At 37.5% G+C, this 144,179-nt stretch overlaps 1 protein-coding gene and 1 long non-coding RNA gene across 2 annotated transcripts; one reads left to right on the forward strand and one right to left on the reverse strand.

Annotated features, from left to right (window-relative positions):
- Positions 1-17,955: 17,955 nt before the first annotated feature.
- Tacr3 (tachykinin receptor 3) lies at positions 17,956-117,013 on the reverse strand. The gene is made up of 5 exons (XM_005081978.4): positions 116,169-117,013; positions 76,020-76,208; positions 74,628-74,778; positions 23,619-23,815; positions 17,956-22,031 (listed from the first exon to the last, which is right to left on the reverse strand). Exons 1-5 carry the CDS (start codon positions 116,675-116,677, stop codon positions 21,719-21,721), a joined length of 1,359 nt encoding a protein of 452 aa, XP_005082035.2. The 5' UTR covers positions 116,678-117,013; the 3' UTR covers positions 17,956-21,718.
- On the forward strand, positions 116,832-119,986 carry LOC121142322. Its single transcript, XR_005879307.1, has 3 exons — positions 116,832-116,973; positions 117,136-117,287; positions 118,905-119,986. It is a non-coding gene; the product is annotated as an uncharacterized LOC121142322 (long non-coding RNA).
- Positions 119,987-144,179: the final 24,193 nt, after the last annotated feature.

A 144,179-nucleotide genomic window follows, 5' to 3' on the forward strand; every position in this document is an offset into this window, starting at 1 on the left:
AATATCGAGGGTTTGTATGTAAATATACAGAGCATGTATATATATGCATAAATATGTATATGACAACAGTATCTACAAAGTATAAAATGGAATTATATTTTCTAATTATATTGCTCTGTATGAATAAATACAAAAGATGTATAAAAAGCTTAACTATTTTGTAGTTCATAGGCCTTTGTTCCTTCATGTGTGAGACAAAATTCTTACAGTCAATTGATGAAAAGATGCAGTGTTACCCAATATTTGCACAGACCCAATCTGGTTTTTGGAAGACTGGTGAGGAAAAACTGGGAAATGATAGTTCTTTTGGGAATCCTTGTCTTTTTTAGAATATGTTTATATTGCTTTTATATTTTGCATATTTCACACATGTATACAATAAAATACGTTCATATCCACTCTTCATTTACCTCTCCATCTCCACTAGGAAGCCTCAACATTCCTGCTTGCAGCTTCATCTGTCTCTATCTCTTCTACTAAGTATAATTAATACTATCCATATATATGCATGAATATGGGACTATCCACTGGAGCATGGAAAACTGACTGGCATCTGTACCCACAAAGAAGGAGGTTCCCTTTACAGTAACTATTGTCTGCCAATAGCTTCTCAGCAAGGAGCAGGGAGCTGGAGAGTTCATCCTCCATCTGTACTGGAAATTTGGCTGGATTCATCTTGTGCAGGTTTTGTGCAGGTAACCACACCTGCTGTTAGTTCATGAATGCAATAGTCATTCCATGTTCGGAAGATAGTGTTTTATAGGACCCTTCCCATCCTCTTCTATGCTCTTTGCTTCTGCCTCCCTTTCTATGGTGCTACCTGAGCCTGGGGAGGAGGTATGGTTGATAAGATGACAATGTCTTTGGTGGCAGGGATAGCCAATTGGAAACATCCTACTTTTTAAAAAATATATTTTATTTTTTGAGATTATAACATAATTATATCATTTATCTTTTTCCCCTTTCTTTCCCCAAATCCTCCCATATACCACTTCTTGCTTCTCTTTAAATTCATGACTTTTTCATTAATTATATATGTATGTGTGTATAGTCTCTATAAATGGTTTATAAATAATATATGCCAATATAATACATCTTACATACATGCACATTCCTAAATAAGTGCAAATTGTTGTGTCTCTGTAATGTTAGTTGTATGTATGTTTTCAGGATCGATCATTTGGTGTTGGATAGCCAGCTGGTGTGCTCTTCACTGGGGAAGACTATTTCTCTCACTTTCAGAATTCCTTACCTGCCTGCATTTTTTGGAGTAGGGTTGAGGAATACTGTCCCCATCCCCCACCCATGTTAGCGTGTGTAATGCTGTTCTTGTTCAGCTCATGTTTAGGCAGTGATTTTGGTGAGACCTTACTTTCAAATCCTACTTTCCCTTTATTGGTTCAAACGAATCCAATTGTCTTGACCAGATATAATGGAATAAAATACTTATGAGAAACAGAGCATAAAAAATTGGCTTAGAGAAATTCTTGTGAAGTGGCTAGGTCCCCCCAGTACTTTTGAGATTTGAAATGCTTAGCATTTTTAATGTGGTTTCTAAGAGACAAGAAACCCTCAGGAGACACATGGGAGGTTGGCAAAATAGGCATAAAAAGCTTTGGTCTCCAAGTGGCCTCTGTCTTGCTGTGGGAAGTTCTTGAGTCATTTAATTCACTTTTTCCTCTGTTGATAAAGAAAGGGCCCTGGGGGAAACCAAAGGATTCCTCAAAGCCATAGAAAGGAATAATCAGTATAAACCACCTCAAAACAGTATTGTGGACTTCATGGTCCTCTGTGGGTCTCCATCATCTGATTTTCAGTCGCACAAGGTCCTTACTTTCCTTTTCTTTTGCTGAGTAAATTCAAATGCATTTCTCACCAAAATAACACCCCAAGTGCTGAGTTTTATTACAGTCTCTTAATGCACAGTATTTACAGAAATGTGTTTACCTGTTTAAAGACAACACCAATCCTCCCTCAACTCTCCAGTAAACCTCATTGAGCTGTATTTTCCCTAAGCTGGGCTCACAAAGCATCCAAGCAAAAATACACAGATCTTGTAAAGCTTCAGATCACAGGGTGGTGAGCTCAGAGTGGTTAAACGATGCATCCTGTTTGTCCAAGCATGTTGCAGTTGAGGCCTTTGTAGAGAGATCTGGGCTTTTTATTATTTCCAATTGTGAAAAAGTAACCAGCTGAAACAGATGAGCACATGCAGCCTTAGTCCTGGCGCTTAGAATCCTTGCCAAAAGTTAATTAAATTCATGTAAAGTCTACATAGCTTGACCGAAATTTTGGGACGCAGTCTTCTTTAATTTGGTGGCATTCAGTGGGTTTTTATTATGAGAAATCTGCTCCTTTGGGAGATGTTACCTTTGTGTTGAGGCAAGATGCCACAGCCATGATGCTTTAAGCTCCCAGGTACTGCGTGAGTTCAAACAAGGATAACTAAGAATTCCCTCACAGGGAAGCTATGAGGATTCGGTAAGTTAACCCATGGAAATAGCTTACAGTTATGATAATAGAGATCTAATACAATTTATTGAGTACTTGTCATAATTTGGAACCAAAGATAGTAAAGATAAAGCTACGTAGACATTAATAATCTATTAAGTACAGTTGAGGGAAAGAGACAAAATCATTTTGCAAAATGATTTGGAAAGAGTAGAGCACATACAGTCACATCAAAAAAGAAGATACAATGCTAGGCAGTTTTTTTAAGTCTATGAGAATCAAATTCTGAGTTCACAAAATTCACAGACATTTATGCATATGTCTTAACCTGTGGTTAAGGCTAAAGAATATTTAATGATTTAAATGAAAATGTTAAGTTTGTCTTTGGTAGAGTTTCTCATTTTTCTGTGCTATGGCTTTGGAAATCATAAGTGAAAGCTTTAAGGTATGAAGGAGTTCCCTTGTAGTGATGTGACTGCAGGCTAAGGGCCATTTTGCCCGGCAAGTGGAGAGAAGAGGGAATTATACAGACACTTGAGGCCTTGAAAATATTTTGTGGTTTCTTTTTTGTTATGGCCACTTTAGACATTTCATTCAAGTAAATTGTTGAACTCACTGACTTGAATTTGTCTAAATTATTTTTTGTTGTGTTTCTGAGGTGTTGGTTTTTCTGCACTGGTGCCTGAGTTCTGAAAGGGATCTAAATGATATTTCTCTTACCTCAAGTTGATTCTTGCCACATGCACTTTTTGATTTGGATGAATGCAAATAATAATGATGACTGTGACTGCATTAAGCCTTCTCATGCAGTTCCTCTGATGCAGGTCATTATCGTTTTTGACATTTTGTGACAATGCAATCAAGTCCATATTTAAATCTCTCACTGAAGAGCATAAACAAATTATTTCATTGCTGCAAGTGTCATGAAGGACTTTCTTTTGAAAGTTAATATGAAGCAAAAGCAGCTAGCAATTAAGTTCAATCTTTGCTTCAAAAACAGTACCACCACAGTCACCTTTTAAAATCTCATCTCAATTTCTTTTACAAACATATACATCATCACAAAGAACAATACTAATTGAATTCTGAGTTCCTTTGAAAAAATACCTAGAAAGGAATTTTAGATATCTTTTCAATAGGATAATATTTAAAGAATTAAAAAACTCTGGGTGATAGAAACCTGACACATTGTATTAATAGGAATGTTTTTCTTTCTAAAAATAATTAAGACAAGGGAAAACAAGGATAACTTCATCTACTGGTACCTTTCACTTCACAAAAGTACATTGTATGTAAAATGAAATGATCATCCCAAGAAGCATACTTGCAGGCAGCATTAGATGGACTTAGCAGGATGGACTTACATATTTAGGATTATAGATTTATGTAATGGCAATTAATGAAAAGAGAAGTCATAAATTTGAAAGAGAGTAAGAAAGGGTATGGAAGGGTCAGAAGGGAGGAAAGGGAAGAGGGAAATGACGTTCTTATATTTTAAACTGAAAAATAAAAGAAATGATTAATAATACATCTTTAAGGAGCTTTTAAAAATAGTTCAGTGTATGTTTCATTTAGTTATCATGACTGCTGGACATCTTTTTTCACTGTCTTTTCTGTTAGCTGAGCTTACCTAGGCGTGCTCCCTGATGTGGTTGTATGACTAGTGCTGGATGGTTCCAGGTGGCCTCATTTATTTTATGTCCTGAGTTCAGTTTTCCCTCTTTCTTCTCCTCCCAGAGGCTCCCCTCCCCTCCAGTCACCTCCAGTCTGCTACCCATCCACTCCTCCATTTCTATTCAGAAAAAGGCAGGGCTCCCATGGCATACCAAGTTGCAGTATGACTAAGCACTTCTCCTTGTATTAAGACTGGGAAGGCAGGCTGGGTGGTGGTGGTACATGCTTTTAATCCCAGCTCTGGGGAGGCAGAGGCATGCGCATCTCTGTGAGTTTGAGGCCAGGCTGGACCGACAGCCTCCAAAACAATACAGAGAAACCCTGTCTCGTAAATACCAAAAAAAAAAAGAAAAGAAAAGAAAAGAAAAAGACTGGGAAAGGCAACCCAGTATGAGCGATCCAGCCAGTAAAAGGGTCAGAGACAGCCCCTGTTTCCCACTGCTAGGTGTCTCACAAGAAGACCAAGCTACACACTGTCACATATATGTGGAGGGCTTAGGTCAGTCCCATGCAGGCTCCCTGGTTGTTGGTTCAGTCTCTGTGAGCTTCTATTACGTTAAGTTAGTTAATTCTGTGGGTTTTCTTGTGATGTCCTTGACCCCTCTGGCTCCTACAATCCTTCTTCCCACTCTTCAGGAGGATTCCTCAAGGCCAGCCTAATGTTTGACTGTGGGTCTCTGTATGTGTTTCCACCAGTTGCTGGATTCAGCCTCTCTGGTAAGCTTCTGTGTGATGAATCTACACTTAGCAGCTGGGGAAGTGGCTGGGAAGGCAAGCCCTGGTGGTCTTCATCAGAGTCTGAGTGCCATGAAGACAGGCTCTACAGTTCACTCTTCACAGTGTTTCTAGTTCTGGCCACAAGCCCTGCTTTGAGCAGACAATAAATATTTTCCATTGTAAAATAAAATAATAAATAGTTGAGAGGCATTTCAAGGGGGTGGTTGGTTCCTCATTAATTCTATTTTTCTTCTGTTTCATCTCTCCCCCAAGCCCTGAAATGTTTGTTATGTTTTGTTTCCATTCTTACTTGGGTTTCTTAGAATTGAAAATACAATAGATAGATTAATAAGTAGGGATAAAAAGATTAGACACATTCTAATTTTATCCCCAGAGTGGTTGTTTAAATAATTTACTGAAAATGATTCTAGCAATGAACTTATTGGCTTCAGTGTTGAATTTTTGTTTAGAAATATCTCATTGAACTTTTAACTGTAATATATACTTAATACTAATATTAATAATTCAAGGACCATACAAATATTTCTACAGCAAAATTATAATTTTGTCTCTCTATCCATTAATCAATCAACTATCATCTATCAATTAATCTACCTATCTATCCTCCATCTATCATGTATCATATCATCTATCTATCTTCACATAGTTATAGTTTTAGAATATTACTGAATAACAAACATGGGAAGATATTTTGCTAGTGGAATGATGCCTCAGAATTATTTGTTTTTCTGTGGTTCTCAGGCAATGCATTCTGTCATGACTCATCCCCTCCACTGTATACATGTTCCTCATTCCTACTTTTGCCTCATCCTGTGCTGGCTCTTATTCTATTTCTGTCTTTATATTTTTCCTTTAAAGGTCAAGATCTTAGTGTTTCAACTCATTCTGAACTGTCTTCTTATTCCTATTTCATTTCTTACTTTAAGAGGTAAATTTCAGACACAAGGTTAATAATTATATGCCGTTAAAAGGCTGGATGTTTCTTCAGTCTTCCTGACAAAAAAGTGGCAGCATTGACACTGCTGTACCAAAATTCTAAGTATTAAGTAGTTATGATAACTTATACAAGTGTTGTAATGAGTCACTACTTCTTTTATTTGCTGATTGGGATTCTGTGCTCCCCAACCCCAGTGTCACAGACTGAAATGTCCTTTGTAACCAGGTTAGTATCTACTCATAGGATTGTGATGCATGGCTGGGAAAGTCTGTTGTTTCTTCCAGGTAAACAGGCAATTCCCCTAACCTGATTCTGTGATACCTTAGCCATTAATTCTTAATCACTGTACTGAAACCATTTGTTGACCATTGTAACTGACTGTACCCTGCCTTTGGATGATTCAGCAAGACAGATTCAACAGTGTTTGATGTCTCAATCATCAGTGTCTTTGTCATGGATAGCAATTGTTGTCAAAGGAACAATAAAAAATAATAAAAGAAAATGATATTATGGGGCCCCTTGTTCTTATTACAAACGTTCTGAGTAATTTTATTTCCATACTGGAAGAAGTAATAGCTGACATTCTGCTATTTTCTCCTATGAACATTGTAATATTATATAAATGTTCTGATTTAGAAATATTCTGGGATACTCCAAGGCTGAGACTAAGAACCAGAGCTGGAGTTAATTTAAGGTATCAAGACCCTGACTAATCAGACTTTTTTTTTTTTTGGTTTTTCGAGACAGGGTTTCTCTGTATTGTTTTTGAGGCTGTCTGTCCAGCCCGGCCTCGAACTCACAGAGATCTGCCTGCCTCTGCCTCCCGAGTGCTGGGATTAAAGGCGTGCGCCACCACCGCCCTGCCAGACTCCCCTTTAAAAGTGCTACACACTGGGAATGCTTGGAGGTAGTAATTCATCTGCTTTAAAACTACTACGTGAGATACAAAACACCTGCACTTTAAACACCAGTGTGACTGGGCCACTGTTTCCTTGGATCATTGTTAGACTCAGAAACAAATACAGCATTTACCTCAGGCTTGTGTCTCTGAATTGCACACTAATGTCAAAGCTGTAAATATGTTATGGAGTCAAACGTCCGGACTTGGATTTCATCAATAACAAACTGTAATTTGGTCAAGATGCTTAAAGCTCCTTTGTTTATAAGATGTTAAAAACTTAAAATTCATAAGCAACACATAGCATTCAAAATATCAGAGCTTGTTTTAGCAGAAAAGTAAACAAAGATGACTGGAAATGATAATGCATTATTCTTGCTGAAATAAACATGTTAACTTAAAATCATACTAAATTGGACTTGATTTTTTTCTTTATGTACACATATTTTCTGTTGGCAACATTATAATATAAATTGAGCAATCACTAGGACTATGTCAAAAGTCCTTGTTGTACTAGTAATGCCCATCATGATGTTTATATCCTTTATGCATATTTGTTTCCTGGAGAAATGACACAATGCCAAATTGAAATATTACAGTGGTCTCAAGCCCGTTCTTAGCATTAACATTTCGCATGGCCACCGAAGAGCAGTGCCACTGTTTTGTGCTCACTATTCAGTGTTCATCACCTGCATCCATTCTGGGTCAACCTCACTAGTCCCAGTCAGTTACTAAGAAGCAGGTGGACTGCGTTCTATACGACAGGATACCCTTGGATTCCAACCGGCATAAAGGAAAATGCCTGTTTTATATAGACAGCGTTTTCCTCAGTTCTAAGAGGCAGAATCTGAGGAAGGTTAATACACAGAAATGAAGTGCTTGTCTCTTTGCACTTGGGACAGGATGGTGGGGTTTTCAACCCAAGAACATAGTCATCATAATCAGGCCAAAAGGGCTTTCAAAGCAGCCACTTGATTTTCTGTTTTGTGTGAGTATTGGGCTGTAAGCCTTAAGACTTTTGATAGTCCTAGGGCAAAGAATGACACTTCCTATTGCCTTTCATATGTACATTCTTTCAAAACCCAAACACAAATTTTTATGAGGCACGTAAATCTGTATGATTATAGTTGCTTCTTATCTAATTTAACATGTGTGGTGCTATGCTGAGTAAAAGTGCTGATAGTAGAAAGTTTTGACTTGTTTGTAATCTTAAAACAAATATTTTACCTTTTCTTTATTCAGTATGATGTTGGTTGTGGTTTTATTATATATACAGCATTTATTAAGTTGAGATATGATCTTCTATACTTAGGTTTTTCAGGTTTGTATCATCAAAGGGTGTTGAATTTTATCAGAAAATTCTTCTATATTCCAATTTGGCATAGTACAGCTTTCATAATACTTCTCTTTGCTTTTCTATTTTATTCTTTATGCAGAATCTCTGCTGGATCCATGCCATTTGAATTTTCTACTTGGTTTCTCTTCTATTTCAGATTCTCAGTAGATTATTGCATGCTTGGAATTTGTTGCTACTGGTAACATTCTGAAATCAATCCACTTATGCACCTTACATACCATGTCTACCTACTGCATTGGCACGTAAAGAATTTATGATACTCTTTCAAATAAAGGCTATATCATTTGAAGCTACTTCCTTTCTGGAGAGTAGAATTGAAGATTGTTGTTGTGTTCTGCTTAGCCTGGTGCATCTACACAGTCTTGGAGTTGAAGTCATTGAAATTCATTTTCCCTCTCTTGGGCAAATTTATGCTCAGGCTATTTGAATGGTTATGGGAAAGGAACTTAATATGAATGATGTTTTTGGTAAGAAACAGAATTTTTAAAAGATTATTTTTATTTGAAAACAATTGTTTATGAAGTACAATGTGATCTTCGGTATATGTCTATACACTGTAGAATAGTCAAATTATTTATGAATAGATCAATGTTTTAGTAAGTAGAATAATATTCTAATCACTTTTTATTCACAGATGAGGATCATTTTTGTGGCTTTTCCAATACATTTAGAATGCACTGTGATCATCTTGGTATAAAATGAGAACGTGGCATCATAATAAAATGCATAGTCAAAGGAGGTCTGCACCATGTCCTAAAAGCTCAAGCTTAGCAGCTACAAGGTCTTTGGGAGCATACTGGGTTGTTCACCCTTGCCGGTGGGATGTGCCAGGTCCTCAGTAGTTACCTTTTAATTATACAGTGTCTTTGTGAAAGTGACATTCTATTTAGAAGTAATTATGATTATTATCTCTAATTGTGATATCGGCTGCCTGTCAACAAGCAATTTTAACCTTTAAAACATGTAATAGTTGTTTTTCATGTTCACAAGCCAAGATAACAATAACCTTGAAAAGCTGCAGGTATTTTCTGTGGATTCAGCTTAACCAGAAAATTCACACTGCAGAAAATTATTCCATTCTTTGTTATTTGTAGAGTAATAAAAGGAAAATATGTAAGTTTAACTGTGGTTTAGCATGGATGAATAAAAAGAATATTAGAAACTGTGCTTCTCCCAATTGAAGACACCCACTTAAGTCAAATGTAATTTGTTTTCATTCAGGCATTCATTATAGACTTACTATTCTTGTGGAATGTCCCTCCTTCTGTATTTGGGGATTTTCCAGTGTGTGAGGCAGAACCTGTGTCCTACTTTGCAAGTAGAAACTCCTGGGACAAGGAACTCCTGATGCAATGGACTTAGGCTTTGAAAGCTCATGAAACCAAACAACAAAAACACATCCTGTGTGTTACAATAGAGCTGGTAATGCAGTAGACCAAGACTCAGTGTTTAGACATGGAAACAACAGCCCTTCTGGAGGCAGCACAGGGTGCCTGGTTTAGGGGACAAAGATTTGGCAAACAGTGATGATTTAATTCCTTAATTCTGGTGGCAGTACAGTGACAGTAACATCCTGGGAAGTAACTTTGGTATGGCCAGTGATACAGAATCTCAAGCCTGTTCTACCTCTTGGAACCAATTTGGAAGCTACTAGCATGTTTTATAAAATTCTATTAGGCTAAGATTACTAGCGTTAATATCTACTACTTAAAAATCACCAAGTCAGTATGTTATTATTATTATTATTAATTTATGTATTTTATTATGTGCATTGGTGTGTTTGTGTATACATAAGTGTAAGAGCTCATGGAGGCCAGAAGAAGGCATTGTTTCCCATGTAACCCATGTAGCTACAACCACAGGTGGTTACGCACGCTGCTCAACGTCAGTGTTGCAAAAACAGCAAATGACCAGAGGCATCTCTCCAGTCCCCAATGGGTCATTTTTAATGTGTGGTGTAATTATAATGTTTCTGAATCCTGAATAAATTCTTTGTGTGGACTAGGATCTACTGAAGGGAATTTGTATGTCCAATTCTAGGGCTATGCTCATAATAAGGGATGGACTGGTTAATTTCACATGTCAGTTTTATTTGTGAAGATAAGAATCTACCCTTTCTACTGTTTTGCTAAGTTCCACTCTATTCAATCAACTGTTCTACTTGAGGATTTGAAGGTATTTTTCACAGATTTCCTTAATGATATAGGTTGTCTATACTCTCATTAGCCTATTGCTTCTAGAAATCTTTTATCTTTTTACAAATAGCTCATTGATATGTTCTCACATGTTTAAATGACCAAATCCAGTATGTTTAAGCACACTTATGGAATTGTGCATCTAGCATGAGAAACCATCCTGAGTGAGGTAACCCAGTCACAAAAAGACAAACATGGTATGCACTCACTCATATATGGATTTTAGACATGGATCAGGATAGTGCCAGTCTGCATTTCCACTGACAGAGAGTCTGGGAAACAGGAAAGAACCTAAGAGAGATATGCATGGTACCCCAGAGAAGAGGAATGAGGCAAGATCTTCTGAACAAATTGGGAACATGGCAAGGGGTGGGGGGGTGGGAGCTGGGAAGAAGAGAGGGGGAGAAGAGGAAAAGAGAGTAGGTCATGGGGGAGTAGAAAGGGTGAGTGGTGGGTAGAATAGGGGGAAGAGGGAATCATAGGTTAGAAGATGTCTATAGCCATCCTAGAAAATTCATCCAGTGACTGATGGAAGCAGAGGCAAACACCCACAGTTAAACACTGAACTGAACCCATGGAACCCAGTGACAGAGAGGAGCGATGAGCAAATTGGCAAAGAATGGGCTGGCAAAACCAGCAGAGACAGCTAATCTGAACAGGGGAGAGCTCTTGGACCCCAGACCGACAGCTGGGATGCCAGCATGGGACTGATCCAGACCCCCTGAATGTGAGAGTCAGTGAGGAGGCCTGGGCAACATATGGGGCCCTGGGCAGTGGATCAGTGTTTATCCCTGGCATACAAATGGACTTCATGTGTCCATAACACAAAGAGGGACTCTTAGGGGAGTGCCTGGACCCTGTCCTGAGCGAAATGACAGACTCTAGATATTCCCTATGTGGAAGGAAATGGCAATAGGGTGGGAGTCTAGGGGGTGGTGGGGGTGCGGAAGGATGGGAGGGAGAGGGAACTGGGATTGTCATGTGAAACAAGATATTTAAAATTAAAATAAAAAGATAACCTAATTTTAGAATTTTCTCACCGGAAGTCAAAGAAATTCTGTGTACTTCAGCAGTCCCAGTTCCTTTCACTCTCTTGTCTCCTGTTTGGCACTTAAATCCACTCTTCCTCTGTAAATTTGCCTATTTGATACACATCAATGAGTTGTCTTTTGTGACTCACTTCTTTCATCCAGGGCAATGACTTTGAGATTCATCTATATTTTTTGGCAAAAATAAGTATTTAATTTTTAAAATCAGTTGCCAAGTGCTATTTGATTTTACTTAAATGCCATGCGTTGTTTATCATTCATCAGCTGATTGACATCTGGATTTTAGACACTTTGGGTATTGTGACTGATGTTGTCATGAACAGCTGTGTACAAATTTTGTACATGTTTTCAGTTCCCCTCAGCATCATTTATTTTACCTTTAAGAATGTGTAAGACCCTACAGTAACTATATTTAGCTCATTAAGGAGCTGCCAAATTTTTTGCTAGAGTGACAATCTTGTACTCAATGTAGTTTTAACTGACTCATATTAATTATTTCAGTTTGCTGATATTCTTGCCAAATTATGTTATTATTTTGCCCTTTTGACTGTAGCTACCCTAGTTGATATGAAGTACTCTCTCATTATGGATTTGGTTTTTATTTCTTTATGTTTCAAATTACTATGGGGGCTGAAACATCTCATACTCTACATTCTGTAAGAGGGTGACTCATGAAAGCCAAGGATATTGTTCAGTCTTAGTCTGATGTCTGGGAAACAATGGGAGCAAAGATTTAAGCATCAAAGTGTGGGGTGAGTCAAGCTAGAAGATGCTGCTGCGGTCTGGCCCCATGAGACAGTGAAACAATCAGAAGGGGAAGCTCATTCTATTCCTCCCTGCTTTCTTCTCTTCAGGCTCTCCGCTGATGAGATGACACTCACCAACAGTGGAATTGCAGTCCCACTTCACTGAATACACAGATTCAACCCCCCCTTTTTTTTTTACTAAAAACATTGCCGGTTATGCCAACAAACAACGTTTAGCCAAACATAGGCACCCTATAATCAAGTTAAACTGACACAACTAACTATTGCAGCTGTTTAATAATATAGTGTTTAACCTCTACAATTAAACTCTTGATTCTTTCAGTTCTCCTTGTTAATTGATTTCTACCATATTTTGGCTGGAGAAGATAGTTGTTATGACATCAGTCTTAAAAAAATTGGGGCTTATTCAATTAAAGAAAATATAGCCTACCTTGGGGACTGTTCTGTGTATACCTAGAATATATATGGGAACAGGATTGTTCCTGATGAAACAGAATCAACATCATTATTTATACAACTACAGTAAATAGGTCCCTCAAGGACTATTGGCTGAAAGAATTCCTACAACACATGATTCTATAGTTGTGTGATAGATCTAGTTTGTTTATAACAGTCACATTCTCTCTTTTGTTATTGTTAGCCCATCTATACTCTTCATTATTAAATGTAGAAGATGCTGAAGTATCCAACTAATACTCTGAAGCTTTTTGTGTATCTGGTTGTTAATTTTACATCATATATTTTGTGATATGTTTATAGGTGCTTATGTATTTACAATTGTGTTTTTATGATACAGCAAACATATTAAACTTGTAATAAATATTGACTTAAAACCTATATTGTTTATTGTTTGCATAGATAACTTATTTCTTTCCTGGTTTCTTCTTATATAAACTAAACTTTTCCACTACACTCTTGGCTTTGGAATTTTGGTGAGTTGCTTGTAGACTTTTATTGGGCCACTATTTCTATTCATTCTGCCCACATTTGTCTTTTATTTGGAGAGCTCAATCCATTTACATTTAGATTGTGCTCATCTCATGTTTGGCACTAATTTTCCTGACTACTAGATACTAAATAAAGGCACACCATTTTTTTCCTTTATTAAAATTTAAATTAGAAACAAGCTTGTTTTGCATGTCAATCCCAGTTCCCTCTCCCTCCCCTTCTCCCCTGCCCCCACCAGCCCCTATCCCATCCCCTTTCTGTGACTTCCATGGGGGATCTTTAAAATCTGTCATATCATTTGGATCAGGGCCCTCCCCTGTGTGTCTAGGTTGAGAGAGTATCCCTCTATGTGGGATGGGCTCCCAAAGTCCATTCATACACCAGGGATAAATACTGATCCATTGCCAGAGGCCCCATAGATTGCCCAGGTCTCCTAACTGACACTCAGGGTCTGGGTCGGTGGTCCTATGCTGGTTTCCCAGCAATCAGTCTGGGGTCCATGAGCTCCCCCTTGTTCAGGTCAGCTGTCTCTGTGGGTTTCTCTGGCCTGGTCTTGACCCCTTTGCTCATCACTCCTCCCTCTCTGCAACTGGATTCCAGGAGTTCAGCTCAGTGTTTAGCTGTGGGTGTCTGACTCTGCTTCCATCAGCTACTGGATGAAGGCTCTAGAATGGCATATAAGGTAGTCATCAATCTCATTATCGGGGAAGGTCAGTTAAGGTAGCCTATTGCTTAACTATTGCTTAGATTATTAGTTGGGGCCACCCTTGTAGATCCCTGAACATTTCCCTCGTTAAAGGCACACCATTAAAAAATGTTTTTACAGAATAAATATATGCTGGGGCCTGTCAGACAGTATCAAGTATCTCCTGAGCCTTGAAATAAACCAGGCACATATGCTTAGCCTCTTGTAAAATTTCATATGTTCATGTACAACTTTACACTGAATATTTGTATCTGTCTAAAATTTATATGTTGAAAATCTTTAATTGTTTCACCATTTGGGCATACAGTGAGAAGACTGACAGCTACACAACAAAAAAGGTTTGCATATGAAATCAGATATACTGACAACTTCTCATAAGCTTACCAACTCTAGAACCATGAAAAATACACCTGTGTCATTTGTAAGCTATTCAACTGTGATATTTTGCTACAGCTACCCAAATAGACTCAGACTTCTCTTGCTTAGGACACGTGCTTGGCTTTTCTAAACACTCCAGTATACACAGATACTTGTAAATGCCTTGATTTTGCAAGGGCATTCTCTCTACCATGTTTTCCCTCCAATTTTTTGTGCCCTGTTTTCTTTAAAAAATTGTCATCGTCATCATCATCATCATCATCATCATCGTCACTCTGTGTGTGTGTGTGTGTGTGTGTGTGTGTGTGTGTGTGTGTGTGTGTGAATGAATGATGTGCCTGAGGGAGCTTATGCATACTGAAGTGGACGTGAAGAGGTCACAGAGCAACTTTATGAAGTCGTTTCTCTCTTTCTACCTTTATGGCGGTTTTGGGAATTGAACTCAGGTTACCAGGCTTGCAAACAACTGCCTTTACCTGATGAGCCATCTTGCCACTCCCTGCTGTTGTGTTTTTGAACTATAATCTTTTCTCTGAGGCAGCTCTAGGTTGCTCATTTACATTAAAATTTTTTGGATAAATACCTATCACATTTTTGTTTTGTATGTGAGAGAATTCTGTACTTGGTAAAACTGAGAAGAGCACCTATGTTTCAGTCCTATAGGTAGCATAAAACAGTAAGATATAACAGAAAAATATGCCTAATAATCTGTATATAATGTATGTTTTTGTTTTGTTGGTAATAGAGTTTATTTTAGTGGTAGTTTGCAAGGTCAATAGTCCTTGGTTTTGTTTTCACTCTGTAAATTTTCCACTGTAAGAATACAAGTTATACCCTTAGTCATTGTAACAGAAAATTTTTTTGCTATGTATTGGTGTAAATGTCACCTGAACTTTCAAAGTCTTGTCTCTTTGATTGTCTTATTATCTAAAAAATGGGCTGGTTTAACCCACAGAAACAGCATGGGACTGATCAAGACCCCCTGAATGTGGGTGTCAGTGAGGAGGCCTAGGTAATCTATTGAGCCTTGGGCAGCAGATCAGTACCCATCCCGAGTATACACATGGACTTTGGACTCCCATCCAACAATGTGAGGTGCACATTCACCCTGAACTCTTGGGGAAGGGTCTAGGCCCTGTCCTATATGAAATGACAGACTATGGACACCCCCATGGAGGGCCTCACCCTCCCTGGGGAAATGAGGGGATAATGGGGGGGTTGGGGGGAGGGCATGGGAGGAGGGGAGGGAAAGGGAGAGGGACCTGGAACTGACTTGTGAAGCAACCTTGTTTCTTATCTAAATTTAAACTGAAAAATAAAAAAGAAACTGTAGATAATAATTTCATTTCACATGATATTGTAGGCCATTGATAATACTGTATTTTCCTTTGATAAGAATTTCATATTGTGCTCAAAACCAATTCAAACTGGAATCCCCTTTGGTCACTCTGAGCATTGAGTGCTATATCCATCAAACTATTGAAAGAATAAAGCAAGGTGTATAGCTAATCCAGAAAGTCAATCCTACAGAGCAGTAGCATGGTTTTCTTGGGATTATAAAACGGAACAAGAGACATTGCTTCTGAAAACTCACAGGCTCTGAGAAGAAAGTTTGGTTTCTACCTCGAGCTGAGGAAAAGCGGTTTAGTTGGTAAGTTAGAGAGTACTTGAAACGTTAGTTGGTACTGGAGGTGGTGAAAGAGGAAATGTGATAGTGTCCATTGCTTGCTGTTCCTCATGGGTTAATAAACAGGATCTCCCTTCTTTCCTAGTGAATTCTCTTTGGTGTCTCCCATTCTAGGATCTAGTTAAAAACTAGGCAACCAAGGAATCTGGACAGCATACTTCAAATCTCAGCTCATATAACTAATCCCAGAGAATATTTCACATCCTAGGCTAGTAACAACACAATTATCATAAAGAAAGAAGAATAAGCCAATCAGATCTTGATAGTGAGAGACAATTGTAGGCTTCAACAGTGAGATGTGATGGACGTGTGAAGAAATACAATATACTCTGCATCTTACAAAAGAATGAGTGGATATTGATTAATTCACAGTTATTCATGGTCTCCAAGCCTTTATAGAACTTACATTTCAATTTAGAAATATGCAAGAAATACAGTGAGTTAGTAAATCATAAGATATTCTGGAAGGCTATGGAAAAAAAACCAAAATGAAAATAGAAGACTAGGAAGAATAATTAATAACAGATATGGCTGAGGATTTGAAATTTTAAATAATAGGATTGGTTTTGAGGAGGGGAGATTTGAAGAAAATGGGAGTTTGCCATGGTACTATGCTGGTGAAAGCATTCTAGTCAGAATTAATAACCACTGGAGGAGTCTTCCTTGTAGAAGCAAACTTAGCACAGTTAGAAGAACAGAAATGTCAGTGCAGATGGGGCCAGAGAACCTAGTGAAAGCATGAGAGAGGACAGCAGAATACTGGAACAGTGTGAGAACAGCCACCTCTGAAAGGCCGGTCCGAACCATGTATTAATCTGAGTGAAATGTGAATGCATTATAAGGATTTGAGTGCAGAGCAAGATGACATAAAAAGAAACATGCTTGTTATGTCACTGAGGATCAGATTCGGAGAGGGAATGGGATAAAGTTACTTTAATAAACCAGAAAAGAGATTATTGTAAATTAAGGTCCTTTGTCACAGTCCATATTGTGTATATATATGTATTTATAGTACGTATATATATATATATTATACAGTGGAGGAATTCTTGTGCTTTGGATGTACGTTGGGTGAGGTCTTGCTACCTCCTTATACTGAGTTGTTTGCCGTTTGTGTCCAACTGAGGATAAAAGACTAGATGAAGGAAATTAAAACTGAACAGGCAGTGTAAGTCATTGCTGTACCCTGACATGAAAATATTACTCACAGAATCATGCCAGACACATGAAGGGAGTTAGAGGATCTTCCAAGTAAACTTTAGAGAAGAATTCCCTATTTTCCATTATTCACAGTAATCTTGTGAAACCTGACATTCTTATTCCTGAACTCAACTATGACTGTAATTAGCTTCCTCTTTCTAAAGAAAGAATTTGGATCTGTATATTCCAAAGCACTCCTGTGTTAATTGGCTATTGCTAACTCTTCACTTGTGCAGTTTTCCCACCCCAGGGTCCAGGGTACAAGAATGAAATCTAGGAACACTCATACACAGCACATGGGACCCTGGAGCTTGGGAAATAGTCCTATGTTTTAGTAACTGAAAGACTCAGAAAGAGCTTAGCATAGGGAAACAATGACTCAGGCTAACAAAGGCTTTCCCGTTTCCCTGCATGTGCAATAATGAGATGTTTTAAAACCACTTCTCTGTTTATCTCTGTCATGTTCATGTATCAGTGAATAATCCTCACATCCAAATGATAAGGAAATAGTTATTTCCTATTTGTATTGATAAATTAAGTGGACTTAGAACAGATAATGGTTTTTCTCAAAGTGCTAGAGAGCTGGTAGTAGGCTTGGACCCAATCCTAGTGTCTTAGTTAGAAAGGCTGGAGGCCACAATTCTGAAACTCAATATCTTACCCTCAGTCACACACCGGCAGTAACTCAATTCCTCTGCTCCTGCTCTCCCTAATAGTCTCTATTCTTTGATACCTCTGCTTCTTATAAATACCCTTTCTTTCCTGAATCAAAGCAACTTGGAAAACTTTTTTCAGGAGGAAAGACAAGCAGGAAAATACAATATAATTTGACAGACAGTTGTCTGAGTATGCACAGAATTCATAGACTATTCTGTAGGATGTATTTTACTAGCTGCAAAGAAAGATATTAGGGATTAGAAAATTAACAATTTTCATGTAATTTTAATGAATGTAGATTAAAACAGAGAAATTGATTTTGCCTTTTATTACCACATATGCAAAGAGTATGAACTTATTAAATATACCTAGTATAATTATTACAACATGAAAATACTTTATTCACTAATTACAAGTTGTATATATGTGAACTTCTTATAAACACAGATTTATTCACTAATATATATTAAACAAGACAATTAGTGACCTTGTATAACCCTAATGGATATCTTTTCAATTCTTGTTTGGCCTGAAGGGAATTTACTCCAATCTTATTATTCTGCACGGCCAGATCCACGGTTGAGTTCCTTAACTTTTGGCACATGGTCAACGGCAAAGGAAGCTGGCTGTTCCTGTCATTTGTTAAATTGTTGCCATTTTATTTGATGGAATAGTTGTCCAGGCACCAATTAGAGGTTTTCTGAGGGAATTGTGCAGTCACAAAAATCCAGTCCAGATTCTGAGCTGGCCAGCACTGTTTTCACATTTATTTTGTGTTTCTTGGGTTTGATATCAAGCCTTCTGGCATTTGGTGCACGGTGCGAGGGTGCAGGGACGGAAGCTCTTTGAAGTCAGTCAGGTACCTGTTTCTAAGAGATGGCCAGATGCCAGAGAGAATGCGAATTGGCTGCTGGGTTAGAAATGTCAGCTTCCTACTGTTGGGAGGTGGAATAGCGTTTACAGAAGCGCCAAAACATACATTAGAGTGGACTCTATAGTAACTGGGGCTGTTGCTTTCCTTCCTACGAATGTAAAGAACAAAAAGAGAGACTGATTTCGAATTCACTTTTTTTCTTTTTCAAAAGAGAAACTTAAAATACTGGTCAATTTTGCTCTTTTACATTTCCCTCCAACTATTTTAGTTTCCCCCCCGATACTTAAAATATGAAAACTTGGGATATTTTAGCCACCTGTCTAGGATTCCGAGTCAGTGTTTGTGAACAGTGAAAAAGATTTGGTCTGAACTTTAACATTAGAGGGTAGATCGGGTTTTGGAGGCAAAGTCATGTAAACTCTGTCAAATATGCAAACAAGATCATCTTTAAAGTTGGCACCGGGGAAGCCAACCTCCATGTGCTTAACTTGGCAGTTCTGTGTTGAACTTTAATGAAAATAGTTTATTGTCCTTTTCCTATCCACATATTCAGTTTACTCCCGTTATTTAAACTTCTAAGCTTAAAAATGTCTGTCTCTTACTCTTGCTTTAACCATGAGCTTTGAGCAAATGATGTCAGTTTGCTTTACAAGGCCCTAAAAAGCTAGTGTGTGAGTCTCAGGGGCGACAGTTCCAGCAGAGAAGGGAGGGTTGCTGAACAAAGTGACTTCAGATTTGCTAAAAAAAAATCCAAACGAAAGTAATGACAACTGATTGCAGCAACAGTCAACTCAGAGAGCTCTTAGAAAATTCTACTGAACTTCCCTAATGTGAAAGCCAGGAGTTACATTTCCAAAGGTGTTTTGGGGGTGACTGACTGCATCGAATTTGAAGGCCAAACTTCACATTCGTATTCCAAGACTGAATATGCTCTCATGTACATTGAGTATAAGTATATATGTATTCATAAATTTAAAAAGAAAGTGACACATATCAGGTTTTCTCATGACACTTTTACATTTGATAAACACATGTTTTAAGAATGAACATTTTAAACACTATATTCAAACAGTGAAATACTTAGTACAGTTGCTACGTTGAAACATGCACCCAATGCTCCATAGATGTCACTGAATGATTTTGTGGCAAGCCTGTATGACCACCTGATATTTCAGTTTTAGTTTTGAATTTAATCCTTATGTTAATCATTATGTTCATTTTGACAGTGTGTATCTGCACATTCATATATATATATATATATCTGGTTGTGTGATTGTTGGTTGGAGTTATTAAAGTAATCTCAAACATATATGACTTGGTAGTTTAGACACTTGAAATTGTGTAGCAATCAGATATTTCTTTGGTTTGGACTTTAAAAAGGAGAGGAGGCCCAGAGACTAATGTCACGATAATCAACCATGATTTATCATCAGATAATTGTTTTTGTCCTACTACCCTTGAAAAAAGTATTTGGTGCTTATGTTGGTAGAGCATAACAAGGAAAAAGGTGCTAGAGGCAATTATTTTAGACAAATAGTTTTAGCAACCCACTTGAATGTTTGGAAATACAAGTTTGTATATCTCATTCCCAGAGAGTTTGTGATTTCTGGACAAATAGTTGTAGTAATTGAAGCAGAAATGATGTGTAAGGAACAGAATCTGGAAGACACATTCTATATTTTCAGGTGTTGTCTATTTTGTTCTGGATCTTGAAAACATGCTTGTATATTAAAGAAAATCATACATATCCCATAATTGAAACAGATAAATGTCACAATATATTCCAAACACAAATTCATGAAGGAAGAAATTATAAGACCAAGAAAGAAGACTGGAAAATACTAATAAACATTAGATAAGTCAGACAAGCTCTAGAAAGGGATACATATGCACATACATACACACATACAAGTGTCACTACCTCGTTTCTTTCTTAGTGAATTCCATTATCTAAGCACAGAAAAGCAGAATTATGTTCCTGGAGACATGTGCACTGTCCTATTCCTCATCTGTAAGTAGCTCATATACCCTGACTATTGTGCTGACTCCTTTTCTGGCCAGAGATGCACAGATCTGAGTCTTCTCTGATTTAATACGTATCTTGATATTTTTCAACATATCATTCTGTTCTTGACTTACACTTGAAATACATTGTGTTATTTCCCCCTGGCCTTTGTTTTTCCCCCCAGGGAGAAAACAGGAGGAGGACGACATGATATAAAATAAAGCAATGACTGTGATTTTTTTCTTTGTTCTACAGTGGGAAGCAAGTGGCTTGGGGACTTGGAGATGCTAGTGTCTATCTTGATAACTTATACGTACCGTTAAATTGCTACCTACATCCAGGTAGTGAGTTACAGAGGCAAATGGGAGTCTTTCCTTCTGCATTATAAAGTATTTTTAGTGTTTTACACTTTACTTATTTTTTTAACATGCAAACAATAAAATAAAGAGGATCCTAAGAATTTTCTTTGTCCTTTAAGGTTCTAAATTTGACTGCAACTTATTTTAGTACTTGAAACACTTAGTAACCAAAATTAAGTGATGATTCTTTGTTTCTTTTGATGTTATTTCCTTGGAAAACAATAATCAAGAGTAAATCATGTATATTTGGGCAATGATTTGACCATATAGCCTTTGCTTCTAAACGCCTTGGAGGGAATTTCTGAAAGTTTTCATTCTACAAAATGAATTTTCTTGAGCAAAGTTTTCCAGATCTTCCTATTCTTTGAGGTTGACTATCCACCACTCTCTATCCATTACTCTTGTGGGAAAATCAGCCATTTGCCCTTTGTTTTCACAGAAGTACAGAACTTGTTTTATATAGGTGTTGTTTCCCTTTGCTCAGGAATGTATTTTGAGGTCTTAATCTCGTAGAAAACCTTTATGCCATTTCTGTGTCGCAAAGGTGCATTGCCATTGTTAAATGACAGGCCCTGGACACTTAGGGCATTTTTACGATTCACATTTTGTGCTTGTTGCATGTGATCCTAAAGTTTTTAAAGAATTAATTGAAGACTAGGATTTTTTTTTGTGCTGGTTGATATGTTGCTAGTTTTTGTTATACTTATATTCTCAGGTTAAGTATCCCTACCTAATATTTGTCCTTCTGCTTCCCCAAAGTATCTAGAACAGGACTTGACATGGCTAGGAGAATGGGGGAACCTACGCTTCATAACAGCCCTCACCTCGGGACATGGATTTAGGAATATTCATCCACAGAGGTATAGGGTGAGCTGATGAAACTTGACGTGGTGGAGGCAGATTTGGAATCTTTGCCAGAGCAGCCGTTGGCACTCGGGTCTTTGGGCACTGCCCGTTTCTTGCGGCTAGACTTGGCTGGGTCCCCGTCATTGGGGTCAAACAGCACTGTCACCGACTCCATCCTGCTCACAGTGTACAGGCTGCTTTGCCGCGTGGGATGAAACCTTGTAGTCTTGAGCTCCAACTCGTCAAAGCTGGAGACTTGGATGAAAGGACACCAACGAAATGCTCTCTTGAAGCCTGCACGGAATCTGAGAAGCAGGAAAGAAAAGACATTTTCAAGTGGCATTTCCTTCAGCTGCCCCCGAAAAGCCATGTATACTAACGCTGGCTTTGAATTGAGTCAAATTTTACAGGGGCTTGATTCTGTGCTATGGAATCAGTCCTGTGAGTTCCTGTTCAAAGAAAACCATTTCTATCATTGGGGAAATAATTCATCAACTTGGAAAAGCATGGCATGGGCTTATCAACGTGGAAAACTGCTTGTTGGCAATGATCTCATATATTTATATAACTAATTGCACAAGGCTGGCAAGTTAAAGTATTTTAAAACAGCATACTCTATTTCAGAAAGGATTTTCCAGAAATAATTGCACATTTGTAAATTAGATTCATTTAATATTAGAATTAATTGTTAATTTTAGTGATTTTATTTAATCATATATAAACATGTGAAATCCTTGTAATTGTACATCATTAAATGAAGTTGATTCAGAACAGATCTATTGCTTGTAGAGTGGTTTAAATTGAGGTCTGGCTTATACAATTAGTTTAAAAAGAATTAAGTAAGTATTTAACCAACTTAAGGCACAGATCTCTTGGTGTCTTCCCAAGCTGGGAAGTTAGACTGTGCAGCTACATAAAGAACCAGTTCTATTGGTGTATAAAATCCATGGGGTTATTGAGGGAATTGTCAACTATGTGGAGCTACATCCTACTCTTCTTTGAGTTCAATACACCAACAAGGTGGGGTTTGCTTTTTAATTTTTTAAACAATGGAGGACACAGTCTTCTTTATAGTATTAAATTTGTTTGTAAATGCTCCTACTTTATTTAAAGACGGGCTCTCAGTTTGTATGCTTTGCTTAATGCAAAATTTACAATCCTCCTGTCGCAGTCTCTACTGAGACAACAGGTATGTGCCATCACACATGGCACAAATGATGTTATTTCTTTAAAAGGATCTTTTACTTACCTCTCCAACATTTTAACCAGCCATTCCATGGAAACTACAACTCTTAGTCACCCTGCAAGACTTATGAGAATGACAGGAACTCCCCTTGCTTTGACAGTAATGTCCATTTTGAAGAATATTGGTAGGGGAACTTCCTTAACAGAGTCCATCATGTATGCCATTATTTACTCCTCTCATAGAAAGTGGTTTTTATTTCTTTGTAGAGTCTCATGTCCTTGAGATTGCGGATAAACATTCACTCATGAGGTTTTCTTTTATACTGGTAGATAAAATTCTGAAGGCTTAAAGGGGGGAGAAGTTGGCCTATGTAAAAACCAGTTAGTGAAAACCTCTAGTGCAGTGGTTCTTGACCTGTGAGGGTCACAACAGCCTTTGGGATTTAATGACCCTTTCACAAGGATTGCTGAAGACCATTGGAAAACATAGATATTTACAATATGATTCATAGCAGTAACAAAATTATGTTTATGGAATAGCAATGAAAATAGTTTTATGGTTGGGGGTCACCACAGCATTTGGAAGGCTGAGAACCACTGATGTAGTGAGACTTTTCAGTCCCTAAGTTTTAAGGTGCGATATTTTGTGCTTCCAAGGAAGGTGGAAATGGTAAGAGCCCCGTGCCAGCAGTATTATCTATCTTTACCTTTTATTCAAACAGCAGTAGATGATGGGGTTGTACATGGTTGAGCTCATTGCTAGCCAGAAACTAGCCAGGTAGATCTGTTGGATGTATTTCCACCTGTTTAACTGTTGGTAGATCGCAGTGAGAATGAAATAAATGTGGTAGGGCAGCCAGCAGATGGCAAATGTCACCACAACAACGATCATCATTTTTACAACCTGGAAAGAAAGGATAAAATCATTTTGAGTGACTTAAAAGTCATTCGATTGGTTTCAGTAGTTTTCTACAAATTATTTTTCAAGCAATATAGCTAAATATACAAAATATATAGCACACTTAATGAATAGCTGAAGCACTGTAAATGATAAAAACTAGTATACTCTCTCTCTCTCTAAGCTAAATATTAAAAGATATATTGTGCCACAGTTCCATCTCTACCTAATAGTAAGTGACACTAACACAAATATGAATGAGTATATTTTCATTGGTCTGGAATAGGCCTAGGGATACAGTTCAGTGGTAGAGTATTTGTCTAGAATGCATAATAATAGCCTGGTTCAATTCTTTGTAGCATACACACAAAAAATTGACCTAAAGAAAGTGTGTACAGACACCTATGTAGAGGGAGGCAGGAGCTAAGTTTGGCTGTGATAACATGTAATGTGTAGCAGTAAAACTATATTTAGAGAAACTAAGTCATTACGAAAGTATATTATTTGTGCTCACTTTGGCAGCACATATACTAAAATTAGAAGGTATATTATTCTACAACAGATGGCCTGGCTTTTTAGTATTTGATACAGTCTTCCCAGAGCTATAGACTGTTTACATTTGGTTAATATTGTGCTCACTAGGCAACTGTCTGAGTATTAATTTGGAGAGGCGCTTTCTCCGAATAATGATTGCTAATACAATAGTCTAAGGAAATTTCATTAACTTTCAATTTATAAGTAAGTGATTGGCTTGATTGATTTATGTTAGTGTTATTTACTAGTAGGTAGAGGTGGATGTTACTTTCAGAACAAGGAGAATCCATGTCCTTCCCACAGAATCTCCAAAAGAATCTTCTTGGATACTAAGTTTCATTTTTTTGGTTTCTGTAATTTTGAAACTTAACATCCTAGATGATACCATTTGAGTAGGATGATATTGTATAGCAATTCCCTCAGAATTGAAATCTCCCATCCTGAAGGAAGGCCCTTTAAGGCTTAGGGAGCTCTAAGTGGAAATGCTTCCTTGGGGAAGCAGAGTGGGAAGTTCATGTGAGACTCAGAGTAAACAATCCACATATCCCAGGAAGTTCAACATTGCAAGTTCTTGGGGGCTCTTCCCTAAGGTTACAGGAATGGTAAACAGTTTGTGAAGAAGAGATCTGACCTGTCTGCTGCCTCCAAGTCATGCAGAACACGTTAGAGCTGTGGTTTTCCCCAGTAAGTGTTTGGTGATGCAGCTGCCTCTGCTGCTGTACATAACCTTTTCACCCATATTGATTTTCATAACACAAGTAAACTTGCATAGACCAAGAGCTATACAAAGATGAAGAACCCAGATAAGCGATTGCATCTTTTGAACTATATTAGACCTTACTACCACTTTCACCCCCTCTTTTATTTCCTTAGATGCTGGATTTCAAGATCAGTGTTCATTTACTTGTAATGACCAACAGTAGACCTTCTGAGTACCCCCCCAGTTCCTTTATATGTCATGGGGTGATTGGGACCTTGATTTGCCATCCAGCATATTACCTGTAAAATGTTCTTATTATATCATTGGCATAATGCTAACTTCCAAGTGTTTTATAGATTTAGAAAAGTCAAAAGACATACAGATGTGCCTGAAGAAGCAAGAGGGCAGATGAAGGCACTCAGAGTGCAAGAGCAAAGCACATCTGTAAAACTCTTGGAAGTATTATGATCCACTAACATGGGAATGATATCTGACAAAATTCATTGCAAAAATACTTCCAATGATGGGACATTTACAAGGGCAACAGGCATTCTGGGAGCTCCTGGGACTTTCATATCATGTCCTCCCCAAGTTGACTACCTTCTATATGGCTTTATAAAAATGGGTTCCATACAGAATGAGACAGAAAGGTGCAAGATGCTTTTGAACACACTAAGATCTTTGTAGGAGAAGCTAAATATCTGTGTGTCTCTTAACCCCAGTGTCTCTCCATGTTAAAGGACACCAGAATCTCAAAAGACTGTAGCTAAGGGATAGCAATGTGAACAAGAGGTTTTGGTCTTGGTCTTGGATGGTGCAGAATCTCAGTATATCAAGCCTGAAAAGAAGTTGCTGGTTGTTAATAAACTGTCACAACTAATAGAATCTATCTCTGGCTCCACAGCAGTAACAGTGCAAATAGATTATTTAATTGAAGGTTGGATTTGAAGGTTTTATTTTTGGTGAAGCCTCTTTCTGGGGAACATAGAATCAAATCCTACAAAGGTGGCATGCATATTTTCAGAGAAAGAATGGGTTATTGGAATTATAGATAAAGAGTACAGATCCTGGTATGGTAGTGCACGAGTTTAATCCTAGTACTCAGGAGACAGAGACAGATGGATCTCTGTAAGTTCAATGGCATCTTGGTCTACACAGTTCAGTCAGTGTCACATGGTGAGATCCAGTCTCAATAAACAAACAAAACAAATTAAGTACCAGGGTCACCCCGAATAGTTGGAAAAGGACACTCATGGAAACTACTATCGGGTTGAGGAATTAAAATCACAGTGCCAGAGATCTACAAACTTTCTATGAGTTACCGACCAGGGAGGCCCCCAAGGCCCCACAAACCATAAAGACTAGTACCACTCTTGTTAGTGTATGTCAGAACTAGTTGTTAACAACCCACTTTTGAAGTTATCAAATGCTGTGATTGTCAACAACAGTCCTACTGAGTTATGATCCTTGAATGCTAGAGTTCCAAAATACCATGCAGTAGATGTCTGCTAGTGCCATAGTGCCATGATGACTGTGGGCATGATCAATAACTTTCTGGTTGAATTTAAGACTTTCTCCACAGGAGAAAATTCATGTCTGATACTGTAAATTACAACAAAAACTTGTGGATGGAAAGGGTATAAGTCTCAGTGGGAAAGCCACCACTACTGTTTTGTTAAATGCGTGATATATCACTATCAAAATGCTTTTGAAATATCTGTGCTTATACTCACAGGCCACTGTCAGTAGTTGTCAGTTTCAGTCATGGAACAAAACTTCCTTTTGGGTTATTATAAAGACTCATAACCACTGATGAAGCCCTGAGAAGTGACTGTTGCTGTGACATAGTGCTCCAATGCCTACCTGTAGTCTGTAGATGCACATCTAGATGGCAATAAAGCTCAGTGGTACAGCACTTGCCTTTTATGCAAGAGGTCCCAAGTTCAATCCTTAGTAACAAACACTAGTTAAGATGGTAGGTGGCCATCTACAATACCCCTCCAAGGCTTAGGAAACATCGTATAAAAGAGAACAGAAAGAATGTAAGAGCTAGAGGAAGGGATGAATTGTTGCATAGCAATTTCCTCATAGTTAGAATATCTGTCTTGTTGTGAGTGAGGCTCTTAAGGCCTGAAAAATTCTAAGTTAAAATATTGCCTCCACGAAGGAGGGAGTAGTTCCAAAGACTCAATAAATAAACAAACTTTACAAATCTAAGGAAGTTGAAAATTCTAAGAGTCATGGGTCTCTTTCTCATAGTTATAGAGGCATTCAACAATCACTGGAGATGAGATTCTCTGATGCATTGAGTGTTTGTAAGACACATAAAGAGCTCTATGTATGCAGCCTTCCTGGGCAAGACATCACCCACTGTCTTGGCATGAGCTTGAAGTAACCTAGCTGTCTTTGACTTGCTCTTTTCCAAGCAATGCCTTATCCATATTCCGGTAAGTAATCTGAATAAACTCACTGGTTCATCAAGTTGGACTCGGGTGTAATCATTAATCTGGCTTGTCTTTGGTTCTCTATCTGGAGTCAATAGAAGTTTGTGTTGTGTCTCCCCAGGAAAAGTCTCACAAAAATGCCAACTTCTATTTCTCTTCTACCTGTCCTTGAGTTCATGAAAGGCAGAGAGAACCAAACACAGGATTAGTCTCTAATGTACTTGGAGATAAATAAGCAGACAGGGAATATATGCACAATGAGCAACCACTGGGGTGAAAGGAAATGAATAGAAGTGTTTTTTGTGTTTATAAATGGAGTAAAATCTCTTCCGTGTCTACAAGAAAAAATCAAAAGCACCATATACTGCATCATGGATGTGATTATCTCTTTTAATATTTCTCATTACTAAGGTACCCTAAATCTACTCATACTTCTTTAGGAATTTAGAAATAATAATTCACAATAAGACAAGACAATCTTAAGGCATAACCATAGTCAGAGTAACACAACTCAAAGAAATACCCTGATGCATGGCCCACAAGGCATCTTGGAAGTAGAAAAATACATTATTTATGAACTACTCTTGCTATTTGACTGTAAGTTGTGAATTTAGATGAGAGTTGGCAAGGTTAAGAATCATAAGAGACATTATTCTAGAAACAGACAAAGCCTGAAATGGCCAGTGTGGAGGGTAACACTTCCCTTCGGGTCTAAACACTGCATGGTACAGGTGATCAGTACTGACCTCATGGGAAATTGACCATTAGAGCAGAAAATCCAGGCCAATAGCTCAAAGAATGCCATTGGCTCCACCATGTCACTTGATTTTTGTCATTGTTCTTTAAATTTCACTTTATCTGAAGATTGAACTTCTGCAGTCTCATGTTTCTTACTCATGTATTTGTGGAACTCAAATAATGCTACTTTAATTAATTCAGCATCACACATATCAACAGGTTGTGATCTCTCTGTTGTTTATTAGGGAACTAAAGACTAAAAGATTTAACTGCTATCATTTATGGGATGAAGTTAGACTCTTACACCTTTGTTCTTTATTAACTCTAGAAACATTTGTTCCATTGCTCGGGTCTAGAAAAATATATTGAGAAATGCAATGATAGAGGACATGATTCTTGTGATACTTACAGTATAATGAAAATGATAACAATGTAAGAGCCTTGTGAGAGGCATAGCAATGTGATGATACAGACATTTGTCAATAAAATGAAAGTATGAGCATGCACTTATTGCAATAATTAACTGAATGTAAGACTTATCTGTATGCTGAAGAGATACTAGACTGAATGAAGTTGGATATAAGAACATCCTGTTCTTTCTGGAACAATTGAAGTAAGCTTTTGGCTTTCATTAATCCCCATGACATACCTCTCCCCCTGAACACTCTGCTGCAAGATATTTCAATGGCTAATATTCTCATCCCTCTCAAGCCTTTGCACAGCTATCAATCAAGACTCTTGTGTAACAATGTGAACTGATGTCTTTCTAGCACAACCAGAACCATTTAGTCTATGCCTATTTTCTTTTTATTTGTTAGTTTTACTTTTTTTTACTAATTTATTGATGTATTCTAGACACCCAGACAACACTTACAAATAAGTGCTCAAAACTTTTAAATACAAAAATGAAAGTGAATATAATGGGAAAGATATTAAAGAATGTGCAGTTGGTTAAATGGTGTCCAAGATTATACACAGTAATGTATTGTGGGTGCCACTCATTCAGTAAGTTTAGAGTGGTTATGTATATAAAATATGCAAGTTATTTACTGTTATTTCTTCTTTGTGGCAAATGAACTTAGGTAAAGTGAGAGAGAGAATGAGTGTACAAGCAATATAAAAATACTCCTTGGGTGAGACATCATATATTTCATTGTGAACAAATGTAAAAAGCCAGAAAACCATCCTTGAGAATGGATGTGGAGCTTGTTGGAGTCATTCATAGAGACAAAAAATGCCTGAGAATGAAATTGTTCTGCAGCTATACCGAATGAAGATCCTTTAATGTTATTAGGGTATTCAGTCACTGCAATAGAAAGGTATTTAAAAAGATGGACACAACTGAAATGTGTGTGGAGGTGGAACAGAAGTTTGAAATAACTTCCAATTCCCATGCACAAGCCCCTTGGGCCCTTTGCAGAGATTTAGAAGTGTATTTGACTACTCTTAGGAAAACCTCAAAAGACCACAAAAGATTGTTCTAAAGTGAAATAATTACTATGTTTTGTCTTCTTTATTTATATAAAACACAGTTAACTACTTCTCAGCTCACAAAATCTTGTAGTAACTGAACTTTGAGGAATCTAGGTATACATGGCTATGTTCTTAGCATTTACTTATTTATAAGGTGAATGCATCTCTTTCTGTCTCTGTCTCTGTGTATGTGTGTGCATGCCACTGTGTGGGTGTAGAGGTCTGAGGACAACTTGTGGGAATTGGTTCTCTCCTTCCACTATATGGTTTCTGTGATGGGATCCAGGCTGTCCCGTTTAGCTGTAAGCACTCATGTGATGAGCCTCTTACTCACCCTCTAGTATTTATGTAAATGCAAAAGACTTTTTGATGGGAAAATAATATTGCTGCATGAAATGCTAAAGTTATAGAATTATAATCATCTCATAAAATACTAACAAATACCTACTGAGCAGGTTGTATTTACGTATTTAGGAATATTTATGCATATACACATACATATACAACACTTAAAGAAAAAAGAGGCCATAAACTTGAAAGAAAGCAAGGAGTATATGAGAGGATTTAGAGGGAGGAAAGGAAAGGGGGGAATTATATGATTATATAATTGAATATTTTAAAATTATTTCTTTTATTTTTTTAGTTTATCATATAATTAATGGTGGAAGGAGAGCAATGACAAACACGTGAGTGCTGTGAGTGGTTGCCATGATGTGTTACAGGACTCGATGGGATTGGATGGGGCTGGATGGGGCTGGATGGGGCTGGATGGGGCTGGGTGGGGCTGGATGGGGCTGCATGGGGCTGCATGGGGCTGCATGGGGCTGCATGGGGCTGCATGGGGCTGGATGAGGCTGGAGCACAGACAGGCCACAACAGCCAAGCTGAAAAGAGACTCAGTTAGTAGGACCCTATAATTCCTGTCAATGTTAGGTAAGAGGAGCGTCTGTGATGGAGAAATTAAAATCTTTCATCACATCCTAACAAGTTTTAATGCAACTGGCTTGAAAGGCTGATCAAGTGTTGGGTATTTTTGAAGTTGAAAAAGGTATATTGCTTCTGAGGCAGTGGAATTTTCCATGGCCATATTTGTGTTGTTTTTGGTATGGAATTTTACCAGAAGCAGGAGAAAGATGCACAGACAAATGCACAGAATTTAAAAGACTGTTTTTACTTATTTACCTTAATTACATATCATGTATTTATCATCTATCTATCTATCTATCTATCTATCTATCTATCTATCTATCTTTGTGTGTCTTTGTAAGTGTGTGGGCACATGTGTTCCATGGAATACATGGAGGTCAGAGGACATTTCTAGAACTCTTTGTTTCCTCCACTATGTGGGCACCGGGGATCCAGTACAGGTCATCAGGTTTGGTGGCAAACACATTTACTAGCTGGACCGTTTCCCCTGCCCAGTACTCATGTTTAGTAGTTAAGAATCCATTTTAATTACACATGCAGGATTGAAACACAGATCATACGCTAGTAGTCTATTGGTTAATTCTATATGTTCTGTGGAAAGCAAATCTAAGTCTTTCTTTCACACAGGATTAACTACTTAGACATTCACATGCAAGAATATTGCACTTAGAAATATGACTCCTAATTTTTTTTGTAATAGTTGGCAGTTACTTTAATTTCCGAGGCCAATTCTTTCCTAGTGACTCAAACCTCAAAACAATCTACCCTGCTGTGATTGAATGGGAGAGACAAGCAGAGCTACAGGAATTGCAGTCTAACCTGGCAAAGCACAGAAACCTAACATTTTGTTTTCCCTTTGACACATGAAGAAGTGGGTATTTGTTCACAGATCATATAGAACTAACCAATAGGCCACATGTTATCCCTTCTTCCATCGGTTTTCTGTGCTAAAATCCTAAATGGATATTCCATTGAAAAACACAGGCCTTCTTATTTGAACTACAAATTACTAACTAAAAATTAAAAAAACAGAAAGAAAAACATTTAAATCTAAAACTATTCCACCAGTGATTTAAGCTTGGTTTTGGCTAGTCTAAAAGACAGAGTTTAAAAATTTCATTCCAAGTAAATAAATAATTCTGAGTGTTATTAGTTATTTCATCAAATTTGAAGATATAAGCATAATGTAGTAATGATGTTAAGGCCATCCAGAAATCAGACACTATTCCAAATCTAACTAACATGGACACAACTGAAGCATAGAATATTGCCTATAGGAAGTTGCATGAAGCCCACATGAATAAAGACAACATTTATACTCAGGTATCAGATGAAACATTTGCATATACAAATTGTGATTGCAACCTATTTTCTATACTTTATTAGTCACAATTAACTTTAATGTCCTTTTTATTTTTTAATTGTAAATACAGTCTTGGGACTATTGTATGGCTTTAGTACTATCTGTTGGCTTTCACTAATCTATGCAGATCTGCTTGGAGACCTGGGATCTGAGGACCTGAAGGAATGGGGTGGGGGACTACAGTCTAATGCTGTAGACAGTTTACCTCAGTTTCAGTGTATTTTTATTCAGGAAGGTAGAAAAGAAAGCGATGATCCAAGGAAGGCTGTTTGAGCTCAGAAAAACATGTAAATAAACACAAGTATGTACATACTAAATATTAACAGAGCAGCCCTTCCCCCAAACTTCATCAGGACAGACCAATTTAAGCACAGTCAACTGGCACATACTATAGATTAAATGTGGAAAAGCGCAAAAGCAAGGCAGAAGGCCACATCCAGATTTAGGGGATAACGATGACAGCATGCAGCATATCCTTTAACCAGATCGGGTTCCACAGCTATGTTCTGATGTCTCACAAGAACAATCTTACCTTATAAATTAAAGGCAAATACTTGTCACAGGAGGCATGACATCATGTCCAAGAACCATCCAGAGGACAAAATGCACTTGAAGAAAAAGACTCCTTGCATTTTTTTTCAGCTTCTCTCACAGTTCCCCCAGGGTACTGTTCACTGTGTGTCAGTCTTTGACTGTGTTATGACATATCATGACATTAAAATAATTAAAATGATACAGCCATTGAAAGGAGATATATGTCATTATAAAAATACATTGAAGCAAAAGGAGTAGAGATTAATTTTATGGGATTATGACAATAAATCATAGATAACTTACAGAGGCTTGCCCTAGCCTGTACAATGTACCCTCCAAATCTTATAACTTGATTTTGAGCAACCAGTTTCTCAAATGTGATCCTACTTGGATAGGTGGATTTTTGCAAATGTGATTCTGTCAAAATGCATGCTAGTGGGCTCCATTCAACATGACTAGTAGTTTTATCAGAAGAAATTATTTGACATAGACACATCCATGGGGAAGCATAGGAAGGCACAGATGGCCACCTTCCTGCAAGTAGAACAGCTTGGGAAGAATTAACCTGTATCAATCTTTCTCTTGCACTTCTGACCTTTGTAACCATGGAAAGTGAACCGTGCTATGTATGTATGTCTTCCTGTCTGGTATTCTGCTGCCCCAGAAAAAGAAATGTGGAATTTGTTCATGAAAAGTGCGGTGCTGATGTAATGCATATTTTAAAATGTGCAGATGCCTGGAACCAGAATATTGGTGTTGGCTCAAGGAATTTTGATAGGTTACGAAGAGCCTGGGTGTCCTCTAAGTAGATGTGAAAGGCAGCTTTAGTGGGGGCTCATGAAGAGACAAGAACACTAGGGAAGGGTTTTATAGTTATAGAGATGTACATGCAGAATAATGGATAGAGTACTCAATCTTAGGATATGAACATTTAAGCTGTGTCTGGTGAATTTTGGGATAGAATTCAACAGTGTTATTGGACAATGGAGGAAAGACAATTTTTATCAGCTGGCAAACAATATAGTCAGATAATGTTCTAAAATTTTTGGGAAGTAGAACTTGTGAGTGAGGAGCTGGGACATTAATGGAAGGAGACTCTAAACAGTTTAAAGACATGGTCTATACTCTCTAGTGGCTGCTGACAAAGTATGGGAGGACACAGAAAAAGAAGGAATTTTAAACAAAAATTGTGAGTCTATCTATATCACAGAAACATGGAAATGCTTTCTGGGGAGAATGAAGGCATATGGCCACACCACTGTTTGATGAAATGGTTACAGGAAATGACATAAGGACCTAATCAGGTGTATCAGTAAATGTCAGAAATAGGGAGGTGTAGGAGGAAATCAATGCCGCCATCAACCATGTGACTTACTAGAGGTGCATACAGATGAGGTAATAAAAGAGCGGTTTACCACACTGCTAACCACACCCACTTTAGGCAAGACTAAAGACATATATGGACATAGGCGGTGAACTACGTCACTAGCCAGGCCCACTTTTGGGCATGGCTAGGGGTGTTACAGGGGAAGGTATAAATGACTGAACAATGGAAGTCTTGGTCTCATTTTCCGGCTTTCGGCTTCCAGTTCGGCAGCGGAAAACTACTCGGCTCATCTGGGTTACTTGTTTGGTCTCTTGTGAGTAATTTCTACAATAAATACTTAGTTTTACTTTCAGTAAGTGTGCTGTTTATTGTTGCATTACATTTTAGTGTCAGAAGTTTTGGAATCAGGATCCAGGCACCCAGAAAAGCGGCTGCTCCTCGGCCGGACCAGGCACACGTGGACTCTCCTTTCACTAAGTTCCCCACTACTTCGCTGGGCAAAGCACGATTCCTGCTGCCGGGAACCAGCACCTTCTACCTGCTGGTAAGGTTAGGTGGTATTTCGAGATTTCTCTTGCGGCCACATGCTCTTTTACTGGCAGTCTGCTGACTTCGGCCATGTGCTCTTTCGCTGGCATCCTGCTGATTTCGGCCTGAATAAAACTCCACTGGTAACAAACTTAACTGCTTTATTCAATGTCAATTAACATTACGATGCAGGATGTTAAGAATTTTTTTGTTTTTTGTATGGATGGGATTTTACAAAGGGTTGAGGACCTACCTGAAAGGTACTTCCTACCCACAATGGTGATTATTGGTTTCATAATCAATATAATTTTGCTAAAGAAATGGTTCAAAAATAGGGCAAAACTTATACAGGTCATATGGTCATCGCAGGATAGTTATGAAATCCTAGTACAAAGAATTCAGGAAATGCAAAATTCCTTGCAGGATGGTAAGGAAGGTTTGGTAGAAAATATTCAGGATATTAAAAATGATAATGTAGGTCTGACAAACAGGTTTAAAGAGACTGAACACAAAATTTCAGGAAAAATGTGTTCAACAGACAGAATAGAAAAAGTGGAAGATAATGTTGAAACGTTTAACCACCAAAACTGTTCCATGTTTGATGATTTCACTAGCAAACTACAAAGACTGGAACACAAGATTGAAGTGCTAACAGAAAAGATTTGTTCCATGTCTGAGAGCAATGACAAACTAGCTGATAGAACATCATTTCTGGAAGGCAGTTTACATGCCATTGAGATACTTTCTAAGGATGAGAATATTAAATATTTGGAATCACGTGTAAATTATGAATGCAAAAAAGATGAAAAATTCCATGACATCCTTAGAAAATTATTTGTCCCAAGAACTTCAAGAGCTCAGAGAAACAATGATGAATAGACTGAAGGTTTTAGAAGACGTCCAATCTGATACTTCAGAATCAGACATATAGAAGGATCTCCCTAAGGTTGCTATGCATTCACCTATGGTTTTCCCAATATCTGTAACAGAAAAACCAGCAACGAAAAAGCACTCAAATGGTCCCATTGCTTATCAATGGGAACCTATACAGATGAAGGATCTAAAGGGAAACAAGGAGGCCATTGTCTCATATGGCCTTCATTCTCCCTATGTCAGAGAGCTCCTAACTTCATGAGCCACTGCAAATAGAGCAACCCCAAAAGACAGGGCCCAATTAGCCTCAGCAGTGCTCGAAAATTCTTGTCAAATTCAATGAAGAGCTTTATGGAGACAAGAGGTGAAAGCCTTAGGGATTCAGGAATTAAAGAATGGTCATGAAGCACCCAAGATAAGATTCTTGGGGAGGATGCTTACACTGACACGCAGGTTCAGTCTGCATATGACGAGCACATGTTGTCTTTATGCCATACAGCTGCTTTGAATGCTTTGGATTAGGTTTGTGAAACAGGAGAGATAATGCAACCCTATACCAAGGTAGTACAGGGTCCAAAGCAAAGGTTCACTGAATTTTTAGAGAGATTATCCGAGCAATAGAAGTACAGGTAGCAAATCCAGAATCTAGACGACTCCTTCTAGAATCTTTGGCATATGAGAATGTAAATCCACAATGCAGGCAGATAATTTGGCCATTAAAAATAAGATCAGCGCCATTGGAGGAATGGGTCTTATACAGCAAACCTGAATGTAAAAGGCAGGATATGGGAGCTTGGGTAGGCGAAGCTATTTCTACAGGCTTGGGGAGGCACCAGGATGCCAAATACCCTACCCATGATGATATAGAGGCCTGGGTAGGAGAGGCAGTCTCCAAAAATTTTAACTGACATAAAGATGTCACAAGCTTTAACTGTGGTAAAATAGGACATCTGAGTAGGAACTGCAGACAACGCATTCCTAGAAATAATGCTTTTTCCAGGAATGCATCAAACAGAAGGCCTCAGCCTCCTGGTCTCTGCAGGAGGTATGGAAAGGGAAGACATTTGACCAACGAATGCTGGTCGACTACAGATAGACAAGGTAGACCTTTATAGCCGAGAAACGTGAATCAGGGCCTCAAGCAGGCCCCAAAAAGAAAGATTATCTGGTCATTCCCAATGACAGTGGAGGACAGCATCTCCCAGGACAATTAGAAGATCCACTGCCCATTGTAAATAATACGGCACTGGATAATACATTAGCTCGAGAGGATGAATCAACTATATCAGGAGGAAATACAAAACATATATTTTGGCAAACTTCTGTACAATATCATAGACCCAAGTTAAGAGTTAAAGTGAATAATATGGTGAGTAATGGCATTTTAGACACCAGAAGTGCCATTACCATCATTAACCAGAAGTCCTGGCCCACAAATTGGGCTTTAAAAGAGGTTAGTGTTCAATTCTTAGGGATCGGAACCCTATCTCAAGTTAAACAGAACATTAGATGGATTGACTTTATTGGGCCAGAAGGACAGAGAGAAAGGTTAAAGCCATATTGCATAAACTTCTGGGGTTGTGATCTATTACAGCAATGGAATACGCAGATTAACATTCCTCCTGTATCAGCTAGGAATTATAGACAAGCTCTTGGTGGTAGAAAGAATATAGTAAGGCAATACAGAAAACACATGCCAAATGTACAGGCTATACAGAAGCAGGATGCTAGTGGTAAACCTACAGAGCAACCAAAAGCTCTACCCTTAAAATGGCTGACAGATGAACCTGTCTGGGTGGGTCAATGGCCTATGAAATCTGAGAAGTTAGAGGCTTTGGAGAAGTTAGTTCTGGAATAGCTAGATGCTGGACATATTGAGGAATCAACTAGTGCATGGAATTCACCTGTTTTTGTTGTCAAGAAGAAGTCGGGTAAGTGGAGAATGGTTACTGATCTTAGAGCCATCAACAAGGCAATTCATCCTATGGGGTCTCTACAACCTGGGATGCCATTACCTTCTCTAATACCTAAGGATTGGCCAATTATAGTTATAGATTTAAAAGATTGCTTCTTCACCATACCATTATAAGAAAATGACAGAAAAGTTCACCTTCATGGTACCTACCTATAATAATTCCCGACCGGTACAGAGATTCCAGTGGAAGGTACTACCTCAAGGTATGTTAAATACCCCAACTTTGTGTCAATATTTTGTGCATAAACCTCTAGAAATAATTCATAAAAAATTTCCACATTTGTTAATATATCATTATATGGATGACATATTACTGTCTGATTCAAATAAGGATACTTTGGAAAAGATGTTTGAAGCAGTAAAGGAAACTTTGCCTCCCTGGGGATTACAAATTGCCCCAGAAAAAATACAAAGAGGAGATTCTATTAACTATTTACATTATAAAATAGATGCTCAGAAAATTAGACCGCAGAAAGTACAGATCAGAAGAGATCATTACCGGACTCTTAATGATCTTCGAAAACTATTAGGAGAAATCTCTCAATTACAGACAATTATCAGTATAGAAGGGCATGATTTAAAACACCTATAAATGGCTTTAAAAGGAGATAAAGACCTATACAGCCCACAAGTACTATCAGCTGAGGCTGAAAAAAGAATTAGAATGGGTAGAAAAGAGAATATTAGAAGCACACGTGGACCGTGTGGATCCAAAGCTGGACTGTATTCTGGTTATTTTACCATCTAGAGAATACCCCTCAGGAATATTAATGCAGAGGGAAGACATCATACTAGAATGGGTATTTCTGCCACATAAACAGAATAAAAAATTGAAAACATATATAGAAAAGATCTCCGATTTGATAATAAAAGGTAAGTTAAGGCTTTGTCAACTGACTGGGAAAGACCCAGCTGAAATTATTGTACCTTTAACGAATGAGGAAATTTCCTCCTTATGGAAGAATAATGAGTATTGGCAAATAGCTTGCAGTGACTTTTTGGGAACTATTAGTAATAACTATCCCAAAACAGAGAATCAAATTCATAAAGAAAATAATTTGGATTCTTCCGCGTATTGTGAGGCAAACACCTATTTCTGGAGTTCTTATCTTCTACACGGATGCAAACAAATCAGGTAAGGCAGGGTATAAATCAGGAAATATAAGTAAAGTAGTTCAAAGCCCTTACAACTCCGTACAAAAGGCAGAATTATATGCCATTCTCATGGTACTTAAAGACTTTACAGAGCTTCTCAATATAGTCACGGATTCTCAGTATGCAGAAAGAGTTGTCTTGCACATTGAGACTGCAGAATTTGTTCCTGATAGTACAGAATTAACCTCATTGTTTTTACAATTACAGGAAACCATCAGAAACAGGACTCATCCTATATATATAACACACAGGTCTGCCAGGACCTCTGGCACAATGCAATGATGAAATTGATCGTTTGTTAGTAGGTAATGTGTTGGAAGCTTCAGAATTTCATAAGAAACACCATGTTAACAGCAAAGACTTAAAGAAGGATTTTTCTATCACCTGGCAACAAGCCAAAGAAATAGTAAGAAATTGCCCCAGTTGCTCATTCTACAGTCAAACTCCATTACCAGCAGGTTGTAATCCTAAAGGTATTCACAGAAATGAACTTTTGCAAATGGATGTATTTCACTTCCCAGAATTTGGCAATTTGAAATATGTACACCATACCATAGACACATTCTTAGGCTTCCAAATGGGCTACTGCCCTCAGCTCTGAAAAAGCTGATTCTGTTATTACACACCTCTTAGAGGTGATGGCTGTTATGGGTATACCTAAAACAATAAAAACTGACAATGCTCCAGCATATGTCTCCAGTAAATTGGAACAATTTTTCAAATATTATAATATAAAACATGTAACTGGTATACCTTACAATCCCACAGGACAAGCAGTGATTGAAAGATCTAACCGAACCTTAAAAGAAATGCTTCATAAACAGCCAGGGCGAACAAAGAACCCTAAACACAGGTTACATAATGATTTACTAAAGTTGAATTTTCTTAATGCTGATGAAAAAGGACAAACTGCAGCAGAAAGACACTGGACTACAGAGAAGACTTCTGAACTGAACCAACCGGTGTATTTTAAGGATGTCAGTCTGGAAACCAGGATATGTGTTACATTGGGGAAGGGGTTATGCTTTTGTTTCCACAGGAGAAGAAAAGCTTTGGGTTCCATCAAAATTAATTAAGATTCGATCAGAAGACATCTCAGGAGGAGGAAGATAACAGCTCATCTACAAATTCATATTCCACCATGGGTAAAGTGACCTCCTAAAAGGAAAGAGAAGTGTTTTGTTTTTTGTCTTCACAGGTAAACTCAGCAAAGAATACTGGACATATGGATTCCTGAAGAAGAATGAATAGCTACCCTGAGGACCATCAAACAAACAGTAACTCACTGTGTGGTATCAAAGTCTAAATCTCTCTATATTGCTTTTTATAGTACCCTTTTATCTTTGTTTCTTCATATACTTCAGCCCCCATTCATTTAACTGAAGCTGGCTTTGGAGTTGGATTGGCTCTCCTACTCTAAATTCAAGCATATTATTTAAATAAAATTCAGAATTTCTGTATTATATCAAAGAGCCATTGATATAAGGCAGAAGAAAATAAAATTAGGGACTGTTATCTGTGGATTTCTTTTTCTGAAAAGTCTAATTTCCTTCATGTTTACCATCTTCCCTATTGTCACCTCTTCCAGTATGCATACATATAAAAGTTAAAATATTTCTTTGTTAACATTAATGTTTTAGTTTTCCAGAGAGCAAGGGGTTTCCTGATAGCAATCTTCAACTGCTTAAGAAAGAGAATGAGGATCCACTTCCTTGATTCCACCTGATTCGACTGGAAGCGTCTGAACTGCCCCACATCGTTGACTCCACCTGAAAAGCACTATATTGGCTTGAAACTACATCACTCAACACAACTCCAGACCAAGGAACTGAAACAGTACATCTTCTATAATCTGGCCAGAGCTTCAGACGAGAGCTTCAATCAACACTAGAACCCCAGTTAGGAACTTCAATCAAGCATCTCCTGCCATACAGAGACTGTCTGATCTACTGAAGATTTTGTTACACTAACATTTTTCTTCTCACAGGTCTTAGTGAGATTATCATCATCCCATCTCAGCAGGAAGTAGTTTTGAGAATTCCACGCCCTCTCTCCCTACTATTGATATTATAGGATAGTTTACACCTGTTAGTGTTAGTTTTCAATTATTTTAGAGTTGGGATTGGAAGGAGGTGTTCAGACTTGGGTGTTTCTTTCAGATAAGTTTAGGTTTAGATGGCATAGATGTTTGATACATTTTGATCATTGACACAAGTTAGTTGTTTTAAGTTTAAATATCCTTTTTAGACTAAAAGGGGAATTGTAGGAGGAAAACAATGCCGCCATTAACCATGTGACTTACTAGAGGTGCATACAGATGAGGTAATAAAAGAGCGGTTTACCACACTGCTAACCACACCCACTTTAGGCAAGACTAAAGACATATACGGACATAGGCGGTGAACTACGTCACTAGCCAGGCCCACTTTTGGGCATGGCTAGGGGCGTAACGGGGGAAGGTATAAAAGACTGAACAACGGAAGTCTTGGTCTCTTTTTCCGGCTTTTGGCTTCCAGTTCGGCAGCGGAAAACTACTAGGCTCATCTGGGTTACTTGTTTGGTCTCTTGTGAGTAATTTCTACAATACATACTTAGTTTTACTTTCAGTAAGTGTGCCGTTTATCGTTACAGCATCAGGGAGGTTTTTACTAGTAGAGAATCTGTCAGCTTTGGATTTGGGGACAGAGATGGGACCAAACAAGGAAAGGCATGCTGCAGGTCAGATGGCATGCTGCAGGTCAGACAGTAGAGTTGTTCTGTGGTATGGATGTGTTTCCCTTCAAGAAAATGAAAGGAAGACAGAGGTTAGGATCTGTTGAGACAACGACTCAGAGAACACATGTAGAGTACTTTGTTCAATTGTTTAAATTAAATGGAATTTGTCCCACTATGTTTCAAACTTTCTAACCTTCAGGACTCTGAGAAGGTGAACCTTGCTATTTGCATTTTCCAGTCTGGTATTCTGTCACCTCAGAAAAATAAATGCGGGTCTGTGATCTTGTATAGAAGTTTGCCAAAATATACGTTTTGTATTTTGTTACACAAACATTTTCCTTCTCACAGGTCCCCAATGAGATTGCCATCGTCCCATCTCAGCAGGAAGTAGTTTTGAGAATTTCATGCCCCCTCTTCCTACTATTGATATTGTAGGATAGTTTACACCTGTCAGTGTTAGTTTTCAATTATTTTAGAGTTGGGATTGGAAGGAGGTGTTCAGACTTGGGTATTTCTTTCAGATAAGCTTAGGTTTACATGGGATAGAGGTTTGAGACATTATGTTCATTGACAAGTTAGTTTTATTTTTAGTTTAAATATCTTCTTTAGACTGAAAGGGGAATTGTAGGAGGAGGCTTAGGACTGCGCCATTAGCCATGCGGTGAGCTAGAGGTGCATACGGATGTGGTAATGATAGGGTGGTTCATAGCACTGCTTAGATGATGGGGAAGTCCTGTGTATATGTAAATAAAGCACTGTTGGCCAATAGGGAAGCAGGAGTGGGACCAGAGTTAAGGAGGATTCTGGGAGAGAGAAACCATGTAGCCGCCAGAGGATTAAGAGGTCCGGACCCTTTCTCCGGTAAGAGAAATACTTAGATTAACAATTATTGGTTAAATACTTAAGTCAGTAATAGCCAGTAAGGAAACAAGCAAACGGCCAACAGTTTCATAAATAATATAGTGTCCTGTGAGTTATTTGGGGGTTCAGACAACGCGGCTGGGCCCAGGCAGATGGCGGGAAAGGCTACACTCTACAGCTAAGGATGTTGAGCACTTTCTCAAGTGTCTCTCAGCCATTTTAGAGTCCTCTATTGAGAATTCTCTATTTAGTTCTGTCCCCCACTTTTTAATTGAATCCTTTGGTATTTTGGAGACTTGCTTCTTGAGTTCTTTTTAAATTTTGGAGATCAGTCCTCTGTCACACATGGGCTTAGTCAATATCTTTCCCCATTCTGTGGGCTGTCTTTCTGTCTTGATGACTGTGTTCTTTGCATTACAGAAGCTTCTTAGTTTCAGGAGGTCCCATTTGTTAATTGCTGATCTCAGTGTCTGTGCTACTGGTGATACGTTAGGAAGCAGCCTCCTGTACCAATTTATTCAAGAGTACCTCCCACATTCTCATCTAAGAAGTTCAGTGTAGCTGGATTTATGTTGAGGTCTTTGATCCATTTGAACTTAAGCTTTGTGTATGGCGATAAACATGAATCTATCTGCAGCCTTCAACATGCCAATATCCAGTTATGCCAGCACCATTTGTTGAAGGTGCTTTTTTTCCAGTGTATAATTTTAGTTTCTTTGCCCAAAATTGAGTGTTCATAGGTGTGTGGGTTAAAATCAGGGTTTGCAATTCAATTCCATTGGTATACCTATCTATTTTTGTACCAATACCAAGCTGTTTTGAGGACTACAGCTCGATAATAGATGTTGAAGTTAGGGATGGTGATGCCTCTAGAAGTTCCTTTATTGTACAGGGTTGTCTTGGCTATCCTGAGTTTTTTATTTTTCCATATAAAGTTGAGAATTGTTCTTTCAAGGTCTGTGAAGAATTTTGTGCTGGTATTTTGATGGGAATTGCATTGAATCTATAGATTGCTTTTGGCAAGATTGCCATTTTTATTATGTTGATCCTACCAATCCAAGAGCATGGGCGATCTTTCCATTTTCTGGTATCTTCTTTAATTTCTTTCTTTAGAGATTCAAAGTCTTGCTATACAGACCTTTCTCTTGTTTGGTTAGCATTATCCCCAGATATTTAATGTTGTTTGGGATTATTGTAAAGGGTGATGTTTCTCTGATTTCTTTCTCAGCCCATTTATTATCTGTATATAGTAGGGCTACTTATTTTTTTTTGAGTTAACCTTGTATCCTGCCAGTTTGCTGAAGGTGTTTATCACCTATAGGATTTCCTGGTAGAGTGTTTTGGGTCATTTATGTAAACTATCATATCATCTGAAAATAGTGAAAGTTTGACTTCTTCTTTTCCAATTAGTATTCCCTTGATCTCCTTTTGTTGTCTTATTGCTCTGGCTAGATATTCAAGTACAATATTGAAGAGATATGGAGAGAGTAGACAGCCCTGTCTTGTTCCTTATTTAGAGGAACTGCGTTGAGTTTCTCTCCATTAAGTTTGATATTAGCTGTTTGTTTACTGTATATTGCTTTTATTATGTTCAGGTATGTTCCCATTATCCCTGATCTCTCCAAGACCTTTATTATGAAGGGGTGTTGGATTTTGTCAAAGGCTTTTTCAGCGTCTAGTGAGATTATCATGTGATTTTTCCTTTGCAGTGTGTTTATATGGTGATTTTCATATGTTGAACCATTCCTGCATCCCTGGGATGAAGCCTACTTGATCATGGTGTATGATTTTTCTGATGTGTTCTTGGATTTGATTTGCTAGTATATTTTGAGTATTTTTGCATCAATGTTCATAAGGGAAGTTGGTCTGTAGTTCTCTTTCTTGGTGTGTCTTTGTGCAGGTTTGGTACTAATGTAATTGTAGCCTTGTAGAAAGAGTTTGGCAGCAAACCTCCTGCTTCTATTGTGTGGAACACTTTGAGGAATTAGTGCTTCTTTGTATTTCTGGTAGAATTCTGCACTGAAGCCATCTGGGGCTGGGCTTTTTTTTTTGGTTGGGAGACTTTTGGTGACTGCTTCTATTTCTATTTCATTAGGGGTTATACGTCTGTTTAGATTGCTTATCTGTTCTTGATTTAATTTTGGAAAGTGATATCTATCCAGAAAATTGGATTTCCTTTAATTTAAAAATTTTGTGGATACAGGTTTTCAAAGTATGACCTGAAGATTCTATGGATTACCTCAGTGTCTGTTGTTATGTCCCCCTTTTCATTTCTGATTTTGTTAATTAGCATGCTCTTTGTCTATCTTGCTGATTTTCTCAAAGAACCAACTCTTTGTTTGATTCATTCTTTGCTATGTTTGCCTGGTTTCTACTTTATTGATTTCAGCCTTCAATTTGATTATTTCCTGGCATCTTTTCCTTCTGGGTGGGTTTGCTTCTTTTCTCCTAGAGATTTTAGCTATGCTATTAATTCTCTATTGTGACTATTCTCAAGTTTCTTCACTTGGACACTTAGTGCTATGAACTTTCCTCTCAGAACTGCTTTCAAAGTGTCCTATAAGTTTGTGTATATTGTGTCTTCATTCTCATTGAATTCCTGGAAGTCTTTAATTTCTTTTTTTTTTATTTCTCCCTTGACCCAGTGATGATGCTATTACTCACTGTTCAATTTCCATGAGTTTGTAGCGTTTCTGTGATTTTTGTTGTTGTTGAATTCCAATTTTAAAGCATGGTGGTCTGATAAGATACAGGGGGTTATTCTAATTTTTTTGTATCCGTGGGGGTTTTCTGTGTTTCCAATTATGTGGTCGATTTTAGAGAAGGTGCCATGTGGCACTGAGAACAAGGTATATTCTTTTGTGTTTGGATGGAATGTTCTATAGATGTCTGTTAAACCCAATTGGGTCATAACTTCTGTTAGTTCTTTTGTTTCTTAGTTAAGGTTCTGTCTGGAGGTCTTTTCTAGTGGTGAGAGTGGAGTGTTGAAGTCTCCTACTACTAGTGTGTAAGGTTGTATGTGTGATTTGAGGTTTAATAATGTTCATTTCACGAATGTGAGTGCCTTTGTATTTGGGGCATAGATATTCAAAATTGAGACTTCATCTTGATGGACTGAGTTATGCTCAGTGCTGAATATGAAATGTCCTTCTTCATCTCTTTTGATTGATTTTAATTTGAAGTCTAATATATTAGATACTAGGATTGTTACACCAGCTTGTTTCTTGGGTCCAGGAAAATCTTTTCCCAACCCTTTACTCTGAGGTAATATCTGTGTTTGACGTTGAAATGTGTTTCTTGTATGTAGCAGAAGGGTCGGTTCTGTCTTTGTATCCATTCTGTTAGTGTGTGTCTTTTTATGGGCAAGTTGAGACCGTTGACATTAAGAGATATTAATGACCATTGATTGTTGATTATTGTTTATTTTTGATATATTGTTGGTGGTGTTATTGTGTGTGGGGTTCCCTCCCTTTTTCTGTTATTGTCATTGTTTGGTAAAGTGGGATTATCTATTGCCTATGTCTTTTTGAGTGTAGTTATCTTTGTTGGGTTGAAGTTTTCCTTCCAGCACTTTCTGGAAGGCTGGATTTGTGGATATGTATTGTTTAAATCTGGCTTTGTCATAGAATATTTTGTTTTCTCCATCTATAGTAATTGAAAACTTTGCTGGGTGTAGTAGTCTGGGCTGGCATCCTTGTTCCCTTAGTGTTTGTATGACATCTGTCCAGGATCTTCTGGCTTTCATAGTTTCCATTGAGAAGTCATGTGTAATTGGGATAGGCCTGTCTTTGTATGTTATTTGGCCTTTTTCTTTAGCTGCTCTCTATTCTGTAGGTTTGATGTTTTGATTATTATATGGCAAAATGACTTCTTTTTCTGGACCTGTCTATTGGTGTTCTATAATATTCTTGTACTTTCATAGGCATATCTTTCTTTAGGTTAGGGAAGTTTACTTCTATGATTTTGTTGGATATATTTTCTGTACCCTTGAGCTGTATTTCTTCACCCATTATTCTCAGGTTTGGCGTCTTCACGGTGTCCCATATTTCCTGTGTATTTTGTGTTAGGGATTTGTTGGACTTGAGATTTTCTTTGGTTGATGACTGTATATCCTCTAATGAGTCTTCAACACCTGAGATTCTCTCTCCCATCTCTTGTATTATATTGGTGATACTTACATCTGCAGCTCCTGATTGTTTAGCCAGCTTTCTATTTCCAGCATCCCCTCATTCTGTGTTTTCTTTATTTTTTCTATTTCGGTTTTCAAGGCTTAGACTGCTTGGGTTGTTTCCTTCACTTGCTTGTTTGTTATTTCTTGACTCTCTTTAGATTCTTTAAGAGATTTGTTTATTTCTTCACTTTTTTGGTTTGTTTTTTCTTCTATTTCTTTTTTCTTTCTTTTTTTTGGTTTTTAGAGGCAGGGTTTCTCACAGTTTTGGAGGCTGTGCTGGAACTCGCTCTGTAGACAAAGCTGGCCTCGAACTCACAGAGATCTGCCTGCCTCTGCCTCCCAAGTACTGGGATTAAAGGCGTGAGCCACCAACGCCCGGCTTTCTTCTATTTCTTTAAGGGATTTCCTCGTTTCCTTTTTGAGGGTCTCTATCATCTTCATAAATTAATTTTTAAGGTCTGTCTCTTCTGCTTCATCTATGTTGTGCTTTTCAGATCTTGCTATTGTGGAGTCTCTAGATTCTGGTGGAGTCATATTGGTCTTTCTATTGCTAAATGTGTTCTTACACTGTTGTCTTCCCATTTCTTCTTTGAGTGGTTGCAGGTAGGGTCTCTCTATCTCCATTGGTCTCCCTGAAGCTGGGTGTACAGGTATGGGGAGAGCTGAGGGTGGGTTCTGGCAGGAGTCACTTCCTCTCTCTCTGGGTGGGTCCAGTCGATGCTGGGAGCAGGCCCCAGAAGATTGAAGGAGTGGGTGATGGGCAGGGATTGTGTCTCCAGGAGGACCCAAGATCCAATATTCACAATTTTAAAATAATTGACACAGATTTATTTACCAACATTATAGCGATCAGAATAAGACAAATTTCAACAATAAATTTTAGAGGAAATTTCCAAATATAATATTGTGACTCTTTTTGAGGCATCTAATATTTTTAAAGTCAAATATAGTTTAAAAAGTGCTGTTTACTTTAGAAGTATGTGTGTGACTAAATAAATACAAATGAAATAAATATACATTATTCATAATGCATATATTCAAAATATGTAAAATACATAACAGAGTATAAATGGAGTCTTACAATAGGAATAGAAGATTTAAAAAGTTTTATTAGTTCTTTGATAATTTCATACATTGTGTTTTGATCATGTCACCTCTCCTGCTTTAACTCTCCCAGATCCAATACCCCTACTCCATATATACAATATTGTATCCTTAAAAAATCATGACCAATTTTTGCTGCATAAATATACATGTATGTGTGGCATTCCACTGGAGGCTGACTGACTCACTATGAGCTACAGTCTTACAAAAAACTGACTCCCCCTCTCCCACCTATTGGCTAATGATCGACAATAGTTCCATAGCTATGGTGGGATTTCATGTTCAAGTTCCTTCCCCAAGCTGGGATTTGGTCTTGGGTTTTTACAGGATTAGGCAGGCTGTCACAAATGCTGAGTTCATATGTGAAGCTGCCTCACGGTGTCCATAAAATACTGTTTCTTTGTAGTCTTCCCCTACCTCTGACTCTTACTCTCTTTCTACTCCATCTTCCTCAATGATCCTTGAGCCTTGGGAGAAGGGATTGCTGTGTATGCTCCATTTAGGACTGAGCATTCTGCAGTCTTTTATTTTCTGGACTTTTGTTAGTTGTTGGTTTCTATGTTAATTCTCTGATGAGAGTTTAGAGATGTGTTAATCTGTGCGTATAATGATTTACCACTGAGAGTTGGCTTCATACTAAGTGCACTTACCAAAACAATTGTAATAGCTTCTCCCTTACGGCCTATGACCTACCTAGCCATAGGTCTTGTCCTGATAATGGTACCAGGTATTGGTTTCATCTTATGGGGTAGGACTTAAATCCAAAAAGAAAGTGATTGGTTACTTTCAGAATGTTCATGCCACTACTGCACCAGTGGGAAGATCTTGCTAGTTGAGGCTGACCACTTTTGGCAAGTATTTTCCCCCTTTTTGATTTGGTGAGGCATCATGTCTTTCTGTATCCAAGGCTGGTGTTGATAACATGTTGCTCCTTGCTCAGCTTCCCAAATGCTTGTTTTATGGATGTGTATTATAGTTCTGCCTTACTTATGGAGATGGCTAACTTTATATATATATATATAAAATAGAGAGCCAGTCACTGTTTATTCCTTTTCAGATTTTTCTCTAATAAAGTCAGAATGAGACAGCAATATTTTCAAAATTTTTATCTCATGGTCTATTTAAGGATTTTACATCCTATCATTTAAACATCTATTACTGCATTTTCCTCCTTACTGTTTTCCTCAATAAACTTCTGTTTATACCCCTGTGCTGCTGAAGGCATTGCCTAGTACATAAAAAGACTCATTCTTCAGTCTAAGCTTGAGTGACAGTTTCAATTATATCTGAGGTTTATGAAATCCATTACTAAACTGTCTCTTTGCTCTGTAAGCCATTCAGTATCTCTTTTAGAGAATCACCATAGAAACTCATCCTGGCAGTGTCTTGGAAATGGAAAATGATGACAATAACATCTTAAAACTTGGAGTATGATCAAGAGACCAAACCTAAGAATGGGATTTAAAAAGGACCTGAGATTAAAATGTCAGAGATAATATACTTATTTATTGAATTATTTATTCAATGGAATTGTAATAGAAAATTTCAAATTTCTAGAGGAAAAAGAGAATATCAAAACACAAAAAGCATTTAAAATCTCCAGTGCATAGGTCCAGAGATAAACCTCTCCATGACATAGTCAAGGTGTCAAAATACAAAGCAAAGAAAAAATATTAACAGCTGAAGAAGATAAAGACTGACTCATCTACAATGACAGTCAGAATAACATCAGAGTCCTCATTAGCAACTCTAAAAGCCAGGAAAGAATGAAACAGCATAGTTCAAGTCCTGAAAGCAAATAATCAACCAGTCACAAAGACAATGAGCAAATTCCCATGAATTAGTGAACATATTTCAATAATAATCTTAAATGTAAATGGCCTCAACTCACCAATACAAACTCTGACTGTTTGGGCTAATAAACAAGACACAACTACTTGTTTTTGTCAAGCAGTGTGCCTCACCAGTAAATACAACTGTAGACTGAGAGTCAAGAGATGGAGGCCAATCTACCAAGTGAATTGGCAAAAAGTAGCTGCCACAGTCATTTTGATACCAGGAAATTAGAGTTGTATCCACAATTATTCAGGAAATAAACAGAAGGATACTCTATATTAATAAAAGAGAATCACTCATCAAGAAGATGTGAAATTATAAATATTTATCTAATATTGAGACTTCCAATTTCTTCCTTTCTTTTTCTTTCTTTTTAGATTTTGAGGCAGGGTCTCTGTATGTAGCCCTAGCCATCATGTAAATATATGTAGACCAGGGAAGAGACATCCAATTTTATACAATAAATAGCAATGAGATTATTTCAACACTCCACATTCATCTTTAGTTAGGTCTTCAAACTAAAAAACAACAATGTCAGATTCAAGTTACACTATAGATCAAAAGGACTTAGTAGAACTCACAGAACGTTCCATCGATCAGGAACAAAATATGTATTCTTTTCAGCCATCTATGAATCTTTTCTAAAAGAGACCAGATGCTGGTCCTCAAATCAACTCTTAACAAATATAGAGATCCAGAATAACTTTTTCCTTCTTATTAGATCACAGTATTCAATAGCCAGCAAAACTACACAAATACTTGGAAACAGAACAGAACATTCTTGAAAGATCAGGACATTTTTGAAGAAATCAGGCAGGATATTAAAAGAATTCTGTGAATCAAATAAAGACGAAGGCAGGTTTACTAGAACCACTGTGGTACAGGCAAGGCAGTTCTGAAGATGAGAGCTTATATCTATGCATGTTTACATAAAATTTCAGAAAGATCTTAAATAATTAACCTGATGTTATAACTCAAAATCATAAATACATAAGAACAAGTTAAACTCACAATCAGTAGAGGCAAAATATTTATAGCTTAGGGCAGAAATGAATGAAACAGTGACCTAAAGAACAATTACAAAAATAGAGTTTTATGAAGAAATAAATAAGATTTACAAGCCATTAGCCAAACATATCAAAGAAAGACAAAACTGAAATTGATAAAAATAGAGATGATAAAGAGGCAGTTCCAACAGATCCCAATGAAATCCAGATGATCATTAGGGAGGGCATTGAATATTTGTATTTCCCCAACTGGAAAATATAGAAAAAATGAATAAATCTAAGGACTTAAAAATTAATTAATTGTTTTCCAAGTCTGATCACATTTTTCCCTCCATCCTCTCTTCCCAGTCACTCCTCCTAATCTCCCTTCATGCATCCACTCCTCCTCCTTTCTCTTTAGAAAAGGGCAGGACTCCTTGAAGACATATTTTAAATAAAATTATGTGAACATCATAAGTAGATCTATATTAAATAATGAGAAAGAAGCAACAGTGTTTGTGACCAAGGGGGTTGCCTCCAGATTCTGACAAATTTTTAGAGAAGAGCTGATGCCAATGCTCCTTAAAGTGTTCTACACCGTAGGAAGGGAAGAGATACTGGCAAACTGAGTTCAAAGCTGGCAATAATCTTGTATCAAAATTGGATAAAGGTACAGCAACAATAACAATAACACCCATAGACCAATTTCTCTGACGAATTTGGATAATTCTCAGTTTCTGCAGCTGAATTCAAGAACATAATAGCATCTTACATTGTAACTATTTGTTGTCATTCCATCAATTCAATAAACTGAAAATAGAGCATAAATTAGCAAGGACAGAAGTAATAAGATTGTCTCAATATCTTCAGCAAAGGCCTTTGGCAAAGATTAGTGCTGTAGAATAATCCTTCTGTGCTTTGTAAAAATGTGTTTCTCTCATTGTTACTAAAATGCTGATTGGCATATAGTTAGGCAGGTTTTTCTGGGGCAGAGAGAATGCTGGGAAGAAGAAGGACAGAGTCAGAGAAATCTCCAGCTAGAAGGAGAGGAAACAGGGCATGCTGAAGAGATAACATCCATGAGCCTCAGGGCAGAACATAGATGAATAGAAATGGATTAATTTAAGGTGAAAGAGCTAGTTAGTAATAAGACTGAGCTATAGGCTGAACATTTACAATTAATAATAAGTCTCTGTGTCAGTTATTTGGGAACTGGAAAGAAAAATCTGCCTGCAGTTCATCATCCCTTTATGATACAAGTCATGAATAAACTAGGAATAGGATAAATATTCCTCCACATAAGAAAGACTACATGTGACAAGTCTACAAATAACACTGCACTAAGTAGGAAAACACTCCAAGCATTTCCTTAAAAATCAGGAAAGAGACATTGTCCATCTTATTATAGAGATTAAAGTGTTAGAACATTAAGAGAAATAAAAGGGATATATATATAAAATTTCCCAATTTGCAGATGACATTATGGTATATTTGAAAATCCCTAGTGACTCCACAGAAAAACCTCCTAGGTCTGATAAATATTTTCAGTAAATTAGCAGGATACAAAATCAGCATACAAAAATCAATATCCATCTACATACCACTAATGAACAACCAGAAAATAATAAAAGAAAAAAAGAACTTCCAATTGCTAAAACAAAACAAAATCAAACATAACCAAACAGAAGAGAGACTTTTATAATAAAACATTTAAAGCACTGGATAAAATATTGAAGACACTAGAAGATGGGAAGATCTTCTGTGCTTATTGATTGGCAAAACCAATATTGCATGTGGCTACTTTATCAAAAATCTACAGGGTCAATATAAGCACCATGGAAATATCAATTATCTTCTTCAAAGATCTAGAAAAAGAAACACTAAAGCTCATTTGGATTAAGAAAAACATCAATAAGACCTGGAATAGCTAGTATGATCCCAAGCAGAAAGAGCAGTATTGTTTGTGTCATAGACAACCCTTGGCTAAATTATACCATAATGTCATAGTAACACAACCGTATAGTGCTGACACAAATGCAGACAGATAGGCCAATGGAATAGAATACATGATTGAGAAATAAACCCACAGAGTCACTGGTTCTTGACAATGATATAAAAAACACATATTATAGAAAGCATAGCCTCTAGATGTGGATATACACATGTAGAAAAATAACTCTGGATCCATCTGTCACTCTGCATAGGAATCTATTTAGAATGTATTTAAGATTTACTACAGGACCTGAAAGCTTGAAATGTCTAGGGGAAACATAGAATATATAACTATATTATATATGTTATCTATTTCTATATTTTAATGAAATTTTCTCATATGGGCTGACAATACTCCCTTCTAGAGTCAAAGACAGAAACGCTGACACCAGGCATGAGAAGCTTTCTTTGGAGTTGTTGGCTAGGATTGTTCAAAAGATTCCCCAAACATTACAGGCTACTGCTATTTCCCTGGGTTGCCTGCCAGAAGTAGAAAGTAAGTGTCTATTAATGAAGACACCATGCATTTCAGATACAGGACTCAGAGGCTCCTCATCTGAAACTGGCTTGAATGTCTCCTCCTTGAGGACTTACTTTCTTGGTATCTGAAGACACCATACAAGCTTCCCAAGTAGGGAAGCAACCTATAGTCTTACCTAGCTATAATGCTTATGAACTACAACAATAACCAACATGGCATGATAACCCCAAGGATAGAGTAGTGGAATACATACATGCTTTGGTAACCAACAGCTCAGTAATTGAACTTCAGACCCATTCAACAAGAGGAAAACCATGACTGGTACTGGAAACTTAGATAACTACCTAGGCATAGTGACATCATAGATTTTGAAGGAGAATTAAATGTAGGCATCTGGTCTGTGGCCCTGAAACAGAGGCCACACCCCTTTGGGTGTGGCTTCAGGCAGAGAGACATGGAAAGAGAAGAGCTTGAGGCTTGGCTTTCTTTGGTGCACTCAGTCTGGCGGGTCAGCAGATCTGGTAGGAAGAGCAGGGAAATGCTCCAGTGGTTCTTCATATTTTTCTGTGTAACAGTACCCAGTAAATACCCATTTATCATTTATCTTGGGTCTAGTGATACAATTACATCCTTGCCTTCAACTAACAACCTTCACTTTACTATTAAACCAGTGTTATTCCCAGCTGCATTCTAAATATTTGTTCTGATACACACAGTGAGTGTCGTCCTCATACCTTATGTAAAGGAAATGCAGACCATTGCAGAAAACCACATCTAATCAAATGCTGAGTTGTGGTGCCCATTCCCAATGGATACATTTATAAAACAGCTCCCACACCTAAGCCTCAGTGAAGACTGAGGAAGAAGAGACATAAATATTATAATAGTCAGAGAATCAGGAGTCTCTTAGGCTACGTTTCCTAGTGGATGCTAGAAGCTACACCTATGAAATGTCACCAATGTGACTGCCTAAACATGAACTGTAAAAGGAAACCAATAGACATGCCAAAGTAGACAGGGGAAAGACCATGAGGCATTGACCCTATACATAGAACTGCAGGCAACTGCAGAATGTTGAAAGGGAGAAGATTTTCTCCAGGGAGGAGAACGCCAGTTGGTTATCCAATATCAAATGTCAGCCTTGACAACATAAATGTAAGTAACATCATACAGAATGAGTAATATATTTAGGAACATACACACACACACACACACACACACGCACAGACAATTAGTGAAAAAAGATCATAAATTTGTAAGAAAGCAAGGAGGATATATTGGAGGGAAGACAGGGAAGGGTAAAATGATGTACTTATAACCTTAAAAATAAAAATAAACTATATAAATGTCAGAGATACTACAACCACAAAAACTCGTCAAAATGGCTGCCTAAAGAAGGTCTGGATGAAGGTGACAACAATAGACATACCGACCTAGAAATCTCATGTGGCTTCAGGACAAAGAGTCCCAGGCAACTAAGGAAAGACAAAAGGAGGAGAAATAATCTTCCTCAAGGAAAATCCTCTGTGTTGATTATTGAATACTAAGTGATCAACTTTGAAATCATATACATATAAGTAACATTATATAGACTTATCAGGTTATATTTACATATTTAGAAATATATTATGTATATCAATAATTAAAGAAATAGAGTCCATGAATTTGAGACAGTGAAAGGGGGTAGGAGGAGAGGGAAGAGAAGGGGGAAAATGATGTAATTATACTTTAATTAAGAAAAGAGCGTGGTATGTACTCACTCATATATAGATTTTAGTCATGGATCAGGGGAGTGCCAGCCTACAATCCCACTGACAGAAAGTCTGCGAAACAGGAAGGACCCTAAGAGAGATATACATGGTACCTCAGAGAAGGGGAATGAGCCAAGTTCTCCTGAACAGATTGGGAGCATGGAGGGAGGGGAGGGAGGAAGAGAGGGTGAAAAAAGGAGGGGAGAGAGGGACATGGGGGACCAGGAAGAATGAGTCTGGGAAAAAAAGAGGAGAGCAGGATGAGAGATACCATATAGAAGTAGCCATTATAGATTTGTGGAGAGATCTGGCACCAGTGAGATTGCCAGAGATCTACAAGGATGACACCAACTGGCAAACGAAGCAATAGTGGAGAGACTACCTTAAATGCCCATCCCTGATAATGAGTTTGACAACTACATTATATGCCATCCTAGAACCTTCATTCAGTGACTGATGGAAGCAGAGGCAGACACCCACAGCTAAACACTGAACTGAACTCCTGGAACCCAGTGACAGAGAGGGAGGAGTGATGAGCAAAAGGGTCAAGACAGGGCTAGTGAAACCTACAGAAACAGTTAACCTGAACAAGGGGAAACTCTTGGACCCCCGACTGATGGCTGGGAGACCAGCATGGGACTGATCCAGACTCCCTGAACATGGTTGTCGGTGAGGAGGCCTGGCCAATATATGAGGCCTTGGGCAGTAGATCAGTATTTATCCCTGGCATACATTTGGGTGCCCCTCCCATAATGAGGGATGCTCTCTCTGCCTGGACACATGGGGAAGGGCCTATGCCCTGCCTTGGATGAAATGATAGACTCTGGAGATCCCCCGCGGAGGACCTCACCTTCCCTGGGGAATGAAGTGGGGATTGGGTGGGGGGTGGGGAGGCGGGGGAGGAGGAGAGGAAGAGGGAGCTGGAATTGACCCAATGAAGCAAGCTTGTTGCTTATTTAAATAAAAAAGATAACAAGACAGAAACTGCTTTTCAGCAAAAAAAAAAAAAAATAGAAAAGAAAAGAGAGAAAATGACAGTAACCAGTAACTTCTGGACTTTATACACTATAGGTGGGAATGTATACTAATGCAGCCGCTATGGTAGTCACTGTGGAGTTTCCTTAGAATATTAGAGTAGAACTACCATATGACACAGCCAGACTACTTGGACATGCACCCCACGCAACACATAGATATTTATATATCTAGGTTTATAATTGCTGCACTCTTTTTAATAGCTTACATGGAGATGAAGGGATAAAGAAATGTACATATATTCATTGGAATTTTATTTAGCAACAAAGATAAATGATGTCACAGCATTTGTGAAAAAAATGTATAAAGTTGGAATTTGCTGTGTTAGGAAAAACAAGGCAAACTAAAAACCACACCTCTTCTTTTATTTATAGAAAACTAGATTTAACATATGTACATATTGTGTGTTTGTAGATTCTAAAACTAGGAAAGGGACCAGCAAGAGAGAGGAGGGAGGGAGAGAGAGAGAGAGAGAGAGAGAGAGAGAGAGAGAGAGACAGAGACAGAGAGAGACAGAGAGAGACAGAGAGAGACAGAGAGAGACAGAGAGAGACAGAGAGAGACAGAGGGAGAGACAGAGAGAGAGAGAGACAGAGAGAGAGAGGGAGGGAGGAGGCAGAGACAGAGAAACAGAGTCAGAGTGAAAGAAAAGGAAAAGCCATAGCAGAGAGGGGGAGGGAAAACAAAGTAATGCAATGTATGCGGTATGAAAGCAGAAGTGGGGGAATATTTGGGAGTCATGGGATTACTAAGAGGGACTAGAGGTGATACAGTGCTTTGAATAAGAATGGCCTCGTAGGGTCATAGATTGGGATTAGGCAGTGTTGCCTTGTTGGAGTGGGTGTGGCCTTGTTGGAAGAAGTATGTCACTGGGTGTGGGCTTTGGGGTTTCACATGCTTGGGCCATGACCAGTGTCTCTCTCTTGCTGCTGCCTTCAGACTGGATGTAGAACTCTCAGCTACCAGGTCCACCTATGTTCCACCATGCTCTCCACCATGAGGATAATGAACTAAACCTCTAAAACTGTAAGGAAGCCTCAATTAGATATATTTCTTTATAGAAGTTACCATGGTCATGGTGCCTCTTCACAGCAATAGAAAACTGGTGAGGACAGGTGATGAGTATGGGCAGTGTGGGAGGAGGGTGAAGAAGAATAAAGTAAACAACTCAAAAGATGAAAATAGCAACTTAACAGATGAATTATAAAATCTTTCAAATGTGTGGGTTCATTTTATGTTCCTGCCAAACCTTTGACAGAGGAATTATCTTTTTTTATGTGGGATATGAAGGGTTAGAAACAAGGAAGTGTAGTGATTTTTCAAGATCTCAAATGCAAGATCCATGCGATTATCACTGGAGCTCAATTCTGGGTTAGCCAAAGCCCTTACTTGTTCCTCTACTTCCTCCCTCATTTATCATGCCATCAAATGCTCATGTGCAAGGGAACCCATGAAATACTCCTCCTCCAAGAAACATCACATAATAGCCTCATGTGGGTTGAGATGTCTTGCTCAAGTCAAAAAGTGAAAGGTAGGTGAGGTGATATGGGCAACTCAAAGTTGGAGAGTTTTAAATCTACATGCATATGGACACGTTTCTCTGAGTAAAAATTGTGAAATAGGGACTTGGAGTATTTTATGGCCTTATATATATGCCCTTTTACATCATTCATTTAACTGTAAATCCTTGACAATCTCATGTATACTCATAACTTGAAGCCTTATGGACAATTTTCTGGAAGGACTACTTTATCCCCGATAAACAGCTGCTATCAGGGCTTCAGATGCACAGAAAGAAGACAAGCTTCATTTACCTTTTTCCCGTTTGAATAGACAGTGCCACATCAGATCTCTCTGCTGATGACCGTGTGGTAGAACCTTCCCACCTCTATCTTTCCCAGGATATCAAAGACAGATGTATGAGTTTGAAACTTTCTGGACAGGCAGAGAAAGGCTATACTGGCACCATCTGTCAGAATCACAGATTGTTTTTCTATATATAGATATCAGCTAGCTCTCTTAAAACTATAGTGTGATTAATATGATGTGGTCCTAAATGCAATGTTGTGCCAGCTAATGTTGTAATGTGATTTTTTTCTCTATGGGGAGGAGTAGACGTTGTTGTTGTTTAATCTTTTAATGTGATTTTGAAGCTGGCCTTTCATCTTGAAAGTGTAAAATCTTAATTTCTTTACCCTTTGAAACAGCATAAATCCAGGATATTTAAGATTATTCTTTCCTGCATTGAATCCAGTAGAAAATTAGATTTGTCACAATGTTTGGTGAAGTAAGTCAGCAGGGTGTGTAAATCATGATCTTACTCCTTTTATAGTGAAGTAAAGCTACGTGATTTGCACACACATATTTTCCCCAGAATCCCTGATCGTCTGTCTTCACTTGTAAAACAGTGTCCTATGGGAGTCGTCTGCAGGTATCTTCTCTGCATTGCTTCCCTTCTCTCTTCAGGAAGTGCAGGGTAATGTCTGAGGAGACTCAGCATATCACTCTTTCTAATACACATATTTCCTAAAATGGAAAATGTTTTCTGTTCCTCTGGTCCAGAAGAAGGCACATGCATCATTCATTTTTGTGTCCCTAGAACTTACCAGACCCCATGACGCTGAGCAAATATCATCAAATAAGACCATCTGCTTTCCCCAAATCATGCTATAAGCCATTTAACTGAAAGAACTGTCTTTTAGCTAGGTTCACATTACCACTTGCCTATCAAGTCCACTATATGAACTCCAAAATTATTTAAGTGAGCAAAATAAGATGTCTCAAAATATTTTACAGCCAAATTCAAATAACCTTTATTACTTCTTTTTTTCATGTTATTCAAGTATGTGGAAAGAATAACTGTCTGAGCCACATAAGAACACATGCAAAAAACTGGGCTATTATTTTTCTTTATTAATATTATATTCTTAGATCATAATTGCTTTATGATAATGCTGTGTTTCTAAAGAAACAAAGTCCCTAGGTTCTGGGAATACAGTAACGAATTTTAAAAGAAAAAAACTGTATTTTTACAATACTTTCCTCCTAATGAAAACATTTTATTAATTAATAATAAATATGTGAATATATTTACACTTATGACAAATTCTTTAGAGAAAATAATCACGTGTAGACTGTTGAATACAGCATTAAGGGCTCTTGGAGAAACTAATGTTCTAACCAAAATCTGTGGATGTCAAGGTAGAAGAGAGACCCTCACATCACTGGATGTCCTAACACTAATGTGAATGACTAAAATGGAAGAAAACTTGATGTAGTAAATGTACCTTGACTGTGCTGTGTGCATGATAAAGTTACCAAAAATTAATTTGGCCATGTAAGATATAGCAAGATTCCATAGGGTCTCATACATTATTTTCAAGGATCAAAATTTGTTTTGATTTACTTTACTAAATATATTTTAAAAATCATTAAAAATAGTAAACAGATTGCATGAACTGATGTGCATTTTAAGAACATCACATTGGGGCTGACAAGATGGTTCATCAGTTTAAAAGCACTGGTTGCTTTTCCAGGGAACCTGGGCTCAATGCCCAGCACCCACATGGAAGCTTACAACTGCATTTAACTCCAGTTCCAGGTGACCTGACATCTTCATACATACATACTTCCAAGCAAAACACCAATGCATATAAAATAAGAATAAATAAATCACTAAAATGTTTTTTATAATAAAAGAACATCACTTTGGTTTCTGGAGAATGAATTTGATAACCAGGCTTGTTCTAGGGAATGCTGTTCAGGAGGCCGCTCTCATGGTCCTGGCAGACAGTAGAAATATCCAAGAGAGAATTGCAGCAGAGTTTGGAGGAAGCAGGGATGTATGGCCTTTATAGAGAGGAAGTCTTTAGAACCCACTAAGGGATTATGTGAGGGTTAGACAGAAGAGAGAAAGTTTCAGAGAGACCTTTCTAACACAGTAGCACATGGATGCCTACACCTCTCTGACCAGTGGAAATACTAATTACTGATGCCTGGGTAGTTGTAAGAGGAGCGTATTTTCAAGCCAGGCTCTAAACTCAGAGTTTTATATGTTATGAGTTTGACATATTTATGAAATTGTCAAAACAAAGATGTAAAGTATGAAGCTGACTATGTAAATGTATTACTCATAGAGGAAGAACTGGATTGAACCACACATGTTCATTTCATGATGTGCAGATGATAATTATGTCAGGTGGATGAAATAAATTACTCAGAGAAAGAAGAGTTAGAAATAGCCCGGACTTAATGCCAGATAAAGGAAAATAGTTGAAAGGACATAAGGAAGTAATCGACACTATTTATAAAGGAACTAAAACATTCCAAGGAAAGTCAATAAAGAGTTTCCCCTCCTGCAGGACAGAGCACTATCAATCTTGTAAGATGCCAGACAATGAGTAAGGGAAGATCTTAAAGTTTCCATGAAGGTAAGAGATGAACTGAGTAAGAAGGGCATAGGGAACCTACTTTAAAATGACTTTTAGTTTGTTTGGATATAGGAGAGGTCAGAAGCTAGGTGGAGGTAGAGAAAGAAAATTAAAGTATAATTTTCTAAAATTAGCAACCTTAGACAATATTTGAATGCTATTGCAATCATCCTGTAGGTCCTGAAGCAAAACTGGAGTTCTTGTTTATGAAGATGCTACGTCTGAACACAATTTACAGGTTTTATTTTGTGACCTGGAATTCCTCACTGTAGTAGGAATAGAGAATGTAGGTTAGAGGTCAAAGCAGACAGATTTGTGGATGATGCAAGGCCAGGGTTATTTCACTGAATATCTTCACGTTTCTTAATTATTTGCATCCAGTATGCCTAGGAAAGTAGATATCATGTATTCTCAACAAAGTAGTTGCTGAATGAATAGAAAATTATGAACTACCTATATATTTATAAGAAACTGAAAGTTGAAGATTGGATGGCTTCTACAGGATGTAATAAATATTAATTATTAACAGGCAACTGCACAACATGGCAGGTAACAGCACAGCTTCATCTTGCTATTGGTAGGACTTTTGTTCTTTTGCTGATAGAGAAGGATTGCTACTTATCTGTATTGTTCACTATGCTCTAACTCAGCAGCCTTCACAAAATTATTTTCAAGTACCAACTTAACTTTCATAGAGTAAAATACTATGTTAATATAATTTATTTATTCCAAAGTATGTGTGATTCAATGTATATATTCAAGAAGATTTTGTTACCCTTTCTCAATATCAACAGTGCTAGAAATAAACTCCTTTTTACTGTAATGTATAAGGGAGAATTCAGAAAAGGCGTACTAAACAGATCATTGCTAATTAAATAATATCTCACAAGAAAAAGAAAAGACAATGTGCATGCAGATAGCATGATCTGGATGCAGGAGTGGTCCTAATTATGTGTCTCTGTGTGAGTATGTGCACAGGAGTGCAGGTACCCTAGGAATCCAGAAGCCCTGGACTCTTTTTGAAGTAGTGTTGCTGGCAGTTGTGACCCAGTTGAAGTGGGTACTGGGAACCAAACTTGTATTACGTGCAAGAGAAGTGTGTGCTCTTAACTTTGAGTCATGTCTCCAGACCCTTTCCCACCTCTAAAAGCTTACCCCCTTTCTGATATTAACTTTACCTATAATGCATTATAAAAGGCAATAGAAAAGCAGTTGATCATTTCCTCAAATTTAGTGGTAGACAGAGTTGCAAAGCAGTCTTTTCCATTTATTTGACACCATAATTTCAATGAAGTCAAACACTTTAAGCCTTTGTTACACTATTGGTTTGTGCAAAACATTATCTCACAGTGTTAATAGGTCTAAGTCAGAGAATGTCTGTGACCAACTGTGATTTGGTATATGATATAATTTTAATTACAAATTATTTTAAGAAGAAAGTGAAGAAAAAGTATATTTAGATTTCATCATTCTAGTGGTTAAATGAATAAAATAAGAGACGTTCATTGGATAGGCTACTACTATGACTTTAATATGATAATTTCTATTATTGAGCTACTAAAAACATAGCCAAATAGTTTTTTGGGCCACTGAAAAATAGTCAGATAGTTTCTTGAACCCAATGCAGTCTTAGGGTTTAAATGTAGTTGTTCTATTTTGTGGTCACAGATTTCTTCAAACTCAGTAAGTGCTTTTCAAACAAACAATCTCTCAAAAATAGAACCAAAGAAAACATAAAGATACTAGTCAATAATAATCAGTCCGTCACCATGCTGAACAAACAGCCACAAATGTCATTCCTGCTGATAGTGGATTGGAAGTTAAGAGACGACACACTGTTATCCACACAAGCCACATAATTACTAGGCCAAAAACATGAAGCAGGTGGTATGAACTTTTTGAAGTCAGTCGCAAAATAGATGTATCATCAGTCAGTATTAACTCATCTTTCCAAGGGATATTGTATAATCAGATTCCAACTGGTAATCTCTATAAAAAGGAGAATTTCCATAGGTATTTTATATATTAGTTGGAAATATTTATTTTAATTAATTATAAGTTAAATGCAAAAAGTTAAATACAAACAGTGTAGCAAAATGGTTGTTTTCTGCCCCCATCTAGTCTAGGCTCCAGTGGTTAGGACACTGATGGAGGGTGCGTGAGTGGACTGGTGTTTATGACTCCTAGTAGGCCAGGCATTTGTCTTCATGGTTCTTACACAATTTAGAAGTGTGCTAGTACACTCTTCTTAGAAAATTTCTAATCAAGAACAGAGTGGGCTAATATGGACCTGTGCACATATGCTGCAGGATATTTGTTTACACTGTGTAAAGATGGGCTGTGGTGACTGGTTTAGGAAAGAGCTGAATGGCCATTGGCTAGGCAGGAGAGAGTAGGTGGGACTTATGGAGAAAGAGAGGAACTTAACATGAATCTAGATGAACGTAGTCGTGTGGGAGATGCCAACAAGAGATTGAAGAAGTTGGACACATGGTACAGAGGAGAGTTAGCAAGGCCATGTGACAGCAAATAGGTTAGTAAAACAGGTTAATTTAAGTTATAAGAGCTAGTTGGAAAATATGTCTAAACTAGGGCCAAGCTTTCATAAGTTTCTATGTCCTTACTTGTGAGTTGGTGACCCAAAGGCAAGTCTTACTGCACATAAAGGTTACCACCAGTTTGTTTGTTTGTTTTTTTTAAGTTATCAAGTGGTACATACTCCCACTTGTACATAGTCATTTCACCTTTTCTGGGTTGTCCTATAGTAAATTCATCTTCCCTATCACAAAACCCTGCTGAATTGTCATAAAGGCAATCCCTCCCTCCCTCCCTCCATCCCTCCTTCCCTCCCTCCTTCCCTCTCTCCCTCCCTCCTTCCCTCTATTTCTATCTCTCTCAGCTTTATGTAGCTCAGGAAATTATTTTCTTCTCTCATCCTCCTAAATATTGAGATTGTAGATATCAGACACAAACCTGATTCAGACTTTCTACTTTGTATCAGTGGTGTATCCATTTTATTAACAATTGAACAGTGGAAGAGAATATTTTTCTTTCTGCTCTTGGTGACTATATATAAACAGTCACCAAATTATGATTTTTTTTAAATCATAGGTTTTGAGCTAGTTTCAGACTTCATCATTGTTTTGCCATCAGGTAGACTTCTGATGTGCATAGTGTATTTATACATATACTATGTATAAATACATAAATGAATATTCATATGAAGAATTATGACATAATTACTACATGAAAACACCACAACTTGGCACTGTACAAGTCAATATTCTAAGGACCATATTTCTCTTATTCCTCTTCATATTTTCTTTCATATCATCTTGTCTATGGAATATTTGCCAAATGTAAGTAAAAAACATACCTTTTTCTACTTTCCCCCAATTATACTGGACTAGTTGTAAGTGTGGGGAAAGATGTAATAGAAATTGAAGAAAAAAAGTCATCATTTGTATTCATAGGCTAAAAGAATTTATATGCATGAAATTTTATTAGTAATTAAAGAGATAACTATTGAATTACTCTCTCAAAGCTCAATATACCTGAAAGCAGTGTAATGCAAAAGTTGAGAGCAGTTTTTAAGCCAGACTCCTTTAGTTAATATTTTGAGTTTTACTCAACAGTCTGTGGCTTTTTTGAAAAACCCATGTAATAAGACTTTCGATAAATGGTCATTAAAACAGAGACTCTCAAGTGGTCAAAGTGCAGAGAATAAAGTTATGTTCAGCTCTAAATGAGTCATATATAGAAACACCCTTTTCCATGGCTCAGTGATTGTTGAGAAAGAGGGGTAAGAAGATTGTAAGAGCCAGACTTGGTAGGTGACTATAAGGAAACAATGTTTTTCTGGACACAGTGAGGTACACGCACATATGAAATCACAATTGCTGAAAGCATGCAGAAGGCCCATACAAAATCCCAGCATGGAGGGGGGAGAGGAGAGAATTTCTATCCATTGATCGAAGAGCTATTGTTGTGAAGGGCTGAGAGAGGAGTAGCTACACTTTTAGATTCAGTCCCTGGTAGGCCAATTGTTCTCCAGTGGAAGACTGCACATAAAAGAATAAGTGTACAGCACAAAGTGGGTTTGGGTTTAAAAACAAAACATAAAGTTGGTTGTGTTGGGAAAGGGCTGCATTTGGGAAGAGTTGGGAGAGGAATATGATTAAACACACTCATGATATTTTTAATGAGCTAATAAAAATGAGAAAAAGTAGGTTAAAAACTATGACTAAAATGTGGTGATCATGATAGAATCTTGAGAAAGACTTGGACACTAGAATGAATTGGAGAAGTAACCATAAGAAATAAGTCATATATATATGCATGAACTTGATCAGGTAAAAGTGCTCATGCTGTTTGTATTCCAGGGAAAGAGGGATGCTCTCTCAGCCTGGACTCTTAGGGGGAGTGCCTGGACCCCACCCAGAGTGAAATGACAGACTCTAGATATCCCCTATGTGGAAGGATTTGGCAATAGGGTGGGAGGGTGGGGGGGGAAGGGGAGTGCGGGAGGAGGGGAGGGAGAGGGAACTGGGATTGACATGTAAAACAAGCTATTTAAAATTAAAATAAAAAATGATAAAAAAGTGCTCATGCTGTGCATAGGAACAACCAAGTCTAAGAACTTTTATTCTGTTCAAGTTTTAAATTTTACAAACACATACTCATGGCAATAAGACCTGTGTATTTCTGAGTATTTAATTAGCTGAAAGTTCTGAAACTTCTGAAAATTTTATGCATCACTGGCTTTGAGCTTCATGAGTAAAAAATAAAAGTCACGCATATTTTTAAACAGCTATTAGATAAATGCTCATTGTCCAATACCAAATGGTCATCTCTGAAAACATACATGCACACAACACTGTACAGAATGAGCAGATTGTAATTAGGAATATATGTGTATACACATACATATATGCATGTGACAATAATTAATGAAATCAGAGGCCATGTATTGAAAGAGAGCAAAGGGGGTATATGGTGGGTTCTGGAGGGAGGAGAGAGAGGGGGAAATGATGTAATTATATTATAATCTCAAAAAATTAAAAGAAGTAATTAGGGTTGGATAAATATAAAAAGTAGTATTGTATGTCTGTTTAAAAGCAAGTTATGTTAAATGTGTCTACAAATAAGTCTCCACAGTATGATTAAACATTTTTGTTGACCATTTTAAAACACATTACAAAATAAATTTGTTTCTAAAAATATCTACTCCTTTATTATCATATCTTCTTAAAATTAATATGTAAGATATATAGTCCCATAGCAAGCATCACTTTTGACATTTTGTTTTGTACTGTTCTTTAAATCATGCTTATGTTTTGCCCTACATACAGGAGATACATTTTCTGATTTCAGCTGATAGTTAAACCTTGAAAAGAATGAATTTGATACTAAAGCTGAAGCTATAAAAATAGATTGGAGCTACTGAGAAAAGTCTTAAAGTATATTTTGTATATTGCATATGGATGGTTATATTTATTTTATCTCTATATGTATGCTTGTGTTCATATATTGTTGGCATGGTATCAAATTTGTTATAGGAGAGTGAGCATGCACATAAAATAAAACTGTTAAATTAGCCCAAATACTTCCAGTTTATATGACTTAAATATATTTGACTAATAGGTTAACTTAGACTTTTGGGGAGAATAAGGATTGCTGGGCATCAAAGCTTTAATCTCAGCACTCAGGAGGTAGAAGTAGGTAGATCTTTGTGAGTTCAAGTTCAGCCTGGTCTCCATAGAGAGTTCAAGATTAACTAGAGCTACATAGTGAGGCCCTGTCTCAAAATAAATGTTCTTATAGCATTGTGATTTCATATGCACATGTACCCTACTGTGTTCAGAAAACACTTGTTCTTTGTAGCTTGCTTATGTTTTTTAAATTGTAATATAGTTACATCATTTCCCCCTCCCCTTTCCTCCATCCTAACCCTACCATGTACTCTTCCTTGCTCTCTTTCAAATTCATGGCCTCTGCTTTCATTAGTTGTTATTATATACTGTCTTCAGATTTGTTAGCATTTGTTTTGCCTGAGTTGTTAGCTCGTTGGGGATATATCTCTTTATCAGAGATATTCTGTTCATTGCTTTCTATGTATCCAGACAGGAGATCACACCATTTAGAGAGAGAGAAAGGTCTTTTCATAGTAGTTAAAAGAATAACCTTAAGTCTTATTGGGTGGGACTCATATGTACAGTTCATATGTAAATGGTTCAAATGTAAATTTGTTGAAAAATGTCTCACACTATGATTGTTTCTTTTTGGCTATCTGTGTAAGGCATCAAGGGACAGTAGAGGTTAGTTTCCAGATGCTCTGGGCCTGCTCATTAAACTGTGGAATTCTCGAGCAGGGCTGTGATGCCTAAAGAGTCTGTAGCCAGGACCTGCAATGGTCAACTATTTTGGAGTAGAAAGCTCAGAGGCAACAGCAGCCTTGGTCTGAGGCCAAGACAGCTCAGCACATCCATGTGTTCAAAAATAGCATCTACAACTAACCCTAGCTTCTTAAGTTTCAAAGAAGGAGTGACATATATTTGGCCCTATTAATAAATGTGACACACTGTAGTCTTATGTTGTTAACATACACCTGATAATTCAAAATTGCCTTTGTCTTGGGCCTTCCCTATAAATTGTTGCTATTAAAAATTTTAAATTCACATTGAGACATGTAATTTGTATTCAAAAGTTATTTAATATTGTAAAATACATTCTGCTAATGATTTTTTCTATGGGAAAATACTATCTCTAAATTGGAAATTTCTTAAAATGTTGCTTCAAAATATAAATTTAAAAATGAATCAAAATAAAGCCAAAAGGACAATCAAATAGTAAGGAAAATATAACAAAGATTTGAAGAACAAAAATATGTATTTTTAGGAAAGCAACTATCAAAAATAAATTTTTATAATTTTTTGTCATAAAGTAAGATTTTTTTGTTCTAAAGTTAAATGAGAAACAAGGCTTAAGCCATAAAAATTTGATTTATAAAAGATGATAACTACATAATCCCAGAAACTACAGGCTTATTTCTGATCTAGCACTTCCAACTTAAAAAATAGAAAAGAAAGAGCAAAAGAAAATTCCTTCTAGAGTTGTACAGTCAGAGACTAATCTCAGCTGGAAGAGACTGCATTTGAGACTTTCAACCCCATAGTTGTGGACTAAGCAGGATAAAAAAGATGCCCTTTTGGCAGTTGCCTTCCAGTTAGGCCTCTTCTGGTAACTCCAAAGGAAAGATGAAATCAAATCATCTTGGATGAGTACCGTCAGCTCCCAGAGAGTGACCAATTAGTTACTAAAAAGGCTGTGTCCACATCAGTGTGCATCCATAGCAGGATGGACACTATGTAGGGACAGGTCTATGTGTCTGTAGCGCTGATCAATACTACCGGTACGTAAGATCTCTCCCTACAACACTAGAAGAAGGAAGGGAGCCAAATTAATTCCTACTCCCCGCTTAAAGCAGATACAATTGATGGGGCCACAGGGCTCCCCATTTGATCCCTTAACACAGCCTTGATTTTTTCTGAAGAGCCCAGGTTACCATAGATATATGTAAAAGAAATACTGATTTTGTTCAATATTGGAAACACACTCTGTGTTGTCCACCAACATGGGCACAGAACAGAGAAGAAACGAACTATTGATACCAAGAGAGGGAAGACACATGATTTATTGAGCCTCTGACTTTGAATTGGCTCAAAATTCCTACAGCATTAATTTCTATGTTGCTGAGTGACCTGCTTTCTTTTTTTAATTATTTATTTAGGTTAGAAACAATCTTGTTTCACATGTCAATCCCAGCTCCCTCTCCCTCCCCTCCTCCCCTGCCCTCCCCACCAGGTCCCCCAGTCCCCCACCCAATCTCTACTCCGATCCCCAAGGAGGGTGAGGCACTCCTTGGTGGATCTCCAGTGACTGTTGTGGCCCCTTTCATGACGGGCAGTCATGACTTCACTGCCAGTTGCTTGTGCTCCCGTTGGCTGACAAGCAGCTAAAAGCAGCAATATCTGATCCAGATATTTGGCCCCGTACCCAGAAGTCCCCATGGGACAGCAAAACCTCGCTTGACAATTAAGATTTTCTACTACCCGCATCTTAACAGCTTCTAATACAACATTTCTCAGAACTCGTAGAGTAGGCAAATTCAAACAAAATGGATAGTCAGAATAGGCCTGCGATAGATGCTAAAATGTATGATTGTCAGCAAGAATGATTTTATAACTAATGACCCATGTTGAGTTGATTATACAGTGGTTTCTTTCTACTGAGGCAAAAGCTCCCTTTCCTTCAGAATTTTGCCAAAAAAAAAAAAAAAGCTGAAATAATAGCCCAACTTAAATAACTCAAATTAAGAAAAGGGGGACATTAACTTTCTGTACCGCTTCCAGATCCGCCTTCTCAGTGATCCACACTACTGGTACAGTCCACAAATCGACAGAACCATTTCTCTCGACTGTATCACTTTACAATAAACCTTAAAATAGAGCCAAAAATCTAGGGGGCAGCTAATGGGTTCTTTCCTGTGGGAGAATGGAACTGGTTACCCCCGTTATACCTGGTTTTCTTTTTCTCAATCATATAGGGTAAAGCTTTTTATAGCTTTTGTTTAAAGTCAGCTAATAGCTCTAACTTTTCCATGCCTGCAAAATATACCAATTTTGTTTTTGTTTAAAACGAGAGGTAACAATTTGGTAGTTGAAGAAAGTGTCCCCCTTTTGAATTTAAAATATGTCCTCTGTCCTGTCAAGACTCCAGCCCATTCATGATGGTGTATTATCACTTTTTTCAGTGTGTCTCTTATCTCAGGGGGAATTCGATAACATATAGGAAAGGAAGATTTGGTTATGAAAAAGTTGGCCTGGACAATTGTTAAATTTTCTCACAGTCCATCAAAAATTAATCTCCAAATTCATATTATTCCTATCTATCGAAAATGATAATGGATTTGCTTTTATTTCATAAGCAATAGGTACAAATTCCTAGATGTTAGGAATAAAATGAATGTTATATGCGAAAAGCACAGAGCAACCACTCACATAATTCTACCTTGGCCCAGCTGTATCAAAACCTCACAAAAGCTGGTAAATACTTTATCTTTTACCCCAAACTGCATAGATACTGCCCTAGAGGGAACTCAATCTCAGATCTTTCAAAATTCTATATAAAAGGCCCTTTCCTAGAAAAATCAAAGCAGAACAAGATGACAGCTTTAAAATATACTCTGCCAAATTAAATTGTTAATAAAACACAATTTAGATCTGATGATGTTAATAAAACACAATTAAACCATTCACATACATGAAAACCTAAAACTTTTCTTCTACAGAGGTTAAGATTTCATTTCTATAAACAAAGAGATTAAGATTTTAAGAACTTGGAAAACAGGGTCCTGCCAGGATTAGCTTAGCCCTATTCTGACAGCATTTATTTAGTCTTATTAAGCATGAACTCTTTTCTTAAGGTGCAAAGCATGACTCTTTGAATTCATTATGCTAGAATAAAGAGACAGCAATAAATGATAAGGCTCAAGGAAGTCTCGAAATGCCCACTCCTTTGTACCAGAGCATACACTTACTCTAAAATAAGAGCAAAAGTAATAAGGAAATTGAAGACATAAGTGATTCTTTCTGCCCACTAGTATAATTCAAATATTTGTTTATGTAACTTTAACCTTCCAAACATATAGTATGTTTTATGTTTTAACCAAACTTAAAATAATATATAATACATTTATAGATAAGAAATAGCAATATAGCCCATATCTTAATTTTTTATCTGACCTATTTACTTCATTGTGTTTTGACTTCATTGTGTTTTGGATGGTGTTCTCTAGCACATTTAGTTTGTTTTCAATCTTCATAAATTACAAATGTTGATTTACTGACAATTTATGATTTATCTCATATTTTAAATGTACATTGAAATATTGAACTATATATCACATACATATAAACATAACCTTGCATGTCTATGATAGTAGGTGATCCTGGGTAGTTATGACACCTATCTTGATTTAGCATCAGGAGATTTCAGTCCTCTGACTAGAAAGACACACCATCCCTGTCATTCACAGGTGGGGTATCCCTAGCATCCCTATAATCCAGAGGTAGGGTATCCATATCACAAGCATCACTGTCACACAGAGGTAGGGTATCCCTATCATCCAGAGATTGGGTATTTCTCCCTATCATCCTTAGAAATGATAACAATCCATGACCTGCTCAAGGATGATGAATAAAATGACTCAGGGCCAATTGTTAGCCATTAGATGAGGCAGACACTCTCAGAGGCAGTCTCTTTGTATCAATAAGCCATTAAAGTATACTTTCCTCTCCAGCACTTTCATTTCTGTGACCCTAAAGTGAGAATGCTTAGAAATAAGCCAGCCTCTTTGTAAATACACATAATCCCCCTGGATAAATCTGCATGCTTTCTTTGTCCAAGGAGAATATTACTTTGGAAAAACTTCTGTGCTCTTGCTGGTTGCAGATAATAAATTATTCTCTTCTAATATTTGTTAATGTCTTAGCTATGCTTATTTTGAATTTTCTTCCACCATCACAAGAACACATTATGCTCAGTTACAGTGTGTCCTAGAGTATTGAGAATTATGGCGATTGCTATATATCTCGTGTGTTAAGATTTATTTTTTCATCGAAATCTAAGATGCCTGGACCTGACTTCGTCTTCCCAGAAACTGTAATTGCCAACTGTGAGACACAGAGAATAATCTCTGGAAATCTTTTCAAGGCATTGTTAAGCAGTCAAGACCTATATGTATCTTATCTTTTAATAAAGGAAGAAATACCTTTACTTCTCAAAGATTATTGGAAAACCTGAAAGAAACAAGGCTTTCCACAATGAGTCTTTTCCACTGTCAGCCATGGAGGTCAAGGAGACTAGTCAGCCAAAGGGTTTAGACATGGGGCCAGCAATCAATGCAGAGCACAGTTGCACAGGGCTCTCTGATCTTAGCTTGTAGCACAAGGTACCACACAGCCAGAGTGCACAGACAGCTATTAGATTTTTAGCTTCATTGTCTCTGTTAAAAACCTCTGTACTTGCTAATGTGGTTCAGTCCCGTCAGATTTCAGTCCTGTCATATGTTTCCCATGTATGTGGCTTTGTTTTTGTTCCTTTTCCACTAAAAGAATGCAGTTTTAAAAGAACCAAGTGCATGATTCATTTTTCTCGCCTGAGTGAAGTTATTTGAATAATTTAAGAAAGATATGAAGCAAATATATTCCAACACTGTACACTGATTCTTCAGTTCAAACAAAATAAATAACTGAATGAAAAATATTTGATAAGTAATCATTAGTTTCTATTTAAAATTCATATTATATCTACTTCTTGTTGGTGGAGACATTTTGATGCATGGCAGAGACTTGGAAAGTTACTTTTTTAGCTCTTAGTTTTTTTAATTACAAGAAATAAACTTGAGTATAGAGAAATAAATTGCTAAAACACAGATGAAAAGGTGCTAGTGCATTCTCAGAGTCAGTATTTTATTTTATTTTATTTTATTCTCTCTACTATTGTGAAATAATAGCTTAAGATGTGCTACATTTGTTTATGCTGTGGAATATTTGTTTAGTGATGTAAAGATGTGTTGTAGTTTTTAATGCTGCATTATTTAACTCTGTGAAACTGTGCTACTTTGCCTTTCTAAAACACCTGTTTAGTCTAATAAAGAGCTGAACAGTCAATGGCAAGGAAGGAGAGGGATAGGTGAGGCTGGAGTGCAGAGAGAATAAATTGGAGGAGAAATCTAGGCTGAAAAGAAGAGAGAAGAGGGAGGATCGAGAAAAGGAAGAGGAGAGAAAGAAACCAGGGACCAGCCACCCAGCCACCCAGCCAGCCATGGAGTAAGACAGAGAATGACAAAATCTCAGAGGCAAAAGGGAGATAGTATAATTTAAGAAAACCTGTCTAGAAATAAGCAAAGCTAAGGCCTGTCATTCATAGAGAAGAATAAGACTCTGTGTATTTATTTGGGAGCTGGGTGGCAGGCCCCCAAAAGAGTAAAAACAAGCAACTACAGTGTACTACAGATGACAATGTGGGGTGAGTTCTCTTTTTGATAGTGAAAGTATACTTTGCTATTTTCACTGTTATTTCTGGGAAGCCAACAGACAAAGAGTGTTAAGTCAAAATTCAGTTTAATAGCATAAAATATATTGTGTGAATTAAAATATGGAGAGGGAAATGTGCTTTCAATTGCTTTGTCTAACATGGTTGAATGGATATTTTCTAACATAACAGCATGAGATGGTACACCAAATTTTAAAAATGTAAAATATACCCCTACTCAAGGTTGCTGCCTTTGTTCCTATGGTTAAAAGAAATCATGGGGTATTTCCCCTTTATGTTCTTGTCACAATTGGGTTCATGAAACTAATGTCTTTTGTCTTGACACTTTTTTAAAAAATAAAATCTATAGCATCCTAGAAGTTTCTTGTTCAGTTAGCAGGAAAAATGTTGAATTCTGTATTTGCATGTGAACATGAGTTCTGCATCTGCTTTCAGGCTGTCCAAATAGACAAGAGAAGAGCATGACAATAGAACTTAGACTATGTGATGCTGTGTGAAAGGCACTGGGTATTAGAACCAAAGAATGCTAAGTCCCAAGGGTCCTGGATGCACAAATGCTAATTAGCATAACGTTGTAGACAGATATTCCAAGATTCCAGGAGGATTCCTCTGTCTCAGTCACATGTGTATTTTGGGATGTGTCTTGTCATTGTCAAGAGTCTTAAAATTACAAATAGGAATAATTAAGGAGAACTTCTTTATAGAGAATAAGTGATTTAATCAGGTTAATGTGGAGGAGAGTTTGAACTATTTTTTGTGTGGAACATCTGCCAAGAAATACAAACCATTTTCTAGTGGATTTTTCCATTTTGACAGATATACAACTGTGAGATGGGAGGTCAATTCACTATGGAATATATTTATTTACATACAAGCTGAGGAGACAGAAAGCATGGCAGGCTTCCAGAAGAGAAGAGAGTGAGAGTTTACCTTTCTTTAAATAGCCCACCTGCCTAATTTTCATATCTCCACCCATTTTAGGTGGATAGCTTTGTGGGCTCACCCCTACAAGTCCCCTTTTAGTCTAAATAGACGATTTAAATTTTATACAAACTCAAACTTATGCAACATATATACATAGAGGAACATAAAGTCAATTATAATCTACATATTCCCTAAGCTAAACATCTCTATTCCATCGAAATCCTTAACTTATCTGAAAGGGATGCCTAAGTCTGAACACCTCCTTCCAATCTCAACCCTAAAATAATTGAAAACCAACATCAGTAGGGAAAGAGGGAGTGGAATTCTCAAATTTCCTTCCTGCTGGAATGGGACAATGACAATCTCATGGAGACCTATTCTTCTTGATTATTCCTGTTCTTAGGGATCATGGGAGTTTATAGAGCTAAATAGTATACAATAATTTTGCATTTTTCTCCTGTTAGAAATACATGAGCCAAAAGTACTCAGATACCCAACATATATGGGTTGTATAGAGATATTTATAAGAACTGACTCAAGATAGATTTTCTTTTGAACAGGAATGTACCTGATTATCTTAGCTGGGCAAGAAAAATCAAGGAGTATACTTGGACCACAATTTTCTCATGTTCAGGAACTCTGTGATACCAGTATGCCTGGCTTTGAAAAATTAGTACTCTGAGACTATAGTGTATACTCACAAATTTCCAAATGAACCTGTTGTTGACTGAGATGTCTAATTGTCTGTCCATAAAACCACCATAAAATAAAAATTGCAACTTGAAGATAACTCAAAGACTATCTTGATCACCAAAAAAGTTTAAAATAGGAAAATATCACTCTATTTTTCTCATTCAATTACAGAGAAGAGGTAGGATTCATTTATGAAAATATTATGAGGGAAAGACTGGAGGCTAACATTTCTATTTCCAAAGTGAATGAGTTTAGTTTTAACCTCAAGGATTTTGGTAGTTGACAGGTAAGATGTTACATCAGAAAAATAAAGAATTACACATGACTTTGAGACCATCTCCATGTATTTTTTCAGACACTTGAACAGAGCAATACTGACAACATCCAAATGATTAAATCTCATATTTAATTTCTTTATCAATATCCTAAAAGTGACATGATAGTTTCCTTCCTCATTTCCTCTTTACATGAGGCCAAGTGGTTTATGAGAGGATTTGTGAAACTGTAGTGTTGTACTGTACTAGATACATCGTTCTAGATTCTATTTATGAATTCTAACTCTAGAATGCTAATAGTTCTTTTAACTCAGCTTGTGGTTTGAGAACAAAACCTTTAATAACTAACTTTCCATGTGTCATTCATTATGTTACAAGCTGGAGGATAAAGTTCCCTTGTTCTAACTTTTAGGGAGCCACGTTACACCTGGGATAAAGCAGCTTTGAATGGATTTCAGAGTACAGCAGAGGTACTCTGACCATGCACCAAATAAGCAATCAAACAAAAACAAACAAAACTAGCAACACACACAGAAATCAAATCAGACAGATTCCATTTAAGCAAAATGTTGACAATTTCAGGTGAAATAACCAAGAATGGGCCACAGAGGTGAGTAACAAAACAGTCATCAGTAAGGATGTAACTTATACTGCAGACAGACATTCACAGACTTTCCAGGACCAAGGTTTGCAGAATGCCAGCAACAACAAGAAAGATTATGGAGAAGAAAAGTTCTGCCAAACAAAGGAGGCATTCAGGAGGGCTGAAGTGGGGTATGGAAGCACACTGCATCAAATGACACCAGTCAGTTTTCTCTTCCATCTCAGAAGTGACCTAGTCTACACCACTGTCAGGTCAGTTACAAGGGACAGTACCTTTCGTTTCGCCTTCAGCTGCTCATGGTACTTGTCACAGGTGTCTCCTGGGATCTCTCCTCCCCAGAGGGTAATTCCAACTATGGTGTAGGTGACACCCATGATGAGCAATGGGAAGCAGTACACCAGGATGATGACAATAATGTGGTACCTGCAGAGAGATACACACACGCACTCAAGAACCCTTCGGAATGAAACACACTGGGCTCAGAAATTGTTGAGCTTTAAATCATCATACAAATGCAAACAGCTATTTTCACCTTATCGCTATGTCTTCATTCCACAAACCTATCAAAATGTCATAGGAGCATTGTAACCTAGGGTCACGTGTCAAATGTTTTAATTGCCCATTCCCAACCTGCAATTTGTGAATGAAAATTTATAAACGAAGCCTTCTCTTAACTTACGCATATTCCCTTCACTTAGAATCAAGGCTGAATGGCCCCATGGTTTCATGGTTTGGCCCTTTGTTTAGTAATTGCTGAGCTAAACTATTGAACTAAATCCTCAAAGGTAAGGGTGTAGGGAAGAATAAGCCAGCCATGATATGTACGTTTTTCCACAAGAGACTATGCTATTTATTCTTGTGACATCAGGCATTCATAAAACAGTTTTCTTCTGCATGAAAAGAGGAATTAGGTACTCTGAGGCACGCTGTGCATTTCTTTTGATTTTCAAATAAACTAGGTTAAAAACATTTACATGCATGTCTCCATGGTCATGGTATATTCTATTGCCTTATTAACTTGAATAACAAGCACATCATGTGTGATAAATACACAATTTTACACACTGCTAAATTTAAATCTATGATTCCATACTTTTCCATCAAAGCAAAATGGAAGCATAATATATATGATCCTGGCCCATACACAATTTTACACATTGTGTGTGGTTTCTACTGTCTTTTGATGGCTTTAAATTAATGAATTTATAACTGTGGTTTGTCTTCTCAGATAATTTTTTTCTTTCTGGAATGAACAAATACATACAAATGAAAGCAAAACAAAATTAAAACACCTTCCAGGACTTCCCTCTGGTCTAGCCATGCTTTCTAAAGGAGCAATCAACACATTGGCCTTAGTTCCCACTTCTTAGCTCCCCAGTCAATAACTCCCTGCTGTCCCTGGTACATTGTTTCCAGCTTTTACCACTCCCTTTTAGGAACAGCTAGTGCTTCTCAACAGAAGCCATCACATCTCCAATTAAAAACCTTTATAGGCTTACAAATCAACACATCACATTGCAGTGCATTTTTGCATGTCTTTCTCCAAGTAATACAGGAGTCCTGAGGTGAGTGACTATGTCCACACTGCATCACTTTTCTCCAATTTTCACGTCCCTAAGTATTTGATAGATTGAGTAGAAAATCGTCAAGGAGAATTAACTTACGTGAAATGTTGCTTGGGACCCTCTGGCCACTGCACATAGCAAAGAGTACGTCCTGGCATGACTTTTATTTTGGAATAAAGACATTGAGGGAAGGCAAGTAGAAATGCCAAAATCCAAATGCTCCCAATGACAATCTTGGTGGCCGTGGCAGATAGTCTGGGTTTCAGAGGATCGATAATGGCCATATACCTATATGAAATAAAGAAGAGCATCTGTCATTTCCTTCATTATTAGAATTTAAAATGGAGCTTCAAAGGTGTTTTAATAGCTGTGTCTCAGAATTTAAGGTGAGAAGGATTTTGCATCTAGAGGTAGCACAGATAGAAGACAATGAAACTATCTCAGGAGTTGGCAGATCTGGGATCAAATCCTATTCGGAGACTTGCTTAGCCATTTGAAACTCAGCTTCATTATTTTTAAAATAAAAATAAGAACACCCACACCTTAGGGGTGCAGGAAGGATCAATGGAAACAATATAAGTGGCAGTATTGATTACTTGGTGCTGTGTCTAGAACACTATCTGAATTCATAAATGTCTGTTGGATGGAACTGAAAAGGTATCTGCAGAATGCCTGAAAATACAGGCTTTTTACTGCAACATCACTTTTTCTTTTTTTTTCTTTCTCTTCTTTTCTTTTTTTTTTGTCAGTGCTGAGAGACAAGCATGAGCCTCGCTGCCACTAGCCACGAAAGCGCTCTGTCTCTTAGTTATATTCCCAGCCACCAATTATAATTTCTTTTATGCCTCTGCTGGCTTAACTTCTTGATAGAAAAATAGGGTTAGGTAGCATGGATAATAGCTGGATGACTGACATAGATAAAGAACCTCATGCAAGGCTGTGACCTCCACTCTCACTTAAAGCAGCAAAAGAATTAAGGATTCAGCTGGGGTGACTGCGTCAGGCTGGATAGAGGTTTGGCTTTCATATTATCCAGGAATTTGAATTTCTGTTGAACCATGGGAGGAATCCATGGTGTTTATTACAAGATCATCAGTAGCCTAAGTTGGGAATGTGGCCTTACCGCTCACAAGAGCACACTTCCATGTGGCTATTGCAGCCCACTCTTTGGAATTTGGGAATTTTTTCAATATGGAAAGAAAAGTCATTCTATTCCTATAATCTAGATAGTGTCTATGTATCTCAGGAAAACAATTTTAGTTTTACATTGGATAAAGTATGGTTCATTGCCAGAATTTGGATAGTGATTAGAAAATAAAATAATATTTATAAAATCAGCTTAATTCATGTTTTCACCAATAAACAAAACATGCTGTTTTGTTTCATTTTCACTATGGTTCATTTGTGTTATGCAAACATGATTTTATTTATTTGTGTCTTTTAGAGATTATACTTCAGGCTTAGGATGACTACTAATAAGGATAAAATATTATGGTACTGGCTTATGCATACACACACACACACTAACCATTGCAACCTCAAGAGTAAGGAGAGTTCTATTGTTTATTATTATTGGTTTGTGCAATTCTAGGCATATTTTAGTTCTTTAAGTAGATACATTGAAAATTATAAACTGCTATTAATTACACTTTACCTAAAGAGGCATTAGTTACAATTTACCTAAAGAGGCATCTAGGTTGCTTCCAAGTTCTTGCTTTTACAAATAATGCTGCTATGAACATAGCGGAACAGATGTCCTTGTATGAATGTACATCTTTTGGGTAGATATCTAAAGGTGAAATTGCTGGATCTTGTGGTAGATTGATTCCCATTTTCCAGAGGAATCACCATAATGATTTCCAAGGTGGCTGCACAAGGTGACACTCCTACAAGCAGTGGAGTGTTCCCCTCTCTCCACATCCTCTCCAGCATAAACTGTCATTGGAGTTCTTGATTTTAGCCATTCTGACAGGAGCAAGATGGTATCTCAAAGTTGTTTTGATTTGTATTTCCCTGATGGCTAAGGATGTTGAGCACTTTCTTAAGTGTCTATCAGCCATTTTAGACTCCTTTATTGGGAATTCTCTATTTAGTTTTGTAAACCCCCCCCCCTTTTTTGTTATTCAAGACAGGGTTTCTCTGTATTGCTTTGGAGCCTATCCTGAAACTCACTCTGTAGACCAGGCTGGTCTCAAACTCACAGAGATCTACCTGCCTCTGCCTCCTGAGTGCTGGGACTGTACGAATGTACCCCACTTTTTAACTGGATCATTTGGTGTTTTGGAGACTTCCTTCTTGAGTTCTTTGTAAATTTTGGAAATCAGCCCTCTGTCAGATGTGGGGTTGGTGAATGGATAGAGAAACTGTGGTACATTTATACAATGGAGCACTACTCAGCAGAAAACACAATGAAATCTTGAAATCAAAGGCAAATGGAACTAGAAGAAACCATCCTGAGTGAGGTAACCCAGTCACAAAAAGACAAACATGGTATGTGCTCACACATATATGAATTTTAGACTTAGAGAAAAAATATTATCAACCTACAATCCATACTGCTAGAGAAGCTAGTAAACAACAAGAACCCTTGTTAGTTATAAAGAGAAATCTGGCACTAGGGAAATGTCCAGCGATCTACAAGGATGACTCGAACTAACATTCTAAGCAATAGTAGAGAGGCTACCTTAAATGTCCTTCCCCAATAATGAGATTGATGGCTAACTTATAAGCCATACTAGAGCCTTCATCAACTAGTTGATGGAAGCAGACACCCATAGCTAAACACTGAACTGAACTCCTGGAATCCAGTTGCAGAGAGGGAGGAGTGATGAGCAAAGAGATTAAGACCAGGCTTGTGAAACCCACAGAAACAGCTGACCTGAACAAAGGGGAGTACATGGACCTCAGACTGACAGCTGGGTACCAAGCATAGGACTGCTCCAGACCCCCTGAACGTGGGTGTCAGTAAGGAGGCCTCGGCAAACTATGGGGCGTCTAGTACTAGATCAGTATTTCTCCCTAGCATATGAATGGACTTTGGGAGCCCATTCCACATATAGGGATAATCTCTCAGCCTAGACCCATGAGGGAGGGCCTAAGCCCTGCTCCAAATGATATTACATACTTTGAAGATTCCCCCATGGAAGGCCTCACTTTCCCTGGGGAGCAGATAGGGGATGTGTTAGGGAGTTAGTTGGGGTCAGGAGAGGAGGGGAGAAAAAGGGAACTGGGATTGACATGTGAAACAAGCTTGATTCTCATTTAAATAAAAATAGAGAAAGAAAAATAAAACAAAACAATTTACCTAAAGGAATATTCTCAATTCACCATGTGTGATATGTAAGAATCATAGATACAAATATTCTATTTGTCTACCTGTGATTTTTTTTATTTCACTTTGCTGTAAGATTACACAACTATGAAGCATCTAAAATAATTATATTCACAGAAGCAGAGGATAGAATAGTGGAAGGAGAAGAAAATTGATAATTAATTTTTACTGGGCATAAAGTTTAATTTATGAAAGAAATAATCGTCTAAATCTGTTTAACCTAGACTCTGTAATGCTAAGTGATATTAGGAAAAAGTGTTAAGAGTTCAGATCTAATGTTCAGTGTTTCTACCACAAAACAATACAAAACAAAACTTCATCCATGTTGTCCCTGCTGGAAGTTTTGGAGGTGTTGGATGTATTTTGTAACTTGATTATGGTGACTGTATCATTGTTAAATACATTTTCTCAAACCCATCAGGTTATGCATATATATATATATACATATATATCAATTATATGTTATTGAAGTTTAAAATAAAAAAATAAAAAACATGAGTATAAAAATGGTAGTTGGTTGAGAAAACAAAGTGAACTGTATAAGATACGTAATTTGCAGCTGGAATAGAAGGCTACTTAAAATTCACCCCTCATGTTCTTGATGATGAAGATAATACCACCAGTAATCACTGATTACTAATATAGTCAGCACTTCACCATGTGTTCATTAAAGCCTAAAATAACCACATCAATAAGTGCTACCAGTAGATTTTATAGATAAGAAAATTGAGCTTTACTGATATTAAAATCATTCATAGTTTTACAAAAATAGAAATCTTTATCAATCTTCCTTGGGTGTAACAGAAAAAAGTAGAATTATCAAATCTCCGGATATTCTGGTAGTTGTCAGAGTCCAAATAGACCCAAACAATGACACTGGTAGTCATGTAAAGACCATGAGTGAGGAAGAAACAGACATAAGCTGGAAACTTACAGAGCATCAAAAGTAGCATTTTTATCCTCTAAATCCAGAAGCACGGGGTTAAACGCTGAAGTCAGGCATGCAATAACAGGAATTGTAGACAAGCATGCTTTGTTCTTGCTGCTGCTGCTTCTAAATTGCAAAGTATTTATCATATATTCAGTTATGGCTTCATGGGTGTTGCCAGAGCCAAGCACACTTGTAAATAAAGTGTGCTGTATTACTGAAGTGTGTATTACTGAATTATGTCACAATCTGTCTTCTTTTGTGGCTCTAGAAGTTTATATATGCCATTTAGATATTTATACAATTAATTGCTTTTACTTTCTAGGTCCTGTAACACAGATAGGTTAAAAACAAACTCCAAATTACTCATTGGCTTCTTTCTATAGTTATTCTAACTTTAAATAATTTATGTTCCAATAGGTACACTGTTATGTGGAATCAGTTTATGTTCTCACGAAGTAGTATGGAATCTTGAAACTTTAAAAGGCTCGTAAAATTTTATATTTTATTATTATTTGAACATGTACGCATATAATATATGTATCAGAAGGCAACTTTGTATAATCTGTTTTCCCTTTCTGGGTAACACATGGGTTCTGGGGACTAAATCAGGGATTGGTTGCAATTGGTTTGGAATGTATGGCTAGCACTTTTACTTGCTGAACCATCATGTCAGCCCTTGTAACTTAAGGCATTTTTCTCCTTTCTGGTCTGTTATTAAGTTATTCAATGAAATATCAAGTTAATGCTTATTGTGGTATTCCAGACAATGTTATAATACAGCTGTGAGCACAAATGGCATTTTAATTGTTCAAAGCCTATGAAACAGATACCAAATGAATCAATCTTCTACTGCTGTAAATAATAACAAGAATCTGGGAGATTTATGAAGAAGAAAAGTTTATGTAGACTTGAACTAACCATTTTCTACTATGTTCACTTGTAAAAGTTCTACCACCCTTAGTGTCTGTACATTGAGAATTGAACTTTAAAGACATCAGCCTCTAGTGAACAGACAGTGTCTAAACCACAGCAGAATCTAATCATATAACCTCACTAGTCATCAGTTACAAATGGTAGAAACTCACAAAGACAAGGCCAAGATAGTTAATTGACTGGTAACATCATGTTTATATTGTATATTGAATGTCTTTAAAGAAGAGTGAATAGACAGAATGGGATCTAATTAAATATCTCTGATGTCATACAAAAGGTGAAATATGAAAATACGGAGACATGGGCACATGGGAAAATGCATTAATATTTATTCTGGAGAATGGTTGGTGAGAGACTGAGACAGTAAGTTACATGGAGTCTGTTTTGGTTTGTATTTCAGACCATGTTTCAAGGACAGGGCCTGAACACTGGACACTGCATTTAACTAACAGCTTGATGGAAGTAATTGAATGATAAGATATAGAAGGGAGACCCACTAGGACAAAAGCAGTTAAGTTGTTAAGTTTTTGATTTCTGAAGACCAGTTTGGAACTGATTTTGCTACACTTCCTGTCCTGTATCTTACCCCAACTATAGTAACTTGCTCACCGGTATGGATGGAGCAAATGTATGCTTAGGCTCATGGGAACAAAAGTCCTCTGAACCTTGATAGACAAAAGATCATATTTTTACTATTTGCAGATGATATGATAGTATACATAAGTGACCCCAAGAATTCTACCAGGGAATAGCTGATCAACACATTCAGTAATACCATGGGATAAAATATTAATTAAAAAAACCAGTAGCCCTCCTATATATAAATGATAAACAGATTGAGAAAGAAATCAGAGAGACATCACCCTTTACAATAGAAATAAATAATATAAAACATCTTGGGATAACTATAACCAAACAAGTGAAGGACCTGTATGGCAAGAACTTTAAATCTTTGAAGAAAGAAACTGAAGAAAATGGAAAGATCTCCCATGCTCTTGGACAGGTAGAATCAACATAATAAAAATGGGAATCTTACCAAAAGCAATCTACAAATTCAATGAAATCCTCATCAAAATCCAATACAATTCTTCACAGACCTCAAAATAACAATACTCAACCTCAAAAAACCCAGGATAACTAAAACAATCCTGTACAAGAAAGGAACTTCCAGAGGAATCACCATCCCTGACTTCAAGCTCTACTATAGACTCATAGTCATAAAAATGGCTTGGTATTGGCATAAAACAGACACATGGACCAATGTAATCAGATTGAAGACCCTCACATTAACCCACACACCTATGAACACCTGATTTTTGACAAAGAAGACAAAACTGTACAGTGGAAAAACATAAAGAATCTTTAACAAATGGTGCTGGCATAACTGGATGCCAACATGTAGAAGATTGCAAATAGATCCATATCTATCCCCATGCACAAAACTCAAGCCCAAGTGAATCATATATTTTACTGCCAGATTATGTCCAAGCCAGGTACTTAAGAGCAGAGATATGAAAGGTGTTCTTCATGGTTCTTAGGAAGGGCTATGGAGCAACTGGCGATATACAAATCTTTTTTTTCCTCTAATGTGGTTTGTATAGTTTCAGGAATGTAACAGTTATTTTTCTATTTTAATTGTTAACTACACATTTGTAGATTTAAAGCTTCAAGCAATTAAGATCCTTGATGACTGCTTAGTTTGATAAAGTTCCATTATCTATTCAGTATAAAATGTATTCCATATTCAGCACCTAAAAACTTTCAGTTATTCAGTGAGCCACAGTTTGACTCCAGCTCCCTTTTGATGTCCATGCCTTCCTCCCCTTCTAGGCATAGAGGGTGAGTGGATCAAACACAGCCCTCAAGCATCCTTTTGTGTAAGTTGTTGACCACTGTTTACCAGCCTCTTTTGCGTTTGTGGATAAAATACAAAGTTCAGTGACAAAATAGGCAGTGGTATGTAAATTGAAACTTTTCTCTGTCTCATCAGGGTCTGCTGAGCCGATTTCTCTTCCACTTGCCCAGTCTCCACAACCATTTATTAAATAATCGTTCTGAGGCTTAATATTAATTGCCATTGTTTGGCCAATGGCTCAAGCACATTACTGACGAGATTTCACAATTAAATTAACCCGTTTCTATTATTCTATATTTTACCATAAGGCTTGTTGCTTGTTACCTCACATCTTGCATCCCTGGAGACTACATGGGGTATCCCTGACTCCATCTTCTTCCTCTCCATATCTTTGTTTGGATTTCCTGCCTGGGTCTATTCTGCCTGGCCATTAGCCAAATTAGCTTTATTTATCAGCCAAAAACAGCAGCACATATCTTCACCATACAGAAGGACATCCGCCACTATCTCCCCTTTTAAGTGTAATTAAAAAGGACGGTTTTACCTTTAACAAAGCAAGATTACATATAACAAAACAGTTATCAAGCAAAAATTAGAGTTAAAATATTTAGACTATTTGGCAAAATCAAAGAAACTACTCTATTATCCTATCTTTGTGAGTCTAAAGTTTTATATCCAATTTATCTTTTATCATAAGTAAGAAAAACTATAACTGTAACTATCTGTCTTCAACTCCATCAAAGACCCCAGAAGGATATAATATTACCTAACTAAACAGGAAGTACTTTTTAAGCAACTCCCAAGACTCTACAAATGACTGAAGTATCTGACTGCCCAGACAGTCACCCAAAGTTTTTTTTTTTAGCATTGGGGAATCCATCTTCAGCCTATAGGCATAAGTCTCTGGTAGATTTCCTAGTGAAGCAGAAACGTTGAGGAACTGTCCCACCTATTTTGGCAAAATTCATCAGTCACTTTTTTCTGTGTCCTGCATAATGTCTCACAGACTCTTTCTTTTTTTAAAATTTAAATTAGAAACAAGCTTGCTTCACATGTCAATCCCAGCTCCCACTCCCTCTCCTCCTCACCCCCAGACCCCCCCATCCCCACTCCATTCCCCAGGGAGGGTGAGGCCCTCCATGGGGGATCTCCAGAGTCTGTCATTTCATTCAGGGCAGGTTCTAGGCCCTCCTCCAAAGGTCCAGGCTAAGAGAGCATCCCTTATTGTGTTATGGGCACACGAAGTCCATTTGTATGCGGCCTAAATACTGATCTACTACCCAAGGCCCCATAGAATGCCTAGGCCTCCTCACAGACACCCACATTCAGGGGGTCTGGATCAGACCCATGCTGGCTTGTCAGTCATCAGTCTGGGGTCCAAGAGCTCCCCCTTGTTCAGTTCAGCTGTTTCTGTGGGTTTCACCAGCCCAGTCTTGACCCCTTTGCTCATCACTCCTCCCTTTCTGTCACTGGGTTCCAGGAGTTCAGTTCAGTGTTTAGTTGTGGGTGTCTCCCTCTCACAGACTCTTTCATGAAGCCGGAATCCTGAGAGACTGTCCCACCATTTTTTTGGGCAAGTTCAGCAGCCATTTTGTGAGTCCTGCATGTCCAGTTTATACGGCACACTGCTAAGCAGTCCCAGTAAGTGCAGTTTCTTGCCCAAATGTCAAGACTTGTCACGTTGAAAGCGAACTCCATAAGGAGCCTCTTCAATGCCCATCATCCTCTTGAAGTAGATTGGTACTCTTCAGAGTGGATATATCTCACTGTCAAGAAAAGCCTAAGTTCTTAAAACATTTTAAATGCTATATTCGGTAGGTCATTGAAGTGTTTAAAGATTACCTATCCATTTGAAATATATCTCTGTGTATCTACAAAACCTAACTAACATGACTATGAGTTTGATTATTATAGATGATTATTAACTTGTATTTCTTGACTATACATTATATTTTTAAATAAGTGGTATGACCACAGTTATTTAAATAAAAGTAGAAATATGTATATATATATAAATTGATTTTGAATTTGTATAAATAAACCAAAATCCATACCAATGTAAACTATTCATTTCTATATCATATACCCCTTTTTATTTAGAAAGAGATTGACTGTGACCATTAACCATTTATAATCAATCCCCTTTAAATGAAAACAAACATTTATAACAATATTTGGAAATTTGGATGTAGTTTTCTAGACTGATTTCTGTTGTTTGGGTATTTATAATTATGTTAAAGTCCTGACTAGGGTATTTTGTGTGGTTGGTCCATCTCAGCCAGCAGTCCTGAAGCTGTTGTGGATGTTGTATCACCTGGGCTATCATTTAAGGTGGTCTTGTTTGATCAAACTATGTTAGCCTGGAAGGAATCCACAGTCTCTAATCTTTTATCGAAATAAAAGCAGGATCTCTTTTCCAAAGTAACATATTCTTAGATCCAAATTTTGAAATCAAGATACCTTTATATTGGTTTAGCTTAGCACTCCCCACAATCAAATGTCTCTCTGTAATTAGTTCATTAACAGTCAAAAAATAAAAAAAACCCCACAATGATATATATAATTCAGACTCTGTGAATTTTCCATCTTTACATGGCCCATTATATATATATATATATATATATATATATATATATAATATATATATATATATATATGTCCTTTAAGGACCTTCATTTATTGTCCTTAAATTATTCTTTTTGACTATGACTCTGTTTTATCTTACATCCTCTCTGTCCCAAGCCCATGAACATTTATCAAACACATTGTGACCCATTTAGAGGTCCCCCCCACTTTTTTTTTGTCTGAAACTTCTGGCCAGGAAAACATTTTAAAATGTTAAATGGGCGTGGATAGGACTAAACCAATGACTTTGACTGCTGCCTCCGCCCCATTTGGCTTTACAGCATCATGGGGAGATGTTTATCACCAGCTTTGGCAGCCATGCTTACCACCCTGACTCTGGTCTATGCTGCCACCAAACAGCTTGCATCACACTGCCCATACTCCCTTTTTGTTGCACTAATAAAGCTAAGTCCACCATGTGGCATACTGCAAGCCTTGGAGATACCTCTTGGTACTGCAGCAGGGATCCACCAAGCTGTGGTCAAGCCAGAGTGTCTCAGCTTCTCTGCACTGTGGCCTCCATGAGACTAGGAAGCCCAGTGTGGCTATGTTTCTGTGCATTCAAACCCCTTTTTAAAGTTCTTTTAGGTCTTATGAGGATCCATGTCAAATATTGGGCACAATGTGTAAATGGAGGCTTCTCTCCTGCCTGAATAACCACCCTGAGGCTTAATATTAATTATCATTGTTTGGTCAGTGGCTCAGACATATTACACAATTAAATTAATCCATTTCTATCAATCTATATTTCATCAGCAGCTACATGACATCTCCCTGACTCTGCCTACTTTCTCTCAGTATTTTTTATTTACATTTATTTTTTATTACTTTAATTTTAAATAGCTTGCTTCACATATCAATCCCAGTTCCCTCTCCCTCCCCTCCTCCTGCACCCCCGCTACCATCTACCCCAGTCTCTCACCCTATCCCCACTTCCTTCCACATAGGGGATATCCAGAGTCTGTCATTTCGCTCAGGGCAGGGTCCAGGCACTCCCCTAAGAGTCCAGTCTGAGAGAGCATCCCTCTTTGTGTTATGGACACACGAAGTCCGTTTATATGCCAGGGATAAATACTGATCTACTGCCCAGGGCCCCATCGGTTGCCCAGGCATCCTCACTGACTCTCACACTCAGGGGGTCTGGATCAGTCCCATGTTGGCCTCCCAGATGTTGGTCTGGGGTCCAAGAGCTCCCCGTTGTTCAGATCAGCCCATTCTTTGCCAATTTGCTCACTGCTCCTCTCTCTCTCTCTCACTGGATTCCATGGGTTCAGTTCAGTGTTTAGCTGTGGGTGTTTACCTCTGCTTCCATCAGTCACTGGATGAAGGTTCTAGGATGGCACATAAGGTAGACATCAAGTTCATAATCAGGAATGGACATTTAAGGTAGTCTCTCCACTATTGCTTAGCTCTCTCAGTATTTTTGTTTGGATTTCCTGCCTGGCTCTATTCTGCCTGGCCATTGACCAAATAAGCTTTATTTATCAACCCATAAAAGCAAAACATATCTGTAGAAGGACATCCCATATCAGCCATCCCACTACATGACTAGTTAGAAAATTCTGCCATATTTCAAAACTTCTACAATACAGAATATTGAGACATTCATATTAAAATGAGAAAATATTTTTGTGTTTTTGTCAATCAAATATTTAAAGTTGTTTGAGTTACATGACAAGTGTTTTCTACTATAAACACATCCCTTCATGACAGTTCATTGGAAGGTTTCCAGGTTAGCTTAAGGAACATATTTCTCTCCTCATCACTAAGTGATCATGTCATCATTGCTGTATACACAACAGCATTTCATTTGTTCCTTACAGTGGAGTTAAGAATGGAACCCTGATTAGGAGGTCAGTTTCTCAGTTCACAGCAGTTTTTACTTAACTGATCTGTTACCTGAGATCATTGATGAGAGCTATAGATTTTCCAGCTTTGTTTTCTCACCATGTGAGGATCTTTTTAACTGTCTAGAGTAAAGAATCTCATTTATAGTCTCACTTAGTGTTAATGGAGTGATTAGAAAGTTGACAATTATTCTGTATGGCCACCTGCTTGATACTGTAGTCTGAAAACTACTCATGAAGAGATTTTAATTTTTTGGTAGTTTCCATAGTTCCGTCTCTGAACTTATTTTCTTTCTTCCTTAAATACTTTATTTGATTGATTGGTTTTCTTTCTGTACTTGTTTATACAATTTTATACACTTTGATTTCTCCTGTTTTGTCTGCATTTCAAACTGATGAAATAGAATGCTTAAAAATTAACTTTCCAAACCAAGGATGACACAACATTAAAACACAACATGAGTTCACATTGCACATACTATCCTATCCCCTCTCCCTTCAAACTCTATTTTCCTACACATTGAGGGATCATTCAACTTCATTTACTTATTGATGCTATAAAATTTATTCAAAATATTATCACTCTTAATTATTGAATAAATCATTAGAAATTTATTGCATGCATCCATTTTTTAAGGCCATGAATCCCTTGATGACATGGATGCTTTCTGCGATGTGCATTTGTCATTTCCAAATTTCCAGACATCATAGTGTATACTTACTTACACATAGACAGGTTAACTATCCTTATGTATATATGATGCTGTTGTTTGGTAACCTGTTACACCATTTGACAATAAACCTTTAAAATTTTTTAGTAATCTGCCCCGTGTGTGTGTGTGTGTGTGTGTGTGTGTGTGTGTGTGTATCTAAGTGTGTGCTTCAAACCCAGGACCTTGATAGATAAGCACTGAGCTACATCCCCATAAACATTTTTAATCAGCAGAAGAAAGCACTCCAAAAAGGAATAAAATCTATAGTATGGTGAATACATAAACTAATAATGCATTGAACATAGTTGCATGTTCTACATTTCGTAAGATTGGAATCTTAGAAAATTTCTTTATTCCAGAAACACATGAGCAATGTGTTGTACTCAGAGTGTTCAACTTTTTATAGTCTTTTAAAGTCACAACGTGACAACAATGTCACATGCAATTAGAGGTGAATTACATCTAACTGGCTGTGAGGGCATAAGAAACTGAAGAGATGGTTCCATAATAGTCCTCTGCTCCTCCTAAACAGAATGCCAGCAGCACATAAACCCAATCTTAAGACCTCTTTAAGCAGTCACAAGTGTGATGATGAAGATGGCAACTGTTATGCTTGGAGGATCATTCTGCAATACTGGACAATCTCTAAGCTTGGGCATAATACAAAACTCTGCTATAACCCAGTTGATATGTTATGCAACACACTGTAGTAACTCAATGATTTATAACTTAGTTTTATGTAATGTGCAACAAACTGTCACTAACTCAGTATATAAACAATACAAATTCAATAAGTTACAATTTCTATGATTCAGAAATCTGTTGAACCTCCCTGGGGAATGATGTGGGGATTGGGTGGGGCACTGGGGAGCTGGTGGAGGAACAAGGGAAGGGGGGTGGGAGAGGGAGCTGGGATTGACGTGTGAAGCATTCATGTCTCTAATGTTTTAGAATAAAAATATTACCAAAAAAAGGAATCTGTTGAAGATGTTACTTGGTCTTGTACTTAGATTACATTACCTTTGAGTGCATTGGGTTATGGGACACTGACTGAAAAAACTCTATGTCTATGCTTCGAAGGGTGTCAGGAAAATGTTCTTGTGGCCACAAGCTTCATGCAGACTTCTTTCTTCAGTCATAAATAGAAAAGGGCAACTGTTAGGCATATCTGCTAGTGAGGTGTGAGTTATAAAATTAGATAATTGCCATGATAACATCTGATGTCATTTGCCACATTTTAGTGGATAGATGCAAATCAGAGGTTGCTCGCTTACCAGGAGATAATTTTTAAGGAGAATATGACTTGGGAGACAGAGATAGCAAGAACTATCTTAAAATCTGCCTGCAACAAAATGGGTCAAAGAATTCTCCAAGTCTTAAAGGAATATCTTTAACTGAACTTTTATATAAAAATAAAAAATAATAAAAAACAGTGAGATCACTTAAAGTAACTCTTAGATGAAATTCTGAACCAAATACTTAGTACCACAGAGAGGAGAAAGAAACTTTAAATTAGTCTATAAGTTTAAGAAACCAGAAAACAATAAGAGAAAAGCAAATTCAGCAAGAGAAAAGAAAGGAAATCAATAAAAGTTCAACAGAAGAATAGAATAAATCAGTGAATCTGAAAGCTGACTCTCTGGAAAAATCCCTGAAGATGGTAATGCCGTGGAATTCCACAAAGAGCAAGTGACACATGAAATCCTAAGTGGAGTAAGTGATAACAAAATGAGAGAATATTGCAGATATTTTCTTAGAGGAAATAGAGAAATTCCTTAATACTATGGTTGCTCATTCCAAATGATGTTCATGCTTATTAAACATTCAAATATCCCTCTGGTAGTGGATGGTTTCACTCTTGGACACTAAAAAATTCAAAGAAAATAACACTGAATGAAGTACAATGCAACATAATTAAAACCTAGAGGTTCTTTATGATTCTTACTTGTGGGTAATACTAGCCTGATGCCAAAGCCAGATAAAGATAGTAAAAAGTAAAGCTACAAACCAGCATCTATTATGAAATTAGACACAAAGCCTTAATATAAATTCCATTTTCTTGTGGCTCTCTCTCTTTCCCATACCCTCCCCCTGTCTCTGACAGAGACATGTTCTATCAACAGTGTTTATTCTCAGAAGTCAACTCTGTCTATGTGTATATATGTGCTTGTGTGTTTTTCGGGGTCAAATCCAGAGTTTTATGCATGTTTACTGTAAGTTATAACATTAAGGAAGACTCCCAGCTGCTAAGACTTAGATGATGATGATGATGATGATGATGATGATGATGATAAACAATCCATCAGTGGTAATTTACGGACTTCAGCCAAAAAAAGGTCTGCCTGCCTGAGTTACTTAGAAAATCCAACTTTACCCTTTTTTCTTCCTCTCTCTTGTATAGGATGCTTTCCCTAACGCTTTGGGCTTTCCCTAACACTGTTAACAGTTTGGGCTTCATCACTGTTTCTCGGAAGATTTGCAGCCCACCATGTAGCTGCTTGTGGACCATGGGTCTGACATCCCTGCCAGCTTACATGGTATGGCTTCTTTTTCTCAGTTCCATTTCCCCCTGGGCAGCAGCCAAGGTTTCACAGCTTGCCTGCCTTGCAGTTTTTCTTTTAAACCCTCACAAAATTACTGTTGTGGTTCCATTTGAATACATCTTAAATTCCTTTACTATTGAAGATTCTTGCCCCAAGAAGGGACCCCCAACTACCTCTGTGTTATGCACATCTCAACGAACTGCCGTTCTGAAGCTGTGGAGTTCGCACTTTCACTATCAGTTGCATTTTAATGCACCTTTGAAGTATTTTTTACATGTGAATTGCACATTTTAATTTTCTAATTATGCATTAACATTCTCACTGGAAGTATTTTAGAATTGTTTAATTTTCGTAAGACCCATAGCTTCACCTGCTTTTTTTTTTTGGTTTAATTTAAATTAGGAACAAGTTTGCTTCTCACGTAAAAACTAGCTCCCTCTCCCTCCTTTAAAGTAATGAAAAGTGGACTTGCCGGGCTGTGTCACGAAACTGCCTGCTGCAAATGTGAGGACGTGTGAGCTGTATCACAAGCAGTCAGATGCTCTCACTGCATTTACAGAATTTGGTTTTGTTTTCTCTGCTTCTACCTTCTCCAGAGTACTCTTTGCACACGAAGTCAGTATTAGGAGAAAGTGTCCAGCCCTTAGCAGGAGTTTCCAGGTAAAAACTGACTAATACACTAATAACATTTGGGCTTGCACTTTATTTAAAAATACATCAATTTAATCTAAACTAACCTTTGAACACATCAAATGATATAGAAAACATGCAACGGCATTCAAAATACATGTATTAATAAACTCTCAGAACATTAAAATATAAAATAATTTCTTAAATCTCATAGTCTACAGAATCTCAATCTTATAACATGTTTAATAATAAAATACTGTATATTTTCCCACTATGAGAAGAATGCAAGAATGTCCATTTTTATTACCTTTATTCAACATTGTGCTTGTGGCGCAGTAAATCACAATTAAGGATTGGCAGACACATATATTCAAAGGAAAAAGAAATATCTCTCTTCTCACAAAATAATACCTTTAATTATGTAAACGAATCCAATTAGTGGGTTCATCAAGCATCAATAAATAAAATAACAATAATAGTTATATACTAGCAGTAAACAACTTGAAACAGAAACTTTAAATGTCATTTCACAAGCTAAAAACATTTACACATGAATCTAACAAAACATTTACAGGATCTATTTTCTTGAAAATATAAAATACTGTCTTAAAAAGTCTTGAATATGCTGAAGAGAGACATGGTCTGGAAGATTTAGCATGATGAATGTTAATGATCTCCAAGTTGACCTACAGATTTAATGCAATTATTATAAGGTAAGAGTTTGTTGCGACAGTATGATCCTATTCTGAAATTTAAATGAAAAGGCAAAAAAGTAGAATGGAAAAAGAAGTGCAAACAAGACTGAAGTAGACGGAATCACATTTTCAAATGTTAAGACCCAGGCTATGCTGCAGTGATCACGACTGTGGATCTGGTACAGACAACGATCAATGAAACAAAATCAAGAGTCCAGAAATAGACCTCCAAAAATATGGCTCATTGACTTTTTGGCAAAGGTGAAAAGGCAATTAAATGAACAAATGGCAGTATTTTCACCAAATACTTTGAAACAAGTGGGAATCCATGTGTAAAAAATTCTTACTTTGATCTCAACTTTGTACTTAATTAAAAAACTAACTGAAAGAGAATCATATATCTGAATGTAAAACATAGAGTTAAATTAAAGTTAAATGTAAGTTAAACTAAAGAGATTCTCAGATAAATAAGACTGCTAGAATTTGCTCAAACATACCCACCTTGAATAAATGTTGAAAGATGCTTTTTAGGCCGGAAGAAAGTAACATCAAATTATATCTTGAATCCATATGAACTAAAAAATTAAACTCATATATACTAGTGGGTTGGAAGTAAAACAATGGAAAAAGAGACACCATGATAAAATTGAAATAAAAGAGTAAAAATAAAAGAACCAGGCTGACTACACTAATATCAGACCAAATAACCATTAAGATAAATTGCAAATTTAGACTGGTTGTGAAAGATCTGAAAGCAAACTTTTAAAATGGCACTTAAAATAATCTTTAAAAAACAACACTTAGGATAAAAATTACCAAAAAGAATGCAGGGCTCATTTATTTAGGCTACAAAGCACTGCTGGAAGTAACTGAAACAAAAAGTAGGCTCAATGGTTTTCAATTGACAATATCCTTCAAATTGATCAGAACATGTAACACTATCCTTGTAAATATCCCCACTCTGATTCCTTATAAAGCCTTTTAGATGTAAAAAAAAATAACTTGTTACAAGTCCCATTCAAAGAGCAGATGGTTGAGAGTGTGTTAGTGACATAGGAACAGACATGTGGACTGATGTCCCAGAGATTAAAAGCCCATATTTTGGGCAATTGACACTTGACCAAGGCCCACAGATGCCTACAGCAGCTCTCTAATTCCTTAAAATTAGGAAACCCTAAGTGCCCCACACAGAGTGGATGAACAAACACTGGAGCAGCCCACAATGGGATGGGATAAAGAAGAAAGTGTGAACAGCTCTGTGAACTACTCAGTCCATTAGATAATACCAGAGATGAGCAAAAGTACACAGTGTCAAAGATCACATACTGAATGTTTATGTTAATGTGACCTTTTCACAAGAAGACTATGTGACAGGGATGGATTAGTCACAGCTAGGGTTTAGGAGAGGGTAACTGTGTGAATACAGAATGACCAAAGGTAGGATTTCCTTTGTGATGATAGAAATATTTCATGAAATAATGGTGGTGGTGAGGTTATTCATGCATTAAACAGCCTAGATTTTGATTGGAATTTTTTTTTGGTGGGAGTAGTTTATACAGTGTCTTGTTATACAGCAGAGGCTGTCTTCAAACTTAGTATAGCCATTGCTGACCTGGGAATCATGGTCCTTCTACCTCATCCTCCTGATTTCTGTGATTAAAAGTGTAAGTTACCATGTTAGGTAAGCTTAGTGAATTTCAGTTAAAAATAAAATTAAAAATGTTTTAATTTGAAGTTACATGCTGCCTCAAAGGGTGTACAAAGCAAACTTAGAAACAAATTAGCAGCCCCAACTAGCAGCCAATAGAAGGAGAAAGTGAGATAACAAAACTAGTTAACATAAAAAGCATTTGTACATTATGAGCAGTCAGCTTGTTATGCGATGATGATGATGACATGTGTGGAACAATTTTGTTAATTTTAAAATACCATATTGAAAAAAATGCCATATTATATTTTTAGTAAAAGTTTCCTTAATTTTTAATTTATTTATCTCTAAAAATTAATAAGCCAACATTTGAAACATAGCTATAGAAAAATAATTGGAAAATATTACACAATGCATCATTACTTTATCTTCATGTTCTAATTTCAGAAGTATATAGAAATGGATACACATAGTCAACCTTTGTTGTAAGAGTCACATGTAAGGGCAAAGTCAGTGTCATTGCTTGGTATTCTAGAAGTAAACTGGTGACAGAATGAATAAAAAAGAAGGCATGTGAGCTTTCAGACACTTGTAAAATTGTGGAAAATAACCTATTGATGATAGGTTATTTTCATATTAAACATACACTTTTGAACTAAAGAAATGTGTACATAAGTAAATAAAAGTCCTATCAGTCACTCATACTCTCAACACAGGCTAACAGTAGAGTCAGACCAGAAATCCAGATAGGTCTCTTGGATCAATTTTTCTGCCTGATTATCAGTTACCATATCTACCAACTTCCTGGGACCAAAACAGTGTTGAGTCTGACCCGGATCACAGGACCTCCTAGAGATTCCGTGGAGACATCTACAGACTTCTGAAATGTTGGAGGAGAGGATTTTGTAAGCCTACAGAACTTTCAGACTAGGCTGGAAGTTGCACTTCTGTCTAAAACCCAACATCCCTTTGTAAAAAAAAAAAGCCATGGAGAATCTATGGATATGGGGGAATAGCTCAGCATAATCAAGAAAACATACAACAGACCCACAGACAGCATCATGTTAATGAAGAAAAACTCAGAACACTTTAATGAAAGTCAGAAACTAGGATACCCACTCTCTCATTTCATATTCAGTGTAGTGCTTGATGTCAAACCTGGAGCAATAAGACAATTGAAGGGGATTAAAGGAATACAAATAGGAAATCAGTCAAATTATCCTATTTGTAGAGTACGTAATTCTCTCTATAAATGTCCCAAAGGCTCCACCAGAAAACTCCCACAGCTGACAAACACTTTCAGCAACATAGCAGAACATAAAATTAGCACAAAAAGATCTGTAGCCTTCCTATATGCAAATAACAAACATATCAAGTAATAAATCAGAGAAATAATCCTCTCACAGTAGTCTCAAAAATATCTTAGAATAATTCTAAGGGAGTAAAAGACTTTTATAATAAAAATCTTAAGACACTGAAGAAAGATATTGAACAAGATACCAGAAGATTAAAGACCTCTTAATACTTCTGGATTAGTAAGATTAAAATTACGCTGGAAAACCAGCATAGGACCAAACCAGGCTTCCTGAACTTGGGTGACAGTTAGGAGGCCTGGGCAGTCTATGGGTCCTCTTGCAGTGGAACCAGTATTTATACCTAGTGCATGAATGGACTTTGGGAGCTGATGCCTCCATGGAGGGATACTCTCTCAGCCTAAATACATGCCCCAAATAATGTGACACACTTTCATGATTCCCCATGGGGAGTAGATGGGGAGTGGGATGGGGCGGGGAGTGTCTGTGACATGGAAGGATGGGAGGGAGAGGGAACTGAAATTGATATGTAAAATAAGATTTTTTCTAATTTAAATAAAAACACACACAGGAAAAAATTATGAAAATAGTTATCCTACCAAAACCAATATATAGATTCAGTGCAATCCTCATCAAAATTCTAAAGCAGTTTCCACAGAAATTGAAATAACGTTCTTAAACTGAATTGGGAAGCAAACAGCAAAGATACCCAAAGCATCTCTGAAAATCAAAGAACTGCTGAAGGTATCACCATCTTTGATTCCAAGTTACACTACAGACTACAGTAATAGAAACAGCATGGTACTGACAGAAAGCATATGCATTGGTTATAGAACCTATGAATACCTGATTTTTTTTGACAAAGAAGCCAATAATACACATTGGGGAAAAGAGAATATCTTCAACACCATTTGTTGGTCAAATTGGATAGGTATGTAGAAGAATGAAGTGGTTTCACATTTATCATCTATGCAAACTCAGATCAAGGACCTTAGCATAAGAACTGATACCCTTAATTTGATAGGGAAGAAAGTAGTGGCTGTGTTTTATCTTGTAGGCACAGGAATGGGATTTCTGTTTAGAATCCTGCTAGCCCAAGTGTGGTGATTTGAAAGAAAATGGCCATCAATGAGAGTGGCACTATTAGGAGACATAGCCTTGTTGGAGTAGTTGTGGTCTTGCTGGGGGAAGTGTGTCACTGTGAAGGCAGTCTTTGAGGTCTCAAACCATTTTCTGTTGCCTGCAAGATGTAGGGCTCTCAGCTACTTCCTCAGCACCACATCTTCCTGCATGCTGCCATGTCCTACCATGATGATAATGTACTAAACCTCTGAAACTACAACCAAACCATGTCAATAAAATGTTTTCCCTTGCAAGAGATGCTGTGGTCATGGTGTTTCTTCATAGCAATGGAAACCCTAAAACACCAGGCATTAGGAAAACAATTGAAAAATGGAACCATACGAAACCAAAATGCCTCTCTACAGCAGAGGACACCATCATTCAAGTGAAGAAACAGCCTTAGACTGGAAACATATCTCTACTGCCTAAAAATGTGGCATATGGTCAGTACCTTGACTATACAAAACTAAAAGATTAAATGCCAAGGAAACAACCCTACCAAATTTTTTTTAAAAAGCAAGCGAGCAATCAAGCAAAAAACAGCAACAAAAACAGGACATGAACTAAACAGGGAGTTCTCAAGAGACAAAATTCAGATGGCTGAGAAACATTTTTTAATGTTCGATATATTTAGCCATCAGGGTAGTGCAAATTAAAATTATTATGAGATTTCACTTTACTCCAATAAGAATGACCAAAGCAAGCAAACAAACAAAATCAAACTTAACCAACCAAAAAATAAAAAACAAGGAAAATACAAGAGACAGAAGATGCTGGCACAGATGTTGGAAAGGAGAACACTTACTCCTTGGTGATGGGATTGCAAACTGTTACAATCACTCTGTAAATGAATGTGATGGTTCCAAAAGAAACTGGAAATATATCTACAATGTGATTCAGTTACATCATGTGCTGGCTAGTTTTCTGTGAACTCAACACAAGCTAGAATCATTTTGGAAGAGGGAACCTCAGTTGAGAAAGTGTCCCTACAGGATTGATCTGTGGGCAAGTCTGTAGTGCATTTTCTTGATTGATGATTGATGTGGGGATGCCCAGTTAATGGTGAGTGTTGTCACTTCTGTACTGGCTGGTGGTCCTAAATGTCTTAAGAAAACAGTCTAAGAAAACCAGTAAGTAGCACTCCCCAATGGTCTCTGTTTGAGTTCTCATCTCCAGATTCCTGTCTTGAGCTCTTTCCCTGACTTCCCTGATGATAGACTACAAGCTGTAAGATGAAATAAAGCATTGCCTCTCCAAGTTGCTTTTGGTCACAGTGTTTTAATAACAGCAACAGAAACTCTAGCTAAGACAATACTACTATTGCTGACACACCCAAAGGAATGTGTATATTATTGCAGACACACATCTTCCATATTCAGTATAGTTTACTTACAATAACAAAGAAATAGAAACAGCTGAGATGCCTGTTACTTGATGAGTCAATAGTTACAGTGTGCCACATTTGCAAAATAGAATATTACCTGTTAATAAAAATGAAATTATGAAATTCACAGATAAATGGAGTTAGAAACAACCATTCTAAGTGAAGTGTACAGATACAAAAATATCTCATATTTTCTCTCATTTCAGGATATAGCTTTTAATCTTCATTTGAAATACCCATAAAGATCAAGAAATTAGAAAAGGGCCATAAGTGTTGCCTAAATGGAGTGGAGATGGAACACAGTACTATTATAAAGTAGTTTTATAAAGAATTATAAAAGTACTGTAGAGTATATAAAATTACACAAAACAGTTATTTAAGAATAGCTGTGCTTGAAGGAAAGATGCCATGAAACAGGGTTCAAACAGAGAGTTTTTATTAGGGAAAGGGTTCATAAAAAGTGTAAAGTGGAGGGGGGAGATCAGCCTCTGGAGACAGGAGCAGCAGGAGACAGGGGAGAGGAAAGAGGAAGAGAGGGAGGGAGCAGAACAGAGAGAGAGAGAGAGAGAGAGAGAGAGAGAGAGAGAGAGAGAGAGAGAGAGAGAGAGAGAGAGAGAGAGAGAGAGGATGAGAGAGGTGGGCAGGGCCCATTTAAAGGGAACATAGTGAATGTACATGAGTACTCCTAGTGGCTGCAGCTCAGGGTGCATCCCTTCAGAAACCCAAGGACAGGCCAATACAGATGCCTGAATACTAAGTTATAAAGTACGAAAGGCAAACAATGGAACAGGGGAGTTAAATGGGGATGGGACCAGAGGAGAACATATGGTAAAGTATAATTGACACCAAAAGCCTTTCGAAAACGACATATGCAGCTGTAAAGATTTCTCAGTGGTTAAGAGCACATGTTGCTTTTCCAGAGTACCTGAATTTGATCACTAATACCCACATCAGGCAGCTCACAACCTTCTACAGGAGATCTAGGGGGATTTGATATTTCTGATCTCACATGTAAATATCCATTTGTATGCATACACAGAGTCAAAAATAATAAAAATAAATCTTTACAAAAGAGTGATATGAATACCTAGTGCTGTAGGCACTTCCTAATATACATATGAAATAGTTACAATGTAGTTACCATATAATGGGGAACTAATATCCCAAACAGAAAACACATAACAGCAAATAAAAAACATGGTGCCATAAATGGATTACTTATTTTGAGTTGCTAGCCAATGGGGTCCCATACACCCCAATTATTACGTGCTATTGCCAATATTCCCAGCTATCCTCCAGAACCTGAGGAGACATTATTGTTGAAGATACACATACTTGAAACAGAATTGTATCACCTGGTATTCACTTGGAAGCTTTACCTCTACTCAATATCTTTCATAACACTGGAAGGTGCTAAGCTTGCCACCAGAGGAGACACAATCATCAATCTCATTTGGCTATAGATATTGCAAGCTATAATTGGCCAACAAGACATGCATATTAGTGAAATAGTAAATGAAGTTTCTAGGAGTAACCAACTACTTTGCAATTGATGCCCAATCAATAAGGTGGTGCCTATAGTGGGCATTGTTAAAGGGACCAAAAACCTGTGGCTACATGAATCAAAGGCCCTATGGGAGAGCCTATTACTATTATTCTGCTAAATGGACATCGTATTAAAATGACTCCATCCACAGACCAGAGCAACTTTCAACCTCATCAGAGAAACTTCTTTCAGTAGATGAAAATTAACACAGAGACCATCAACTCGTGAACATGTCAATAATAAAAGTTGGTAAGATGTTTATCTCTAAATGGGACATACATATCACACTGTTTCTGTATGGTTCAGGGAGCTTAGAGAAAGATGGATGAAAAGAATGTAAGAGCCAGAGGTTGTAGATAATCTCAAGGGAACTGTTTCCGTATACCATAGGGCAGTAGCACAGAAAAATGCATGACAATTTTAATGGCATGTACACTATCTGTACAATCACAAGTAAGACAAGATCCCAGCATGAAGATGGACTGGTGAACTTGAAATCCCACCCCTATTTGAGGAGTTATTGGCATTTGATAGCTGAAGGGAAAGATAAAATCAGTTTTACTTTTACAAAATCAGATTTCTTTACTAATAAAGAGTAGTTCTTTGAGAATTTTATACAATATGTTTTGAGTCTATTCACCCTTACCCTCTCCCCAACTCTTCCCAGATTCAACCCTCTTCCCTTCCCACTGTTGGTCATTCTTGCCTCATATTACTGTTAATTTGTGCTGCTCAAATATTCTTGGATGCGTGACCCTCCACCCTTGGTGTATGGTTGATTTATTAGGGACTAACTATTAGAGAAAACCATTTCTCTACCAACAGTGAAGAGTTGCCAATAGCTCTTGGGCTATGGAAGGAACTTGTGCCCAACTCTCTTCTCCATGTTTGACTCTTGTCTGGCTTGTGTGTGACAGGTCTTGTCATGCTATAACAACTACTATGAGTTCATATGTGCAGCTGTCATGCTATGTCCATTTGATTTAGAGTCATCTATCATTTCTGGTTCTTACAATCTTTCTGTTCCTTTTTCTGCAATAATCTCTGAGCCTTTGGAAAAGGGACACAGGCTATATGTTCCCTATAAGACTGCATGTTCCATAGGATCTGATTTTTTGCACCTTGGACAATTGTGCAGTCCTTTGTTGATTGATTTTCTTTAATGACCTGACCTCTAGTAGGTTTACCACATTCCACAACAGGTCCTACTCTTGAGAATAATAAAACAATACAAACAGGGTTCCATGCCTACCAAAATGAAAACTCAAATTTGGGTAGGTAGGGAGGTAAAGGTGCCCACTTTTCTGACTTTCATCAGCACAATATTAGCACAAAATATGGGAGTTCATTTTAAATTAAATATGCATCATTATAAAGATGAATATTATTATGTATGTAATTTGGTCTTGGAAAGTTTCTGTTATTTACATCTTTTCTCCTGACTTGTAGGGACTCAGTGAAATTTAAAGCCCTTGACTACACTGTTTACATTACAATTACACAAAAGGGTTTGTTTATTACTTTATTTGTCTTTAATATTATGAAATATGGTTTAGAGTATTTGCAGTAGAAGATGAAGGGATTCTGATTTATTATGAAATTGGCGGAGCTGATGAGATAGCTTGATGGGTATAGGTGCCTACCACCAAGGCCGATGATCCATTTGATCTCCAAGACTCACACGGTGATAGATGAGCACAGAGTCTTGAAAAGTTGTCCTCTGATATCCACACATACACTACATAAGTAAGTAATAATTACATTGATTAAACAGTTTAATGGGAGTGCTATCAGGGAACATAATCATAAATCAACATAAGAAAACATCGCAAACAAAGTCATTCTCAGTCACAGGTAAAGAAATTTGGATATTCTTGATGATTTTGTTACATTTATATTCATGGGCCCTAGACTGAAGAATTGAACTATGTTTCAACTTAGAAGTTTTTATTTGTACATTGACTTTTATTTCCAGAGGACCCAGTATTTATTTATTTTCCTTTGTTGTGATTTTTCATTTGTGCTGCATTATTGAGGTTTAGAAAAATGTTTTAATGTGGATTTTTATTGATGTCCATTGTTATTCTTGGGGGCTGGAGAGATGGTTGAGCAGTTAACATCACTCATTGAAATAGATATAAGAATGCTATCTTTGTTGTGTATAAGTCAGGTATTTGGAGTCAGGCTTGCATATTACAGCCCAGGCAGTCCTAGAACTCACAACAATAATATTTAAACCTTCAAAGTGCTGAGATTGTAGGTGTATGCCACCCTGCATGACTTTCTCCTAATTTGATAGTCAAAAAGTAAAATTTAGTTTTACTCTTCATTGATTTGATTATTATTAATGCTGCTAGTTTTCTATGTTCAAGCTCTTACCATGCTCATAACTGATCCTGCTTTCATTGTACCTGAAAGACTGTTAGACAAATGTGACTAATATTCTTAAATATGAATAAGAAACCTAGCTTATGAAAAATTGTTATGACAGGCATGCCCCCAAGAGAATGAAATTTAAATTATAAAGTTTGGGAAGTTTGTTTTTTAGGAGGAAAATGGCATACCCAGAGGAAGTATACATTTGATGAGAATTGGAGGAGATTTGAAACAGGAAAATTACAATCAAAGGTTTTTGTCACCAAACAATAATAGCACTTGAACATTAAGGAGAATCTGAAAGTGTGAAACAGATTAGGCCTTTTCAGTCACAGATTGAGAATATCCTTTTCATAATCAGTGAGGATCACTGCAGGTCCCAAAGTGCTGTACAAGAAGCATGATTTCACATCTATTTTCAGAACATCATTCTGTGCTATAATGTGAGAGACCTACTAGTCTAATGGGTAGACCAAAAAGACATGAGGGTGACTTACACCAGGGAAGTGGGAGAAAATATAATCAATTATGAACTATTTCAGTAATTGGGTGGCTTCTTGTATTATTTATTGAAATGGGGAAAAGGGTTGGAAGAAAGATAATATATGGGATATAAGTAGGTCTTCAGACATCCAGACACAATGTAGGCTATACAATTGAATACATATAACCTGAACATAAAGAATGGTTGGAAATGGGATTTTAAGCTTGCGAATCATGTGTTTTGTGAGTTTTACATCAAATATATGCATTATCATACCAATAAAAACTAAAGCAAAATTTAGTAAGAAACATTTCTATACAATTCTGATACAAAAATTGTATTGCATATCTAATGAAACAGCAGATTTATTTAAAAATGATACAACAGTGTGATATTTTTATAATAATTAAATGAAAAAATCCCCAAATACGCATAATCCAATTTGCTTAGATTCACATTTACCCAAACACGTACACTTAGAAAGACTGTGATGGAAGAGAGAGAAGGTAAGAGACAAAAACACAGGTCAAAAACCCATAGAGGGTTACAATGAGTACAGAGAGTAGGGATTTTTCCCCATTGGGTGTAGTAGTGTATGTCAAGAATTACAGCATGTGGATGATGGATGAAGGAAGATTATCAGAAGTTGAAGACTACCATGGACTTTATACTGAGATCCTGGCCATTATGGACTATAGAGTGAAACTCTGTTCCAAAGAAAACCAGTGAACACATTATGATTGGTTTAATAAAGGGCAGAGTGGTCAATAGCTAGGCAGGAGAGAAAGGGCAGTAGTTTTGGATAAAGAGAGGAACTTGGGATGAATTTAGGAGCATGAGAGACACCAGAGAGACACTAAAGAAGTCAGACATACTATACAGAGGAGAGGTAACCAAGTCACGTGGCAGAATGTAGATTGATAAAAACAGGTTGATAAGTCTCCATGATGCTATTTGTGAGCTGGTGGCCCAAAGGTAAAGTCCAACTACACAGTGGGAAAGTGGATGCAGCAGGATGACAGACAGACAGGGACTGGAGTGAAGACCGTTTGGAAAGCTTTGTCCACGCATGACAGCTTTGGGTTTTTTCCCTGCTTGTTATGCTATGTTCAAATTGAAGACGAGATAAATATTTCTAGAGTAAAACAGTATTTTGTCTTTCTTACATTTTGCCCTTGTGTCAGATGAGATCACCCAGAAACTGTTCACACACAGGGCAAGTGCCTTGAGATCTTTTCATTTCATTTTGCTTGGTGCTATACCTTTGTCTAGTCAGGTAAATGCTAGATAAAAATTTGTAGAGAACATACTTTTCTATTCACGACAATTTTGCTAAAAGGTACTGTCTTTCTGATCCATATAATGCATTCCTCAAAAGTAAGTATCAGAGGTTCTTCAGAACTTAAGAGATGGGTATTCAGTGTGTATAGACAATGTAAGCCACTCTAGTCGTTTCTTTCCTTTTCTGTATGGCAATCCATAAGCTTAGGAACTTCGAAAATTAAAAAAGCCTTAAAATGAGGCTGAGCACAAAAGAGGCATCTCTCCTGTAAGATAAAACCACATGGAAATACTTAGATTAATAGAAATGGGTTAATAATTAAGACAGAGCTAGCCAAAAAGAAGTCCAAGTCAATGGCCAACAGTATTATAATTAATATAGCGTTTGTGTGTTCTTTTGGGGCTGATGCAATTGTGTGACCAGGCTGGCGGGAAAGACTGCTCATAACAAAATGGTGCCGGCAACATGGTTGGCACAAATTTCCACTTAAAACCTGACAAAAAGCTTTAAAAGGGATTTTAAAAACAAAAGAACAGCATGTGAAGCAACCTTGTTTCTAATTTAAGTTTAAAAGTAAATAATAAAAATTAAAAATATAAAAACATAGAAAAAAACAAAAGAACAAAGTCTAGCACAGCTTCTTTGTATCAGCATTTTCCACCAGTGATCCCTGTTTGCTAGGAGCAAGCAGATGCTCATGTCTCCTTTAAGAGAGGCTTCCTGACTCAGCAAACAAAATCCAAAACAAAACAAGACAAAAAAAAATCACAGGGCTCTTTTAAGAGGCCCCACTACCAAACTGTTGTGTCTAAGTCTTAAAATCCCCCAGAAACTACCAAAGAAACAGACATCACCAAACTGTAAACCCAAGGCTTTATTGTTTAATCCTACAGGTAGGGACCTCGTACAGCTAGCTGATGCATCAGCTACCCGGAGGAAGTGAAGTCCCATGTCTATTGCCAGAATTTTAAATGAAAACAAAATCACAGAATTACATCAGTAGGTATGGGTTGGATCAGTATTTATCCCTAGTACACGAATGGACTTTGGGAGTCCACTCCACATAGAGGGATACTCTCTCAGCCTGTCTAGGGGTGAGGGTCTAGGCCTTGCTGCGAATGATATGACACACTCTAAAGATCCCCCATGGAAGACCTCACCCTCCCTGGGGAGCAGGAAAGGGATGGGATCAAGGTTGGTGGGGGGCGGGGAGGAAGGGAGGGAGAGGGAACTTGGATTGACATATAAAACAAGCTTGTTTCCAATTAAAATAAATAAAAAAAGATGCATGACTAGAAAAAGGTAAAGATTTACTTAAAAACAGATTCAGATGAAGAAAAACCTCTAAAACGTTTAGAGTATGTTTCAAAATATATACATAGGCTTGGGAGACAAAAGAAAAAGGAAAAAAAGAAATAGAATAGCTGGGTGTGGTGGCATACACCTTTAATCTCAGATGCCAGCCCAGACTACTATACCTAGCAAAGCTTTCAATCATTGTAGATGGAAAAAACACGATATTCCATGACAAAACTAGATTTAAACAGGACATATCCAGTAATCCAGTCCTACAGAAAGTTCTGGAAGGAAGACTCTAACCCAAGAAAGTTAACTACAAACATAAAAATATAGACAATAGATAATCCTACTTTACCAACAATCAAATGAAAGAAGTGGAGGAAATCCATACACAATACCACCACAAACAACAAATCAAAAAAACAAAAGCAAGAATGACCAATCAATGGTCATTAATATCCCACAATATTAATGGTCTTAACTTGCTTATAAAAAGACACAGGTTAACAGAATGAATACAGAGACAGAATCCATCCTTCTGCTGTATATTAGAAACACACCTCAACTTCAAAAACAGACTGCCCCTCAGAGTTAAGATTTTCGAAAAGATTTTCAAATCACGTGGACCCAAGAAAAAAGCAGGGGCAGCAAATATAATATCTAACAAATTAGACTTTAAACTGAAATCAGTCAAAAGAGATGGAGGAGTTTATTTCATATTCATCAAGAGAAATCCATCAAGATGAAGTCTCAATTCTGAACATCAATGCCCCAAATACAAAGGCATCCACATTTGTAAAAGAAACGATACTAAAACTCGAATCATACATAAAATCTCACACACTTATAGTGGGAGACTTCAACACCTCACTGTCACCATTATATAGGACCACCAGACAGAAACTTAACAAAGAAACAAAGGAACTAATAGAAGTTATGACCCCATTGGATTAACAGACATCTGCAGAACATTCCATCTAAACACAAAAGAATATACCTTCTTCTCAGCGCCACATGGAATGTTTTCAAAAATCTACTTGGCAACATAGCAAACCTCAACAGGTACAAAAAAATTGAATAACCCCCTGTATCTTATCAGACCACCATGCTTTAAAGTTAGAATTCAACAACAACACAAATAGTAGAAAATCTACAAACTCATGGAAATATAACAATAGGAAACTGCACCATTCCTGTGTCAAAGAAGAAATTAAAAAAATTAAAGACTTCCTAGAATTCAATGAGAATGAAGACACAAAGTGTCCCAAACTTATGGGAATCTGAAAGAAGTGCTAAGAGCAAAGTTCATAGCACCGAGTGCCCACATGAAGAAACTGGGGAATAGTCACACTCGAGAATTAACAGCACAACTGAAAGTTCTAGAACAAAATGAAGCAAACTCACCCTGGAGGAGTAGATACCAGGAAATAATCAAATTCAAGGCTGAAATCAATAAAGTAGAAACTAGGAAAACAACACAAAGAATCAATGTAACGAAGAGTTGGCTATTCGAGAAAATCAACAAGATAGACAAATCTTTATCCAAACTTACCAAATGGCAGAGAGTGAACAAGCAAATTAATAAAATCAGAAATGAAAAGGGGGACATGACAATGGTCACTGAAGAAATCCAGGGAATCTTCAGGTCAAACTTTGAAAACTTGTACTCCTCAAATTCAAAAATCTAAAGGAAATGGACAATTTTCTGGATAGATATCACTTATAAAAATTAAACCAAGAACAGATAAGCAACAAAAATATTCCTATAATTCCTAATGAAATAGATGCAGTCATCGAATTCTCCCAACCAAAAAAAAGCCCAGGGCCAGATGGCTTCAGTGCAGAATTCTAAAAGAAATTCAAAGAACATCTAATACCAATTCTCCACAAAGTGTTCCACACAATTGAAACAAAGGGTCATTGACAAACTGTTTTTACTGTACCAAGCCACACAAAGACACAATTAAGAAATAGAACTACAGACCAACATCCCTCATGAACATTGATGTAAAAATACTCAATAAAATACTAACAAATCTAATTCAAGAACACATCAGAAAAATCATCCACTATGATCAAGCAAGCTTCATGCCAAGTATGCAGGGATGGTTCAACATACAAAATCCATTAATGTAATTTACCATATAAAAAAAGTGAGAAAGAAAAAAAATCACATGATCATCTCACTAGATGCTGAAAAGCCTTTGACAAAATTTAATACCCTTTCTTGATAAATGTCTTGGAGAGATCAGGGATAACAGGAACATACCTAAACATCATAAAAGCTATATACAGCAAATCAATAGCCAGCATCAAACTAAATGGAGAGAAACTCAAGGCGATTCCTCTAAAACCAGGAACAAGACAAGGCTGTCCACTCTCTCCATACCTATTTAATATTGTACTTGAAGTTCTAGCTAGAGCAATAAGACAACAAAAGGAGATCAAGGGGATACAAATTGGAAAAGAAGAAATCAATATTTCACTATTTGGAGATAGTTATGATAGTTTACATAAGTGACCCAAAAACCTCAACCAGGGAACTCCTGCAACTGATAAACACCTTCAGCTAAGCTGCCGGATACAAGATTAACTCAAAAAATTAGTAGCCCCACTATATACAGAAGATAAATGGACTGAGAAAGAAACCAGAGAAGCATCACCCTTTACAATGGCCACAAACAACATAAAATACCTTGGGGTAACGTTAAACAAACAAATGAATGACATATATAGCAAGAACTTTGAGTCTTTAAAGAAAGAAATTAAAGAAAGAAATGGAAAGATCTCCCATACTCTTGGATAGGTATGATCAACATAGTAAAAATGGCAATCTTTCCAAAAGCAGTCTACAGATTCAATGCAATCCCCATCAAAATACCAGCACAATTCTTCACGGACCTTGAAAGAACAATCCTCAAGTTTATATGGAAAAATGAAAGACCCAGTATAGCCCAAACAACCCTGTACAATAAAGGAACTAATTGAGGCATCACCATCCCTGATTCAATCTCTATTATAGGGCTGTAGTCCTGAAAACAGCTTGATATTGGCACAAAAATAGACAGGGAGATCAATGGAATAGAATTGAAAACTGTACTATGGACACAAACACCTGATTTTTGACAAAGAATCTAAAATTATACAATGGTAAAAAAGAAAACATCTTCAACCAATGGTGCTAGCATAACTGGATGATGGCACATATAATATTGCAGATAGATACATATCCATTTTCATGCAAAAAACTTAAGTCCAAATAGATCAAAGACCTCCAAATAATTCAGCTACACTGAACCTCTTTGAAAAGAAAGTGGGAGGTACCCTTGAGCGAATTGGTACAGGAGACTGCTTCCTGAACATAACTTCAGTAGCACAGACACTGAGATTGACAATTAATAAATGGGACCTCCTGAAACTGAGAAGCTTCTTCAAGGCAAAGGACGCTGTCAACAAGACAAAAAGGCAACCCACAGAATGGGAAAAGATATTCACCAGCCCCACATCTGACAGAGGGCTGATTTCCAAATATCCAAAGAACTCAAGAAGTTAGTTACCAAAACACCAAATAATCCAATTAAAAAGTGGGGTACAGAACTAAATAGAGAATTCTCAATAGAGGAATTTAAAATGGCTGAAAGACACATAAGAAAGTGTTCAACATCCTTAGTCATCAGTGAAATGCAAATCAAAACAACTCTGAAATACCATATAAATCCTGTCAGAATGGCTAAAATAAAAGAAAAAACACCACTAGCAATTAATGCTGGAGAGGATGTGGAGAAAAAGGATCACTCTTCCACTGCTGGTGGGAGTGAAAACTTGTACAGCCACTTTAGAAATCAGTATGGAGATTCCTCACAAAAATGGGATGTCTACTACAAGATCCAGCAATTCCAGTCTTAGGCATATACCCAAAAAATGCACATTCATACAACAAGGCATCTGTTCAACTATGTTCATAGCAGAATTATTTGTAATAGTCAGGACCTGGAAGCAGTGTATATGTCTTCAACTGAGGAATGGATGGAGAAAATGTGGTACATTTACATAATGGAGTACTACTCAGTGGAAAAAGAAAAATGGAATTTTGCAATTCTCAGGCAGATGGATGGCACCAGAAGAAACCATCCTGAGTGAGGTAACCCAGTCACAAAAATACAAATATGGTATGTACTCACTCATGTATGGATTTTAGACATAGAGTAAAGGCGTACCAGCCTACAATTCATACTGCCAGAGATGCTAAGAATCAAGAAGGACCCTAAGAGAGACATACTTGGTTCCCTGGAGAAGGGGAAAGGTATAAGTTCTCCTGAGCTAATTGTTAGCATCGGGGGGAGGGGATAGAGAGTTAGGAGAAAGAGAAGGGGAGAATAGGAGGGGAGAGGAGGACATGAGAGAGCAGGAAGATGGAGTCAGTGGAAGAATAGGGGACAGCAAGAAAAGAGACACCATAATAGACAGAGCCGTTGTGGTTTAAAGAGAAATATGGCACTAGGGAAATTTCCAGAGTTCTACAAGGTTGACCCTAACTAATAATCTAAGCAAAAGTTGAGAGGCTACCTTAAATGCCCTTCTCTGATGAGACTGATGACTACCTTATATGCCATCCTGGAGCCTTTACCCAGGACATGATGGAAGCAGAATCAGACACCCACAGCTAAACACTGAAATTAATTCTGGAATCCAATAGCAGAGAGGGAGGAGTGATGAGCAAAAGGGTCAAGACCAGACTGGAGAAACCCACAGACACAGCTGACCTGAACAAAGCATATTTCATGGACCCCAGACTGATAGCTGGGAGACCAGCATAGGACTGTTCCAGACACCCTGAACGAAGATGTAACTTTGGAGATCTGGTTAATCTATGGGGCGTCTGGTAGTAGATCAGTATTTATTCCTGGTACACGAGTGGACTTTGGGAGCCCACTCCATATAGAGGGATAGTCTCTCAGAAAGGGGATAGGATAGGCGGCTGGTGGGGGGCAAGTTAGGAGGGGAGGGAGAGGGAACTGGGATTGACATGTAAAAGAAGCTTGTTTCTAATTTAAATAAAAAAGGAAAAAATTAAAAACGCGTCACAAAGGGTCAAATCAAAAGAGCAGAGAGGCGCATTTCCCAATAATCAAAAAAAAAAAAGATATTTCTATTGGATAGACATTCTTGAAACCATTCAAAGACCTAAAGAATTTGACATTTTAAAGAGTTCAGTTTTTTTTTCATGACAGACACACTGCTCCTGGCTACACCAATTATGTCAGAGAAGAAGATGGGCTTTATAAAACTTGCTGTGGAGTTTGTATTTGACATGGCAAGACTAGCCATTTGAGTAAGAAATTGCTCTTGTCTAGACCATTTGAGTATATGCGTTATAAAGTAGACATGCAGGACTCACAGGAAAGTGACTTTGAAAACAAGATTGGACAGTGCTATAGGGTTCCTGCTCCATGGAAGTTTCTGCCATACATTCTGCAGGACACAGCAAAATGACTGAGAAACTCCCAATACAGGCAGACAGTTAAAATTTCCTTCTTTGCCGAGAAGTCTACCAGACACACTGTGGCCTATGGGCTGAAGACGGATGCGTCCACATTACAGAAGAACTATGAGTGACTCTCTAGACAGTGAGATGTCTCTGTCAGTTCTAGAGTTTATATATTATCCTTCTGAGGACTTTGATGGAGTTGAAGACATAGTTATGGCTTTCCTTAGTTATGATAAAAGATAAGTTACATATAAGACTTTAGACTCACAAAGATATGATAGATGATAGAATATTTTCTATAAATTTTGCTTAGTGTTAAGGGACTAAATATTGTTGTCTATATTTCTTACTTGATAACTATTTTGTTATATACAATTTTACTATGTTAATGTTAAAACCCTCCTAGAAAATAGGAGATGATGGGGATTGTTCTTCTGTGTATATGTTTGTTTTATTGGTTGATGAATAAAAACACTGATTGGCCAGACAGGATGATAAGTAGACAAAGAGGAATCTGGGAAGTATAGGCAGAGAGTATTTGTCATGTGATCCCAGGAAGTGACATAGCTAGGCAGAAAATGCCACTAGCTAACCATAGAGGTCTGGAGGTCTGTACAGACAGGCAGGAAGTGACCTGGCTGGGCAGAATCAGTATATAAGCAGGGGCAAACAGGAAATCAGTCTCTTCTTTGTGGAGACACTTAGGAGGTAAGGTGTGCTGTGGCTCGTTTCTTCTCTCTGATCTCTCAGCATTTCCCTCTATATCTGAATCCAGCCTTTTATTATCTAGACCAATTAAGAACTTTTACAACAATAAATTTTCCTATGTGATCAAGACCCTTTACCCCAAAAGCCATGCTACCTTATTCCATTCATGCCTTATGTTATATAGATTAGAGAAATATACACAGATATGTATGTATGTGTAAACAAACAGTATTCTTCTCCACTTTTCTTTTTTAAGTAATTTTAAGTTTCCTATGTGCATTTGCATGGTATCTGTTTGCCACTTTAATCTGAAGAAAACAGTTTTCAATATAAAACAAACAAGCAAACAAACAGAAATACCACATTGTTTCTAACTGATACATTTAAGACCTGGTCTGGATTAGGTAACTTGAAGAAAAACAAGAAAATAAAGGAAGAAGAAAAAAGTGACTCAGTATTTGGAATTGAACCATGCAAGTGGAGTTTCAGAAATGCAGCCAGGGAGGATGGACAGGCCAGATAACCTAAAAACTGGAGAGGCCTGCAGGCAGAAGTCCCTGAGTGAATCCTGCTGAATGGTTTAGAAGGTCAGAGAACTGACATGCTTACTGGAATTTATCAGATGGTTCTTTGAGTAGAAATAGGAAAAGAAATCAGATTTGAGTGACCTAATGAGCAAATGGTTGATAAGGAAATGGAAATCTTGAATATAAGCAATCGAGTTTGGTGCTTGTTAGATATATATTTTTTTAATTTTATTTTTAAATTTAAATTTAAATTAGGAACAAGGTTGCTTCACATGTCAATCCCAGGTCCCTCCCCCTTTCCCTCCCCTCCTCCCACTCCTGCTTGTTAGATATTTTTATTTCTTCTTATATAAATGTTTTATTTATCTCTTTTCTTTCTTATATTCAGGTTATATTGGTATAATATGGTTTATGAAATCAATGCCTATCAGAAGGCAGCTATATGACCAATGCCTCAGTGGTACCTATTTATTACAGATTATTTAAGGGGCATATTCTATTTACTGTTGTTGGTGTAATCTTGGTATCAATTGGAGTTCTTCCAACTGTAAAATATACCTCTGTTTGTAACTTAGTTGTGCTGATCTTACATATTAATCTAATTAATAAATATACATTTATATGCCCATGATTAATGTAATTAGAGCCGGCACTGACAGGCCTCATGAGATGGCTTAGCAGCAGGTGGCTACTGAGTTCAGTTCCCTGAATGGGGAGATTCAGGTCCTTTGGCCTCTGTGGGTACCTACTTGTCTCTATATGTGTGTGTCACACACACACACACACACATAAACTTAAAAATAAAGTAAATCTTAAAAATAATGCTGCAACATAGCTTTTGCCATTAACTATTATAAATAAATAATTTTTAGATAGAAATGGATTTTTAAAGCTTTTAAAAAAGAACTACAAGAGAGCCAAAGATTTATAAAATAATATTTCGCCCCAAATAGCCTTATTACTATTTGGTGAATAATTAAATGATATCAAGTGATTGAGCTTATGTTGGCTTAAGTAAATTCATCTTATGGACAAAATAAAGTAGCATATATAACTGGATAATGATAAAGAATGTAACCATATAGAAGTTGGCTATCCCCAAGAGTAGAACAAAACTGGCTCAGGGATCTCAACTCCAATAGATAAAAAGATTTCTAGAAGCATTTGCAAAATCATTATGCCTATATTATTTTTAGCAATAATGTGAAATTTATCATACTTTTAGATCAACTCTTCACTATTTTCTTTATTGTAAGTTTCCATTTGTTCAATTTAATATTAGAAGCACTCCCTAACATTTCATGAAGAGAGAAAATAAGTTCATTTTCACTTATTTGGATAAATACTATTTCTTGGTTCATTTAGCAAATTCTTTCAATAATTATGAATTTTGGTATGTGATGTCTCTGCAAAGAACATGAAGCATCATTTGTTGGGACTCTGCTTTTGGACAGTTACATAAAGCATATGAAATCCTCTCAAGAACTATAAGGAAGAAAAACTGAGCTGAATTTTTAGAGAGTTATTTGAATATTCAGCTCAACCTAGGCTGAGTACCCTGTGATAATCCTTTATCATGTTTTAAAAAACTGTTAGGACTTCTAACTTCATTTCAAAATACACGCCTAGAAAATGGAAGAAAGTTTTTATTTCCTATCTCCCTAAATCAAGTGCTGTATGCAACTACTGAGCAGAAGCCACATTTTAGTGAATCAACTCTTCTCTTAGCAATTGTCCATCTCCTACATTCTCAACTGAAACACAGGCAACAACGAACTTGCTATGTGTTTTCATGCAACGCATGCAGTATAAACAAGTGCTAGATTCCAGCAGTCCTGAAGGCAATCTCAGTCAAACCAGTTCTACAGGCTTCACAGATAACTACTAGGCATGACAGTTTAGAGGCTTGGAGAAGCACCAGTTCTGATCAGACTGAAGCGGTTTAAATCTTTGCTTTTCAGCACGATCTTGGGAAGGTTCAGCATCTTCAAGATGTGTTATAGCCAAATGTTTTATTTCAGAAAGACAAATTTTGAGAGAATGGTAGAGAAAATACAACTTGGTAGTGGCCAGCAATTCTATCTTTAATTTGGGGCCCGGGTGTCAAGATGCTAGTGATGATAGGGAGGAGGCTTTTAGGGCAACCACCAGGCTTTCAGGAATTTTTAATAATGTAGTAAGTACCACACTTCAGTAGAAAGCTAAAACCTGTGATCTCACATTCAAGTCTTTGGTGAACTTATTTACAGAGTGGAAGTCTAAAGCAATCAATTCTGCTAGCACAGAATGGGTTTCAAAGAGACACAATGCTTTTTATTGAATAAATGTGTGACTATTTCCGTCAATTGCTTATTAAGGGAATAACCCTTCTCAAGCCTGAGTTTTCTAGGTGTCACAGGAAGCTTGCAAACATTTGTGCAGTTGAAGGTACGGCAGATGCCTATGTGAAAGCTTGTTCTCCTTCCACACTCAGGGGACCTTTCTAATTTAGGCAAAGAAGCAGATTGAAGCGAGTGTGCTTTCCATGCAGAATGGGGTCCTATAAACCAGATTATGTTATATTAGGGTAGAGAATATTCACCAGGAAACAAGTGGTGTTTCAGTTATATCGGGGTGCTCCACCTTTTCACATTACCATAGGATATTGACAGTCACCCACAAAAGCATTGAGCCACATACACAGCTATCCCGGGGTGCAGGAAGCCCGGGGACCACCAGTGGGACACACCTGGTGATATATTCTTTCATTAATGAGAACCGATTGCAGACTAATTTTGTGGTTGTTTTTAATAAAGCATTCATTATTCAGGAAACTATGCATTCTGTGAAAAAACATATTGTTAGTAATGATGTCAGCTACATGCTGCAGTACATCCATGTGACTGTAACCCGAGAAGTCGTGATGTTCTTGCAACCTCAAAAAGACTAATCTCTCCAAGTTTAACTTATGATAGGGCTGCAAACACCACAGGGACAGTTCTCCCAGTCTGTGTTTGATAAGATATCATTGTTGAAAGGGTCCATGGAGTGACAAAAGAGGATAAGATATCATTGTTGAAAGGGTCCATGGAATGGCAAAAGAGAATGTTAGTCTGTTGTACTCTGACCTAAAAAATGATCTCAAATAGGGTTTTCTTCACATTTATAGTTTTAAGACAAATTTTCTGCTCAAGTAACAGTACTCTTTTAAATAAACAAAAGAGATTTTCAATCCATGAACTAAGCATACTTCAATTTCATAACAGGTTTATACTGTGTTTTGTTTAGAGTCAGTTTTATGTTTCTCATAAAATAAATAAAAAAGAATAAGTAACAAAGTCATATTATTTCAAATCATTCAGTATAATGAAATAGCTTTGCATTATCAGTTATGGCAATGCCAAAGCCATAAAAAATGTTGACTAAATAAAGCTGGAAAAATAAATTCTTTCCTTCTCAGAAACCAATTTTACACACACTAGAATGTCCATCAAGTTGAATGTTGACTTGTTAGCACTTTAAGAAGGTTATGCTCATTCTGTGGCAATATATGCCAACACCCCTTCCTCCATCACAACATTAAAAGATCACATGTGAGAAATTTGCTTAAAAAGAAATCAGAACAAAAAACCAAAGGATGACATGTAAACCTAAGGAAACATTTACTTCTGTCTCTATGGAGAAATGTTAAGGGGGATTCACCTTTCCAAATGTAGCTGATTTTGTCCTGTCTTTGCACTCAATTTCACCCCCAGCATAAATGTGTGTAAGTTCAGAGATGGAGGGAAGGGCATGATACAGGACTGAAAACCTTCAAACAGTGTTTTTGTGCATTCGTTTATCCTAGCTCGATCTTTCCTTCAGGTTACTATTGTGGGCATGACATGAGAAAGAGTCTATAGCTTTGCACTATTAAAACTTCTTGGTTTACTATTTCAGGAAATCAAGAATTGTTCTCATTGTGATAGCTGAGTGTAGTAATGATTAGTATTTATTTATTTCTTTTGATTTAATAATGAGTCTGTTAATGTAAGAAGGCAATCTTTTCACGGAATCTTGAGACTGCTAAAACAGGCATTAAGCCCAAGCAAGTGTCAATCACTGAGCTGAAGGCAGGATGGGCTGTGGACTGTTCATCTTCATTTTAATGTCGGATTTAAGTGTAACCAGTAACAGGGGAGGGTCCATCAGTGTTTCCAGAAGCGTGTAAATTTCCTAAGAGAAAGCTAATACATGGGGAATTTGTAAAAACCTGAATATAATAACAAATAAATTTCAGAATTCCCACCTAAGGTGAACAATCTCTCTCTCTCTCTCTCTGTCTCTCTGTCTCTCTGAGCTATAAAGTAACGTGACGTATCTTATTTTGTAACCACTTAGTTTTTGGGTGTAATGTTTTATATCTTCTGAAAATGCCTTACACCCTTCCAGGCACATGGATCTCCCTTGGATTACTGGATGTTCAGTCTAACCAGGAACATAATGGAAACTGACAAGACTTTTAGCAAGAGATTGCTGCCTCTGTTGGACCCGGAAGGGAGCACAGGAGAGTGCTGGCTTTGGGGCAGATATAGAGAGCAGAAAATGGTTAAAACCAGGACTCCTGAAAAACATCGCAGGGGATGGGAGACACGTTTTGTTTTTTTTCCAGCATAATGACTGACCAACAGAGAAAAAGAAGGCAAAAATTAATTCTACGTGGAACACAAATTCTAAACGATAGTTGCATCATTCTAGCTGATTGCCTACTTGGAATGAAAGACTATTTCACAACAGTCATCTGTCTTCTGCTGTCCCTCTAGATGCCCTATCCCAGGGAGACGGGGCTGGGGTGGAGAGGTAATGGGAGCAGAAACTGGTTTGCAGGTCCTTTACCTTTAAAGAACCCCTTGGGTCATCATCTCTTTTTAGCCACACAGACTGCTTGCCCCATTTTGCTCCCCTCGCCCTGGCCCGCCTCCCCCAATTCTCCTGCTGTCCTCCTCTCACCTGTCCACTGCAATGGCTGTCATAGAGTAGATGCTGGCGAACACTGCTGTGATGGGAAAGAAGTTCTGGAAGCGGCAGTAGTTGGCGCCAAAGTACCACTCGCTGTGCAGAGCATAGATGAAATTGACCAAGGTGTTGAAGGCAGCCATGGAGGCGTCGGAGAAAGCCAGGTTTACCAGGAAATAGTTGGTGACGGTCCTCATGCGCTTGTGGGCCAGGATGATCCAAATAACGATGAGGTTTCCAAAGACTGCCACAGCCACTACCAAGCCATAGGCCAGCGACCAGAGTGCGATCCGCCAGGACGGCTGCACGAACTGATTTGTGAGATTGGCCCGAGCCTGGGAAGGTGCCTGGGATGTCAACGGCAGCCCCAGACCCGAGGAGAAGTTACCAGCCTGGAGCGCAAGCCACTCAGTGACCCCCAGTGCAGTGCTCAGGTTCTCTGCCTGGGTCCCCACTCCTGCCGTCCTGTCGGTCCAGCTCTCTGCGGTGGGGACTGAGGTCATGGCTGGTGTCCGCAGCCCGGGACCTGCCACACTCCCGCCACTAGCAGGAGCCGGCTCCACTCAAGTTCTTCAAGCCCTGGACACGGTGGTCTTGGGCACTGCCTCGTAGAGGGTAGGGAAGTACCCGCTCCAGGGATGCTGTGATGGGGCAGAGACTGTGGAGCAGGAGTCACACTTAGTCCTGGGAGTTTGCGGCTCTGCGGGGGCAGGGAAGAACCAGAGAGACTATTCCCGCTTGGGTCCTGCCAGGAAGGAGCTCCCAGGCAGCAGCTGGAGAGCGGAGATCTGCACTGAAGGTGCGCTTTATAGTCTCCAGGAGTCCCCAGCCTCCGTGACGTCGCGGGTTGCAAGACTGACAAACACCTCCCCTCCCAAACCCCACCCCTGCAAGCTACCGCTCTCGATTCTGCTTCTCCAGCCCACACTCAGGTTTCCTTTATTCTCTGTTTCTCTTTCAGGCAGCTGCCGGCTGATGGCACAGGAGAGACACGCTTTCTCCCCACAATCAAATCTTTCCAATATCGTCTGCCCTCGTTTAACTTTGCTCTCAGAGTTTTCCAGTGAGATGTACTTTCCTAAAACAATTAATTCACCAGAGAGTAGACCACAGGTAAATGTGGGGGGAGTGAGCAGACACTCCGCAGCAGGCAGTGGGTACATATGCTCTGTGTCATGGGCTTCGGATTTAATTCAGCCTTTGGATCCCGTTTATAGATTCAGTCTGAGATTTCCTTTTCTTGCTCCTACTTTCAAGCGTCCACCATTTCCTTTCTTATTCTAACCCTCACTCCTGGAAATCTGCCCGCTCTGCTTTCTCCCCTCAGATGGACTCCCCCACCTCACCCACCCCCGGGATTCTTCTCCCATTAGAAGGAAGGACCCAGCACTCTGAATGTAAACCAGGGATATATTGCAGGTCTCTCTCCAGCACACACCCTCACTGGGCAATGCGAGTGTGCACATGGGCTCCTGTGACTCCAGATGCTTGTGCTCAGGCCTTAAGCATTACTTTGCAAGCAGACCTGCTGGCCTGACTTCTGAGAGACATGAGGACTGTGCCTGGAGAGTGCTTTGTGGTGTGGAAACCACAGGAGGTGGTCTGCAATTATGTGGAAATCACAGGCAACTTTTCAGCAGGTTCCAAGTCAAGATTCCCTTGATTAATCTCTGGGCAGGTGTACAGGGGCTCAGGGATAAGCATATTCTTAATTTTCGGCATACTTAACTCTTTGAAACTCAGTTTTCAATGTGTACATTGACAACCAGCTCTCTAACTGACTGCTGGGTGTGTGGTGTTTCAGCAGTCTTCCTTCAACTCTACAGTGTAGATGGAACACTTGAATCCATGTTAGCCCCCTTTGTAATCACCACTCTGTATCTCTACTTTTTCTGGTGAAATGGATTGAGAAAAAGTAGAGTCAGTGGAACCTGGCTTGTGACTTGGGACATTATGCACTTTTACACGTTCTTCAAAAGCTGAGTGTGGCATTGTACCAATGGACAACTGAAACATAATTAAAAGGGTAATACTAAAAACAGGTTTAGGCAACATGATAGCCATCACATTGACAAAACCCTTTTTCCAAACAAATGCATTTGGGACAGAATAGTTACTAAGTATTATTATTTCTTCTCAGAGTTCCATTAAATTTTGTAATAAGTTATAGCTAAGGCTACTAAAAATTCCACACTTTCTGCTTAATAGGATGGTGACATCTTTTTAAATAGATTTTCTTTTCTCTCTCCATCTCAACAGAGGGTTGTTAGTTGTTGTTTTGGTAAGTATTGACTGTACTTCATCCCACAGGTCATGTCAGGTACTGGGAGTGTAGCATGAAGGCAGCCAGCTATGATGGAGCCTGTAGTCTAGCAGAACATTTTCCTCTGAGACACAGAAAAATGTTTAACAATATGGAAGGGTGCTATAACCACAGGTCTTCTTAGGATTATTTCAATCTATCTTCCTATTTTAGTTTGTGAGGATGGAACAAGTTCTCAAAATATAGAATGTCATAGATGTATGCATACATATACATACATACACACATATAATCACATTAGAAAAGTAAAGCTTATGGGACAGTAGCTAAGGATGATTTCCTGATTAAGAGATTTTGGAGAACAGTTGACTCAAATGGTCAGATTCAAAGTCCTCTGTTATCTGAAGCTACGCACCTGTTTTTTATATACATATATAATGTTCTCCCTTCTCTTTCTATTATCATAGGAACTTCAAAGCTCATAGCTTTCAAAGAACGAATAGAAACAGGAAACAAGTGGTGGAGCATCAGAAGCAAACTATTGAATAGGACCTGGGATTTAAAACCTGTGCATATGTAGACATCACAAGTGGGTACCTCACAACATGATGAGACACGAGGATGTTGGACAACATAGCCAGGGTGGGAGACAGCTTGGCTTCAAAAGTTGGTAGATTTTACCTGTTATCAAACTAAGATTGTTTAATTACATAAGTAGAATGAAACTTTCTATCACTTGTGTGAATATTTATTACTGCTACTGGTTATGCATTTTATTGTGAGGTGTTATATCTAGATGGTATTTCTGCTCCACTCCATTTGCCATCCACATGTTTGCTGAGAATATGCTATGGAAGTGGGATCCAGCTATTTGTTAACCACGGATGAAAGAGAGTGGGTACTTGTCATGTGTTACTGATATGTGAATTTTTATTTTAGCAGGCCTTCCCCAAATAAGCTTAATGAGATGGCATTTCAGGTAATGCTGCTGTCTAGTGGAGGAGAATTTGTCTAAATTCCAGACTCATGTCTCTGTCAATAACCTTCTATTTGACAGCTTTTGCATAAATCTCCTTTTCAGTACATTCAGTTTATTTTCACCATGTTGAAATATTTCTCTTATCCATTTCAGATCCTCAGCATCCTTTGGCCCCCGATTTACATGCTTTTCTCTGCTAGTTCATCAGAATTGTTTTGTATCATTCCATTTCATTTCTAGATTTTGAGTTCTGGGCTGCTATCATGAAGCCAGTGAACACTGCTGGTAGCCAATCTGGTGGTATGAATGAAATGTTTCCTATATCCTCAGACATCTGCATATTTAGTCCTTTGTTGTCATCTCTTTGGGAAGATTTGAGAGGCATGGTCTTGCTGGAGGAATTATGCTACTAGGGCTCTGCTGTAAAGTTTCAAAAGTCACATGTTCTTTCCAGTGTGCGACCTCAGCTTTCTGTTTGCATTTCAAAATGTTAGCTAGCCCTAAGCTCTTGCATTTCAGCCCCTAACTCAGTGTACACCGTCTGCTGACCCCATTATGGACCTAACCCTCTGGAGCTGTATTCCCCAAATAAACTCTTTCTTCTGGAAGTTGCCTTCGCAATGGTGTTTTATTACAGTAATAGAATAGCAGCAAAGATAGCCAGTTGATCAATACAGCTCCATTCACTTGTCCTGACAAGTGCTCCTTAATTTTTTCTCTAATTACCATATTAATCAGCTGTTTAAAACTGAAATTAATTTGCAGGTAAGTGAATGGATCTCAGAAAAAAATCATCCTGGTGGAGGTAAACCAAACCCAGAAAGACAAATATGGTGAGTACTCACTTATGTGTGAGTGTACGAAGAGCTATCACCTCTACAGACTACAGTTCAGGGTACTGGAAAATGCTTTGCATGCTACCAAGGGTAAAAATGCTAACACCAACACAGCTACCCTTCAGTGTGCACGGTGACCTGACTGAAAGACACACTGATGCAATAATGGCACAAAGATTGTGGTGATAACAAACCAATATCTAATTAGATTTAAGGACCACTTCAAAAGATAGAACCCACACCTAACACTGCTTGAGTAGCCAAGAACCTGAAACTAGATTAGCTAGGGACTAAGGATAAGACCAAATACTACTGTTGTGCTAAGGGAGCATAGTAATACAATGACTCCTGCTATAATCATAGAGAAATATAACATTCTTCTATAATCATATGGAAATATTTTGCTCAGCCATCATCAGAAAAATTTCCTTCTGTGGTAGTTGGAAACAAAAACAGAGGCCCACATCTGAACAATGTGCCAAGAGTGAGAGACCTTGGAACTCTCAGCCCTAAATGGGCTGTTTCCATCAATCCCCCCCTCAGGGGTTCAGGAAACTCTGCAGAAAAGAATGCAAAAAGAGTGCAAGCGTTAGAGGAAATGGAGGGTATCAAGGAATCAAGGCATTCTAGACACAAAGGAGCTGGCGCCTACAGAAACTCACAGGGACTGAGGCAGGACTGGACCAGATAGCTGAGATGAAAAGTGGACACACCCACCCACCCCTACCTAAAAGCTTTCTCCAATTGATAACCACTTGAAAATTAAAAATTGGTTTTTCCCAAAGGAATTTCACTGGAGAAACAAACCATTTTTAACACTTACATTTAATTTTTCATCTTTGGCCACTTCTGTCCATCTAAGATGTATTTTTCACTACTTTTTTTCTGCAACCATTTTTCTCTTACAACCATTTCTCTCTTAAACACTTCATTCATTGTTGTCCTTTACTTTTAAAAAGTAACAATTTACTCAAGTAGAAACTTCTTGAAATTATCTTCTCTTAGCAATTAACTTCGTTGATCTTCTATCTTTAAGTGAATTTCTTTTCCTTGTCTTTTTTTGTTTTTTGTTTTTTTGAGACAGAAGTGAATTTCTTTATCAAGATAAATACATTTGTTTTCATTTATATAGACCTCACTCTAAATATTAAGTACTTGTTACTCTTCAAGCAATGCACTTTTCTATCAAATATTTGCATATTAAACCTACTAGTGATGTCACATCTTTGACTTTCTTCATATTTATATTCCTGACATTTCTATTCTTGACATTTAAATTAATTCCCCAAGACAAAGTACCATGAACCAGGTGGCTTAAAATAACAGAAATGTATTCTTTCACAGTCTGAGTGGCTTGTCTGTCTTGTGAGAATCTATTGTGTGTCTGTCTCTGGCCTCCACTGAACTGTTTTCATGTTCTAAGCTTGTAGGAAAACTACTTCAGATATAGGTGCCTCACTGCATGATATTACATAAATCCTTTCAAATACAATGACATTCTTGGAGAAGTCTATGCCTACATGTGGGCATCTTATTCCTTACCCAGGCATCTCTCTTTTATTATCCTTTAAGAAACCCACACTTAAACTCTCAGATGTGACTGAAACTCTCAGATGTGATTTTATTCTTTCTTTCTTCTGTTTTTAATAAAAATTTAATAAAATTGTCCAAATTTTCCCCTCTTATAAGGACAAAATTCATTTGAGCAAAGCCGACCTTGAACCCGGATATCTCACAGTAACATTTCTACAGATTCATTAAAAAGTAAGATCATATTCATTGGTACTGGGAGTTAGGACTTCAACATGAAATTTTGAAGGGAAGAGGGACTCAATTCTATCTATACTAGTCTTCTATTTAGTCCCCTAAAATCCATGTTGTTTACTTGTGCAAAACAGATGCATGTCATACCCGCACATGTCAAAAGCCTTACCAAAACCTCTATCAACCGTTGTTTACATTGCAGACATCCCTGTGCTTCATTATCTAAATGAGGCATGTGTGAGAATATGAATACATATTTCTCATGATGCCAAATTCTTCTTCATTCACAGGTCCTTGAAATGCAAAACCTGCTATCCTTCTTGAAAACAGAATGATAAGACAGGCATAGGCTAGGTATTCCAATCTCAAAAGACTGGCAAGGGAGAGATTAAAATATTGACATCAGTGCAAGGTCAGGTAAACAAAACAAACCTATGATATTTTGTCACCTGATATTTGACATTTGTGGCTTGATGCTCCAACCTCTGGGTCAGTCTTGGCCATATCAGCTCCTGTCTCTTAGACTTCCAAGGCCCTGTTGGTTCTTGTCTCTGGGACTTTTGTGTAAGTCCTTTATTCTTCATGCAAGGTGATGGCTCTGGTCTGCCAAGAAAAGGAGCTGGAAGCCACTCATCAATCAGACATTGGATAGTTTCCCTTTCTATGAAGGATAACCCACGGCTTAAGCTGAGAAGCCATGGAAGGCTTTCTTTGTGTCTTGCTATACAATTTCATAAGTCTAGCAGGTTTTCATTCTACCCTGTCTTTGAAACTTTCCTGCTGAGGTGGTTGATAGGTTACACGTTTCACACACCTGATCTCTGATCTCTACTAAATGTTTTTAACGTTTGATATTTTATTTGGAGCATAGCTCTTTGTACTTTGCAATGTGGACAGATGTAAAAGTCAATAAATATTTCCCAAACTTTGCATTCATTTTAGTTTAGCCCTGCCCTTGATGATATGACAGACTTTCGATATCCCCCCAGAGAGGGCCTCATCCTCCCTGGTAAGTGAAGTAGGAACTGGGTGGGAGTTTGGAAGAGTTGGTGGGGGGCCAAGGGAGGAGGGAAGGGAAAGCAAGCTTGTTTCTAATTTAAATAAAAAAATAGTTCTTCCCTGAAGTTGTCTTATCTCTTGCCTTCTGCTACAAGTAGAAAGGAAAGATTGGGCTCTACTTCCCACCATTAATTTGGAAATATCTTCAGATAAACAAACACATACATCTCTTACAAGTGATTCTTTCTACATAAAAGCAAAACATGGTTTTATCCAGCTCTCTTCCACTTTAGAAGAATCACCTTTACTTCAGTTTCTTTTTTTTTTTTTTTTTTTTTTTTTGGTTTTTACTAGACAGGGTTTCTCTGTATTGTTTTGGAGGCTATCGGTCCAGCCTGGCCTCGAACTCACAGAGATCCGCCTGCCTCTGCCTCCCGAGTGCTGGGATTAAAGGCGTGCGCCACCACTGCCCGGCTTACTTCAGTTTCTAATATCATCTCTCATTGTCTTCTGATACCTACTGAAGTATCCTTCCTTGTGCATAGATGATGGCTATGTTAACTGCAAACTTTAGAGCACTTAGAATCACATGAGAGATGGGCTTCTAGGTAGACCTGTGGGGGATTATCTTGATTATGTTAACTAGGCAGCGAGATACATTTTAACTGAGGGTTATTCCCTGAGCAGGAGTCCTAGACACCACAAAATGGAGAAAGTCAGTATAGCACTATGCATGCATTCATACCTGTCTGCTTCTTGACTGCAGATACAGAGAAATCAGATCCTTCAGGCTCCTGCTGCTTTGCCTTCCCCTTCACAATAGAGTGTACTTTTGAACTGTCAGTCACAATAAACCTTTTCTCCTTCAGCTTCTTTGGTCAAAGCATTTTATCATAGCAACTGAGACTGCATATTTCTAATAGTCTCTTCAAGAAAGGTGAGAAATTTTTGATCACATATTCTAAAACCTTTTTATCATCTAAACATTGCATAATTCCCAAACTACTTCTAGAGATTTTAGGTGTTTGTTACAGAAATACACCACTTTCTCACAATTTTACCCACAAGAGAATTCTTATTGCTTCCTTACTGACACTGTACCCATGAGACTGCGTCTTCTTCCTTTTCCCCAATGTCTAAGAAATATAGTTTTCATCTTTATCTCCTCTATCATTTAAGATTGTTGTTCTCAAAATTGTATGAATTCTTGCTTATATTGCTTTCTTTGTAATGTAGCATGTGCGAATGAATGTCTTTGTTATTAAATGTGAGGTCTATCAAACCTACTTCTGTATTCTCATGTACCCAGATCTCTTATAGAAATCCTCCCTCAGATGTCTTGTCATTTCATTTTCAAGATCTAAATTAAGTCATCTTCAAGGTTTTGCATCTGTTCTTTCTATGTTTGCCATGTTGATAAGGTAATAAATCTAGATGAACTTATTCGAACTAAAATATTGGCAACTGCTTTAGATTCCCTTGTATTTCTTCATTTCCTCTTGTGACACAAATCCAATACTTATTAGTAAAATAGATTTCAAGTTCTTTGTAGTTTTTTATAATCAGTTTTTTCTCATTTTCACCCATGTGCTGGTTGCTTTTTATCCACTTGACACAAACTGAGTCACATATAGGATGAGGATGTCTTAACTGAGAAAATACATTCATAAGATTGGCCTCTAGGCAAGCATGTAGGTAATTTACTTTGTTAATGATTGATGCAAGAAAGCTCAGCTCACCGTGAGCAGTGCCACCTCAGGGAAGATGGTCCTGAATGATGTAAGAGGGCAGGGTGAGTGAGCAAGGCATGAGGCACAATAGAGTCAGCAGCATCCCTCCATCACCTCTGCGTCAGTCTCTGCCTTGGCTTCTCTCAATGGACTGTGCCTCTGCATCTGTATGTCAAATGAATCTTTGCTTCTGGTTATGGTGTTTTATCACAGCAATAAAATCATAACTGTGCTACTTCCACAGTCTAATTTCTCCTCTTTCTCTTGTGGATCCCATGATAGGCTCATAATAGAACAAGTGGATTTTAGTTTGTGCTTTCCCTGTTCTCTATTGTGGTTTCTCTAAAAATAAACCAAAGCAAACAATTATCATCCAAAACGTTTCAGGATCAAGAAACAAGGCTGCTAAGCATTTGTCCACTTGTTAAATAAACCCTTACCTTCATCATCTACTCTCTGGCATGGTTCTTTAACTATCTTAACCTACTGACAATGCTAAGATGGTTAATGTTAACTGCCAACGCAGCAGAATCTAGAATATTATAGGGAACAGACTTCTAGGAACATCTGTGAGGGGGTTTTCAGACTGTGTGGATGAGGGAAGAACTACCTTAAATGTAGGTGGGATCATTCCTTCTACAAGCCATTTGATATATAATGTACTCACAATTCTGGGTTTTCTCAGAAGATTTTCACCCCTGTTTCTACATTACTTGATATTTAGATATAATTGCACTTATTAGGTTTCAAAGGGAAGTTTGCAGGACAGCACAGCTCATTATAATGTTCTATTTATCTCAGCTTTGCACTTTCTGCACCAGCATTTACTTATTAATTTGTTTCTCTTCCCAAATAAACTATAAGACATTTAATTTTATAATGATGGGCCGCACAGAGTCTATAATAAATATTTTAATTGAATTACTATGTGCTTAGCATACCATCACTGTTTCAGACATAAAATTCACAGCCTTCAATTGAAATGCTGAATGAAGAACACTTTTCGTTTATCAAACCATGGCCATTTAGTAATGTGTGTTATTTCACTGTGTTTGTCATTTGTGGATGAAATTCACATTCTATTGCAAATAATTTTGGAACTTAGTCTGTATCTTAAATCATATTTGGAAGACATTATTTTATGTTTAGTTTAAGAAAATGCATTAGCAGGTTTTGAGGTAGAAGTAATGTTCTGGTTACTGGTCCTTCCCCCTTGCTCAGAAGGCCTGAAGAGACCTGCTATCTTCAAAGGACTCACAGAAGATCATGTTAGATTTTGTTTTAAACCTAGGTGTGTTCATTTAATGCTTGCCAGTTTTTCTCTGTACTTTCTAAAATGGTGTTATAATTTGGTTTCCGTTGCTGTGATAAACTCCATGACCAGAAGCAACTTTTGGAGGAAAGGATTTATTCCTTTAGGCTACAGTCTACAATCCAGGGAAGCCAAGGCAGGAACTCAAGACAGGAACCTGGAGGCAGGAACTAAAGCAGAGACCATGCAGGAATTTATCTAACTGGCTTATTCCTAGGTTCACATTCTGCTGTCTTTTTGTACATTTAGACATAGCTACCTACCTACCTACCTAGGAATGGTAGCATTAATACCAGACTCTGTCCGCTAGTGACCCAAGACATCCCCGCAGACTAGTCTGATACAGGTTAAAGAGGTTCCCTTTTTCTAAGTGTGTCAAACTGACAGTCAAGATTAGTCATCACAAATAGAAAATTTACATTTTCATACACACAAACTTTTAATGTTACACTTAAATTCTCTATTCATCTTTGTAGCAAACTGAATTAAGTATGAATATCAACTTTTGTATCTCTCTGTATTAGAATAAACTTAACATATAATTAATTAGTATTTGGAAGTTGTAGTTGCCTACACTAGGCCTGATGTGGTACCTTAGACTTCTTGCATTTCCCCCCAATTTTCTTACACCAATAGTATTCGACAATCTTAACAGTTTTAATATAGTGTTTAATACAATCTTTCTTACTTTACTTCTAATAGTGGTGTCTTATTTTCTGGGCTTGCTATTATTTCTTCCGTGTGTCCCAAGACAGACTCATCATGTATCACTTGATTTTGGTCAGCATTTTTCACATTGCTGGATGACAGCTGCAGCAGTGTGTCTCTCACACTTTCTACTTACACAGATCAGGGGAAGATCTACAGACATCTTCAAAAGTTTGTCCTGTCAGTTATAGTGAAGGCAGCATAGCCAATTCTCGTGCATATTTTCTCTGAAAAAGTTCAGGGAAAGAGATGTGATTCAAGTAACATTCCTGGTTTTTAACTTCAAACAGTGACTTTAAAATGTACTTTTCCTATTCAATTGGCTGAGGAGACATTGCAGTTTCAGAAAAGTACAAAATTATATTATACTGGTAGAGAGAGTAAGAAATTAAATCATTTGGAAATATGATTGCTTTTTAGAGCCATTAAATGAATCACCCGTGGAAGTGAGAGTATAATTACTCCTGCAGAGGTTTCAGTTACAAAGAAACAATTATTGATGTTATTTTATAATAATTAAAGTATATATCATGAAAGAGAATCTGGAGTTAATTCTTTGTCACTTCGTCTTCTTTTGAGTTGTGAATCACTTCCTAAGTTTATATCATTTGGAATGAATTATCATCCATATAGTTATTGCTTTCTTTGCTACCCATGTGTGGGAAGCAAAGATATATACAGCTAAGGTGAGAAGAACCATGAGATCTCAGAAAAATTGGCATATGCTTTGAATATATAATTTTTGTATCTCTAGCATAGATCCCCCCTTTTTGTCTAGATTCCTGGAGCTTGGCCCAATTCTTGGTTTTGGATCTCTGTGTCTGGTTCCATCAGTTACTAGATGATGGCTCTATGATGATAGTTGTGGTATTCACCAATCTAATCACAGGGGTAGGTCAGTTTGGGCATCCTCTCCACTGTTGCTAGGAGTCTTAGCTTGGGTTATCCTTATTACTCTAGCACAAGGTTTCTCCCTAACCCCACCGTGGCTCTCTCTCTTGAGATATCTCTTTCATTGCTCTTCCACTGCCTCCCTCCCTGCCTCCACCATCCTGTTCCCTCATGTTCTCATTCCCCTCCTCTCCTCCTTACCCCCCCTCCACCCCCAATTCACCCAGTAGATCTCATCTAATTTCCCTTCCCAGGGTGACTTTAGTGATATGAGATGTATTAAGTTAAAAGCAAACATGTGTCCTAATTTTTAATGCATGAACAATGCAATCCCTTGTGTTTTCACAGACAGAAATGAAGTTAGGGGTATTAAACATTTTTACCATCAGAGGTTATTGTTTGATTTAGACTTACTGTTCTTGTTAATCTTTTTATTTCTACATTTTATTACTTATATATCTTTTAAATAAAGGATGTTGTTGCTGAGAGAATTTTGGATATTGAGAAAGGAGAATTGAGAAAAACATTCTTTGAATCTGAGTAATTGAAATAAATAAATAAATAAATATTTTAGGGTGAATCAATAAAAACTTCACATGAAGAGATATTTTTATTGAGAAACTGATATTCTTAACTCACATGCTAATTTAATCAGGTGACATTTTAGTGACCTTGACATATTGCTGCTGATATTCTCCAAAGAATGTCACAGAGTATTAACAAGAATAAGGCAGCACATGCTTGGCCTTAAACTAGTGCTCTGTTTTCAGGGAGTGATGCTTTGCAGGTCACCCATAAACAAACAAACATACAATCTTTTTCTATGGCTCCTGGATAGTGATAATGAGCATAAGCTTCAAACACCGGGAAGCTAAGCTTAAACGGAGGAATCACCCTCTTTATTTTTGGCACTATCTTCTCTTAGGTTTAGTCTTGTGCTCAATAAAGTAGTGATGATTATATTAACTCATATATCTTTTATATTAAAAGTATAATGTATATATACTAAGTATAGAATGCCAAAGCATGCAAGTATAGAAAATGTATCTGATAAAAATAGAAGTAGAATTCATTGAGCATTTTGAATGTACTAAGGATTTTCAAGCATGACATTTGTAAACCTTCTACCAGTCTTGTGTCATAAGCATCCAGTGTGATGATGCCATTGATGTTCCAATTTTTGAGCTAAGAGTTTAGGCATAAGGAGATTAAATAATGTTGCTGTATTCTCATATAATGTCCATAAAATAATAGGAGGCAGAATTATACCTAACATTAGGTATAAGTGTCTAGTATATTAATAATTTTATCAACCCATCTCTCTAATAAAATAATCAGTAAAACTTTTCCCAAGTAGTTCAAATGAGAAGCTGAATTTGCAACTGAGTGAGAGTCAATACAATGTTCTTCTGTTACCAGCTCATCTAAAAAGGAAAATAAAGCTAAACAGTACAAAAAGCAAAGTAAAACAAAACAAAACAAAAACTCATTTATCAAATTAAAATTGATGCCCCAAAGATACTACATTGCTCCTCTTGCCCTGATACCGGTAAAAAAGAAAGGTGGTAAAGCTTTTAATAGGATCTGTAGATATAACATCAATTCCAGAGAGTCATAGGTAGAGTCAGATTGACTCATGCAATTCAGTAGGATGACAAAGAGAGTGGCTGGAAGTGGGAGCAAACTGATGGAGCTCAGAGTTTTCCTAGAAAGCGGGATGATCAAAAGCGACAGCAGACAGTGTTTTTGAGCCCTGAGTTTTAACAGCAAAAGTTGGTAAGAAGTATGAATGAAATGATAAGATGGGCATTCAGGATGTTATAGAATAATTTGGGTTAGATATAGTTTTGAAAGTTTTGGATTCTGACCACAGAAAGCTATAAAAGTACAACGCATAAATTATTAAATAGAAGTTAAGAGATGAGTGATTCATTATAAAACATGAATTTTCTAACTCACAGGCAGATCATTCATCAAAATAGTAGTTACAGAATAATAGAACCAATCCCATACTTCCCATTGTTAAGGGCAGAACATGAGCATTAATTTTATTCTATATTGGTAAATAGATTACTTACACCAACCCCTTCTTCCCAAATATAAATCTAAAATTGAATAATTGTAATGGTTTAATCTTAGTTATAGGCTTTACCAGATAAATAGACAAGTGGCAAAGCACATATCTAGATATGTCTGTGAGGGTATGCCCATAAAATGTTAATTCATAAGTTATGGAGTTGAGCGTGGAAGACCCACACTGAAGAAGAGCGTCACTATTTAATGGGCTGAGGGCTTAATGGAGCAGCAAGGACTTGGGGCTTATACCAGTGATATGTTATCGCTGGATGTCAGATAGACAGACAAGCAGCAATGAATATATTTGGATTTAGGGTATAGTCAAGAAAAGGAGGACGGAAGAAACAGTGATTGAAGGATGAAACCGTGATCTGGTTAGGATCTACTGTGCTGACTCTGTACAAACTTTTCGTTATTAGTATTTATAAATACACACAGACCATAGTTTTACACACATACAGACACAGACACACACACACACACACCATAATCACACATTACATGGACATTGATCTTAACTGTATTTGTGTAAGAAATCTTCACGTTCATCTTTTACCCAAATGTCCATAATGTATATATATATATATATGCATATATATATATGTATATATATAAAACTTTGATTGAGTTTCAAATATAAATAATTTTGAAAAAGCATTAAAACACAATAGTGACAACACATACTGAATAGAGTAATACTTGGTTAATCATGAGCTTTAGAGAAAGTATATGCTGTTGACATGTGCATCTTTACACATCATATACATACCTGACAGTCCCATTAGCCACTGAAGGACTCATGTTACATATGACTAGAATGTTAAGGAAGGCTGGGATGCTTATTAATTTTAATGTTTTCTGAGCATCCTCCAGATACTGAGAATCTTCGAAGAAATTCATTATCATATTTTTATAGTGCCTTTGCTGCTAAGTTGAGACATTGTGAGAGATGTCCTTAACACTATTTTCCTTATATGTCTTATTAAATAAAAACAACTTTTCCCATTCTTTGGGCTGCCTTTTTGTGTTGTTGACTGTGTCCTTTGCCTTATAGAAGCTTCTCAGTTTCAGGACGTCCCATGTAGTATTAATTGTTGACCTCAGTGTCTGTGCTATTGGTGTTATGTTCAGGAAGCGGTATCCTGTACCAATTCATTCAAGGGTACAACCCACTTTCTCTTCTAAGAGGTTCAGTGTGGCTGGATTTATGTTGAGGTCTTTGATCCATTTGGACTTAAGTTTTGCACATGGCGATAGACATGAATCCTTCAGCATTCAGTTATGCCAGCACCATTTGTTGAAGAAGCTTTCTTTTTTCCGTTGTATATTTTTAGCTTCTTTGTCAAAGGGTTAATACATGGGTTAATATTAGGGTGTTCAATTCAATTCCACCGGTCTACCTGTCTATTTTTGTGCCAATACCAAGCTGCTTTCAATACTACAGCTCTATAATAGAGCTTGAAGTCAGGGGTGGTGATGCCTCCAGATGTTGCTTTGTTGATTAAGGTTGTTTTGGCTATTCTGGGTCTTTTGTTTTTCCATACAAAGTTGATTATTGTTCTTTCAGGGTCTGTGAAGAATCGTGCTGGTATTTTAATGGGGATTGCATTGAATCTGTAGATTGCTGTTGGCAAGATTGACATTTTTACTATGTTGATCCTACCTATCCAAGAGCATGAGAGATCTTTCCATTTTCTGATGTCTTTAATTTCTTTCTTTAAAGACTCAAAGTTCTTGTGATACAGGTCTTTCACTTGTTTGGTTAGTGGTACCCCAAGGTATTTTATGTTGTTTGTGGCAATTGTAAAGGGTGATGTTTCTCTGATTTCTTTCTCAGCCCTTTAGTAGTATGTATATAGTAGGGCTACTGATTTTCTTGAGTTGATCTTGTATCCTGCCACTTGCTGAAAGTATTTATCAGCTGTAGGAGTTCCCTGGTAAAGTTTTTTTTTGGATAACTTATGTAAACTATCTTATCATCTGCAAATAGTGAAAGTTTTACCTCTTCCTTTCCAATTTGTATCCCCTGGATCTTCTTTTGTTGTCGTATTGCTCTAGCTAGAACTTCAAGTAAAATACTGAAGATGTATGGAGAGAGTGAGTGAGGGCTGATCTCCAAAATTTACAAAAAACTCAAGAAGTAAGTCTTCAAAACACCCAAGGATCCAATCTGCTCAGGAGATCTTGCCTCATTCCCCTTCTCTAGGGTATCGTGCATATCTCTCTTGGGAACCTGTTTCCCAGACTCACTGGCAATGGGATTGTAGGCTGGCATTCCCCTGATCCATGTCTAAAATCCATATATGATGTTTGTATTTTTGTGACTGGGTTACCTCCCTCAGGATGGTTTCTTCTAGTGCCATCCATTTCCCTGCAAATTTCAAGTTTACATTGGTTTTTTCCACTGAGTAGCACTCCATTGTGTAAATGCACCACATTTTCTCTATCCACTCTTCAGTTGAGGGGCATCTCAGTTGCTTCCAGGTAAAGGAAACAACTCAAGCAGTGCAAGGCTTGAAAGCTGAAACAGAGACAATAAAAATAACAGAGCTGAGGGAATGTTACAAATACAAAAGCTGGGTAAATGATCAGGAACTACAGATGCAAGCATAACTAACAGAATACAAGAGATGGAAGAGAGAATCTCATGTGTTGAAGATACACTGGGATAAATAGATTTATCAACCAAAGAAAATATTAAGTGCAACAAATCCCTAACACAAAACATCCAGGAAATATGGGACACTGTGAAAAAGCCAAACCTAAGAATAATAGGTATAGAAGAAGTTGAAGAAACCCAACTCAAAGTTGAAGAAAACATATTCAACAAAATCATAGGAGAAAACTTTCTCAACCTAAAGAAAGACATGACAATAAAAAGTACAAGAAGCTTACAGAACACCAAATAGAGTGGATCACAAAAAATTCCCCTCAACACATAATAATCAAAACACCAAAAGTGCAAGATAAAGGAAGGATACTAAGAGAAGCAAAGAAAAAAACCAAGTAATATATAAAAGCAAACTCATCAGATTTACACCTGACTTCTCCATGGAAAATCTGAAAGCCATAAAGTCTTGGATAGATAATCTACCAACACTTAAAGACCACGGATGCCAGTCCAGACTACTACACCCAGCAAAGCTTTCAGTCACTATAGATGGAGAAAACAAGATATTCCACGAGAAAACCAGATTTAAACAATACATATCCACTAATACAGCCCTACAGAAAGTACTGGAAGGAAAACTCCAACATAAAGAAGTTAACAAAAACATAGGCAATAGATAATACCACTTTACCCACAAGCAAAAGAAAAAAAGGGACGAGGGGAAATCCACAGATGATACCACCAACAACAAGCAATCTAAAACAAACAAGAATTAATGGTTTTAACTCAACTCTAAAAAGATACAGGTCAACAAAATGGATACAAAGACAGCTGCATACAAGAAACACACCTCAACTTCATAGAGAGACAGTACCTTAGAGTTAATGGTTAGAAAAATATTTTCCAATCAAATGGACCCAAAAAACAAGCTCACATAGCAGTCCTAACTGCTAGACTTCAAACTAAAATTAATCAAAAGAGATGAAGAAGGTCATTTCCTATTCATCATAGGAAAAATATGTCAAGATGAAGTCTCAATTCTGAACATCTATAACACAATTACAAAAGTATCCTCATTTGTAAAAGAAACATTACTAAAACTCAAATCACACATAAGACCTCTCACAGTTATAGTGGGAGACTTCAACATCCCACTCTCACCACTAGACATGACCACCAGACAGAAACTTAACAAAGAAACAAAGGAACTAACAAAACCCAATTGTGTTTAACAGACATCTTTAGAACATTCCATCTGAACATAAAAGTGTATACCTTCTCAGTGCCACATGCAACCTTTTCAAAAATCGACCACATACTTGGCAACATAGCATACCTCAATAAATACAAAAAAATTTGGAATGACTCCATGTATAGTATCAGACCATCATGCTTTAAAGTTAGAATTCAACAACACAAATTGCAGAATCCTAAACACTCCTGGAAATACAACAATGCACAATTGCACCATACCTGGGTCAAGGAAGAAATAAAAAGAAATTAAAGGCTTCCTAGAATTCAATGAGGATGAAGACAAAACATACCCAAATTTATGGTACACTTTGAAAGCAGTACTAAGAAGAAAGTTCATAACACTAAGTGCTCACATGAAGAAACTGGAGAACAGTCACACTAGAGAATTAACAGCACAACTGAAAGCTCTAGAACAAAAAGAAGCAAACTCACCCTGGAGGAGTAGATGCCAGGAAATAATCAAATTTAGGTCTGAAATCAATAATGTAGAAACAAAGAAAACAATACAAAGAATCAATGTAACAAGGAGTTCTTCCAGAGAAAAGAAGATAGACAAACCTTTAGCTAAACTAACTAAAAGTCAGAGAGAGAACATGCAAATTAACATAATCAGAAATAAAAGGGGGACATACCAATAGGCACTGATGAAATCCAGAGAATCTTAAGGTCATACTTTGAAAACCTGTACTCCACAAAATAAGAAAATAGACAATTTTTTGATAAATGGGTTGAGAAAGAAATCAGAGAAGCATAACCCTTTACAATAGCCCCAATCAACATAAATATCTCGGGATAACACTAACAAAGCAAGTAAAATACCTGTATAGCAAGAACTGTGAGTCTTTAAAAAAAAGAAATCAATGAAGATACCAGAAAAGGGAATGATCTCCCATGTTCTTGGATAGGTAGGATCAACATATTAAAAATGGCAATCCTGCTGGGCGTTGGTGGCACACACATTTAATCCCAGTACTCAGGAGGCAGAGGCAGGTGGATTACTGTGAGTTCAAGGCCTGCCTAGTCTACAGAGCCAGTTCCAGGACAGCCTCCAAAACAAGTGAGAGAAACCCAGTCTTGAAAATACAACAACAACAACAACAAAAAAATGACAATCTTGCCAAAAGCAATCTAGATTCAATGTAATCCCCATGAAAATGCCTGTACAAGTCTTCACAGACCTTGAAAGAACAATACTCAATTATATATGGCAAAACAAAAGACTCAGGATAGCCAAAACAACCCAGTACAATAAAGGAATTTCTGGAGACATTACCATCCCCAACTTCAAGCTCTATTATAGAGCTATAGTCCTAAAAACTTTTTGGTATTGGCACAAAAACCGACAGGTAGACCAATGGAATTGAATTGAAAATCATGATATGTACCCACACACCTGATCTTTGACAAAGAAGCTAAAATTATACAATGGGAAAGAAAGAAAACATCTTCAATAAATGGTACTGGCATAACTGGATGCTGGCATATAGAAGACTGCAGATAGATCCAGATCTATCGCCATGCAAAAAACTTAAGTCCAAATGTATCAAAGACCTCAACATAAATTCAGTAACACTGAGCCTCTTAGAAGAGAAAGTGGAAGGTACCCTTGAATGAATTGGTACAGGAGACAGCTTCCTGAACATTACACCAGTAGCACAGACACTGAGATCGACAATTAATAAATGGGACCTCCTGAATATGAAGAGCTTCTGTAAGGCAATGCCTAGTCAACAACACAAAACGACAGCTTACAGAATGAGAAAAGATTTCCACCTACCCCATATCTGACAGAGGGCTAATTTCGAAAATATCCAAAGAACTCAAGAAGCTAGTCGCCTCAACACCAGATAATGCAATTAAAAAGTGGGGCTACTGAATTAAATAGAGAATTCTCAGTAGAGGAATCCACAATAGCTGAAAGACACTTAAGAAACATCCTTAGCCATCAGAGAAATGCAAATCAAAACAACTCTGAGATACCATTTTGCTCCTGTCAGAATGGCTAATATAAAAAAAAAAACATGAATGACAATCTGTGCTGGAGAGGATGTGGAGAAAGAGGAACATTTCTCCACTGCTGGTGGGAATACAAACTTGTACAGCCATTTTGGAAATCAGCATGACAGTTCCTCTGGCAATTGTGAATCTGTCTACCTCAAGATTTAGCGATTCCACTCTTAGGCATATACCCAAAGGATACACATTCATACAAGAACATCTCTTCAACTATGTTCATAGCAGCATTATTTGTAATAACCAGAACCTAGAAGCAACCTAGATCCCCCTCAACTGAAGAATGGATAAAGAAAATGTGGTAAATATTAGTCAGTGGAAAAGAAACAATGGAATCTTGAAAATTGTGGTCAAATAGATGGAACTAGAAGAAACCATCCTGAGTGAGGTAACCCAGTCACAAAAAGACAAACATGGTATGTACTCACTCATATATGGATTTTAGATATAGAGCAAAGAATTACCATACTACAGTCCACACTTCCAGAGAAGCTAGGAAACATAGAGAACCCTAAGAAATACATACATGGTCCCCTGGTTTAGAGGAAAAGGATACGATCTCCTGGGCAAATTGGGAGCATGAGGGGAGAAGAGAGGGAGTTAGGGGAAAGAGAAGGGGAGAAGAGGATGTGAGAGGAGGACATGAGGGAGCAGGAAGTTTGAATCTAGGGAAGAATACAGGAGAACAAGAAAAGTGATACCATAATAGAGGGAGCCATTATAGGTCTAAAGAGAAATCTGGCACTAGGAAAATGTCCAGGCATCTACAATGATGACCCCAAGTAAGAATCTAAACAGTAGGGGAGAGGCTATCTTAAATTCCTTTCCCCCATAATGATATTGGTGACTACCTTATATACCATCATAGAGCCTTCATCCACTAGCTTTTGGAAGTAGAAGCAGACACCCACAACTAAGCACTGAGCCAAATTCCTGGAATTTAGTTGTAGAAAGTGAGGAGTGATGAGTAATGGGGCCAAGACCATGCTGGGGAAACTCACAGAAACAGCTGACATGAACAAGAGGGAGCTAAAGGACCCCAGACTTATAGTTTGGATACTAGAATAGGACAGAACCAGCCCCCCTGCACACGGGTGTCAGTTAGGAGGCCTGGGCAGTCTATGGGGCCCTTGGCAATGGAACAGCATTTATACCTTTTGTATGAATGGACTTTGGGAGCCCTTCCACCATAGAGGGATACTGTCTCAGCCTAGACACATGGGGGAGGGCCTAGGCTCTGCTCCAAATGATATGACAGACTTTGGTGATCCCTCATAGAAGAGCTCACCCTTTCTGTGGAGCAGAAGAAGGATGGGATTTGGGTTGGTGCAGGGCATGGGAGAGTGGAAGGAAGAGGGAACTGGGATTGAAAAATAAAATAAGATTGCTTTTAATTTAAATTAAAAAGGAAAAAATATGAAGGTTTTAGGAATGGCCGTATTTATTAGACATCATTTCTTCTAAGTGTGTGTGTGTGTGTGTGTGTGTAATCACTGTCATCCCCTACACCACTGATCTCCAAGAAAGTTAGTCATATTCGTCATGTGGTACAGGAAACTATTTAGAAGTGCACAGGATGATATAGGAGAACATTCTAATTTTGAATCTTCATCCCATTCTTTGTACATATTGTTGGAGTAGTTGTACATATTGTTGGAGTAGTTGCAAAGATATAATTTATAATGTAAAGGTCATGTTATGATGTACACAATACATGTGATGCGTGTGCACTCTATTTTGAGTGGAGGAGATGCAATAAAAGCCTTTTAAGATAATGTTTTTATTATTTGTGTCCTTTCTCCTACTGCTACCACTAGTCCCTGGACACAGAAAAGATGAATGTTCGTTTGAGTCCTGCCTCTGGAAGATTTTTTCCCATTGGCTTCAACTTGCAGAACTTCAAGGAGGCCATGAGGAAAGAAAGCCATACTTAATGTCTGTTTTGGTACAGGTTTTGGAGTTCCAGAAGCAGTATGAACAGTGAGGCTATACTACAGATTTTTCTTTAACTATAAGCAATTATATTATAATTTCCACTCTTCACAGTAGACTTTTGATCCAACTCTGATGTTTGGTATCATTTTTCCAAAACATCAGTCCTTTATACAATAGAAATATACTGATAATTGATAATTTTATTCCTAGAGAGAAATCAGACAAAATATTTTAGTGGAATCCTTAAATAAATCATTTTTAAAAAGGAAAAATATTCTGATACTCTGCAACACTTTCCCTGTTCTTTTTAGGTCACTGAAATTAGTTATTAGACAGCACAAAACGTAAGATTGTATTTCTCAGATTTTAGAGTCCAAATTTATGATGCAATAGCTTGTTTACGGAGTTACATTTTCAGAGAGGGGCTTACAATTCATTTCCCTGGGTTTAACAGAAATTAATTACTTGTGTGAAGAAGTCATTTCCTTGACTGACTGAAGGAAGAACAGCTAAAATATAGAGAAAATATTAGTGACTAAATGTTTCTGGTTGGACAATGGTCTTCACTTAATAGGACACTATGTTTCCTCCAGAAGTGGAACCACTGAGTCACTTAAAGAGGGGAGGGTCATTGAAGTCACCTGTATTTCTATAGAGGAAACATCACTAGAATTGATGAGCACTTGTGCTGAATGCTCTGTCACATCAATATCTGCCAGAAAAAAAAACTGGAAAAGGTAAATGATTGAATCCAAGACTCCATAATTGAAATGCCTACTGGAATAAATAAAGCTTACCATGAGGAAAATAGCTCAAAGAAGGTATTTATGAATGAAGTTTATGCACGGTCACGGACTCATTGTTCTTGGAATATATTACTGGAGTAAATGTAACAACAAAATAGAAAAGTTTCCCTTGCCCCAACAATGGAGAAAGGAATCTGTTTATATCATTTATTCATCTTGTTTTTATTTGAGAATGTTAGATCAGGATCCACTCCAACTACCTGAGCATCCCAGTGATTCACTTCAAAATATATAGTGTAAATGAAAATCATAAATACATTTCATTTTAATTTAGGATCTGCCTGATGCAGATATTAGTATAGCCCACTCATCACCAAATAGGTATAAAAGAAAAGATGGTAGATTGTAGAGATGAACTCTGAGTTATATGATAACAGTAATGCTTCAGTTAGCATTAGCAATGTTCTATTTAACATCAAAAGTGCAATATGTACGCTAAAATAGGATCATTGACAAGTGATTCAGTTAATGCCTTTCTTTTCATCTTTATTTTGTAAGGAGTCCATATTCAATTTTTCATTCATGTGGAATGGTCTCTATCATTCATTTATTATTCTAAAAAGAATCTGTAAATTGTTACTACTAATTACAAAATATGGAGAGAGTAGCCTTACATTTGAATCAGTAGAAAAATCTTTATTATTCCTTATACTGATACTATTCTGTTGATGTTTCAGTATGAGACTAAGCTAGGATTAATTTGCAAATATCTAATAGTAATGTGACCTCTGGAGGATGGATGGTCAACCCACTGAAGCTCAAGGGTTATAGCAAATAAGGAAGCTCCCAGAATCCATGTGCATAGAAATGACTGAATATAGCTTTCAGACAACAAAAGATAACCTGTTTTATTTCTGTCTGATGCAAAAATCAAATCAAGAGTCATAAAGACTGATTTCATTTGTCAATTTCTGAAGAAAATACAGAACATCTAGAAATTTTACATAACATTATTTATTAAATTACTAGGAAAACACTAACTTTAAAGGGAATTTTTGTAAAAATTGGTTTTCTCTAAGCTTCAAGACACCAGAATGCAATCAGATTTATTAGGGCCTCACACTAGTCCATTAAAGGATTTTGGAAGTATCCAAAATACATAGTTACCTGACAACTTGTGGATAGCAGCAAATAGAGATCCAAACACCTACTTACAGATGTCAAACAGATATTTATACCAAAAGACATTTTTGAGAAACCAACTCCGGATGTCCAGTTAGCATAAGAAAAACAAACTGCCACACCCTGCTGAGCAGCCTGGCCGAGAATGTGCAGAGGGTGTCAGGATTGATGACACAGAACAGTTGGTTGTGAAAGAAGGCTTCAAGAAAAGCTTCAAGAAAGCTTCAAGAAGGCCTCAAGAAAAAGCTTCACTTTATCCTTACCGTGGCTGGTTATATGCCCTGACACCATTGTCCGGGTGGGGGGTGAAGAAAAGGTGGTTATTCATTGGAAAAGGTCAAGGTCAGGGTGTGCCAGTGGGCGAGCCCTTATCAGGAACTTATTGCTCCAATAAACATTTCTTACGGGCACCTGATTGTTTTTAGTAAACATGTTTTCTCTGTGGTCGGTTACAGCTGCCTGCTCCCAGGCTAATGGAGAAGTGGGCCTTCAGGCAAGGTCTGTTGTTCCCCCAATAAACAATAAACAGCACACACACACACACACACACACACACACACACACACACACAACAGAGGACACTATGTTTCTCTCAAAAATCAGTATTCCATGGTAATATTCCCTGAGAAAAGTAGCTGAGATAAATATTAGTGGCATGGATAGTATGGGAGTAACCAACCTCTGTATGATTGGATTTAAAGTTCACTACTCAAGACATAACACATGTTTGGTACCTGAACTGGGCCCAAAACTCATACCTGTTTAGGTTGTATACTCTAGGAAAGAACTTAGTACTATTAGTCTGCTAAATGATTATATTAATATATTCCCCCATAGTTCTTAATTTTATACCCACAAGAACAATTCATCTCTAAGCTCTTATCAAAAAAGCTCACAAACACTGGACTGACACCTGGGGATCCTGCATGGGACCTAACTATGCCCTTAGAATGTAGGTGAACATTATGGGACTTGATCTCTTTGGGGGGGGGGCTGGCAGGACTTATCCCAGGTATATGAACTGGCTTTTTGGAGCCATTACCTATGGTGGGATACCTTGGTGGTTTGCCTAGCTGGATTCAGGGGGAAGGGGCTTGGTCCTGCCTCAGTTTGGTATCCCAGAATTTGGTGACTCCCCAAGGGATTCCTTATCCCTTCTGAGGAGTAGATGGGGATGAGATAGGGGGAGGTGAGGAGGAGGGAGAAGAGGAGACAAGGGAGACTTGGGGTTGAAATGTAAAAACAATAAAAAGGAAAAATGAAAAGCTCTTTTTTTGCAGTAGATAATGATTAATACAGAGACCCATAATTGGCCAAATGTATAGAACATAACAGTGAGACATTTATATCACAACCCTCCCCACAAAATCTTAGGTTTCATTGTAGAAGATTGCAGTGTTTTTTGTTTTTGTTGTTTATGTTTTCTTTTACTCTTTGCCCTTTGGGGGCCCACCACCCAGCTCCCAAATAAATACATGGAAACTTACTCTTATTTAAGAACACCAGACCTTAGATTTGCTTATTTTTAGTCAGCTTTTCTTAACTTTAAATTATGCCGTTTACTTTTTGCCTCTGGGATTTTACCTTTTTCTGTTTCTGTATAGCTTTTCTTTCCTTCTTATTCTGTGTCTCACATTTGGCTGGGTGACTGGTCCTCCTCCACTTTTCCCAATCCCTATTCCCAGATTTCTCCTTCCATTTATTTTCTCTGCCTGGTAGCCTCGCCTGTCCTTTCTCCTGCCTTGATATTGGCCATTCAGCTCTTTATTTGACCAATCAGGTGTTTTAGTCAGGCACAGTAACACAACTTCAGAGAGTTAAACAAATGCAGCATAAAAGGGTGCAACACGCATTTGCGTCATTAAACTAATATCCCATAGCATAAAAGAATGCAGCACATCGTTAACTAATATTCTACATAGAAGACAGGGAAGTGAAGCTATAAAATCCAGCAGAACGAGACTGTCGTTGGACACGTGAGCTCACAGTGATTGTGACTGCAAGTGCAAGACTTGCACAAAGACTAAGCCTGAAAAAGCTCAAGCATGGATAGCAGAGGGAGTGTATTAATTTGCTTTCTAAGTTGCTTTGGTAAACACCATGACCAAAAGAAATTTGTGGAGGGGAAGAGTCCATTTTATTGTATAGCTTACATTCCATTCTGAATGTAAGTCATTATAGGAACTTAAGGCAGAAACCTAGAGGAAGGATTTGAACAAAAGGCCATGGAGGAACACTGCTTACTGGTATTCCATGAGTGATCAGTTTCTTTTTTTAATTAATTGAATTTATTCACTTTTTTAACATATGAATCACAGTTTCCCCTTCCTCCTCTCTTCCCATTACCTCCCCCACGTCCCACCTGTTCCCCGACCCATTCCTCTTCTATTTCTGCTCAGAAGGGGACAGGTCTCCCATGACTGCCAACAAAGCACCGTATATGACTAAGCTCCTCCCCTTGTATTAAGGCTGGGAAAGGCAACCCAGTACAAAGAATAGGTTCCTGAAAGCCAGCCAAAGTTTTAAGGACAGGCCCTACTTCTACTACTAAGAGTCCCACAAGGAGATCAAGCTACACAACTGCCACACACATGTAGAGGACCTAGGTCAGTTTCTTATATCACTCAACCACTTTTCCCGGGAGTGGCACTATTCATAGTCTCCTGAGCTTTCTTCAGGCAATCATTAAATTTGGAAAATGTACCATAGACTTGCCCACAGGCTAATTTGATGGAGGCAATTACTCAATTGAACACCATCTTAGCAGATGATTCTAGTTTGTGCCATGTTGAAAAAAGTCTAACCAGTACAGAGAGTCAGTAGTCCCATCTCTAACTGAAAAGCTATTGTCAATTGATGGCAAATGGAGAAAGGAGAGTCTACTTTCTTAAGAGATATAGCCCCTGGGAAGTTACCTGTACTCTAGTAGATGACCCTACACCCATGGACAGACAGACAGTACTTGGTAGACTCAGCAGATTCAGAAATAGAGAGAAAGAGGGAAAGGGAGGAGGGAAATTAAATTGGAAAAGAATAGTGGAATGTTAACATGGGAATTGAGGAGACACTGGAAGGAGGAATGGAAACTGGGGAATGGACATGTATTGATAATTTACTCTTTTAGAAAGGTAAAAAATTAAAAGAAAATAAATAGTACATTCATAATTGTCCATCAAGGTAAGACACAAGGTATCAATTATATGAATGAAAATGAGTCCATTTTATCTTTTTACGTCCTCACCAGAGCTTCATAAAAAGTAACCCAACTATGCATCTATAGTATCTCAATGGCACTCTCCCAACAATGATGAGAATGTTAAACATATAACAAGGTCTACTAATACTGCCTTAGGGTTGGGAGTTGGTAGCCAGGAAATTGTATGCCTTGTGATGGTGGTTAAACCTACACCTAAAGGAAGGAGGAAATGATGATTTTACTGAAGGAGCAGGGCTCAGAGAAGTATTGCTCATGGCATCAGCCAAATATCATTGTAGTAATAATGATAAGGTGTGACTTTCTACATTTGTGGGCATTGCCAATGAATTGAGCTCTATATCCAGAAAATAGACTTAAATGTGTGGAAGACAAAAAGAATCACAGCATGAGGTACTATTTATGTTTTTTTATGAGTTTGAAAGGGGAAATCAAAGAGGGGGATGGTAATGATTGTCAAACAACATCTAAATGTTAATGCACACTTCCATCGGTACACTTGGGATTGGTGCCCAGAATCCCCATGTTTCTGAAGCTCACATGCGTCCGAGTTCATTGTGGAAAATGATGTAAAATCCACATACAGGTTATACAATTTTCTGAATACGTTAAAGCACCTCTATGTTAGTTATAACAAGAAAAATTCTAAAAGTGTGAAGTTCTGACACAGTTGTGTTGTTTCTTAAATACTTTTGATACATGGTGGGTTCAAGCCATTAATGACGAATGCTCAGATACAGTGGGTGGTCTGTATTCTGGGAAGTGATTATTTTAACAAATGAGATAAATCAAAAATCAAATGATTGCTAGATATTTTTTCAAATCTCTCAATGTCAGAAAATCACATTGTAATTAACAATTGCTTTTTAAATCAATAGGAATGTCACAGGTCAAAAAAAAAAAAAAGAACCCATGGACTGTAGCTAGAGCCAACAGCTTGCTATGCATCTTACATTGGTCCTAATTCTTTATGGAAAATAGGCATAAAATCCTGTAAAAGGTTAGAAAATAAATCTACATTTTGATTCATGTATCTTTGAAGCCCACAATGTCTGTAACAAACATAGAGCAGAAAATATTCCAATGTAATCTTTCTGCTTACACAGTATTTAGCCAGGAGCCCCATTATTGTGCGGGTGTCTAGACAATAACAGAGTGGAAAAACACCATATTTTATCACCTACAAAACAGTAGGAGAGTTGAAAATTGAGTTGGGCAGTTGAACGATGTGAGGATAACTGAACCCTGTGACTGGGCAACCGGCCACTACACTCTGAGAAATGGAAAGGATGGCTTGCACATTGAATTAGATTGGGTTGAAACTTAACACACATCCCACACAGTGCCTGTCTGGGTATATTATTGAAGCACCGAGGAGAAAGTAGGGAATGAAAAAATGCTAGAGATGCATATACATTTTTTTCTCTGTTTCTAATACTTTCTAACTTTTCCCCCATTTTACAATGTGGAACTTGAGTTTTATTTTATTCTT

The sequence above is a fragment of the Mesocricetus auratus genome, unplaced genomic scaffold (genome assembly GCF_017639785.1).
Source record: "Mesocricetus auratus isolate SY011 unplaced genomic scaffold, BCM_Maur_2.0 Super-Scaffold_100009, whole genome shotgun sequence".
Classification (NCBI taxonomy): domain Eukaryota; kingdom Metazoa; phylum Chordata; class Mammalia; order Rodentia; family Cricetidae; genus Mesocricetus; species Mesocricetus auratus.

Coding starts and splice junctions, on each gene's coding strand:
- Tacr3 (XM_005081978.4), bottom strand. CDS start 116,677: ATGACCTCAGTCCCCACCGCAGAGAGCTGGACCGACAGGACGGCAGGA. Junction 74,779..76,019: donor GGTCCCAAGCAACATTTCAC/GTAAGTTAATTC, acceptor ATCTCTCTGCAG/GTACCACATTATTGTCATCA. Junction 22,032..23,618: donor TACTGCTGTTTGAATAAAAG/GTAAAGATAGAT, acceptor CCTGCTTCTCAG/ATTCCGTGCAGGCTTCAAGA.